The sequence below is a fragment of the Choristoneura fumiferana genome, chromosome 13 (genome assembly GCF_025370935.1).
Source record: "Choristoneura fumiferana chromosome 13, NRCan_CFum_1, whole genome shotgun sequence".
NCBI classification, from domain to species: domain Eukaryota; kingdom Metazoa; phylum Arthropoda; class Insecta; order Lepidoptera; family Tortricidae; genus Choristoneura; species Choristoneura fumiferana.
Genome location: NC_133484.1, coordinates 8929102 through 9073280, shown reverse-complemented (window position 1 = coordinate 9073280; position 144179 = coordinate 8929102). Strand labels below are relative to the sequence as shown.

The window sequence follows — 144179 nt, the reverse complement described above, 5'->3', positions numbered from 1 at the left end:
GTACAAAGCTAAAGAAGAATCGTTGCCACCAGTCACTTCTTCAGACAATGAATAGGTAGTGTCAATCCTGATTAACATTAAATGACATTCATAATCACGCTTGATTTTTAACTAATATAAATTAGCAAATTGACTTCAGAAGTAATTTCAAACTTCAGTCGCTTCAGCTAACATCGCAAACCTCCAGCCCCAGATGACAAAGAAATAATATTAAACTTACCCAAAGCCTTGACGCTAACGATAACTTAGCTGGAGCTAACTTAGATAACTTTGGCTCGGTATCGGGTGCTAAGTCAGGCGAACTAACCGTTTTGTGGTACTGAAACTTTGCCCCCAAGTTAATCCATAGTTTAGTTATTCCCTTGTTACGATGCGATGTCTTACCGAACCGCTGTCGGAGTTAGCTTCCTATTTTTCTGTGGTAGTTTCAGTTTGTGAGACATTAGGAGGTATTACTATAGGAAACTGTGCTCACAGAAAATATCAAATTGAACTAGGGAAAACTAACTGAATTGGAATAACCATGGATAACAAAATGATACGATATGAACTTTACGATTTAGTAAGTATCTTTGATATAATATTCGTGATAATACCTTCAGTTGGAACTAGCTACAACATGACATACAATGGAATTAACCTTTTTTTTATGTAGGTAACAATTTTGTTTTCTAACAGCGTGTACTTTTGTCTGCGCCGTGCCCAGTTTTAGAACAGGAAGGACCCTTCTCTACCCGTGAGTGTCGTAAAATGTGACTAAGGAAACTAATGTGAAAGTGGGCAGTAGCGCTCTCTATTCATCATCATCATCAGCCTACAGCAGTCCACTGTTGGACATAGGCCTCGCCATAGCGCTATAGCGCATAGGCGCCGCCACATTATCTATCTTTAGCCCCTCGCATCCATCTGCCGCCAGCGACCCTCTTAAGGTCGTCCGTCCACACTGTGCCTCAGGACGCCCTACACTACGTTTTCCCGTTCGTGGTCTCCATTCGAGGACTCGTCTGCTCCACAGTTCATCAGTCCTGCGACAGACGTGGCTAGTCCAACACCACTTCAGCGAACTAATTATTTGAGCAACGTTGAATTTCCTGAACCAACCACTTGTTCGAACCTACAACCTGAAATCTCTTGCCGCGTTCTGTAGGAGAGCCTACTTTTGTAAGCAACTGAATAAATCGAGTCTTCAGATAATTCTTTGTTTACTTCCTCTCCTACAAGCTGACCCGCTATCCGCTAAGCGCAACATTGGAAATCGAATAATGTGATTTCGTATTTTATCCTTCAAAGAATTCCCTAGAATTGCCCTATCCATAGCTCGCTGAGCGACCTTGAATTTGTGGATTAGCCCCGCAGCCAACGACCACCCTCTCAGGTATGTAGCAACTTAGAAGAAGATTTTTTATGTGGTAGAGTCTTACTGTAACCACTTGCTGGCTGCAGTACGAATGGGCTGCTTGACCGGGTTAGTACCACACTCCCACAGAATACCGGCATGAAATAGTAGTTTTGCTACTGTGTTTCTCACGGTGAGTGGGAGATCCGGAGGCCCACCTCCTTTCCCCTTCTCCCTCCCACCTTTAGCCCTCCGCCTTTTAGACCGGCAACACACCCGCAGTCCTAATAATGCTGTAAGTGTCCGTGGGCGGCGGTGATCACTTACCATCAGGTGACCCGCATGCTCGTTTGCCAGCTATTTGGCATAAAAAAGATTATTCTTAACTTACCAACTTATGTGAAACACTAAAATACGGTAGGTACTACAACAGGACAATACCTTGGTCATTTGTTATTCTAATCGAAACAAATAACAGACACAAAAAGTTGATTCGAAACGAATGTCCACACCATTTCACATATTTGATTATAATTGTGGGTACCGGACATGTAAAGATGTTCCATTTATGAAAGCGGGTGGGAAACACTTTACAGTCCTTTGTTTAAGGTCGAATATTTTCAACAAACAGCTCTTCGTGTTAGGACTATACGAGGCATAATGCATATTGATGGAGCCATTACGGTATTTCAGGTAAGCTCATCTTTCATTAGCTTGAAAGGGTTACAACGTAAGGGTGGAAAGGGTAATAAAATTGGAAACTTCGATTTATTATTCTAAGAAAGATTAATGGTTATGGAAATTTGTAAGTGGTGTCAAATTAAAGTTCGGGTCCTCGACAGTAAAGATTTAAGACATTGAATAAATGTTAAAATTGAAACCTCTACTTACCTACATTTAATAAGGGTTAAATTTTAACTTTCGGAAACATTTCGACGCCAGCAAAAGAAAAAATATAAAACTATGAAGAACAATGACTGTATACCTACTAACTAAAAGCTTCGCGTACGAACAAATTTTAAATCTTGAAGAACAATAAGTCTTTTGGACTATCGAGGGGGTTTATTAAGAAAGGTACCTAAACTCGGAAAATGATTCAGCTTTAGTACTTTATCTATTCATGGTGTTCGTGTGCTACTAATAGCGCAAGCAAACAAACTAAACAAAGCGACATAAAACCCCGTTGAGAACAACATCGTCGCAGTCTAAGCAAGTGCAAAACTTTCAGTAAGTACCTAAATTGTCATAAAACTTCAACACAATGCAGTGTTGAAATAACCTAATAAGTACTTAGTGCTTACATCATATGGCAAGTTCATAATTGTCATAAGAGTATTCGGCGCACGAAACAAATATAATTAAGCCCTCGTTAACGTATAGCTAGCTCGCTCCCTCTCGGCAAATATAGCAGACAAAGCATTAGACAGAATATATAGCTCGCTAAGCTTTAATTACACCTCCGGCAAGGAAATTGCTGACATGTAAGGACCGCGTTGTACTGTTTGCTAAAGAAATTTTGGTCTTGTGTATTTAAGCAATGGTTAATATTTTATAGGTACACGACGTTTTATGGAGACATTATGTGTAGCAGTCAAAGATAAGTAGGGTACATTTTAAAATGACTGATATGAATTGAATAAGTACATTAATAGTTTTATTGAAACCATACTGGTAACTTAAATAATGTTAACATCAGAACATAAATTAGTACTGCTCCCTAATTTTTCTCTCGCTACTACTTACTGCCGATATGTAAAATATGTAGGCAATCTAAGTTCAAGTTGACAGTTACTTCGCACTTGGAATACAGTCCGTCGGTACTAGGTAGCCCTAATTCTGCATCTAACTAAAATATCTCATACCGGCTAGAATTCAATTTGCTTACCTAATATTTCTAAGACTTGAACACAATAAACATGAAACCGGTCAGCTTGACACACATTTCCATGTTTGAAAATTGACATAAGTCAATAGCAGATAAATCTCGTGATTACTCAACACCTGTGCTAGTGCTATTATAATCCGAAAGGCTTACACCCACACGCTCAAGACAAAATACTTACTTTTTTGCATACAAATAGTGTTGCCAGACAAAATGTATCCCACGCGGCCACTTTCGCTCACATTAAATCAAATGACTGCCATAATAGCAATGAGCTCGTAAAGCTGCGTTTACTTCTCATCAACATAATAGTTAGATTCAACAAGTATCTTCTAGCGTTCAGTGCGTCGGTTCCTTTAGAAACAAAGACGGGGATTTCGTATGAACTTTGTACGGTCGCAGCATAGTAATACCTTGATAATGCCGAAACAGCGGGTTTTATGTTTAATCTACGAGAGGGCAATAAGTCTCAATTTAAGTAAGGCGCAGCGAAGTGTTTAATTAAACGGGTAAAACAGATGCATTCACGTCATGTGAGCTGCCTACAAAAAAGCTAGACTTTGTTGTCAAAATGAATATCTCAGCTTAGCTGAGCAAAATGCCAGGTTGTTTGATCAATGTGAACACCTGGGGAGCAATGTCAAGTCACAAATGCCGTTTAACGAGTGTCAAGTCTGGAGAGCAGAGGGCAGGACACATAGCCCAAAAGCGTGACTTATGAGAGCCAAAGTTTGTTCTTCTATTACAAAATAGTAGATTGTACAACAATAGCATAAAACGAGCCATTTTATCCAAGACGTTCATATAGCCACTCGAGCCGGTACGGTGAGGGTGGATAGACACGTCGAGGGGAAAATGGGTTTAATGCTCGAGTTTTTCACTCTGTTGCTTCGGATAGGTGCAACAGTGGAAACAATAGTTCACACTACGGACCTTTTATTTTTCATGCATTGTTATATAATTATACATTTTTAGTTTTATTGATTTATTTTGATTGATTTATAGTTTTACATAAAATAAAAATTATAAAATATAATATAGAAACTTTTTTGTTTGTGGCTGTTGACACCTTATTACCTTGGTCTTAGACGAAGATTTTATTTTATGCACTAGAACATAAAAAGTAATTTTATGTCGCCTAGATCCAGCATAAATACCAACATTGCGAGCATGAGAAGTGAAAAAGTATTTAACTACTCACTGCTTCTCGCGCTAAAACTTTCCTCTCTGTATTGTTACGACATCCATATAAGTACGAGCACTAACGTAAAACGTAAACCAACGGGCGATCTCCTCTCCTTGCAAGTAACCTACTTGAAACTTTGTCATGGACACCTGATGTAACGTCTTGTAAAAATAACAATAAGAGCCATAAACAAAAGGTTAGTCCATAAAAACAACAATATTACCTTACCCCATGTTCAACTTTTATGTTTAAGATTCATAAAAAACTTGATATTACATCGATATTTGAAAGTTCAGTAGGTTTATTACAATTGGTTATGACTTTGTCTGTCAAGATAAGTAGTTGCGTTAAGATTTGATTCATGTTTTGATATGAAGCTTCATTATCTTGTTTAGACACCTTAGAAATGCAGAAAATCGTCTACATAACGGAGCATCCCACGCTACAACGAACTTGAAGTGTGATTCTACAACTTACTTCTCGGTCAATTTTACAATTGACATAGGTAAAATTCATTTTGGTTTTTGTCTTTCATAATAACCAAAAATCATTATACTTATTGTGTTATTGCCTAAGTCCTTATGATGTTTACTGTCACATAAAATCTCAGGTCCTAGACAAAGCTTCATTTAAGATAAGCGTGTAAATATATATGTTAAGAATATTTTTTTCAAAGAGTTTTAGAGACAAAACATAATTTATACAATTTCTTCGAGTGACTGTATAAGCTGCTCTCAATTTGAGGAACTGGAACAATTTTGCGAGAATCACGCAGCGAAATTTTGCTTTCTCTTTGATGTATAATGAATTTAAATTCGCGCTTGTCACTCAATCACAGTAAAGCGGATTCGTCTGGCGATTGGGGGATTAAATAGAGCTGCTTAAATGCTTCATTTATGCCTAGGTATTCTGAAAACGATCTAGCTACATTTTTTTTATTCTTCTTTGTTGTTTTAGATGTCTTCAAATGTATTTATTATATTTTGGAGTCAGCGCGAATTGAGTAGTTGACAGAATTTACCAATACTAAGACACAACTTTAATAATTAAAAATGCCCTACTTACTCGTACCATTAGCTTGATTGATTACTTACCTACCAATTAGTGGTAAAAATGCATACAAAGTAATTTTATGTCGCCTAAATTCATACTAATGAGATTCAAAGTAATGAGCTTCGTAGAAGGATTATTTCACGATGGTTTCACCTCATACTGTTAAGCAATCTTTAATTATTGAAACATAGGTACAGGCAGATGCCGAGTTAAACAACAGAGCTTTTATTCCTTGCTACGGCTTGGATCTAATTTCAGCAATGGTAGTTAATAAAACATACCTTGACAGTAAATTAATAAAAATCAAGGTAGTTTTGAAGGACGGTTAAAAATTTATTAATAATTTGTGGGTAGTTTTGTTTTGTTTCATAAAACGTATGTGGGTACTTGGGAGTAACAGTGACAAGTCAAAACGGTGGTTGTAGTTCGTTAGTCTAACAACTGGTAGCATGGTGTACGGTTGTGTCTCTCTGAAGATGAGCTCTGGTTGAGTTCGAAACGCGTCAGTGTAGTGTGGTGGTGGTGATAGATGGGTTTGTGTGATTTGTGTGTGTTCTTACAGTGTGGAGGTGGAGGAACTGCATGAACACGCATATTTTGCATAAGCTTAGCTATCGTAAGGTCGCGGGTGAGCAAGGAAATTCTTTTAGTTCATTTAGAGCTTTTATTTCAAACAAACGATTTAAAATAGTAAGTATTATAAAACATTTATGCTACTTAAAGTACTTTTGTTACATGGATGCAATAAATAAATATTTTTTTACGAAAATAGAAATAACTCCTATGAAAACAGAATGAAATACAAACCGTGAAATTTTAAAATATAGAAATAGAAAGACAGTGGCCGATTCCCTGCCCAACAAGAGGATCGTGTAAATCTGTTAAATAAAATAAATATCCGATTTATTACAGAATAGCCATAAGCCGGACTAGTGACAGCGCGCCGTCCCGCCTACCGCACCAGTCCTTGCAAATCAGGTGCGTAGGTGCAGAGCTGAAACACTTGTACAGTGGACAACTTGCGAAATTTATAAATGATTTTATGTTGATGCGAAGTATATTGATGATGTATGCGAAAGCGTGGTCCGTGGACATTTATCCGTCGGTCTGCGATATTGTTATAAGAGTCCACCCACTAACAATGACTGATTTCCTTTTGATAAATGGAAGTACATATTTATAAAACCATGCGTTTTGGTTTATAAACAAAACTTAAAAAGACATATCAACTACTTGATCTTATCGCTTATACTTTATTAAGAATGTTAAGATGAGGCGCGTTAAAATTAAAATTAAAAATAATGTTAAAGATAAACCATAATAACGCATCCCACGACCCTCTGCTTGAGAGGCGATAGGTCAAACCATTAGGCCACCACGGCGATTTGTGGAAATAATAATGTCCACTTATCCCTCCCAGCCCCTACCGGTAGGGACATGTGGATTTTTTTCCAACCATCCATAGTAGCTCACCGTGTGGTAGGGACTTAGGGAATATTTTCCAACCATCCATACTAGTTGACCGTGTGGTAGAGACTTATGGATTTTTTTTCAACCATCCATACTAGCTGACCGTTTGGTAGGGACTTGTAGATTTTATCCCAACCATCCATACTAAGTGCCCGCCTGGTAGGGACTTGTGGATTTTTTCCAACCATCCAAACCGACTTCCAGGTGATTCTCAGAACGTTTTTTAATAAAATAAGAAAAACAAAACGGTCAGCTATGTATGGATGGTTGGAAAAAAATCCACAAGTCCCTGGCGGGCACTAGTATGGATGGTTGGAAAAAAATCCACAAGTCCCTACCAAACGGTCAGCTAGTATGGATGGTTGGAAAAAAGTCCACAAGTCCCTACCACATGGTCAGCTAGTATGGATGGTTGGAAAATATTCCACAAGTCCCAACCACATGGTCAGCTAGTATGGATGGTTGGAAAAATTACACATGTCCCTACACCCGTGGATTTTAGTAGAAACACATTGAATGATATCCCTACCGGTGGAGAAGAATGGAAAAATATTCCTCATATCTCTATCAGGGGGGATACAGCGGTAGGGATAGGTGGAACAGGGGCAGAAAAGAGTGGTAAAAACGATTGTGATGCCGAGCACGTTAGAAAATAAGGATCTGCTTGCATTCTTATTCAATCTTCATTTAAATACCACGAATCATTTCGATCGTCTAAAATTGGTGGATTCTAATAGCAGATTTGAAGCCCAACCTTTTAACCATAAATATACAAGTTTAGTGATCTAAAATAAAAGTCTGTAGTAACCTCACTAGAATGTTTTTTTTGCATTCTTACGAACAGTGTTTAATAGACTGTTTGTTTTATGCTCGCTTCATTACAACCATCCTTTTGTCGTCTAAACTTAAATACTTGGTCAATGAACCGGCCGAACTTAGTTACCTAAACAAACAGCGACGGTCCCTAGTCAACAATGATGACTACACTCCTGTTGCTGTGCTCGCATTTGGTTTTAATTTATAAAACACTATTTTATAGTCCTGTAGGACTTTATTACGTACATAGATGAACTGTGGATCGTTGTAAATTTTAAGTTTGCAGGTACAAGGACATGAGATACGCACATCGGTACATATTTAGCGAAACACGAATACGAGAACGCCAGTATTCTAGCGAGCAATAGAATAATTTGGGCACGTCTCTAATCATCGAGTGTGTGTATTCTATTGGTAGTTTTACTTTCGTCCATGCAAACAGTAAGTCCGGCAAACCAAAAACCTTTTTTGTTTATTGAAATATTTCATTTTAAAATAAGCGCCAGCAAAAATTATTTTTAAAAACTATAAAAATCATATCCGCTTCGATACATTGACACCTAAAATTAGATTTAACTCCGCGACAGTAACTAGAGTGCTCTCGCCCTGAACCAACACAGCCCTGGCAGGCGCGCGCCATCAAATTTTATCATCCCCATTGACAACATTTTGGCGCGACGTCAGTTCACGTCAACGAGTGCCAATAAACTTCGAAAGTAGCGTCTAACGTCAAAACAATAACGAGAGAATTAAACTTAAAAATGTCTTCATTATTAAGTTATTGTATTTTTGACACCTGCATAAATACTACGTTTTTATTGCTTTTAGCTAGTGGATATTTTCAACGGAACAAACAGTTTAATTTAAGAAATTTTCTGTTCAGAATATAAGGACTCCTTTAATAGTGGTATTTATGGACATATAAGATAAAAAAGTTTTAGTTGTAATATAATAGAGCTGGCTTGATCAAAAGTATTTCTTCACAGGTTAAAAGTAGAAAGTAGGAGAGTAAACCTTTTCGTTTCATATAGTAAGCGACAGTATCACAGAGTAATAAAAAACTTGAAGTCTCCGCTCTAGTGCTTCCCCTTCCCCTCCTTTATCTGCAAGATTCTGAAGTTCCATGGTATCCGACTACCCAGAGTTTCATACTTAACAGCGTAACACTACTCAAATTCATTGACTGTGAAAGTACTAAACATTGCTCTAACGTTCGGAAATATTCAGACAGGAGATCAAACTTTGCAAGTGAAAAAATCCGCAAACATCGATATGCGCTCGTTGATTCTCAAACTGCAAATGTAATCATCGTTTACCAAATCACATGACTAGGTTAATGAAAAATATCATATTATTAGTAAGTAATTTTATTTACTTGCAACTGTCAATGCTCGACAGACCGCAAAACGGACGTACAGAGGGGTGACGAAATGATCCCATATATCGCATTTTTTTTCCTTTAGAGGTATGGGAGAATAAAAAAACAACGGATAGTGCCATGAAATAAGCTAAAATAATTCACTGAGAGACTTTTTACAAGTCTAGTGTTCCAACAACGGCTAAATTTACATCGTTTCAAATTAATTGAAGACTTCCAAACCCCATTCCGTCCTACGTCACACGTATTAGAGTTTATATTTGTTCAACAGGACTTGTAGAGGTAGTTTCGTCTCCTTATCGTAATATTAGTGGCGGCAGGTGAGACTCCTGAAATACCAGGGGTATACTCCCAAGTTCTAAATTCGAGGTTAGTATCATACCCTCCCTCTCACTCTACTATTAATTAGGTACTATAAGCGTGAGCGGGACGACATGATACAAAGTTCGAATTTCTAGCTTCAGATGAGACTTGTATGCTGTAGGACTTTGAAACTATGTGCATTAGTGTCGCGCTACGGTTGCCGCTTCTAACGTGTCCTACGGGAAGATAACAGACTTGGAAATATCTTGAAGTAACGTTCCTATTGTTATGGTTACAATAGAGAACTTCCTTGTCGCAAATTTGCAATGAATGCTACATAGGTATCGCCGAGATTATAGTTCGTATCGGATGTAATTGACATATGGGAATCAATTTAAATATTGGCACTGACCATTTATTCGATAAACATGTTCTATAAACCTTAATTTTATAACAATTAACTGAAGAAAGAGTCGTCATTTCAGCAGTACGCAAAGCAACTTTTACAAATTTTGATTTTGTTAAGATATAGTTAAAAGAAAAATTTTGTGAATGCCACAATCGAACAGTGGCCATTTTGAGCACACCAGGTGGGGTTTTCGATTTATGAGACTCTATCTAATAACATAAATTTAATATTATTTCAACAGCCTTTAGTTGCTTTACCTTTTAAATATGCTTGGGGGGCGACTTCCGAATTCACATTGAAAATCGAAAGCGGCAAATATTTATTCTTTACTACAAAATTATAACTCAAATATTTTTAACCTGTGTATTTTAATTAAATTCAACACGATTTTTTACCTCTTTCGAGAGCAGAATTTTCATAGAGCTGTAGTAAAAGCCTCCTGCCTTTTTGTTTCTAGACCGTTTTCACTGGGGCCGACTTCATGTTTACTTACCGATATATTAACGGTAACAATGAAAATTACTGTCCTCATACAACGTTCGCACTAACCCGTGTAAGCCAGCGTGAGTAACGGCGGCGGGTGCGTTCCGCTTGGAACTCATTAATTTGCCCCACACACCGCGCCCCGGGATTTGTGGAATTACTATTGTTTATGCCATTGTCGACTTAAATAATGCTTGCTCCAAATTTTGCTGAGTTGTTCGGTGTTTGGCTAAATCTTGATGTAATATCAGAGTATTTGTTTCTGCCAAAGAGGTCGTGTTTGTTTATTAAATTGCCCGGTTTGTGTAAAATTAATGAGCGTTGTCTCTTGGTCAGCTGACCCCTTATACACATAAATATTGGTACAGGACTTTATTTTAAGAGGTTAAGAAGAACTATTTCTTTTGAATGCAAATTTTCATGAGTACCTATTTGAAATGTAAACAATTTTACTATCTTTTATGTCTGTGTATTTACTCCGTCCTTTGCTCATTTTATTTAATATCTTCATTCATCATCATCTGTTCTTGGAATGAGAGGACTTGGATTGTAGTTCGCACAAGGGTGCGGTTTTGAAACCCTTTAACAGCTTTGCATTGCAGGTTTATATAGATATCCTTATAATACTGTTCTTCAAAAAAAAATGTTAATTTCATAAGTATATGAATTCAAAAACATTTTGCAAGCTCGAGTTTGCCCCATTCCTCTGCTTAAGAAGTCATAGGTATTCTTAAGTCAAACTACTAGCCAGACATCTACAGCATTAGCTAAAACTGAAACAGAGGAAGCTAACAAACGACATACCCAATATTTTTGTTTCCGTTTGCTTAATTGACTCTACTTAATTACTTATATAGAGTCAACTTGGTCACTATTATTAATACCTCGTCTAGACTAGTCCTTCACTGAACCAAAAAAAAGCAAACAAACTGACCTTAAGAGCCCTTTAACTGCTCTTTTTGCGGCACTAAATTCCCGTTTCAGTTCAAAACTTGCTATCCTTAAGTCTAAATTGCTTTTTAAACTTCTAGGGCATTATCCACACTCGGTGTTGAAGATAATAGTGATAATAATGCTTTTAGGTCCCCTGTACTAAAATTATACGAACTGCTAATTAACAGTTGGAGCGGGTTTTAGTAAAGACCAGTTTCAGATACGTTTAAGAGTTGCTTGAGAGAAAATTAAAAAAGATCAACAATCATTATTTAAAATAATGTTACTTTGAAACATATAAAGTGAAACAGAAGATAATCAAAAATGTACATGTGCGATCATTGCGTGTTTGTCTTACAATCCTGTCTAATATTTGTAGTCATGAGCGAACTATAAGCGAGTATCGATAGAAGTTGGTAAACGAATAGTGATATTTCAAAATAATATTTTTAACAAGACAAAGTCTGTTCACTAAATATTTGCACGCGCCTATGCGGTAGCAACAAAAATACAACCGTCTCTTTCCAACATCAGAATTGCATCGATAAGGCTGTATTTTACGTTTGCTGTCTACATGAACTTTTATAGCAAACTAAGTGCCTACTTATAGTTAAGGTTGTGGGAGGTACGGAAATTTTAACGACGATGGTGAATTCATAATTAAGCAATGTAGAGACCCACTTCAAACAATGATTGCTGTAATTCTGCACTAATTTAGATTATCAAATTACCTTCAAATTCCTTATGCAACACTAATATTAAACCTAAATATGTCTCATAATTAAAGTCCTACAGACTAAAATTAGGAGCTATAAAATGTGATCAAAAGTCTATTAATTTCTTAGTGTATTTGGAACGGATAATGTCGTGGGTTTAATTACGTTCCCATTACTAGAATATATTTCGTAAAGCTAAGTGGATATAGATACATTTACGTGCTAGTGGACAGATAAATAAAGAGTCATTATTATATTTAGAGAGCTGCGTTATTATAAATGTGTAAATATAATTGCTGGGCATTGTGAGAAAAAAATCTTTGTATGGCTTTATATGAAAAAAAAAGAAAGTTCATGATTTCGGCTTATTTAGTTACCTACCGGTGATATTACACTCTATTACTCTACTTACTTTTAAAACGTGGAATACAGGATAAGTACTTTTTTTTCAGGCAAACAAAGTCTGGACTTAATGCTTTTGATTTGAAATGACCCGTGGCAAAATTATCCATTCCCTTGATACCATAATATTGGAGGAATATTATGCATTTCGTTAAAAATTGTGCAGGTGTGCTCAGCTTTTTTGCAATTTCTTTTTCACCGTGTCGTAGGTATTATTTAGACCAGTTTTGCCCGATTCTCACGTATCTTAATTCTATTGTTGCTTATACTAGTTCCAATCTATTGTGTTAAGCAATCCTAAAATGTTCGAGTCGCTCGTGGCCAGTATTTTTCTCATTCAATTTACGCGAATACATTTTGGCATGCAGAAGCGTCAGCAATCTCAGTAATTGAATCGTATTTTTGAACGACGCCAATAAACGATGTTCGTCTGACAAAGTAACAAAAATATTTGCAATATCGCGTGTGTACTGTCCTTGTGTGTGACATACTTCTGTTGATATTGTGTTTATGCTTCAAATGCCCTGTACCTCATGATAATTAGGTACATCGTTGACAATAACCTACGCATATTATATATTATATATTTTTAACAAACGTTGTTTTAGAGGCTTAAAGTTTCAAAATATAATTTAGCTTATAAAATTATATAATATCCGTTTTATCCAACTAAGACTCCTTTTACTGTTCCTTCTCGCGTTTTATCTCTGAATACAGCACGAACATTTTATTTTGTGACACTTTCTTGTCACTACTGACAGTTTCATTGCTTCAGTGGTGTAAAGCCGAGTATAAACTTGCAAGAAAAATCGTGCAAGTTGCATTACGTTGCGTCGCTGCATTGACCACTACAAACTCGTTGGCTTAATGGCCTCGCAATGTAATGCAACTTGCACGATTTTTCTTGCAAGTCTAAACTCGGCTTAAAACAAGAAACGCATAAGGTATGGCTACTATCCATACAGGATAGTCAAAACGCAAAAAAAAATTAAACCATGTTTCAATTTGACTTCAAATTCTTTATAAATATAAAAAGGGAAGAAAACAAAGTCGTTTTCAATTTCACTCCCCGGTTAAAAAATTCTCCTTTATTCTGCCGTGCCAGTCATGGATAACTCAAAATTTAATTAACAAATGCCGTGCTCCACAGACTTACATTTATTTGCAACATTATCAGCCTACCCACATCATAAGCTACGTTACATACCTAGGTGTCACATCCGCGAACGTCGATATAAACATCTCGGGGGAAATTACTCCTCACCGCTGGAGGAGGGATGTAACTCGGTTTGTCTCTGAAACTGGGTCTGATACATAAGCTATTAAAAGCAAATTGTGATGGGACAGCCGTTTAGTACCTGACACCTACAGTTGCTGTTAATGTTACATATATTTTTTACAACGGGATGTTTGTTATGAGTCTCTTGAGCAGGTTTTTTGTTCCAGAGCGTCAGTAGCTTTATTTTGCAAATAACTTGCTGGTTTGTTTTGTTAAATTATTTTCAAAGGGTGGCAAAAGAGCATGCATGTCATCTGAAGGTAAGTGAATGTATACCATTATCCGTGGGCTCCCGCAACACTTAAGAATTGCAAATGCTGCATAGAAGGTTAGGATAAGTCTTATGTGCCAATACCTATTTACTCGTAGTACACACTCACAGGGTTAATGTGCAGCAATAAGATTCAAGACTGCAAAATTTTTCGAGCTTTTTACAAAGAGCTGCAAAAGAGAGCTGACTTTGACTTTGACTTTGATGATAGCGATCCAGACCCACGGGCATTGCACATTTTCCTACATGCAAATCATGAAGCTGTATTTATTAGACAATTTTGTAACCATTCAATTTTTGGATGTCATTATTGCGTTAACTCGATGAATGCCTTAATTAAGCCCGACAGAAAAACCACGCCAGAAGTGCTGATTCGGCCAATTGTCAGATAAACGAAATTATTTCGAACTCGAATGGAGAAAAATGCAACCAGTTACCCGCCCGGCTTTTCCCAACAAATAAATCTGTCAATTTCACTCAGACTTCCGCTGCCTATTCAGTACTTCACTAGCGGCTGGGAGTGTATTCTATAAAATATTCGACACAATAATTAAGTCAGATATTTCAAATTCACAGTTTTAACTGAAAATTTCCTGTTACAATTTACTGAATTGCCAATTTGAAAATAACGCCAGGCTTAAATTAGGATAAAGTTTACCCGTGTCGCAATTTTATGAACGCCATTCGGTAGTTTCCGTCTATAAATGAATTCCAGAATGAGACACAAAGGAATACCTATCTGATATCCGAGCGCGTAATGCGCTCGAAAGTTAAGCGAGTAACGATTAACATTCGACGTTTCACGGGATTACCCCTTCAGGAATCAACTCATGAATTTAAATGTGAAATCAATTTTTTACTTGGGGCTTTAAAGTTTTAAAATATTGCGTGAATCAAATAACCATATTCGCTGAATGCCGTAACTCCAGCGTTTTCATTGCCCTATATAGTATAAAACGCATTGATGTGCCACGCATCAATCATAAATGTTTTTATGATGGCTGCCGTCGTGTCACTTCATTCGTTGATCAATATCGAATCCCAGCCGTCAAACCTGCGGGAAACAAATGAATATGATTGTCACGTGTGACCTGAAAAATGCTAAATAAAGCCCGATAAAATCCGAAAGGTCGCACTCCAATTAAAATCCTATTCGACGTTTTATTTTCCAACCGGATTAAATCAATGTGATAGAAGCATTTTTGCTTTTCTCTTGATGGTATTACAAATAGCGCACGCCGTGTAGTCTGACCAATCTCATCAGGATTTTCAGTAATAGGTTCCCGTTTCCCCTATTTACGAGTGAGATCGGGTTCATCGAGTCGTATCGAGTATCGGCAGGGCTTTAGTCTGACTGGGAACGAGTCGACTAAATGAGAGCATTTTGTTTATCTGCTACTCCAGCGTAAAAGGTTAGGTATGTACATCTACACAGACCTGTAATGGATTTATTCATTTATTTCAACAACACATACAATTGTCATTACAGACGATGGCCCAGTGCGATAATGCAGCAAGATTATTATAGTATAATTATTATTAATGGATTCTATATGAACACTCGCGCAGAATAAAATATATTTTTCCCTCAATATTGATGCTGAAAGCCACAGAAATTGCTTTTAAGTGATAAAAACTGCCTATTTTCTATCCTCTTTTTTTATTTAGTTTTTATCTCACTATGTTAATTTTTGGTGTTTAATAAAGAATATTTTGTATTGTATGGTATGGATCCTAACTCTCTTTATCGCTTTTTATGTTTTGTGCTTGGTACTTGGTATAAAACGCGAAATAGTCTGCTACTTAAATTATTTTAATAGCATTATACTCGTACTAGTTATGGTATTGGAATACTAATATGGTATTCATACGGGATGTTACGGTTTGCTTTCCCATTTCCCGATATTTTACTGCGAGTAATATTTCTATGGAGAATAACTCCGCAGCATAGCGATCGTGTATCGAGATTGTCGGTCCGTATTGGTTTTTTGATTGCCTTTCCGTAGGTGCGTTCGTATCTTGGCAAATAGGTATGATTTCATCTTTATGTTGGTACATTTTATGTTCTGCATCGGTATGTTACGAGTTCACTTTTGGACTCATTCTGGTTGCGTCTCTATCAAACTTCACTCTTAACACATTCTTAATGCAGTCATTACTTTGTTGCAGAAAAAAAGAGTTTCTTTAACAACGCGCGTTTTAATCTTTTAAATCAGCCATTAAACTAGAAAGTAATAAGTTAACCCTTTCTACGTCAGGGAAATAAAAAGTTTTCGTTCAGCAAAAAACTTTGTCGTTATTCAGGCAATATTTATTGGCTATAAAGCAGTGCAGGTCCGGGCACGGAGGCGTAATAAAAAGAGCCTACGAGGGTCAACTCTCACAGTAGCTTTATAAACTTCTTCCAAACTGTAGTTATCACGACATTGTTATTTGGAAGGTGAAACGTTTTATTTACTAGTTTAATGGCAGTTATTGTAGATGGAAAGTGAATATCAATCAAAAGTTGTTCAATCTTGCTCCGTTTACTATTAAATCTTTGCAGACGGGATAAGATTTCGGGTAAATAAATATTGCTAATTGAAATTAAATTAAATTAGAAAGTTAGTCTTTTTTTTAATACTTCAAAACTTTTATTACAAAGAGAAAAAAATGGTTTTGTGTTTGTTTGATTGTAATGGATAAAATCAAAATCTGCTGAGCTAATAATAAAAATTGGTTCATATAAATATAACCAGAAAACCTTATTGTCAGTTAGTATGGATTACTTATCTTCATTTCTTTTCTTGAACTTGTAAACTTTCCATGGGATGCAGACCAAATTGCGAGCTATAAATACCTATACAGTAACGAATAAAAACAGGACTTTTGTGCTGAGATGACAATAATCATAAAATGTAGAAACTACGTTCATTTAATTCAGACAAAATCTATACTAGTTAGGTTAGTAACAATGTGTTATGAGGTAGTGTTATATTATGAAGACTAAATTATTTTTTGAAGTGGTTTACTAGTTTGTAGGTACTGTATATAATAATCTGTGATACTAGCTAGGTTCCATAACTTCGACGAATTCAGTCCAATGTTATTTATTTAGCAACTTATCGTGACCTGATACAAATCTCATCCAGCGTTAATTACAATGCCGGGCGCGTTGTGAACTTTCTGTTTATTTGGTAATGTCAACAGAGTAAATAGAGTCGGGAGCCTTTAATTCCGAGTTTAAAGGTAAATCTACCACCAGTTGCGAGCCGCACGGCAGTTGGCGGGGCTCCAAATTATTTAAAAAGAAACCCGTAACCGGCTCATTTCACTGGATCACGGCATAATACTTGCTAGTGTGTTTTTTATTAAACCACGGGTCTTGGTCGTAAACGAAATTGGATGGATGAATTGTTTATTAAATGTTTGGTTTACGTTGATGATTGGTATCGTTATCATCATTGACTAGTCTTGTACCATTTTATGACATCGAAAAACGGATGTATGTATAATTATGTAAATAGGCCAAAATGATAGCAAGATGCTATCTTTGACCGTTGGAGTAAGTATTCTATCAATTTTACTGCATGGAGTTAATATACTTAGCTTAAAGAATTTTGAGATGAATAAATTTAAATTTAAAGTCTTTCATAAAGAAATTTATCCTTTCTCGTAAGATAGACTGAAACCTGTAAAACCGCTGACCAATGTCAGTTACACTTTACATGGTTTCCTTCGGTATAGATACGAAAAATGTGAAGCAAAAATCCTAACGTTAACGATAAGAGTGAAATTGCTACGCATTTGTGATTTTAAATTAGCAAATTTTTGATTAGCAATTCTGATTATTTCATTATTATCTTTAATACATAACTGCCTAATATCATACTAATATGGCTACATTCAAAGTGTTCTAAAGATTAACGTACCTATATACCGCGCAGAACACTGATAAATTTATCTAGCAATAAAATTAAGAGTTGTAGTAAATAAATTTTATGAACTGCTTAATTTTCTCCGCCATTTTATTTATTGAAAACTTGATTATTTGACTTGACTAAATATTATGTACAAGACACAACAAATGAAATAGACAACTGTTATTCTTAACGATAAATGTTACAACTAAAACATTTCACAACTATATAACACAAGTATTTGAAAACTAACCGACGATTTTGAACGACGGAGAACCACGGCACACGTTCCACTTTATCTCTCTCATTATGGTAAACATGGGTTGAACGATATACTTAATTACATAGTAATTTGCGGTTATTGTATCACAAATCACGCTACAACCTTTTTTATATTAGTCTCCCACGCGAACAAGGAACATTATAAGTAAAACTGTTAGTCTGGGTGCTAAGTCTACTTAATCATGAATAACTGTTCTATTAATTAAAAAAAAAACTAGACAATTTTATTTTTGAAGTTGTGAAAATGGGGGTATTTAATGGTTCAAACGTTGATATACTTTTACTTACAACTTTACTGTTATATTTTTACTTAGAAACATTGACGTGTATAAGTAAAAAAAATCAGTCTGACCATCACTCTAAGGTCAATAAGTAGGTACTCATTTCTATTCAGTGTAGGTTCCCGCCACTTTTTCTGGAATGCATCCAAGAAATCCGAGTGCAATCTCAAATTATTACCTAAGTGATCTTGGTATATTGGCCTATTAAATGGATTTTATTTAGATAGAGTGCAACTAATGCAACTCTTTGAATACCGGCCAATTAAAAAAACCCTATAAAGCAGTGTTTTGTCAAACTAACCTACTGAGATATTCTAAATTAACTTTTGTAACATTTTAGTACATAGCTCTGTACGAGTCAGTTAGTTGCAAACATTACTGTTATTGTTTAATACCACAAGCCGTTTCTTTGCTAAATGACACGATGACACGAGCTCTGAACTTGATTAATGGGATATCAGTGTTTCAAAATATAATTTTACCTCTATATTATTAAATCATAAAGCCTTTCACGCTTTTCACTCAGGGTTAGTAGACGACCATTTATTAAATGAACAAATGTGAAGTCATTTCAAACGAGTTCCCTGTGACAACCTCATAATGAGGCGTGACTAAAATCTAATGCAATCAACAACAAGAGAAACATCAGTCAACTATATTATGATCTTATGTCAAAAATGTGCAATACGGCGTTTGTATTCTTCGTTAGTCGTAGGTACAGTCACCAGCACCAATATCTGACACAACAAGCGTGCGTGATATTTTTGCAGATTCCGCTGTGGCAGATATTAATGCTGGTGGCTGTACTCTTCTGTTCGTAATCTTCTGGCTCAGTTAAATCGTATTAGGAAAATTCATTATAACCATATTCTTTGTGAACCCAAAACCAAGATTCCAGTCTGAATGCCAGGCAATCATAGCTCTTTGTAACGCAAAACCAATTTACAAGGGTACAGCTTTGAGGAAACTCCGTATAACCAACCATCCCTTGATCTTTTCAGGTGAGGGCGCGATTATTATTCATATTTTACGACGAGCATTCCGTGCGTTAAGGCATTCCACTCACGACTTGAACTTTTTCAATAAAACACCGCCCCTAGATATCGTTCCGAAGTGCGGTCACGCAGCGAGCAAAGCGATTTTATAACTTTATCACAGCTGGGGGAAGCCGATACCTGGCATCGCTAAATTTAGGATCAAAACGCACCGCAGAAGGCCCAAAACTTCTGTCATTAAGCCCCGCATAATATTCCGTGCGTAGAGATACCTGTTAGCGATGTATGTATCTTCCAACTTTGCACATCAAAGTGCTCTACTTTTTGCTATGGTAATAAAGATCGAATTATAATGCCATGTGTTGGCGCAAAACATTTCGTGTTTCACCTAGCATTATGAGTTTTTAGTTTCAGTTCAGTCAATTTATTTTGTTGAAATGCCTGCGTATCTATTCATTTTCAATCCTCTGTCAATTAAAGTGCTATAGAAACATCGTAAACCGTCAAGTAATTTCAAATCCCGCTTGAACCTGCCATTTAAAATGTTGACGTTCCTATAAAGCCTTTACAATCCCGGTTTTGAATCGGTCGGACCAGCTTTCATAATAAATCTTAATAAAACCAATTGTACATCTGGATATGTAATACAAAATGCTCATTAAGTTAAAATTACAAGTATCATTCATCACATTGGCTTCCTAGAACTCATCAAAGCATTCCAGCTGTCAGCGCTTGACAAGAAAATCATTGCTAAAGACGTCGAAGCTCCGCCCAAGCAATAGACGACAAGGCGAGGATTAGCCGTAAATATTTATAAGTGCAATAACGCCTTAATACCTATTCATAAGTGAAAATTATTATGCAAATAGTGGCAACGGGGCGGGTAGTAAATCCAAGCGAGTCTGCCCGAGCCTTAATTGCCGTTCTAAGTCTGATGTACAGCGCTCCGGTGCCACGTAAGTGTTTGAGGCTGATTTGTGTTGAATGGCACACGGATTTACATAACAAGATACCTTGTCTATCCCGCATTAACCATGGCCATCCGTCAACGTTCAAATCATTGTCTATCACGCACACTCGCCTTTCATTCGCACCCAGCTATCATCATCTGACACGGGAATTCAATTTTAATTTTAATAATTGCCATAACAAAAGATCAGAATGTGACTGGCGGCAGCTACGTATTTAAATGATTTGTTACACGTAGCTTGTACGAATTTTTGAAATTATTCACCTTTTACATTTAAATGAAACTCGGACATTATCGTGCTACGGATGACCAGCAAACCCTTCAAAACGGTCCGATCGTTTACGTTCGTAGTCATTATAATTATTAAAATCAGCAACATCAAGTCGTAATCACAGTCCGCGGATATGGACGGCGGGTCTAATGCTAACTTTGCGCTATCAAAACAGACTGGCGCCACCGCCCACGGTCGGGTCCCGACTCAACCCGTGCAATTGCAAGGCCTATTACCGCACCAACCACTTGTATCTTGTATACCTTCCTCTACTAGACATAGATACTGCCTGGGAACAGACCATGGACCTGTCGCTACACCGCGCGTGGGCCGACACTTATAATAGCCTTTTAATTTTCAACACGCGCTTCTTGACGCGTACCGGCCATATTGGAACCAATACCGCTTCTTATGATACTTGTACAAATCGTAATCGCTTCTGAAATTATATTTACTAGCTTTTGCCCGCAACTTTGTTGCCTACACGTAGGCAGTAACATTACCTATGTTAAAAGTTGGCTATGTACCTGTTAGTAATGTAATTGATGTCGTTAACCAATTATCCCAAGACACAACTGCGCGACGAACCAGAGCTACTTTTAAACATAATTAAACCCTTTTATTCTGTACGTTTTATACCTTTTATTTTGATAAAAATATTAAATATCTGCTAATTAACAAATTCAGTTTTTTTTTCTATCTTATCCTGAGGGTTTTACAAAAAAACCCTTCTTTGTGCATTAAAACTTTGAATTGAAAATATAAATCCTTTTTATTCCCGATCGCTAGAGAACTTCGAAAAAATACTTCTTAGTGCACCTCTATGATTTTCAAGAATTATGGCTGTCTAATCACTAAATAAGCAATAATAGTTAGCTTTCAAGTGATAAGACCGCCTTTTGTCTACCCTGAATTAAATTACAGTTACAGGCGCATAGATCGAAAATACAAACTGAAATATAGATGCACAGAAAATCCACAGATGCACAGAAAATCGAACCCAGCGCCTCGGCATTCCATGCCACGTGCTATACCGCTACACCACCACTGGACAGGGGTACAGACACGAATTTCTCCTATGCAACACATATCTCAGCTTGTTTAAGCAGCTACACTAACGACATTTCTTTTTTTTTAATTTTTTTTCTGATTTTTCTGTGCATCTATGTTTCAGTTTGAATTTTCGATATGGGTTTTACGGGATGACCTTAAAAGTAACAAAATTTGGAGTTGAAATAAAAAAATACAAAAAGACTCCAAAAACCAATCTTAAGGCGCATAGATGTTGCTTAGCTAACTCTGTTTTTCAGTGACAGCCACATCGGATTTTAATATTATTCATGTGTAAGAGCTGTATTTTATTTTTCAAACTTTTTGATTTGTTACCTATATTAAAGGGATTGATTTGGCATTTTTTGCTGCCGCTTTCAGCAGCTACTAATGGTGCTTCGAACCGGATTCATAATTATGTACTCGTAGCTGCCAAAACCGCTGAAGATCCGATAAAGATTCGGCTATAATGCTTATATTTTGAGTTAACTGATAACACAGCGGATAGTGCCTGCCTATTTAGCTATTTATTCTGCCTAGTGGTAGGTGTGTTAAAAATGTGTCACTATCTATAGTTACAGAGCCGTTTATTCGGGTACAAGCGAAGCTGTGATTGCTCTTGTAAGTTTAAAAACCATTACAATAAATTTAAATAATAAAATGAAGAGAGTTGTATTTGCAACAGGACCTGATGTGAGAATGGGTAGCAGCGCTCTCTATTTGCCAACTACGAACTCCGGACCTCCAGCACGGTGAAACAAATACACTATTTTCCCAAGAAAGTCATCATGAAGGCCCTCATTCGACGGCCACGACCACAGATAAGATACATTTTTTAATAATAAGTAGTACGGTTTTACTCTAAATAAAATAAAATAAAAATGAAAATATTTTATTTTCATACAATTACAGTCCGTATATAGTTGTTGTTGTTATAGTATTAACTTTCTATGGTAATTTATGTAATTACATATTTCTAAACTGGATTCTATGGAATACAAATCAATGAATTATTGCGTCAACAATTGATACTTAACCAAGTTAAAGGATCGACTAAATATAAACGGGGATCGTATTCTATCTAAATAGTGTACATTAAATATCGGTTGCTCTGCTAAATCACGTTGACGTGAGTGATTAATCTTAAGAGGAGAATGCTTGTCGTTAGTCGGGCAATAAAGAGATAACAAAATAAATCAAAGAGCTATAAATATGGCCAGGATGAGCGATCAGTCCCAGAACTGCCCGATTTGATAGAAATTTACGTTACTTTTTATGGGACTAGTATGGAACTAAGAGGAGTATAAATAAATTTAAAAACAGCACGCAGTTGTAAATAATGTTTATCGCTTTAAGAGGAACCAGTTAAACGCTGTTACTGTGTAAGCTATCTAGATCTTACCGCCTTTTCGAGAACTTTAATAGACGGCGCCGACTCGACACTGCTGAAGTTTTGCAACCTACCACCTAATTGTATTATTAATTTCCCAACGCGTTTCACCTCCTCCTTAAACGATATGGTTATAATCCTGATCGAAATATGAGCACGTGAAAGAGCAACCCAAAGGCGAACTGCCGCCATTACTTTGCCGCTAGCCTAGGCGCCAACTTATTAGGAACATTAAAACTTGCCGATGCTCACATTCAATGTAGGTGCTGTCTTCGGTTATTATTACACATAATTCAGAAGTGGGAATGCGGTGCAAAAGTGCAATATCCGCGACTGGAGCTATAACTGTCAACAGAGGAATGAATCAGTGGCGCATAAATCGTGTCGGCGACAGGATCGTGCTCTGGACTCGTGCAATCGCCGCCTGATTTTATTTTATTACTATCACTGTGGGAGAAACGCAGCTGTCGATTTGTTTAGTCAAATCTTTTAATGAGAGCCCTTCACGCGATCTATTGCGCCCGAATGAATATTATTCCACCCTGTGCTGGAGATTAAAATACACAATGTGATTTTAAAAACGAAAGTCCTTTTCGATACCCTTCGATTGTTCGGTAAAAAAAACATGTCACGTGTGACTCATCAATTTTAAGCTAAGCCTTTTTTTCAACCGAACAAACAGTTCAGAAATTATACAAACATCGGAGGTCGGCGCAGGAAGCTCGTCTCGCGCACGCTTGACATTGTCGCGCTTACACAACGACAAAAAATAGGTTTACTGAATGACAGGAAACAGCATTTGCCTTTTAGGTACATAATAATATTTTCCTGTAGGGCATTATTGCTAAAAGTTTGAACTTGAATTATAACTGACGTGATGTCCCCCACATCAGTTTGTTTTATCTGACTTATTGCGTAAACAACAATTCAAAAATAAGTTATTCTGTCATGAGTTTTTTGGAACCTGTTCTGTATCAAACTATTTAACCGTATAAATTTCAGTAATGGAGTTCCAAAAAAGCCAACACGACATTTGTGCAAATACCTACTCATCCTTTCTACAGTTATGTCTCCATTTTACGCCAAAACCATATCAAAGAAACTTTCACGGTCATCAAACGCAGGAGATGTGCTTATTACAAGTTCACTTGTCTATTCTCGGGGACCACCCACCGCATGCGACTGTTATTTTAGGCCGCTCATAATTGAGTTGTTACGAGCACAGGAACACTGATCTGGGCACAAGTAAATAATAATGTGCTGTTTTACATAGACAATCATAATAAAATATGAATAATGGATTGTCTTTGCCAAAAAGTTGTAGTGTATGGCTAAATGTAAAAAAGAGAATCCTGCGAGTCGCAACATAGAAGGTGACAAGTATGTATGCTGTTCAAACTCTATAAACTAACTTAGTCTAGCATATTTTAGCTAGCTTACTTAGCCCAATCTTTATTTTTATTAGGTGTAAATAAAAATAATAATTATGTTATGTACGACATATAATTACGTTCGACATATAGATTAAGTACTGAATAAACTGAATATAAGTTGATCAGGTTATATTAGACCAGTTAAAATAAATCTAGAATTAGTTCTGAAACTTGATATGTGTTTGACAGTTTTAAATAATATTTTGACGCTTCTCATCGTATATTACTGATATGCTAACAATGACAAATTTGTCGTAGGACTCCGTAGGTGTTATTACCAAAATTACATTACTTTGAATCAAATTTCACAACAATGTAGTTACAAAACAAAGTGCTTAGCTATATTAATACTGTTTCATTTAGGTACAACAATTTCCATATAAACTTAATAATTTAATTATCGTGAATGTTAACAAGCTTACCGCGTCGTACTGAAATTAATAGCTCTTAGATAATTGACATTAATGTACTGAGTCGGGCCACCTTTATGTTCTAAATATGCTATAATAATGTGTTATATATTTCTGGACGTAAAAGTCAGTTTGTTACAAATCGCTAAACTTTACGCTCTGTTGTTAAGTCGCGAACTCTAAAGGTGATGTATGGGTTATTCAGTTTGTAGGTTGCTTTTAGTTTGCTATGAGGTAATAAAAACCTATTGTAAGAAGCGTAGGATAACAAACTAGAATAAAACAAGCAGTATGCATAGTACAAGTTTTCAGTCACACCGTACGTCTCTATATTTTATACTATGGAAACACAGACAGCGCCACTGGCGGCACGTTTGCTTAACAAAAACTGCGAATTTCTATTCGTCTGTATATCGAAGACACAGAATGATTAATAATAGTACAAAGCATACATTAAACGTGCTTGGCTTGCGCTGAGCACAGGCCTCATCTCAGAAAGAAAAGTCTTGGGGTTTAATTAGCAATTGAATTCAATCATTATAGATAAATTACTTTACAGATTTTGATAGATAAATGACGGAATTTAAAAATAAAAAATAAAAATAATAGTTATGAAACATTTTTTGTATTGCTCTGCCCAATATGTATAATGCCAAGGCAAATTACCATCATACCTACTCATCATGTTTTTATTCACAATTTTCAACCCAAAAGTTTAGATTGTTGAAAGAGGGACGCTTTCCTGTAATAAAAATGAGCACCTTCAAGCCTAATGCGAACGCTTTTGCTGACGGATTCCTAAAATAAGAACACACTTGCTTGTTCAAAAAAGGGTTCCTGGACAGAATATATCAAAAAAACCGTAATTTGTTTACCATCACGTTATTGTCCCCCGCCACACACGTACCGTAATATTTTAACATTGAGGATAAAGGCAGCAACCTCTATACCTCCCCCTGCCATGGCATTGTGGGAACATGATTAATAGTCTGCGTAGACACGTAATGATACGTTATTCTTTATTCCACGTGAGTTTCAGCGATGCCTGATGAAGGTACGAGGCAGGGGGTTACGTAAATTAGCAGTTGTATATCTGCGAACTACTTATACAGCGTAAATTGTAACCTAAAATGTAAACCTCTTTTGAGGACGTAAAAAATAATAATTTTAACTTTAAGTACTTGATTGATGTTCGGTTGAATTGTGAAAACAGAAATTTTACATCGGGCCTCAGGATGATATATCTAACCTTTTTTTTATCCTGATCGCATTCATCATTGAACAAGATCTTCCGAAAAGACCGAAACTAGTCGAACCGCTACTCCATCCCAGCCTATATGCGTCCCACTGCTGGGCAAAGGCCTCCTCTCAGAACAAGAGAGCTTGGGCCATAGTTCTCACGTGGGCCTAGTGCGGATTGGGAACTTCACACGCACCATTGAATTGCTTCGCAGGATAGTACAGGTTTCCTCACGATGTTTTCCTTCACCGTTACTATACAAGTAATACAAGTAACCCATTACGTAAGTTACTATACGTATCCATACTAATATTATAAATGCGAAAGTAACTGTCTGTCTGTCTGTTACGCTTTCACGCCTAAACCGCTAAACCGATTTTGATAAAACTTGGTACAGAGATAGAATAGACCTTCATGTCTCACGAAAGCCGAAGTAGTATTATATTTTACCATGTCGCTCTTTAAAATAATATAATTATTAATTAAATTAACCAACGATTAATTTACTGAATCAGGCGTTATTTAATAGGGGGTCTATATCAATGACTAGAACCAATTAACTTGATACTCTAGTTCAATAATTTACGGTTGCTAACTACTTGCTGTAATAAAAGGGGATTTGATGATTTTCCGTTTGAGATTAGTAGGTAGTTGCAAAGATATAAATTTCTGTTCGAAAAGCAATATATTATTTTTCCTTAAGTAGTCGGAATAATATTTCTTGATATTATATTCATCTTTTTAAATAACAATTACTTAGTGATCTGAAACTAAATTTTAGTTAGTCATAAGCTTCAACACAAAAATAGTAATGATAATTGCAAGCTTCGTTTTTTTATAATTATAACTCTTAAATAGGTACTGTTCTGTACACATAAAACGAACAGTAAGGTTTTATTTATAATGTAATCTACGTGTGTAATAACTGCACTACGTAAGTATTGGGTCGTATTAATTAAATGTGGTCGACCGAATGGCTTCCATATAGGTTGCGTTATTGCTGGTAAATAATGATATTTCATGACTTAATTAACTGTGGAATTAAAGGAACAATATTGAGTCACAGAATAAATAGTAGCCCCCATACCCATCTAGGTTGGTTTGTAATTTTTTATGTTCTTCCCTAATAATAAAAAATCAGTTTCTTTGATTACCTACAAGCGATCAAGTATGAACTATGTACTTCCTATTTAAAGCATAAATTTTAAAGATTAATTTATACTAAGTGCCTGGTGTTGCTAGTTTTAACAAAAAAAAAAACAATTGAAATCGATTAAGTGATTGTGATTATTGGTTCTATCTAGTAAATATTAATAACTAGCGTTTACCCGCGGCTTCGCACGCGTAAATCATTAGATACAGCAGTTGAATTGAAATTCGGGGATTTTATTAAATTCTCGTGGCAATTCCCTAAAATTACATCGTGGTTTTCATTGACGTTAAATTAAAACACCCATGCCAAATTTCATGACTCTAAGCCCAGCGATTGTTATTTCAAGATTTTATCCCTATCCCGTGGGAATATCGGAATAAAAATTAGCCTATGTGTTATTACAGATGTCCAGCTACCTACATACTAAATTTCATGACTCTAAGCCTAGCGGTTGTTATTAAGAGATTTTATCCCTATCCCTCGGGAATATCGGGATAAAAAGTATCCTATGTTTTAATCCAGGTTATAAACCATTTTTTTGCCAAATTTCATCCAAATCCGTCCAGCCGTTTCAGCGTGAAGGAGTAACAAACATACTCACTCACTCACTCACAAACTTTCACATTTATAATATTAGTAGGATAATAAAGCTCTAATGCCATTTAACATACTGATGATAATACCGGCAAATCACGGAATATTTGCTAAAACCGCACAAAACTTAATGACAGTTCATTTAAATTTGAAAATTACACAAAGACTTGTAGCGTGTAGGTACATACATTTACATATGTAGTTATTTTAAACCGCAACATCTAACACTGAGGCACTAAATTCTGTCTTTGTTTGTATTTAACCGTTGCAAAATTTTGCAGATACGATTTCACTCCTGAGTCAATAAACTCAGTAAATATTGGCTTTTACTCGCTGCTTTTGTCCTCCACGTAATATTAAACTGGCGTATAAAACACTATACTTTCTAAAAAGCCCAATGATATTAACTCTTGGCGCGCTAAGCTTCGTAAGCTTCTGTCGATAGAACAAAGTGTAAAGTTCGTTCAATTTTCATTGGCACGACGTTCTTATTCTAAGCTCAAAACTACTACAAAACATCTAAAGAAGCGCTTATCAATTTTCATAACATTTTATTTAATACAGGGTTTTGTCCCATAACACACATCATGTCAGTTACGATCATACGATCTAATGTTGGTCATCATCATCATCAACCGGAAGACATCTACTGCTGCTGCTGAACAAAGGCCTCCCCCTTAGAACGTCACAATGAACGGCAACTCACCACTTACAACCACCGTTTGCCCGCAGCTTTCACGATGTCGTCAGTCCACCTAGTGGAAGGCCTGCCAATGCTTCCTCTTCCGGTTCGAGGTCGCCACCCGAGGAATTTTCTGCCCCGACATTAGGTAAATATGTAGGTAAATTGTGTTTTTTTTTTATTAATTACTTAAGTACTTAATTAAATAAAATTTATATAAAAATGTGTCGCGTTGCTCCGAAGACGAAGGGCTACGGATTAGCCCGAAACATGTCGAGCTAAACTCGATTTACATGGGTGAGTCTCACGGTAGTTTCATGTTCAAAATGTATATGAGTACCTAACTAAATTGGTGCGTAAAGATTTGGTGGTGGTAAAGGTTTGATGCAAGCATCCATTTCCTTAAAGCTATGTTCTCTTTAAACTGCGTTAAAACTGATCACAATACATTCACACAGAATACAACAGACAATATTGTTCAATAATTCCCTTATCGGGATAAGCCACTTTGGCTCCTGTAGACCGTGTAGACATAGTCCGGGCGCTCGATAAGTTTTATTGGCTCAATTATGGTGCGGCTATGTCATGAGGATGCGGCTCGGACCCCAGACTACGGTGTTGAGGTTCTGAAATATCTGTTCCTGCAATCTAGTCGATATTCAAGTAGATAAATATACCATACCATAGTCTCACTGTTTTCGGTTAAGTACGTATATCATTTATCAATGAACTTTGCGCTGCTTTTGTTGTTTTAGTTAGAAGTTCGTTGTTGTTTTATTCGTAGTTTACAACGGTAAAAAAATGTGAGTAAATGAATAATGACTAGGTATACGTACATTTTTTTCTTAATAAAGTCAAAATTATAGTTATTAAGGTTATTAAACTTGATCTTTTTCTTAAAGAATGAGGATTGAGGAGTGGGAATAAAATTTTATATTTGTATTTGCGTTGATGCTTGGTAATTTACATAAGTGTTAATCATTGCATTAGTAAAACAGGCTTTAAGTACCAACTACGACTGCGCCTAAATTAGAATATGCAATCATAAGATTGCAAGATATGTATGTAGCTTACGAGTGATTAAGGAAGAGGAGACATTAAGGTAAATTCATCTTTGCCGCGGATGTAAAATCCTCGTTACACAATCGTGGCTGAGACGTTTCCGTCAACTTAATTGAAGTGACATTATAGCTTGTTGATAATAAAATTTATTTATGAATACGTCGGCGAGCGATAAAACAACCACCGGTTCGCAAGTTTGTTTGTCCGATTTCTGCGAATGAGTGCAATTAATTATGACCGATGTAGTGCCGAGAGCGGCCGCGACGTCTTTTTGTTTTGCTTTCGCCCGCCATTTGTAGAACAATGCCGGCGAGTGCGAGTTTTATCTCGAACCAAACAAACGACAACGCGTGTCCTTTTGCCTTCTCTTCTTTTTGCTGGTGCCCTTGCCATTTTTATCTCCAATTTATTAGAACATTTTCAGTAATGTTGCTTGGTAATTGTTTAACAAACTAAGAAATCCAAGTAACAACTTTACTATAACGACCTAGGTTATAGTAACACCTAGGGGTATTTGTTTTTATTATCAATATACTTGCTCAACGAATCTGAGATTTAAAAAGGTATAACGACTAAGTTGAACACTGCCGTATTCTTATTAGGTTATAGTTTTACTCGCGAGGCAATAAACATGTCTTTAGGTTTACTGGTCTCCTATGACTAGTTAAATTATAAGATGTCAGCGACATTGTTACATACCGTGCTATTTCGGTGCCGGATTGACTCATTACTTGTAGATTTTTTTATTAGATCTTTATTTATAGTGGTGCCTTAATGGAAAGATCAAAAGCGTCGGCAGTTAATTTTAATGTCTCGGTGTAAACGGCATCGGTGCGCAAGCGCTAGATATAATTAGAGGTAAAGCCTCGCTGCGCCGATGCCGCAGTATTTTGATCTCGCTGACATTTATTACGTCACTGGTTCGCCGCGGGCTTTCCGTGAAATTCGTTCTACGATGAATCAAAATGCATCATTTGCGAACCGGGAAGAGTGTAACCTATTTTTGCAAAGAGATACTACGGGAAGAGCTGTGTTCTATATTTTAAACGTGCGTAATTAGTTAGGCCTAATCCTACTAATATTATAAATGCGAAAGTTTAAGAGTGTGTGTGTGCCTATGTGTGTACGTTTGTTATTCCTTCAGGCTAAAATAGCTGGACGAATTTTGATGAAATTTGGTATGTAGATAGCTGGATCTCTGGAATAACACATAAGCTGCTTTTTCTCCCGATATTCCCACGGGATCGTGATAAAATCTCCAAATATAAACCACGAAGTTCAGAACTATGAAAATTGGCACAGTAGTTTTTAGCAAAATGTCAATGAAGACCACGACTACTTAGGTATAATGATATCACTTTCTAAAGCAAAATATAGCTTTAAACCGAGAACCGTCGCGGGTTGCGGGAAAAAAGTTCTCTAGTGACGACCATAAACCGGAAGACTTCTTGGCGTTGGAAAGCCTCCCATTAGGTAGACCGACTACAACGTGAGAGTTGCTGGCAATAAGTATATTGTTAAAAGTGATAAAAATACTATTTCACGTTAATCTTTTTAAATTTCACCATCTCTGTACATACACAGATTATACAATAAAGTTTTTCTATTCTATTCTATTCTATTTTAAATGAATATCTAGTTTTTTAGCTAGTATCTAGTGCGTTTTGCATGCGTAGTTTAGTTTTAGTCTAAGATGTCTTGAACACTTAATTTTATATCCACAGGAAGCTACAGCGACGCGCCAGGGCAAGTTCCATCAACCTTAACGATCCATTACCTCACACGCTTCTAGAGGTTAAGGGGGAAGGCTACGGGGGTTCGAGTAATATTCGGATGTCGCGTAACGCGTAATTATTTCAGAGAGGGAGCCGATAACGAAACCGCAGCACATTTGTATGCCGAGGGTTTGTTTCAAGCGGAATCACCTTGAATATGCACATACTTCAGTGAATTCGAATTTGAAACACGAATTTGTTTGTTACATACAATTATTAATTTTTCATTTACTTATCAAGGTTCTTAAAATGGGATGTTCTTTTTTTATTTTGCATTTTTGGTATTTTAAGATACAGAAGGTTGAATTTTTTTAATTGCAAAATTAAATTTCTCTTTTGGTCAGACTTATCTTTGCATCATTTTTTTTAATTATGGCCTAAATGAAGCTGAATGAAGTGATGATAACTGAACACATGTAACGTTAAAAGGAAAAAGACCGTCATAAAATATCTCCGTCGCCAAAATAAAATCAGTGTCGATGTCACCATTATGAATGGGAGTAATGAACGAATTTACGCAGCCAACTGTTCAGTACAGTGAGTTATTATCGGGTAAAGCGCAGACAGGGTAAATGCTTACTGAAACGGAACGTAACAAGTCCTTCTGAAATAATTCACAGTCGATTCGACATGGACATTCTCAGTGCAGCGCCGTGGGCGAGTACGGGCTTGTCTTTACCGGCGACAGCTCACTACCGCATCTCACATCCCACAGTACCTACAGTACTACCGACTCAGTTATTTCTAACCCGTATCACGTCGCGACTGGATCGTCCGAACACTTTGATGTCGCATCCTCTTTTTGCCAACCGCATTTCAGTCGGCTATAACAGCCCAAATGTTTTCGGGAACGATGTCTAACGACTAGTTCGCGCATACTTTATTCTCGTCGTTTGTTTTAATCGCTTCTGCTACCTGTGTACAATGCGCATTAGTTACGCCATTCGAGAACACAGTTTGTTTTATTTATGTTCAAAAATATACCTAACTGCCTTTTCTTCTAATGCGTGATGTAATTCCAGCCTGTTTATTAAAATGGCACAGTGTTAGCACATGGCAGTTTCTTTTGGCGTCCATTGTCCCCCTTAGTTGCATAAATGCAAGCCATGAATAACTCCATGTCGGCGGCTCTAAACGTCTCTGTGCAACGCGAGATTATTCGAAAAATTTCCAAGTGTCGATAACGTGGCAAACGTAGGGGTTGAAGCAGTTTATTTTCAGCCAAGCCAATGTGGTAACAGATAATAGAACGCCGTAAAACGCGGTCCCGCGTGGGCGCCGCGAAGATAACGGCACCAGGACGGTATCTCTTAAAGCGGTAATTTGTTACCGTTCTCGCTGAGCGCTCCTGATAACAGAAATAAAAACCCTAAACAAAAACTTGAGAGCAATCGAGACTGTATTTACGAGCTAGCGCCTCATTCGGATAGTAATGACAATGGCTTAACTAGTCTATAAAGTGCATCTGACAGTTTTATTGATTCTATTTACAGTGGAATCGATTGCGGAGCTTTGTATAATTTACACGTCAAACAAAATAAGCAAAAAATATCATGTGTTTAATAAAAAAGGAATTGGACAGCTTGCTGGCACATCAAGTAAGAGCGCGAATGACGGCTCAGCGAGCGGCATCACGCCCTATACTTTATGACGAGGGGAGGCGAATCGAAATAAAAGGAGGAAATTCCTCCAACGTTCAAAAGTACGGACAGCGAACGTCTTCGGCCAAATTAAAATGCAATGATTTATTGCGAGCGTCTTTAAAGTGACGTGTTTCTTCTAACATCGAGGATTTCATCGCGAGGCATTTTACATCTTATAAACATTTCCATTTTAATGAATCGTAAGAGCGTCATATTACTCGGCGTATTTCTTTTTGCTCTTTAACTGAAGCAACCTATACTAATCCAAGTTAATAACAGACCGCGGGATAAAGGGCGTTTATTAAAAAGCAATTTGTGCTTATTCTATTACATTTTTTGTTAAATTACAGTGCTTAAATTCAAGATTGCACTTCGAACTAAATTACTGTATTGAGTTATTTACGAACATGAAATCGATATAGGAGCAGTTTTAAATAACAGCCTACCTAGTAATTAACATGTAGATAGCACGATAGCCATCGCGAACAAATCGTTTCACATTTTCGACACCATATCATTTGGAACTCTGTTGAGTTATGGATTAGACTGCAATTTTAGTGCATTTTAATTGAACCACTGCTATAATTCTCATTAAATCGCGAATTTAGAATGCTTAACCTACTATTTCAAAGATACCTACCACAGACGTTAAAATACAAATAAACCTTACAGTAAAAATAATATTTTAACCTTGAAAAAAATACTCTCTCGGATCAGTTTTTTGTAGGCGGACTGTGCTTAGTGCTTCAAAAAAGCGCCATTGGACTTGATTCACTGGCCTTAAAGGACGAAAAGGTAAGACAGAAGGTTATTTAACCCGAAACCATTCTGCTTCACCAAAAACGATTGCTTTCACTCTTTTAAACATCAAACTAGACAAAGTACAGAAAAAACTGAGATTTGACTAGGACCTCTCTGTCAATATTACACGATTAAGAAAATTTTACTCAAAAACAGAAATACGAGTATATTAAAGTAGGCAGTAGTAAGTGGTTGTAATTGACTTACGGAATAATTAAGTTCTGGCAATAAACTGTTGCTTTTTTCTATTTAAAACTTAATTATTTCGTAACTCAATTACAGCCACGTATACCCGATGGTATACTGTTTCATTGTAACGTATTAGCATAGGAATTAGACCCTTCACTTAATAGTGCTTAACCTTTGTCAGCCGACACTAGTGGCTCTCCACGTAACAATTTAGATTGATAATGCCGTGGCATCGGGTTGCAGACAACCCTAGCTTAAGCTTGAATATGCTAGAAAGGCGGAAGCGGATTAAATAAATGGGTTAATGTTGCATCTTGACGGCAGCAAAAATATATATTTTTTTAATATTCATATCGTGAATAAGCTTGAATGAATGAATAAGTCGGAGATTTATTTTCCGATATCCTGTATATAGTGAAGTATACGTCTGGGAAAAAAACATCCTCGGGCAGTCGGGTAATAACGATCAAGTGGGATCGATTCTAAGCCCCAATTTTATTTATCTATATTTTTGTGTATTTTCTCGTCTCAGCAGAAGTAGTTTAAAAAGAAGTTTTTTATTTAACTAGGTCTCATGTGCATGGAAGGTGTAGGTATATAAAATAAATATGCCTTAAAAAGCAGTAAATTTTGTTATGATAATCGCGAAACCTAAAAAAATATAAATTCTCAATACCCGCATTAATAAAGCTTAATTTACTTGAAATATTTTGTAAAACTTTTTGGGTGCGACGTGCAATTTATTGCCTGTTATTGAACGCCACAAGCGTTTTGTAAAACCCTCCTGTAACGTGCACTGTTGTAGAACATTCTCAAAAAGACTGTATACGTTGCAAACGCTTCCGCTTATAGCATCGCTGCAACATCCGCCATTCTTAGTGCAATAAAACCCGCCCCTCCAATAGGAATCCCGTGAAAGACAAGGGGAAGTGAAGCCTCATTGTAGCCGTGAATTTTGTAATTAAACGCCTCGTCTAATTACGACCTTCGCTGTGACTTCACAGTCCGTTTCACTTTCCCTTCGAACTCTGGATGGTCGTTACGCTACGCCTTCTGAAGGTTCCTCTTAATTTTACAAAATGCTCGGAGGATGAGTTTAACCCGGGTTAAGTGTTTGAGTAATACGCACGCTGCATATCTTATTTTAAAACCTGAGGTAGCCTAATGGTCTGATTTACCACCACCCAAGCAACGCACTTCTGAGATTTCATACCAGAACTTTCGAAATTTCTGACCGAAATTAGATTTCAATTTTACTTGAAGTAATCAAGCTACACACATTTTTAAAACAATTTGATAACAACTTGAATTCTCAATCTAGACATGACTACAGGCATCATCCTGGAAACTATTATAGATGAAACCCTTTCCTTGTATTATTTTATAGTTCTACATTGCGTAGCATTGGGACGTCTAAAATTTTACATACCCTTACTAACGGTAAACAGGGTGGCAGTACTGGCAGTAAAAGTGTTACCTACTGTTATTATAATATTGTCCCCGTAAACACACCCCAGGATCATTTCCGTTGTGATTCCTGCGTAGTAAAGTTATTGTACGGAGACGAGATAGCAGGCGTTTATGTAGATTGCTTCCTGGATTTCAAGAACAAGAACAATTAAATTCGTGCTACGGGCTATCGCCCGTATAAATTATCTGTGCTTTAGTCACGGTGGACCTTGTGGACCATCAAAAATCGTTCAATATCCGGCTTTATTTCTAATCGATCGATTTTAAATGTTATATTGAACGGCTTGATTTTACGTGCTACAGCGTTAAGACTGAAAGTCTTCTTTTTTTTATCACAACTCATTATGAGTTAAGTATTAGGTTGGGCCAAAAAAGCCGTTGTGGCCTAGTGGTTTGACCTATCGCCTCTCAAGCAGAGGGTCGTGGGTTCAAACCCCGGCTCGCACCTCTGAGTTTTTCGAAATTCATGTGCGGAATTACGAAATTTACCACGAGCTTTGCGGTGAAGGAAAACATCGTGAGGTAACCTGCTCAAACCTGCCAAGCAATTCAATGGTGCGTGTGAAGTTCCCAACCCGCACTGGGCCCGCGTGGGATCTACGGCCCAAGCCCTCTTGTTCTGAGAGGAGGCCTGTGCCCAGCAGTGGGACGTATATAGGCTGGGATGATGATGATGATGATTAGGTTGGGCCATAGTCGGGTTTCCATAGAAGGTGGTAGGACCTTGTGCAAGGTCCGCCCGGATTGCAACCGCCATCTTGCTCGCTAATCCTGCCGTGAAGCAGCAGTGCTTGCACTGTTGTGATTCGGCGTGGAGAGTAAGACTGCCGGTGAAATTACTGGCACTTGAGGTATCCCATCTTAGGCCTCTAGGTTGGCAAGGCAACTGTAATACCCCTGGTGTTGCAGACGTTTATGGGCGGTGGTATCTCTTACCATCAGGAGATCCACTTGCTCGTTTGCCATCCTAAAATAGAAATAGAAATATTTATTTGCTCTTCGCACGTATATAAAAGTTAAAACATAATAAAAATACATTAAAAAAATAAAACAATATGCGAAATCACGAAGCGGTCGCAGCATAGTGTTGGCCGTGTAGGCCAACGCTGGTCTTCCGTTGTGACCGCTTGGCAACTTCACGGAAGGCGACAAAAATTAACTAGAAAAAAAAAAGTAAATATCTTATAAACGCAAAAGTTTGTATGAATGGATGGATGTTTGTTACTTTTTCACGCAAAAACTACCGATTTGCATAAAGTTTGGTATACAGGTAATATATACCCTGGATTAACATATAAGCTACTTTTTATCCCGAAATAATGTGTGGTTCTTGTGGGATCAAAAAAGTTTTAAACTGCATACTAATTCTGCGTGAGCGAAACCGTGAGCAAAAGCTACTCATAAATAAATGGCCCATTACCTACTCGATAAAGGTTCACCATCTCTGGTGTGTGTATGGCAGCAAACTACTTTCATAAATATTACACTGTAGGTACTTTACAACCTATAATTTTAACATCAAAAGCAAAAAACACGTTTCCTTATCCACAAATTAAACATGGCGCCCAATTTGTCTGACTTTGTTGAAATCCTAATAGGTTGATCAAACGACAAATATTCATAAGATCGTTAACACTTCATTGATTAATTTTAGTTTCAACGCGCCCATTAGCCCAGTTCCTAGCGGCGGTGAAAATAGAAGACATCGATGCGGCTCATGAATGCTCTGTAATTTTTAGATGTAAGTTTTAATTTTATAGTCAAGAATATTTTATTTGAAGCTAATTAATGATGGACTAGATGGCGCTAGAATCGCGAGGTCCGTTTGACAACTTTGACAGTTGAATCACTTTTTGTGATTGGTTAAATAACTAAATGAGCCAATCACAAGCAAGACTGTAAGGTCAACCGGACCTCTACACACAAACTACTTTTATTCCGATATCCACACGGGATAAAATCCTAAAACTTCTACCCCTAAGTGTAGAAATATGATTTTTATAAGTGTTTTCCTCAAATACGCAAATGTGGAGGAGATCGTTATGTAATTTTTAGGGATTCCCATGGGGGAAAGCCGAATTCCCGATTTAAGTATTCTTTTCATTTTTATTTCTAAGTTTCGATGTAATCAATATCACAAAAACAATGGAAATTGTTCCAGCAGTGTTCCGGCTAATAACCACTTAACAAAGTGACATACCTAGACATATAATGCATCATGTAAAAAGTATTCCGCATAAAACAACCTCAAAGGAGAAAATAAAAGTCTTCACCCCAGGGCAGAGGGTCACCTGTCCAGTTTTTATTGGCATTTATATTAACTTTTCATGTTGGGCTAATGGATTAGTGCAGAGGGGAATTCAGATCTCAGGCTATAAATATGTCAGTAGATTCTAGACCTGGGGTGGGTTTATGTTTCGGGGCTAGAACTATGTTTATGTTCAGTTGTAAATGTTTGATGGCACAAAATAAGTTGGTTTATGATGAGGGTACTCCGTTTTGAAATTTTTAAAAATAAGTTCATCAGCATCATCATCATCACATCAGCCGTAGGAGTAGGACGTCCCCGTAGACCTCCAGTTGCTTCAATTGGAAGCAGCCTGCATCATCAGGTCGTCCGTCTATCTCGTTCACCAAAAATAAGTTAACACATTTTTAAAGTTTATTAATATTGACTTGCTGATAAATGGTTAAAAATATACGTATGGCGTTATTTGATATAATGTGAACAGAGAATGATATAAATAATAACAAAGCAATACTCAACAATGTTTATCCTCATTGTTCAAATGTATTCAAATTAAATGTAGAAAGGTATCTGTTGAACCCAACGGGAGATGTCGCATAATTTGCAAACTCGGTTTATTCTGATCACCGTCTTATGATAAATGTTCTCCCCACGGAAATAGCCCAGTAGCCGATAACTATTAACATAAATTATACTTACAGATTAGCTGAAGCTGAAATATTTATGACGCTGGTTTTGTGCCGGTATAACAACGTTGGCGAAAGGTCGCGGCGTCTCGAACGCTGTGATTAGGTAATTTCTTTTGCAAAATATCGACAGTACAAGAATAATGGTAAAATATTCTGAGCTACTTCTTTGTTATTGTTACCTAAGCTACAACAGAATGGCACGGAGTAAAACTATCAACAGAACATCGGTTGTTTTTCGACCTGCAAGAATATAATGTAGTAAATTTATTTTATTATGACTGCTGTATATATATATTTTGTGTATGTATATATAAATTTGGCCCACCCTTCATACAAAATTACCGATTCCTTTATCTGCCACTGTCAATCGCTCATTTTATGTAAATCTTAGGCAAGACTTGAAATTTTGAACATGAAACTACCGTGAGACTCACTCATTGTAAATGACAACACATACTCACATGCATGACATGCATTTTATGGATAGTTTTCTTTCCAGCGATTAACCTTATTTTTCCGAAAATATAAGAAAATTATAAAAAAAAAACTAAATCATACAATTCCGATAGTACTTGTAGTATTACTACAAGGACGTCAACTATCGAGGGTAATTTCAGTTTAATCCAAGTTGTTGAAACCTGATTGAGCAACACTAACAGATTGCTTGTTGAAGGTGTGTTTTACATCGCAAGTTGTACGAGAATAACAATGATAAAATGTCGTTAGATCTTTTGGCAAAGATGATTTGTCAAGCTGGACGTTATGTCATATATTAGGATGATAAATAATGAGACTCAGCATTCTTACATGATTGCTTCCACGCATTAAAATCGATTATTTCCTTTTCTTTTGCTGTGACGCTTTACTTCTTGCAAATTTTCATAACTTAATGTTAATGAAAAATGCGTAGATATTTACTCACCTACGGTACGTACCTATAGATTTTGGGACCCACGATTTTTATTTTTATACTCACCTAAAATTTAAATTTATTCCTTACTTTTGTCCATTGTAAAGGGTGCCTGGAAGAGATCGCTCTGAAGTGATAAGGCCGCCTATTACTTACCTTAGAAATCTCTATGTACCGATATATCTGTGTTTTCTGTTCTGCTTGCTGCGTGTTGCTGTGCAATAAAGAGTTATTGTATTGTATTGTACTTCTACCTGTTTGAAAAAGTAGTAGTACCAGGAAAACAGAAATCCAGTCAGACAAACAGCGAAGTAGTGCTACAATATTCTAGCTTTATTCCACAAATCTTAAAAAAAGAATGCTCAAAGTTTTCGCTAACTGTAAAAAAAATATTTAAGCTGTGAAAACACACGTTTTGATTATTAATAATAAAAATAATAAATATCATGGGACACTTGACACTAATTGTCATTTTTTTTATTGGTTACAAAATTTAACTTACCTAAAAATATTACTTTTATACATTTTGATAGGTATTCCACGTAATAGGAGAAGTTAGTTTCTTCGAAGTCCCGCATCAAACATGCTGGCCACATTTAATTTCATTAAGATACATAACATTTTTATAACGGATTACTATGAAACATAAAAATTATGACCACTTTATTATGTCCAAACGTTCGTAGAGGCGATCGTAAAACAACCAAGAGCACTCGTAATAATGTTAGCGGACTCGCTCCTCGGTGTACTTAATATTTTCATAATTAGTAATAATAGTATCAAACTTTAGGTGTTTCAAATGAAAATTAATTAAAATTCTTTATATAGTTTACTACTGTACGTCAACTTATAAAAAAATATTTTGTACTGACACCAAAAAAGAAGTGATTCTATTTTCGGACTGAATTGGTCTTTTCCGACAATTATGGTCGGATTCAGAATTTTTATATACCCACCTAATAGCATTTATATTTGAAATCGGTAAATGTGCATATCGGGTGTAGCCTGTAATGTACTACGAGCAAAAAATTAAAACGTAGATCGTCCTCGTCAAACTGAACAAGATTAGTTCAGCGACTTTTAAAAATAATGGAGTGTTTGAATTTTCCCTTTTTTCATACAATTTAAATACTACTATCAATGGACGCCATCCTAGCACATAACTGACGTCGCCTGTCACGCTACAAACATCAAGCATTTTGCTTTACATTGTTTCTTCGAATAAACTTAAAAGTGTAATAAAAACTAATTATTTTTAAAAGTCGCTGAACTAATGTTGTTTAGTTTGACGAGTAAGATCTATGTTTTAATTATTTGCTCGTATTACAGGCCTCACCCTGTATATATGTCATCGAACGTAAAGTAAAAAGGTTCAGCTACTTTTGAGCTTTTGACTCTACATCAGTATCAGTATCAGTAGTATTCAGTAGTAGTAGTAGTAGTAGTAGATTATTATATTTCCACCTTTAAATTGTAATGTGACTTACAATAAACGATTCTAATTCTAATTCAGTGACGTGGAATCGTAACGACTATATTCCCACCGAGTTTCCTAAATATTTTACACGACGTCATTGATGTCAAGTATTGTAAAGCTTGTGTACAGTAACTCCGAGGAGTTGTATCGGATGACATACCTTACTCGCGCTTCTCTCACTCTCCAGGTTGCCTTACGAAAATGTTCACTCCAAATACGACAACAGCAGCTAGAGGTAAAATGACCCACTAAACAGACGTATGCCCTCGTACCAACTTATTTTTAGACACTAAGTTAGCAAAACATTTACATATGAATTAGTGTTTTTATATAAAACCTGACTTTATTTCCTTCTTATTTGTTCATCAAACTTCTAATTTTACGCAGAGAATTAGTAGTAGTTTAAGTGACTGTTACATAATGCCTAATTATCATACATACATACATTGCTTTATCTACACACATATTATAAGGTCACTATATGTGTTCAGGAACCTGAGCCTTGACCTGAGCTTCTAGCAGTACCTATAATTATTATTATTATTATTATTTTATTTGACTGGATTGCAAACGAGCAAATGGGTCTCCTGATGGTAAGAGATCACCACCGCCCACAAACATTGAAAAAAGGACGGAAAATGAAGGGAAAAAGATTTTTTTAACTGTTTTCCCCAATTGTTTTATCGTTCGATATCAAGTAACGTGCGAAATTTGTAAAAATTGTTTGCATTTTGACATTTGATTTGGAATAAAACGTCATATCGACTGATATTAGAATTGAGATCAATTCAAATTGTTTTTAATAATACCCTAACCGAAATCGATGTAAGCAATAATAACATTTTCACAGATAAGAAGTTTATTGTAACAAAACAGTTTATCTTTGTGCTGGTCGTAATTTGCGGTTTTTGAATGCATTACAGACAGGCTATATGATATGATTGAGTGTAGATAAACATTATAATAATACTTTTGTTTCGATTACACGGGCATTAACTCGAACGCATCTTGCCGTTTGGTCACTAACTTGCTATGATAGTTGCCACGTAAAGTGTCGGAACTATAACTTACGAGTACGTTTACTTACACACTAAAGTTGACATGGCATACGGTTTATGTGAAATGCAGAAAGACAGAAAGCACATAAAACTTGAAGATGGCGACGCAAATAAAGTTTACTGCTATATTTTTTATTTAAGTTGCTCAGAAATTCAGCTCGAATCCATTTTCTGTTCTTATGTGCAATGCTTTCATCTCAAAACTGGGTAAAATGTTTTTTCTGAACACTATTACAGTATTATTAAGTAGGTACTTACCTATGTTCACTCGGGTTATTGCCTCAATAAACAAGTATGTACGCTTTTATGAATTAAACTGTACGTACGTACATTTCATGAATGGAATCACGGTGGATGCAAGCCGCTGCCAACCGAAGCAACTGGAGCTATATGGGGAGGCCTTCGTTATTTTAAAAGATAAACGTGTGTTTTGCTAAATCAGTAATTCTACTTCATTTCTAACTCTACAATCATGATTTGTGTATATGTCAGTTGCGATTTGACGTTTTTAGAAGAAAAACACACAGTGACAGCAAACCGGCCAGTATTAAATAATTCAAATATTACTCGTAGCTATGCAAACGTCGCTAAAACATTTAATTGGCGCCTGTTGCAGTCGTAACTTTTAGACAGGGCACAATAAGAAAGGGATTTAAAAACACAAACACAACCTAATTTAAAACATAGTGTAATCGATTCTACTCTCGATTCTGAGCAAACTAGTTTCTGGTTTTCAATTATTTAATTGACACCTTGTACATATAAATATTAAATAACTTGTATCATACTTATGCGAAGTTTCTTGTTCGAAACAAGGCTGTTGATGATGGCGATACTGGAAGTATGACTGTATTGTATAATTGTCTCAAACAAGAAAAAAATACTAATTATACTTACTTACAACTTTTTTGTCTGCTCGTATGAATAAAACTCGTAGGAATTCTGTGTTGTACTAGCTCTGAATAATAGATGCAATACATTTTACTCTTTTTTTATAATAAAAGACTAAAAACCAGTCTCGCGTAAAATTGAATCCCCCACAATGGCCGTCAGGGTCGTCACCCGCAGGATTTGTCAGCTTAGTCTGTTTTCATTTATAACTGTCTGCAGCCAAACGTTTTAAATAATATCACAAGTTTCACAAATTAAATGAAAGCGTTGAAACACCGAAGTCACATAGTACTTTGGAATCGTGCCAAGGATGAAGATTGTTGTATAATTGCAGTATTTATTACAGTTACAACTTTACACTATACTTAGTCTTTGTTTAATTTTGAGACTAAGTGCAAAGTTTGCGGAGAATGGCGACATGTATATGGCATAAATATCTTTGATTTCTGAGGGTTAGGACACTAAAACCTTTTGAAAACATTCCTAACATTTGCATAAGGCGAAACTGGAAATAATTAGAAGATTTCTAACTGCCGAGAAACGAGATTTCCAGCAGAATTTGCCATGAAAGGTGCGGATGTAATTTGAATCGAATGGGCTTTTGTTTCACTCCTAAAACCGTCCGATAAAGGGAAGCTTTGTTCCAAAAAGGCATCTATAAATGTGACCGATACGTAAGCAAGACAGAAATAAATTGGACTTCACGATTTATTGCCAAATGCTTTTAACTCGCAGTCTTTTGGTAAGAATAAGCTACAATCCTTAAAACTCTAGTAGAGTTTTAGAAATATGACTGCAATTTATATTGTCAACATTTTATTACGGTTTTATACTTGACAAAAGAAAACACTAAGATGGCAAATGAAATATAATTATTCGCGAAAAAAGTATTTTAAGATTTCTGCTGTTCCCTTCTAGTTACATTTAAGTAATTTATAAGTCTCATTTTACTAACCTCACAGAACTTGAACTTGCAACATTCATTTCCGCATTCTGTCTAGCCTAAGCAATTTATCTATCGTTTAACCTGACTCCAATGAAATAAGACATAACCATAGTCATAATTATGGATAAAACTAACGTTTAATAAATTTGACCTGACTTCGCTGTGGTGTTGTGCGGCCTACAAGTTTATGAGTCGGCTAAGAGCTGTAAGCCGCAGGTAACGACGTGCTTCATTACTAAGTAGTTATTATTTACGTCGCCCTTTACATCGGTTTATATCGCTGATACTGTAAACCGACACGCGAGCTTATAAAAATAGACGAAAAAATTATTACTCTTTATGGCCCCAGTTCTTCGTAAGATATTTCGCCTTGAATAAGCAATGAGCTTAAACATGCTACCTTGAGCACAGGAGGTAGTAAAATTATTAATGAAACCAAGTTTCTTTACGAATTTGCTATATTTTAAGGTTTTGGTTCGGGAAAACAGAGAGGGTTCAGAAAATATTCAGATTAGGTAAGTACAGTTCAAAACGTTACATAAATGTTAATTGATCTTGAAATAGGTGCACTGCGTTCTCTAATTCTGGTTAAAATTTTGAATTGTATGAATAGCTCTAGTGTTACTTAAGCTAAGGTTACATTTTATAACTAATACACAATTTTTATATAAATATCACAGTCAAATATTAAACAACTACTATTTCTATCCTAAAAAAATCTAATATGGCAGTGAAATGTGTTACTAAATCTATACCGTTTTGAATGAAAATAACAACCTTGAGCTCGTTCAGCGATACGAAAATTATGTTACGAAATGTACAGCATTGGAGAAGGACTTTCTAGGCAGTTATCAGTTAGGCTAGTCTTAACACGGTGACTAGAACTTAGATAGGAATATTATTACAATTAGGTTTCAGACATTTGATAAAAGGGTACAAACACTACAACGGTTCACTACAATATTCATGTAACGCCCTATTTAGTAACTCAGAAAACTCGTTAGGTACATCATTTAACATCGATCTTACTCATGAGGCTATTGAGTTACCTATAGGGCCAAAGTTATTATTTAGGCTAAATACCTACTTAACGATTACAAAATTCGTAAAATTTAAAAAGTCCTACGTGTATATGTTACCCGATGACTGTAAACGAGCCGTGCGTATTTTTGTTTTACAAAATGGATACGTTATTATTTTATTGCTTTGCTTTCTTTAAGATAACAGTGAGTGTCATATCGTTTTATATTTAACAATTAGCTAAACACTGCAGTATAAAAAGTGTATGAATCGATTTTCTTGCTGTTTCTATTTCTTAGTTTCTGGACTCTGTAAAATAAAAATGAGCATTATAAAGTGACTTAGTTATTTGTTAATTTATAATGTACCGCATGAATCACCACATTATAAGGCTTTTTCTTACTCGTAATTTAAAATATTTAAAAATTATTTAACACAAAATTGTACAGAAAGATTATCACTAGTGCGTGAACAAAATAGTGCGTGAATAACAGTAATCGGCTTTTGATCGTTAAGTTGCTTAATGTCAGCAAGGGCTGTTGTAAACATGTTCAATTTACCTCATATGGCGGCGGCGGCAGTATGTCACATAGGTTTATTTGACAGCCCTGGTCGGAACGTGCCACATTCGAATGTCTGGTTGTCTGAATGGGGATTTTGAAACTGTTCTCTCTCCCTAACCAGTGCCACTGCGGATAGTCGTACTCTAAATCATTCGTCGGGCACACTTTACTTTTGTCCTGTCTGCTCCTCGATCCGGACCTATTCGTATTACAAGACCCACAATCATCCTCTAATACATCGTTATGTACTTCGTGTCTCGGTTCTCTATAATCTTTAGTAGATCTACTAGAAGTACTATGGCAACAAGTAGAACATTCCCCGTTGGAATACTGAATGCTCCCATTGCACGACCTAACAATACTATTGTTATGAGATCGTCTTTCTGGACAATTCCTCAGGTCTCCGATGTCGTTATTGTCCTGTGGAAGATGATATATATCGTTACAGCAGTTAATTTTAATTCCGAGTATTAGATTCTTCGGCAAATTGAAATTCTAATCTTATCGTGTGTCAACATGTGGGTTCCCACAATGCTTATCTGGGCGTACCTTGAAATTGAGTTCGGTGTAAATAGCACTGGAAGCGTACGGTTCGGGCGGCCCACGTCGCAGTCTGTCCACACTCGACGTGTCTAAGCCTTGAATGGAGTTCTGCGGTAGGCAGTACTCCGGCTCCACGTTGAGTATGTTGCTCGATTGTCCCGCTGCGATAGATAGTTCGGTTCTGATTAAACGTCACACGGAAACTAGGACACACTTGTGAACTTAAATGATTAATGTCTGTGTCATTTCTTGGCAATTTCCAATAGGGTTATAATATTAAGCAATTCAAATTCCATACAAAGGTGGTTATTAATCTTTACTTACTATGCAAAAGGCTTTGATGGCAACTGCTGACGTCTATCGTCGGGTCGTTTGATGAAGCGAACACCGCGCGGTCCCGGAGCCAGATCGTGTCTTTATTCAATAGACACTGTTGAGCCGTGACAATCGATTGACCTACAATTGGGTTCAATGTTTAAATTATTGCTGTTTGTACATCAACAAGTTAAGTGACGCCAGTTCGGTAAAGCGCTCCCACGATACGGGCGTAAAAGTGCTACATTACCCAAATGTTTAAATGACTTTTAAGAAATAACGGAAGGATAAGCATTAAGCATTGGCAGCTACTCGAGATAACGAAGGCACGTCAGATTGAAGTGATAGTGATAACGTTCAAAGAATGCCAATAAATTTTGTTTCCTTTTGCACCGTCAGTTAAAAAGTACAATGAACTCTGTGAAATAATAATAAATGCGTTTCGCTGTTCACACGCGTGATAAAGAATTGAGTAACCGATATGGCGCCAGCTTGAGCCTGTGTAGTATCAGCTTACCGGCAGACTTCTTCCTTTGTATCCCATTGCGCCGTTTTATGTAATACACGCTGAACACTCCAATCACAATAACGGAGAACACGATCAGACCGAGTGCAAGAAGCCATGTTTCTTGAAAAATGCTTGTTATGTTAGAATCCTTCGGTGGTTCGGTTCTAAAACAAACATTCAGATATTTCAATAGGGAAATGATTGGATAGTGTCGAACAATTCGCGGATGGCATGCCGTTGCCTTTTTATTGCTATCGTAAAAGCAACATAAGGATGTGGTGTACGTTTATGATTAACCTCGCGTAAAGCTCTTGACTCATCTCACATCGGGTTCGGTAAAAGCAATTCACAGGACCCTTCCTGTGAACATTACGTGCGTAAACACTTCATAAACCACTTGAGGCTAACTAAGCATAATGTCTGGATTTTTAGACCGTGAGATGTTTTTGAAACTTCTTGTTAACTGCAATGTATTTTTGCGTTTCTCGTACCATTACTATTCTCTATTTGAAAGTTATAACAATTGAGTACCGACTTATTTAAGTATTTTATAGTACCTATTCAAATCTTGTAAGAAATTGTAAATTTCCTGTTGTGTAAAATCCCAAATAATAATAATAAATCTTTATTTGGAACAGTAACAATTTGGTACATTACAAAAAAAATTAAAACGAGGTCACCCGCTGAAATTAAAACTGCGTCACTCCGTAAACAGTAATAGAGCTGCAACCTTAAATTTTATAAAGCTGCAACTGTGGCGTACAGTGAGGGTAGATAGCGACGCTCACGTACCCGCCAGCACAAGCAGCAGGGTAGGCACTGGCAGCAAGGTAGACACTAGCAGCAGGGTAGGCACTTGCCCCAGGGTAGTCACTAGCGCTGCCGAACTTCACTGCACACCACAGAGCTGTAGTGTACCCAGTACTTACTGCACGTATTGCCGCTGCGTGTGCGTGGGCAGCATGTGCAGATGCGCGGGCGCGCTGAAGGGCCCGTGGCCGCGACGCGTGACGGCGGCGGCGCGCGCGCTGTAGCGGCCGCCGGCGCGCAGCGAGCTGGCCGCCGCGGCGCGGGTGCGCGCTCCCAGTGACATCTGACCCACAACTCGCCCACCGGCGGCACCACCAACTCGGATTTCAATCTGCCAAATGATTCCGTTTGACAAGAGTTCGATATATGTAGTTTGTTGACACTCAATTTCAATAACAAGTCAAGTGAATAAATATTATTTCTATTTATATTTTTAATAATCACATACGAGTAAAATTTACATCTTTGTGAACGTTATCAGGATTATTTAAGATAGCTATCCAGATTCCTGTACCTATATTATTTATAATATAGAGAAGTTATAAGGACGGGTTTATTGAATGAGGAATACTTAAAGAGGATTATTTTAAATTCACTTTACAGTGGTTTTATCTCCGTAAGTATTATAAAGTAGGTGATTAGCTAAGAACTTCGTTACCAGTTGTAGAAAACGCTTTGATTAAAATTTTACCATAAGTTTGACATCTGCGCGGACAAAGTCGCGGGCAAAAGCTAGTATATTAAAAAAACCGGGTCACCGGTGTTTCACAAGGAACGAGTTTTCGCATTCTCAGTAAGTGAGATTGATTGTGCCCCGTAAATTGATTTATTGGTTGATAGTTAATCAAAATGATCAAGTGATGGATGTCAATAACTGAAATTAATAATCAATGATTGGGCTCCAGTTAAACTCATCATACCTACTTTCTTCATTGAAGTTTTGCAATAAGTCTTTAAAATCTTTGGAACTACGTCGCAAAGCCACCAGTTTAAACAGTAATTTAGCTGCTTAATCACCTTATCCTACCCTATTAGGTTAACTTTACCATAGAGAAGTCGTGATTTTGCTGTCTCTCGCTTGAATTTAAATGAAATTACCATATTGGTCATAAACGTTCAAGTCTTCAAAGAACCGCTCATAATGCTACCAAATACAGATATCTCGTTTTGATATTATTATTTTAATTCTAAAAGACGTTAAACAAGCGCATAAAATTTTACTTGCATGTGTAAAAGCTACCCAACTACCTGACTTCTTTTTAAAAGCTTGCCATGTATTATTTGTGTATCTATGTATGTGCGGGTCACGGGTTCCCGATTTCCGATAAAGCTGAAAATTTGCATACCTACATACGTGTACATTGGATGACAATGCAATATTATTAATTTAGCAGATACCTCTTTTAGTGTATGCTACTGTCTTAGTATGGCCACAAAGGTAAAGTTATGATTTTTCCTTGCATATGCTGTGATTCCATGATTTAAAAAATATTTTAGATAAATCTTCCGCAAGACTCAACCATACTATCATTATCTTTTTTACGAGTAGTCCGGAGAAATCAATGGCGATCATTGAGTGATAACTTAAAATTGCGGCAGTTGTAGGACAAAGTTCTTGAAAATATGCTCTGATTGTACGTTTTTATCTCTGCCATTTATTATAAAGACGGATTTCGCAAATGTATATGTTTTTCATTATTAGCCTAAAAAGGTGTCCTATTGCTGGGAAAATGCTTACTCCCATTAAGGTCATTCTGCCTTCGCCAATAATGTACACCTTGATCTACATATTTTTATATAGTATTAATTAAAAAATGTGTAGGAAAAGTAAAATGTAAGAAAATCATTGAGGAGACCAAGACCCACAAAGGGGTATTGTCGCAGGAGAGAAAGAGAAAAGTAATTATGTACCGGAATTTAAAATAATTGAAATAAAAACAGTGTTTACCAGGTAACCGATGAGCTCGCCGTTCCATGTGGCCGCAGGTGGCGGCTCCCATCGAATCCACGCCGAAGTCGCATTTACGACCCCCGCCGTCACCGCCTGAGGAGGAGCCGACGGCACTAAAACGGTAATTACCGGTAAATTACCGTAACTCTAATGAAATACAGAATAATTTATCATTGAAGCGATGAAGGTAAGGCTGGAAAGTTTTGCCGTGAAAGATTGTAATCAATGTTAGGGGCACAGCAAGTTAATAGCCGAATAACAAAGACAATTTGGATTTCTTAAAGATTAACTTGCGAAGCTTTTTATAGCTTTAATATAATTATAGCCGCGCAAAGACAGCTTTATTCAAACACTTTTCAGTTTTTAACAGCAATTTGCACCTAACAATATGCACTTCAAAAAGTAATGCGATCATAATTATAATAATAGAATTAAAAATTACCGTCTTCAGCTGTATATCCAGGCATCAAGTTTGAAGGTCGCCCTAATAAGTTTTTGTAGAATGGCATAAGGAATATATCGTATTGTGTATACGGCATTAGACCAGAAAGGATGTAGCTCGATGATCCACTATTATCCACGTCTGTCAATGAACCATTAGAACAAATCATACTCTTTGCATATGAAGTGTTCAATATTATCGATTCATCATCAGTGACATTACGCCAATTCAAAGTCGTGCTGTTGTACCAAATCTTAACTCCCTCTAAATACTCATTGTAATCTGTTAAGACCTAAAAAAAAAATGTCTTTACAATTCAATCTACAAATTCTTAAACGAGTTATTTTTTTACTTTGCAATCACTTACATCCCATACAACTTTGAGTGAAGTTGACGATAGCGCTTCCAATCTTTTCAACACCAATACATTCTGCTGCAGAAATTTCCTAGCTTGCACCAGTTCATATTGCGTCATATGGGTTTCACGTTGGAAACTTTCTGTGACATCGTCGTCTTCAGATTTTAAATCGTTATTTCTTTTTTTGAGAACGGTAAGATAAGCTTCTCGCATTGTGCTACCAGCTGCGTTGACAGCTGTGCAAATAACTCGCCCACTGTGTTCCACCTTTGCACCGTCCAGGTATAACAAACTTGAGTTACTTTTCATACATTCCGGGAACAATAAGGAGTCCTGATTCCCTTCTAATATCCAAAACGTCGTTGGTGTGGGTAAGCCTTTAGCCTCACACGGTATAGAAACCACATCTCCTTCCCAAGCGGTTAGATTGGACGGTATCTGTGTGAAGTGGGGTAGCGCTAAAACAGACGGCCAGATTAAAATAGCTCCAGGAATTAATGATGCAATAAAATTGTAAATAGACAGGGCTGAGTCGTATTTGTGTTAGTAGAAAGGAAACGAAACGGTCGGTCAGTGCTCTGAATACTTGATCTGCTGGTTCGATATTTGTTAGCAATTCAGGTTGTTAGTGTTTAAACTGACGTGACTTCAAAACATCCGACCAAACCAGAACTAGGTGGTACTGCTAATATCTACTCGGGTTATCAGAATCACTCAAGGAGAAATAAACGAGATTTTTTCGTTCTGGCCGTTCAGACAATTTGTGTAGCGTCTATAAAATACATAATCGTCTCCAAAACATTTCAGCTGTCGCCTCTAACATAATACTGGCTGTACTGTGTGCTTACTGTGGACGGTTAACGTGGCACTGGCGACACTAGAGCCGGCATGGCTGTCTGCTCGACATGAGTATGTGCCCATATCTGCAGCCGACACGTGTTCCAGACGCAACACACCGCGTGTCACGGACGCGTGAGCGGGCAGTGTTCCGTCCTCCTTCACCCATGTTATCTTAACACTCGAATCGAAGCTCTGCAAAGATTAATATAAATATTAATAGTTCTCCCCACTTTACACAATAATTTAAGTAACTATCAACATCTAGGGTCTAGACTAGACTATGCAATAGTTGAAGAAATTTTGTTGACAAGTACTTACTGCATTGTTCTTACATTTTCTAAATTCAATACTATCATATTATCACTAATATTATAAATAAGAAAAGTTGAGAAGATATTTGGATGTTTCTTACTCAATCTCGCAATAACGGCTGATACATATATAGATGAAATTTAGCACACTGATAATTTATAACCTGGATAGTTTTTATCTCAGATAATTGTTTAGTTCCCGCGGGATTACATACATAAGCAAACTATCCACATATAAAGTTGTGGGCAACAGCTAGTTCTAAAAAATAATACTTTGAAGTTCTATGATTGTCATCAATATTCGCAATGTCCATAATAATTATACAAAAATTAGGTACGTGGTTTATTGAATTTATTATAAAAATAATTTTATTTACCTGGCAAGTGAATTCGACAGTCTGTCCAACTAAAGCAGTAATATTACTAGGTTTAACTACGAAGTGAGGTCTCCTTAATACTATTAACGCAGCATGTCTCGATTGCCTCTCGCCGGCTATGTTTGACGCCACACATCGGTACACCCCATTATCTATTGGCAAAGTTTCTAATATTTTTAAGCTACCACTTTCTGTTATTGTTACCCTGAAAGACAATAAAGTTTAGAAAGTCGTAAATATTTTTGTAACAATTGCATTCTTATCGCATTGAAATACAATTGACTATGCTAACACTTTAATTTTTTGTTTACCTGCCATTAACTTCCACGTCGTATAAATTCCCATCTTTCAGCCAATGTACGGACGGCTCTGGAACTCCCTTCGGGGGAGAACATTCCAGAACAGCTGGCTCGCCGGCAGCTACGTGCACGTCTCTAGGTTCCACTTTAAAGTCGTCGCGAATCACTAAAAAAATGCGTCTAAGATAGATTCCTACCTAATGAGAGTTTTTCGACAGGTGAAATATCGCTAGATGGCAATAGTATCGTGAGGGCCGTTGGACATTTATGATTGGTTAAATAAAATAACTAAATGAGCCAATCGCAAGCAAGACTAAAATTTCAAAAGAACCTCACGATACTTACGCCATCTAGCGATATTTCGCCTGTCGGAAAACCCTCATTAGGTAGATTCCTGGATAAAAAAAAATATTTCAATTTACTCCCTCAGTAAGATTATTACAAAATATCAGACACGTTTTTTTTTTATCGATCGAACAAAAAATTACAAAGATAAAATGTGTCAAAGTTCGGAAGGGGGAGGGCCGTGACGTCACTTTTTAGTAAAAAAGGACACGTATCTGAATATCGAAAATTGAAAATATCGATAGTTAAAATATCGAGCCTAACCTTACCTACTTTTGATATTTTGACCGTCGATTTTTTAACTTGATATATATTAATTTTCGATATTCAGATACGTCCCCGTAAAAAGTGTAGGTGGGTGTAACGTCACACGAAACTTTAACCGGCTATAAGTATGTCCATATTTTTTGTTTAATTCATCATCATATCAGCCGTACGTAGGACGTTCACTGTTGGACATAGGCCTCCCCCATAGGCCTACAGTTGCTTAGGCTGGAAGCAGCCTTGCGTCCTTGAATCCGCCGCTTTAACCAGGTCATCCGTCCATCTCATTTTTTTTTAAATTAACAATAGAAAAAAACATGAATCCGATTTTGTATCAAACCGCCAGACTAATTATATAGCGATATTTAAATCTACCTAATAAAAAGGCTCCATTCTCAAATAAAACTTTATATTTAAAGATAAGTACCAACTTACCAGCGACATTGAGGGAAGCATTGCGACTGACAGCTTCGCCTGCCAGGTTCCGAGCCACGCACCAATACACTCCCTCATCGCTTTCCTTCTTGCCTCGATTTACTCTAAGAAAATACATCTGACCTATATAACACTGTTTATAAAATGTAATGGGGATTACGGGAATGAGAGCAAGTCATTATTTTAAATAAATAGACTGAACAAGTATTTGCTATAGCATAGTACAAATAAGGGGAGTTTTTGTGGCAAGTTAAGTAAATAACGACACCAAAATTCTTAAGTGTCTTTAACTAGAAGTTGAAGACAAAGTTTTCTTCGAATATTTTATGATCAAATAATCATTAATTGCATTCATCACGTACGACGCACACTATAGCTAGGCAGGCAGGTATACCTAAGTATATTTAAGCTGTCAAGTTGGTGGAAACAACTTTAATAACATAGGGGCTGCTTGCATGGTTTAGGGTTAAAAAAACATGGTTAAACCCTGGCTTAGGGGTGACAGTTGCATAAATTTTGACACTATATACCGAATCCTGCGTTAACAGTTATCTCAAAGTTACGTAGTACGGTGATTCGCGCAAGCCCGACTAAAAGCGTTATCACAATGACGATTTGTGGGCGATTTGAAATCAAAGTGAACGCGCAACGAGTTAACCACGAGCACGCAGCGAGTAAGCTGCGTAACTACAAGTATAATATTCAGGGCACTATAATACCTATTGTACACTCGCGACGAAATCATTGCGCGCTCGCTTTACTTTCCACTCGCCCACAAATTCCTAGTGTGATATGATAACGCTCTAAGACTTTGAAACATGTTGTTAATCGAGACATGTTGTTAATTGTGAATCTATTATTTTGCTACTACATTATAAATGCACGTACGTATATAATTTTATCAATACGAACAAGACCAAAAAAATTTATGATCATTTCTCTTACCTTAGAAACAAAAGCCCGTCTTCCAGTAAGACCCTGTGGCCGTCTTCGGCCGGTGGCAACAGGGTGCCATCCTTGAACCACTGGACTTGGGGCTTGGGTCTACCCTCCACTACACATCTCAGGGTCGCGGGCTCGCTACGTCCAGATACTGTGTTCGATGGGTGCTCCTTGATGCGCGGTGCTCGGTTTTGGGCTACAGAAGAAATAAACTCATTGCAATTTATAGTTTTTTTTTAAGTAATGAAATGCGAAACCGGGTTTTGATATTAGTTTGATCAAGAGACTTCATTAATATCACAGTACGGTTCACTAAGTATATAAAACATTTTCATACAAATGATATGTTTCAAAAAATGTTTTTCAATACATTTGCTCAAAAAATTCACTTTCAAAGTATGTATACATGGCTCGATAGTTCATTTTACTGCACTAGTGCGATTTTTTCAAAAGTTTTTTTTTAATTCTCCATTTTAAAAGTTTTCAAGCAGAGTTTTAAATTACAAAAATAAAAAATATCGACTTATACGTAGAAAAATGTATAAATATACAAAACTAAGTAATGAATTTGCAAAATTGATTGTAATTATTATAAACTGTAATTTAATTACCTCAGATTTTAATGATTTCCACCTTTTATTTACTTATTCGAAAAAATCGCAGTGGCTGAACGAGTCGAACTTTTGCCTAATAATTTCTAACCTAATTAAAAACAAAACTTACGCATTCGCATTACGGACGCGCCATTTTTATAAAACTTTGCGTTGTTTTGTTTTATGTATCCATTTTGTGTTATTAATTGCCTATTTTCTAACAAATATATTGAAAAACGTCGTATGATACACGGTTGGCAAGGTTTTACAAACTCGTGACGATGAAAACCCTCGCTTTGCTGCTCGGGTTTATCACTCGTCAACTCATTTGTAAAACCTTACTTACCAACCTTGTATCACAAATAACTATTATTTGGCCACATTCGTTGTTTAAAAATACAAAAGGACCACAAGTAAAAAAAAATTTTTTTTCAATCTCAATAATTGCATTTTAAATGCTATTTAACGTGCAAGTATTGCAATAATAATAAAAAAAAAAATTGATTTGTGGCCCTTTTCTATTTAAGCAGCGTGTATTTTATGCTGAAACTGTAAGTGTTTCAGGATTTTTATAAAACTAACATAAGTTAACTTTGAAATGAAAGGATTTCGGCTATCTCAAAATGAGGTAGACATCAATATCTTAAAAAATGGTCTTGGTTGGTATGAATGCAAGCCAATTTTCTGAAATTCCAACGGGATGTCGAAGTAATCGAAGCCGTATTTTTCCACATACCGATGAAAAGAAAAATTAAAAAATGTTTCTTTGACGATCACAAACTGTTCCTGAGTTCATCAAATAAAAGGGAACGCTCATAAAATAAGGCCGATCTCTAACTTCATTGGGTGTAAGAAAGTGTCTCGAAGGCAATGTACTTTACTGGAAATAAAATGATCAAGAATAGATAAAACTGGGGTAACATGCTTGGATTTAGTTTTACGACGGAAACTTTATGTTATAGATGAGTTTGAATACAAAAAACCTACGCAAAGGACTCTACCCTTTCTCAGATACTATCTCTCGTTTGACATCAATATGTTTGTAGTTGACCCCATTGTTCGAACATTATGGCATTCAGAATAAAGGTTACTAAAAGTCGACAGACAAAATGTATTCTGTATAGCATTCCACAAAGAGTACCTATGTAAATGCCATCTGTTCAGCATTTGTAAGATTAATATATGCTGACAAAAGCAAAGTATGCAAAAGCATCAAATATTTTTACAATTGTTATTCACTTGCTGTTGTCCACGATTCCGTCCGCGTTTATCGCTATCCCGTAGGAACTATGTAATTTTCCGGGATAAAACTATTTTATGACCTTTCCCGAGCTCAAACTATATATACCGAATTTTATCTAATTCGGTTCAGCGGTTTATTCGATTCGTTCGCGAAGCGGTGGGTTCGCAATACAAACAAAAAGACTTACAAACTTTCGCATTTCTATCTGTGCACCGAATTTCATCTAAATCGCTCAGCGATTTAGACGTGACAAGTTAACAAAATAATTTACAAACTTTCGCATTATAATATTACTAGGATAAATCTTTCAATTAATGCGTCTTTGCGTAGCCTTACCTGTATCAAAGTATGTAAAAAAAGATCACATAAATGAATGTATCACGACTTAGCCGTTTTGACGCCGTGCTTAGATTAAACAGAGATAACACAAGGTGTATTGTAATAACTTTTGATTTATTTTTTGTGTCCCCCGAAGCGCGGTAGTTCCTTTATTAATACTTGTCAGTGTCACTGATAACCCTTACAATGCGGCTATCTTGACATGTTTGTCTTTTTGTATCGCGTAGGAGGGTACAAATAATAATGTGCATTTTGATAAAGTAAACACATTAATAAGGGAATCCCAGATATGCAATCGTATTTAAGTAAATTGTATGAGTTTAATATAGAAGTAAGATTTACATTTAATACCCACTTTTTCTTAACTTTCCAATATGAATTTTGAGAAACTAACTTTACTCATTACATGTTTAGCTTAACTACTAATATCCCGAAGTAAATTGATATTTTTCAACATACCTACATAGTTCATTTTTTCTTGTTTTAAAACTGATTAGCGATTGGCCCCTATCTCATCTGATGGATGGCGCAGTCCAAGACGTTCTCAAAAAACAACATTTTTTTATACTAAGTAAAGCTAGAAACACACTGACGCCGGAGGCGGAGCGCCGCGACGCACCGCCCCGCCACCGCTCTGTGTTTCAAGCTTTAGACTGACATCTATTAATATTGTGTTAAACATAAGTTCAACGGTTGATTAAGTTTTATTGTAGCATTTAAATTCTGAGTCATTCGCATTACAGTTTATTAATTTCTCACAAGTGTTTTTTAAATTGGCATAGCGGCAAATGTTTTTTCAACACTTAATAAATCCGACACTGACAAAACTTGCAAAAAATATACAAAAAATCTTTCACATGTGTCTTTGACTACGGTCAATTTGTTAAGATGACGCCGACGCTTTATCGAAAGGAAACATGTGTTAGTGTTTTATGTTGCACAAACGAAGCGCGCACGTTTTTAGGGTTCCGTAGCCAAAACGGAAAAAACGGAACCCTTATAGTTTCGCCATGTCTGTCTGTCTGTCTGTCCGTCCGCGGCTTTGCTCAAGGACTATCAATGCTAGAAAGCTGTAATTTTGCACGAATATATATGTAAACTATGCCGACAAAATGATACTATAACAAAATTAAAAAAAAAATTATAGTACCTCCCATAGACGTAGAGTGGGGGTGATTTTTTTTTCACATCCAACCCTATAGTGTGGGGTATCGTTGGATAGGTCTTTTAAAACACGATTTTTCGATTCACTCATTGTTTGCAAAATATTCAGCTTTAAAGTGCAAATTTTGATTAAAATCGTGCGTCCCCCCGCTAAAATCTAAAAGATGGTAGTAGGTATATCAAACTTACAAGGAAAACTATAACGGTTATCTTGAGAATTACTTGTAGTTTAAGAGTAAATAGCAGCCTAAGGTGTAAAATATACCTAAACTTGGAATATTCTATACAAAATACGAAATCCTTTGAAAAATCTTACTTAATTTTTAATACGGAAACCTATTTCGGGCGTGTCCGACACGCTCTTGGCCGTTTTTATTTAAATAAAGCTTCTAAAGAAATTCGGTTTGCAGAAAGCGATAACAGAATTGCTGTTTTTGGATATATGTAGTATGCTAGTTTCAAATGTATAAAGATGAAAATACCTATTAGGTATACACTAGAATACTCAGGTAGGCTAAATTTTGAGGTTTTTTTAATGGGTACGGCTACCAATTTTATCATCAAAAGTAGTAATTATTATTTTTATTAGATAAAAATTGCGAAAGTAAAACTTAATAAAATAAAACGAAAAAAACACTGATACTTAATTACACTAGCGACTCGGCTCGGTTTAGCCTGGGTGCAACTCTGAAAACTGACGCATTTAATGCAGATTTTAAATTGGTAAAATAATGCTACTACCACTAAATCAAAATCATTGACTGACATTGTCTCGAGAAAAGGTATTTCATCAAGTTATTATATTTAAACAATACGCCGTTTTGTCTAGTACCTACACTAGTATTTTTGTTACAAAATTGGCTTGTCCACAAACATGTATGTTAAAAGTATTATAATTATTTTATATAAAGAATTTAGAAGGAAATCTATTATTTCTAAGTAGGTTTTACGAGTAGTACTCGATCAAAACGTAATATTATAAATCTGTCACATATTAATACGGAACTCTGCGCTGCGCTTGGCCTGACTCGCACTTGGCCGGTTTGACCCCGTGCGTGGGAAAAAATAAAAAGAATAAGAAGAAGCTTTTTTAAGTTTTTATTTATAGAAAAGTAGGATTTCATGTGACAATAATTATTTTCACTATGTGGAAAGTGCTTGAAATAGACTGGGAATAATTTTAAATATTTCTGAACGCAAACGAAACATTAAAATATTTAGGTACTTATACCTATACATAGATTCTAGATCAAAATAACACCAGCAATGCTTGTGCATTTTATTAACATGCACTAAGGCTGAATGACTCAATTTCAAGATTTGAAAGTTTAACAGGCCAAACAAACATGGAAGCAGCGCTATATGGTCATCCGACGTCTTGACCTTCCTTTTATGGCCAAGAGCTGACCAATATTTGATAAGGCCGTTGACAAGTCTCATTTAACACGGTCAGTGCACCTTGAACATTAAGCCGAGGTTAGACTTGCAAGAAAAATCGTGCAAGTTGCATTACATTGCGGCGCTCGATGGACCACTACAAACTGGTTGGCTTCACGGCCTCGCAATGTAATGCAACTTGCACGATTTTTCTTGCAAGTCTAAACTCGGCTTTATACTAAAATTTGACAATTGATCTTCTAGTATAGTCACCATCACCAATATCTGACACAATCAAGCGTGCATAAGTATCTGATACGACTCCATTTCTAGGGCCGGTAGGACGTGTTCGTGTTAGATATATATCTTTGCACGCACCGCTGTTGCAGTTATTAATGTAGGTGACTGTACCTAACTTAAATTGACAGTGTTATATCCATTACGCCTTATCGTGAGCATTACGGTAAAGGAAAACATCGTAAGGAAACCTGTTCAATGGTGTTTGTGAAGTTGCCAATCCACATTGGACCCGCATGGGAACTAACATTTTGACAGGAGGCCTGTGCCTAGCAGTGGGACATACACATAGATTGGGATGGTGATGAAGAGGTGAAAAATCTAATCTAAATCTAAGTATGTCTGGATCGTAACCAACTTGCGGAATGACACAAAATTCATTAAAAATCCGCAACAGATCCCGCTGAGCCGACGGCCATCTGCCAAATCCTTTCGTTTAAACACGTCTAGACCTTGCTTTGCTTATATTTTTATTGGTATTATTTGGCAAAACTTCAGACTAAGTCAATTCATCCACCATTATGTAAAGCAAATAGCTCTATACCGACTCTATCTGTTCTTTGTAGATGACCTTTGATGCCAGATTTTATGTAAAAATTTTAGAGTAAAAAGACTGTAAGAATATTTTTCATAGAGAAATTTGTTACATTATAAAATACAAGCTGTTGCCCGCGACTCCGTCCGCGTAAAATTCGTTTATTCGTTTATATTCGCGGTTCGCGATGGGGTCGCGGTGGGTTCGCGGGAAATATGCAAATTTCCGGGAAAAAACTATCCCATGTCCTTTCCCGGGACTCAAAACTATCTGTGCACCGAATTTCATCTAAATCAGCTCAGCGATTTAAACGTGACAAGTTAACAAATATACAAAAAGACTTACAAACTTTCGCATTTATAATACCTATTAGTGGGATGAACCAGCGAGCGAGTCACATGTCGTACAACATAACTATCGGAAGAGTTGGAGCCCGACTCCGAATCATCGTATCCGAATTAGTCCGAATGGATTTCAATCTTTTGGTAAAACGTACTCTCAATGACTAAGTAAGTACCTACATGTTATGATAGGCGGGATCAGAAAACGACGTGGGAGTTAAAAATTAATGAAAGAGAAACAAATACTACAAAGCGTTTGCACATACGAAATTTACTTCTAGCCTTAGTTTAAATTACAATCGACACTTGCAGTTTTTAGTTCGTTAACAATGACTGTTTCATTTTCGACCAATTTAACGCAAGCGTTAACACTAATTAAGCCGAACGTTAAATAATAAAAAAGCACCATTGTGTTGTTAACGAACGCTACGAAACATTTCGTTAATTGGTTTCATGGTACTTTAATTATGAACCGATGTGGTAACTATCTGACGGTAACAGCCAAAACGGTGTTTAACTACATGTCTATTCTAACTAATGGTGTTCGTAAGACGGTTAAAATTGCAGTAAATTTTAGTACATAAGTTACTTAAAATATTTTTATAAAAAAAATGCTTTTATGACAATTGACAACCAAGCCATTCCAAATTATAACAAATAACAGTTTTCGTTGCTTTTTTCTAACTTTATTCAAAAGGAAAAAATTATGTATATTTTAAAGTTTTACAGGGACGGCACTGATTCCAGTGGCTCTGATATAAGCGACGCGGTTCTTTCAAACTTTACTCCATAAACTAGAAATTCAAGTCTTGGTTCCGGATGTACTCTGCTAATAAACCAACTTTTTAATGCTACTCATAAACTCATAATTGATTAGCCGCCATTTTAAAGGTAAACTTCAATTTTTTAATAAAATTACCATTATTACCATTTGTTCCGTTCAGTCCAATTAATAGTAAATGCACAAGTACAAATAACACGAATTGGTTTCTTCCATTTATAGTGTTATCGCACTCATTAGCACCAACATCCACCATACTGCCACTGAATTACACTTAATTTTCATACCATCGATGAAATTTACATGTTTATCATTTCACTGGCAACACACCTATAATACTGGCATTTTCTAATTCATTGATTTATTCTAATAGGATTCGGAATTCAAATTTCAAAAGTTCGGTAAACACTCGCGGCATCGCGTTCGAACGCGGCGAGCAGTCGTTGACGCGACCAACCAGTAACAAGCCTTGCGTCGTACTATCGGGTCCTCCCTCCCTAAGTCCCTAGTTCAGTTCGGCGATCCCATCTCTGTTTACTCTCTACTAAATGGGAGGATACAAAGGCGCCTCGCCGCTGGTCTTTGGTGAACAAGAGCAAAAATTTTTATTATTAATTAATACAAGGTAACCCAGAGATTATGAATACAAGATATCTAATACGAGTACTTACTAACTTTTGTAGGTTCACCTACATTGAGATAAAATATTTTTTGTTAAAAAAATTAATACAAGCATTTTTGCTGACTGTACCTACTTGCATTGTCATAATTGCAAGATTTGAAATAAACAAATATACGAGGTAAAGTTATTAAAGAGCTTGTGGATTAATTTGTAGAGTCCTTAATAGTGAATTCAGTAATATCAGCTTTTTTATTTAAGTACTTATATTTCATAATTCGATTTCATTAACTGTTGCCCGTTTTGTAAAGTCTTGGTAGCCTACTGGTTTGACGTATTCCCTCATAAGCAGAGGGCCGTGAGTTCAGGGTCGTACCTCCGTTTTTCGAAATTTATGACAATGTGTGAGGTTACATTTGAAATTTACCATGTCCTTTACGGTAAAGAAAAATGTCGTGGGGATACCTGCACGAACCCATGAAGAATTTCAATGGTACCTATGTGTGAGTGAGGTTCTCAATCCGCACTAGGCTCGCGAGAGAACTACGGCTCAAGTATTTCGTTCAAGCCATTCGTGTCAGTTCTGGTGAATCGACTTGTACTCCTATTCGAATTTAATAGTAACTCTAACCTAATTTGAAATTAATGGTAATAATATAACTATTACAAGGTCAATATTTTGTATGCTACCACAAATTAATTCTAAAGCTATAAAAAAAAAATTCAATAGAAATAGAAACTGCACCCAAAAAAGTATCCCCTAAAAATTTAAAAGCATTTGAAAAAGGATGGGAAATAAAATACGGCTTATTTCATGCATTTGTCGAGTTAGCGCTTGCACACAGGGCGGGCGCCGACAAAAGCCGAATAACGAATAAAAAACGTTCTAATTTCAAACCGGTCGCCCCTCCCGGCGCACGCGCATCCCTAGCCATTATGCTGAAGAGGTCATTCACAGTTCGCACAATAGCACACGGATTTAAAAGGTGGGCTAGTTTTTATAAAAAAACATTAGCTAGGGTCGAGGTTGAGATGAAACGGGTTAGATTCCGAATGTGTTTAATGATTTTGGTGTGTGGTTCATAAAATAAATACAGTGACATGTGACACAATAAGTTAGGAATTATTTTGGGGAGTATAAATTGCATGTCACTGTAATATTTAATTGGATAAAAGAGATAATAACTACTCCATTTAAATCCGCCTTTAACAAACTAGGAACTACTCCAGTCAAATATATAATTTCAAACATAATAGATAAGCCGGTGAAATTACTGGCACTTAAGGTATCCCATCTTAGGCCTCTAGGTTGGCAACGCATCTGCAATACCCCTGGTGTTGATGTTTATGGGCGGTGGTGATCTCTTACCATCAGGAGACCCACTTGCTCGTTTTCCATCCAGCCGAATAAAAAAAAACTTTAAAAATCTATCATCAGCAGCAGTTCATGACGTTACAAATACAATACAATAGAATTATTCCTAACTGATTGATTGCTCCTCTCATCCACTCAAAGGTTGACTGCTAGAGATCCCTTATAGGGCCCCCGCCTTTGTATGTACAAGTCTCCCGAATTTTGACAATTGTATTTTGATTATTTTCTTTTGTACAATAAAGATTACGTACGTACACACACATACATACATTATTCCTTAATGAACACCAAAAATCAATACAGTCAGCGAAAACAAAAATAAAATAAAGTACGATAAGTACTGTTTTCTTGAAATACATAATTATACGAACGTATTTACATCAAAAATAAAGCTAAGAAAAGAGTCATTGCCGTAAAACTCTCGTAGGCGGTAAACGCATCGCACGTGATAACTCCACCTCAAATTATGATACTAGATATGCTAATGCGAGAGACCTCCGGAATTAATATGGTATGTTTCTAACTAAAAGTTCGACAACATTCCTCGATTTCATTAACACAATCTTATCAAAAACCGTTGATTGACCCCTAGTGAAGCAAATTACTTTAAGACATAAAATTTATAAATGTGACGCAGTTGCGTTGCGGGAACATTCAATTTACATTTTAAAAGGACTTGAACAGAGTCCGTCGAGATTAAAAGATAATGGCGTCAAGTCGTATCAAAATAAAGGGAATGACAAGGCTAATGGAACGGTCTCTCGGTTTTAACGTTTCTCTTTAATTAACCGTATCTGTTAATTGTCGGACCGGTCACCGATCGGAATATTGCCTACAACACGAATATTACGAAGAAATAATTCCACATTTGTATGCAAATCACTAAATTCATGTTGACGTTCGTATTCTCAAAGAACTTTCATTCCCGATTTCAACATTGTTCGATGGTAAACTACGGACGTAAAAATAAAATATTCTCAAAAGAACAATTGCGGTCTAAAGCTGTAAACTGCATCCGAGCCATAAAGAATATGAATTCATCCTGCCCAGCATTAAAATGATCATACCACAATGTACAAATCAAATCAGTACATGAAGTCCTTTACATTGTGTTCGAATTGTTGTTATTAGAGGTACTAAATTCAGTGCATATGTAATCAGTGTGGAAAACAAGTGGCCACACGGATATCGTCTACGAACTACGTGCCTATACTAGTAATCGAGGAAACACGACCAGTTTAAACTAACTCCACGAGACACAAGTAACGCCATGTTAGTACTCCTCCGTACTTCCTGAAGAGAGAGGTGCGGTAGGTCATATCATATTGGCGCAGCTTAATATTTTATAACCCCTGCGCCGTCCAATCTACAAAGTGAATAAAACTTTGCATAAGTAAATAGTAACTGAATAAACCGAAACAGTTAAACCTTGCTTGATTTTAACTTCACTTAATCCTGGGAGTAGGTATAGCGTGACTAGGCTTTTTAACACCGAATTATAGCTCTACTTGATACTAACCCAGATCCATCAGTTAAAATAATTACTCACACACACAAACATCACGCCTGTATTCCCAAATGGGGTAGTAGACAAAGCACACGAAACGTTACCGCTTCGGAGCCACTTTTAGCAGTTTTAGGTATAACCTAAGTTTCACAAAAACGGTACAATAGTGACAGGTTGCTAGCCTGTCGCCTACGGTATACCTTAACCTATATCCTCAGTCGCCTCTTACGATATCCACGGAAGAATGGAGAGGTGTAATTCTAACCCGACACCACACATAATTACTTCTAATTTTAAGTTACACTTTATTTTCACTTGTTCAGCAAAAAGAAAACCTTAGATCATCCCAGCCTATATACGTCTCACTGCTGGGCACAAGCCTCCTCTCAGAACAAGAGGGCTTGGGCCATAGTTCCCACGCGGGCCCAGTGCGGATTGGGAACTTCGCACGCACCATTGAATCGCTTCGCAGGTTTGTGCAGGTTTCCTCACGATGTTTTCCTTCACCGCAAAGCTCGTGGTAAATTTCAAATGTAATTAATTCCGCACATGAATTTCTAAAAACTCAGAGGTTCGAACCGGGGTGCGAACCGGGGTTCGAACCTACGACCCTCTGCTTGAGAGGCGATACGTCAAACCACTAGGCCACCACGACCGGTCAAACCACTAGGCCACCACGGCTGGTCAAACCACTAGGCCACCACGTCCACACATTTGTTGGAGAGCGTTAAAACTAAATTAACTTTGTGTTTCTACATGCCAGCCGCGAAATCTCAAATTTGCTAATTTTGTAGGTTATGCGGCGTTAGCCATTGTTGGTTACGTGGTATTGCAGTGGCATCGACGTTATAGTACATTGGGAAAGTAAAAATGACTGTCGATATCTAATTGTTCCCAGGATTTAGTCGTTTCGTAGAAATTGTCGGTGGTCTCGTCAGTCGGCAATCGAGCGCGGCGAGGACAGTACTCGTTCTGTTTCTAACGCGTCACCTTTTGTAGCTCGCTGATGTACGCAGAAAGTTAAATGTGGATTTCAGGGAAAAGGGACGTTTAAAAAAAAATTCTAGAGTTAAATCGTAATTACAAATTCATAATAAACTAGAAAAAATAATAGTAGATGTTTGTGTTTACGTGTGTGTAGATTAAGGTAGTAATAGTATTTTGTATATAGTTTTAAGTTTATAACAAGCGTGTGTTGGAGCGTGTGTGTGATATGTGTGGATAAATGAGTCAGTAAATTCTCTTTCGAGGTACCATCAGCCAAATAAGTGGTCTATCAATTTTTAAACAAGTTCATATCAAATGAATATGTCACTAAAGTCGAACTTTCAAGTTGACAGACACCTCTTTTGGCATTATTGTTTTGTGACATGCAAACGATTATCAACTTAAGGGTGGTAGACCACATATTTGGCTGATGGTACATGATGCTAATGTACTTGTAAGATTGATTCGGTTTCCTCGTAGCTTTTACCTTTCAGCCAAATAGATATTTGTCTTTTACATGCTGCATATGTTTTATTATAGATTATATTTGTTTTGTTAATTTTGTTATATAAATAAATAGATTGTACACTAAACTGTCTTTTAGCAAAGGACGTCCTAGCTATAGTTCGTTGCTTAATTACCTGGTAGGGGTTACGTTTTTTTAGTATCTCCCTATCCGGTATTGTATTTTTGTGAACCTTAAGAATACAGTTCAATATATATAACTGTCTCACTGAAAGAACGTCTGCATCTCTGTAGACGTCTATCGTACTGTATCTGATGTTGAATAATAATTACGAGTAGTTATTAATCTGGTTCCATTGTTGTCTAATGTGCGTTTTAACAGGTCGCCTAAAATTACGATATCAGAGGATCTATGCGTAAAGTCAAAGTAGAGTATTCTAATGATAAAAAAACGACCAAGCGCGAATTGGACTCGGTCGCTGATGGCTCCTCACAAATTTTTAGGCAAGTCTAATGTTAGCAGAGCCCATTTCCTTAGAAAAAAAATATTTATTTTATTCAAAAAAATGTACGCAGTGCGGGTTCATTTTAGATGGTTACTAACACGGATAGGCAGACATAAAAAAATTAAAATTTTCATACTTTTCTTTTTGGTTGTTCTGTATCTATGAGCTACCTTCATACAGAATTTCAGGTTTCTAGGACAATCCCCGCTATAGGTTTTTCGGTTTTACGGCAAGTTGTATGAAAACATCCTTCTTAATGACTATATTTATTTATTTATTTATTTATTCATTGCATATCACATTTATACATAGCAGTTGTTACAATTCGGTATTAGTCACATGTGACGCCCTGCAACGGCACAGCAACATATTTATTGATTGCGTTGGCTTAGAAGTTTAATTTTTTTCACTGCTCTTCAAGGGGTAACAGAACTGAGTATTTGATATTAATTTCAGTTTCATACGTACGCACGTTCCTGAGAAAAAGGGTTTTGAAAGACGGACAACAAAATGGTCCTATAAGAGTTCTGTTTTTTCTTATTGAGATATGGAACCTTAAAAATTAAATCAGCTCACTGTTACGAACAACCAAATCACAAAAATTCCTCCTCCAAAAATCCGTTGCTATTCGACACGTCTCATGCTCCTCACCGGTATCTAAAGCTCTCGCGACGCCTATTGATTGATGAGCAGACAACTGCCGTGTTTTGCATTCAGCTATTTACGGGCATTTCCTCCGCTTAACCCGACTGTCGTGATTAATGGGCCCCGCTGCCACCTATTACGCGATAGAGGCTTCCCGATATCCGTTTTTTGTCGATACCAATTTCAATTTCTAGTGTAGCACGCTATAAAAAAGTGTCTTGTTTGCCACATTATTATTATAGCCGGTTATGATTGATTTAAAATATGTATAACTTTGGGTCTTCCCATCTTTTTTTATCTGTAAATTGTAATAATCCATAATAAAAGTAGTATTTATCGATGTCGAAATTTGATAATGATGGGATAAGTCGGTTAGATATTAGGAGAGTCATTAGTAATAAAATAATATAGGAAAGTATGATTACTTAATTTTATTAAGAAACAGAATTAGATCAGTAACAAAAAAGTTATGGTATTTTATTTTTTAGCAATATTATTTCATTTTAAAAGTAAAGTTAAAAATATTGTTAACTATATGTCACACAATGATTCTCTATACCTATTCAGTTATAATTAAGTAGGTATCTGCCGATGCTAAATCTCTTGTTTCTGAACTCTACCAAGGTATCCGTGTGCGTATAAAAAAGCCATAATAATAATAGAAACCGCAATACCGAAACCGATAATCATGAACGGGTGGTACTCTATTTTCGTCGCTGAATCGGCTCGATGGATATACGCTTCACTTCAGACGGGGACAGCTATAGCTATGTATTAGAAGTGATTGTGCAGCTAACTTAGAACTGCTGACGTGAAAGGGAAGGCTCCTGGTCTATCATCATCATCATCAACAGCCGGAATACGTCTACTGCTGAACAAAGGTCTCCCCTTTAGAACGCCACAAAGAATGACAACTCACCAATTGGAACCACCGGGTGCCCGTAACTCTCTCGATGTCGTCAGTCCTTCTAAAAGAAGGCCTTCAACGCTCCGTCTTCCGGTTCGTGATTGCTACTCCAGGACTTTTCTCCCCATGGTTTATTATTAGATTAGTAGTTTTGCAATTTTGCAAATATTGTTTACCTGATAAACAAGTGCCAATACTTTAAAGAGTGAGAGCTATAATTATGATTATAAGTCATCGTCTGCCGCCTCGCTCGCCGCCCCCGCCCTTCAACCTAACCCGACCGGGTCGGACCCGCTCCAACTACATCGATCTCGCTCGCTGCGCTCGCTCGATCCGCGGACAACATCAGAGGACATCAACTTCTTCTATTTTTATTTATTTTTGTTAATTATTGTATATACTATTTGTTTGTTTATAAATAAATAAAAAAACAGCTACTACACACACTTCTGGATATATACAGGCTTTCCTCGACAATTTCCATGACTATTGGGTTCGTGCTACTCGTAGCCAATGGGTAATTATTTAATAATAGAGTTGAAGTAATTGAAAACCTTTTATAGCGATTGACAAAAAAATACATAGTATGTGGTAAGTAGTGGTGGTGGAGGTGGTAGTGGTGGTAAGAAATTGTGTTTTTTTCTTTACGACACATGTGGTCTCGGAGAAGCAAGGTTTTACTTCATAAATAAATAAATATACCTATAATTAACCCATTTATTTCAGGCAACTTAGTCCATACAATATATACCTTACAGACTAACATACGTAATCAATAATATTTAAAACTAATTTGTTTTTAGATATGGACCTCCAAATACAGAAACTTATGATTCAATCAGCTATAAAGTAATTTCTACGAAAGATCAATTTGCATGTGCTCGCGACATCCAACACTTTACTAATAGGAACGAGTTTTATCTCACGCCGCCGCAGCGAAACCAGTACCCTTAGTGTAAGTTTTCGGTTACAAAATACGTCTCGATCGCGTTCGCGTTAAAATCTCAATTTATATGGAAACACGAACAGCGCCTCTAGCGGAACGTTTGCGATATTCGTGTTTCCATACAAATTGAGATTTTAACGCGAACGCGATCGAGACGTATTTTGTAACCGAAAACTTACACTAAGGGCACAGGTTTGAAATAACAATCAAATTTCCAGGAATGTCCAATTTAAATTCCGAGTGGGTTGATAACTTAAATTCGGCTTACAACGACGTAGTAATGGTGTAATGTTGAAGTAACTAATTACCTGCGCGGCTAGCAAGGTAAGGGGAGCTGTAAATCAATACACGGTTGATGTGACTGGTTAGTGCCGCAAGTGCTGTGGCGCCTGCGTGGGCGCAGAGCCTAGCGCCGCGCTGATATTTTGCAACCTGCTAATAGGTATCGAGAAATAACACACTTAATACATGTTATAATATGAAGTAATAAGAATAAGAATAATTTATTCAGTTTCACTGCAAGAAAAAAAACAAAAATAAAAGAGTAGAAAGTAAAAGATTAAAAAGAAAGAAAGTAATAACAGAAACATTGCAGTACCGAAAGTAGCCAAAAGGATCATACTCAGCGTGTTGTAGAGCTGGGTCGTTACGTATTTTTTGTGAAACGTAAAGTACCTAACAGTTTATTTTTGAGAAGTAACAGTTTCGAAAAACAGTTACTTAAAAAACAGTTTCTTTGCTACGGCTTGGTTTCGTTTCAAAGGAAACGAAAAATTATATCAAGTGTAGCTCTTTAGGATATATGAACAGTTTGCTTCAAAAAACAGATTGATTCAAGGAACAGTTTTTATATTATAAAACGTTTGTTGTGAGACTAGTATAAGATATTTGTTTTGTTATTCGTTCTTGTGAGAACATTTTCTCAAAAGTCAACGCATGTATGTGATAGTCTGTGGTATCGTTTCTTAAGTCAAAGTGTATGTCTAAAGAAACGGTTTTTCGTTTCGGCACGAAAGTTACTCCGTTACTTTATAAGAAACTGTTTCTCGAAACCGTTTCAGAAAATAACGCTCAGCTCTAGCGTGTTGACACGGAACGCCGCAGCGCTGGTTTCCAGAATGACCATGTAACTTATTAATTAACTATTATTACTAGTGAATAGTGAGGGAGTAATTTATTATTATTAGTGATGGCACAAACGTCAGAGGGCATTCATTACTCTTAAAAAAACTATTAAGTACTAAGTACTGTTACAAGTAAAAATTAAATTAAATACGTATCAGTAAGTGCCAATTGCACAGTCAGGGGATGAAATTTTAAATTGTAAATCTGCGTTTGAAATGATAGTAAGTATCATACATTTTGACACTAAGTACTTAACCCAGATAACCGACTAAAGGCTAAAACTCGAATAGGTACACGCGTTCTCCCATAGATAATAGATAGACCAAAGCTAGATCGAGTGTTCGCCCCGGAAGGCTCCCACGTCGCGTAGGATATTTCATTGAAATCATTAGAGTTACTTCCGAGATCCTCGATAAATAAATGTATAAATAATTATGTGTATTTAGAACTAACTTTACACACGCCTAGGTACTACAAGCTAGGTGTACTTTAAGCGAGAAATTCTTTTATATTATTCATTTATTTATTTTGGGACTACCTTACAGCACCTATCCTACTAATATTATCAATGCGAAAGTTTGTGAAGGATGTTTGGATGAAACTTTTGATGTTTGATGAAAAGATGTTTGGATGGAACCGCTGAACCGATTTAGATGAAATTCGGTATACAGATAGTTTGTGTCTCGGGAAAGGACATAGGATAGTTTTAATACCGAAAAATTGTATAGTTCCCGTGGGGTAGCGTTAAAATAACTATGCGGACGCAGTGGCGGGCAACGGCTAGTATTAAATAAGTAAGGCAATGTGAGTGTATCAAATCACGCAAATTTTCACTCTTTTTCCCACATTGCTGAAGAAAATGAGTCCACTCATACAGCCATGCTCAATCTAGACCTCAGCGACTTAACGCATGTAAAGTTGTCATATAGAATCAATAATTTATATCGTGGCAGGTACTTCAGGCTTCCTCGCCAGGATGTTTAAGAGTCTAAATGATGGGTGCTAAACATTTCGTGTAGCAATTTTGCCCACTCGCGGCATAATAAAGCATCAAGACGGAGTGCGTGGGCTCGCTAAAGTTTTAATACAGGCTTTCCGTGCCTCGACAGCGAGAGAACACTAATTTTAAATATTTAAGCCATGATGACGTGAATATTACTACGAAGTATGTAAAGCTAATGACGGCCGTAGAGTGCAATTTAGTTATAATTTTAAATCCAAATCTTATGAACTTAAATGTTATTTATTGAAAACAGAGACGATAAAAATATGTACTTTGACTTAATAACTGCAAAACTGTATCAAATTTTGAAACGGAGTAAAAAACAGGCTGTTGCAATGCAACCTTCACAGCTTTATGGTTTGAGAGCTATAACTAATGGCAAGCACCGCTCACTTTGTAACTGGTCGCCTCAGTTCTGGCGAAAAAGAAAATAAAACAGTTTTTTCTTTCGCAGTTCTTATTTCAAATTCAGTTGGTATAAAACCGTCTGGCAATACGTCGTGCCGCTGCACTTTTTACGAGGGCCCGGCTCCACAGACGTAGTGAAACTTGTACGTTAGTTTAGAGCTTTATTTTAATTTTGCTTGCGCAAGCCGCCTGTGAGCTCGCGGAGGTAAAAAATGTTAAGGACTTTACACGTGCTGATAATATATTATTGTAGCTCAGCGCAGACACAAATGGGGGTAAAAAAAGTTTAATTTCACGCTGTTTGGGAACTCGACCAAGTTTAAAAGAGACATTTATATTTAAACTGTTTATCTATACTTCTATACTAATATTATAAAGAGGAAAGATTTGATTGTTTGTTTGTTTGTTTGCATTGAATAAGCTTCGAAACTACTGGACCGATTAAAAAACTTCAATAATGTAATCTAAGGTAAAAGAAAAATGTCATAAATTGTCTTTCATCGCATGCGCTGCGGAAACTATTAAAGATAGAACAACAAAATGTTTTAAAATATTAAGGGGCTGTTTCACCATCCATTGATTAGTGGTAACTGGCGATTAGGTGTGATGCCGTCTCTATTTGTTTTGTTCGAATAGACGGAGACGGAATTACATTTAACCGTCGGTTAACGCTAATCAATGGATGGTGAAACAGCCCCTAAAGAATATATCAATATCAGCAAAAACTTCGCAATACCATATCATCATCATCCAGCCTATATACGTCCCACTGCTGGGCACAGGCCTCCTCTCAGGGCTTGGGCCATAGTTAGTGCGGATTGGGAACTTCACACGCACCATTGAATTGCTTCGCACATCCTCACGATGTTTTCGCAATACCATATGTCCAACTAAATATTGTAGTTATGTCACTATAACTACTTTTTAACATTTTAAAAGTTGATAGAAATGCCGTCTGTCTGTCACCAGGTCTCATGAACCGTGATTATTGTATCGCTTTAACAATAAATACTAAAAACAGAATAAAATAAATATTTTAGTGGGGCTCCCTACAACAAACGCGATTTTTTTGCCGCTTTTTGCTCGATATTAATAACCGCAACATGTAGACGCTAGAAATATACACAGAATATTTAGTTGTATATTCACTTTAAAAATAAATAGTTAAATTAAAATAAAATAAATATTTAAGGGAACCTCCCATACAACAAACGTGTTTTTTGCCGTCTTTGGCTAATGTCTAATGTAAAGATAACGGCACGGAACCCTTCGTGCGCGAGTCCGACTCGCACTTGGCCAGTTTTTTCAAAAAATTGCCCGTGCAAATTTGCCGGAGGCCTTTTTACCCGACTGTCCAAAGGAGGGTTAATTTGAATATTGTACCCGTGCGAAGCCGGGGCGGGGAGCTAGTAAATGATAAAGCGATTTCTATGTCAAATGTAGGTACTTGGAGGCTAATTAAGTACGTAGAATTTAAACATTAACAAAGCTATACTCGAACAACGTAGAAACTTAACCACGTATAAATCAAGCCATCTTAACAATACACCAGGCGCCGCTGCCTCAAAACAATGGAGTCTCAGCAGGATAAGTAGGAGGGCTCTGGCTATTTATTAGTATTTAAGAAACCTCAGCAAAAGCATTTTGCCTGATAGAGAACTTTGGTGGCTTTTAACATGATTTCTGTTAAAATCTTTTTCATAAAATATTTTTTGTTTGACCTTAATCAGGCATCCGTCACTCGTCCATATACCATACCTACAGCGATAAACACCTTCAGTGCGCGACAACTTGAGATTATCTAAAAACAGTGGGTGGGGGCTGCCGCGCGCCTGCGAGCACACGCGTGACCCGATACTTGCTTTGAATGTTTCAATTCTTACCTATCCTTACCACATAATAGATAATAGTACAAGTACAGAAGGTTCTCTCTTTTGATGTTGACGAAAGCCGCCATTTTATATGCCTACGTAATTTTTATTAGCAAAATCACCGCGCACCACCAAGCAACATTAAACTCTAGTGCTGCGCGCGAAGGTCGTTATTATTCAGCACCAACGCTTTGGTTTAGAATAGGGTTGCAAAGCAATAAAAAAACAACCAATCGAATAAATAAAAAAAATAACAAATAAAAATAAAAAAACTCACAGATAACTTAAGAGTATTATTATTACAATTACTTACGGCCGTCCAACTACATAATATTTCCCTGTCCAGTTCATATAAAAAATACCTACACTTAAATAAGTTTTTGTAAAAAAATAAATTATATTTTAATTTAAACTTCTTTTTGTAAATGGTAGGCACCTAGATACTCTATTATTGCATTGTTATCGTATCTACGTTTACACACCAAATTTCAGCTCAATTGAATGCCGGAAAGTGGCTCCAATTTAACTTGCAAGATTTGATTAGGTACAGGCAGCTAACTGAATAAAAACTTGTGAAAAAAGCCAGCTACAATGCAATATTTTTTGCATTCATCGTGAACCAGTTTCACAAAAATCACACAAGTACGAAACGTTACGCGGCGCGACTAGTTCGAGCGAGAGACTGCGAGTGTGCATGCCGGACTGAGCGCATAACCCTACTAAGTTATGCCTCGCCGGCGTGGGGTGTTTTGATACTTACAGAATCGCACCTATATCGCGGAGTGCGCCACGCCTGTCCTTACCTAAATATCTATGCTATTGCTTATGAGATCAGTACAGATCTATTGAATACTGTTTTTCCATCGTGTTTTGTCGAATACGTTCATATTTATATTGCTTTCTCAATTATCTTCAGTAAACTTCAGTATGCTAGTTGAGAAAGCAACATTCCGACAAAACACGACGGCAAAATATTAATCACTACATCTGTAGGTACACTGCACTGCACAGTTTGTAACAATGGCGAATCGTAATACTAATAACTGTTGCGTGGACGGATGTCGAAATAGACAAAAGAAAGAAAAGAAAGAACATTGCCAAACCTTAATTCTCCGATCCTCTAATACTAACTTCTTAACTTTTTCAGTATTTTCTTCAGTCACAACCGATATTGACCTCCCAGAGCGAGGATCGTCTACGATCGACTCCCGTCCAAGTTTAAAAAGTCGACTCCATTTTTAGGGTTCCGTAACCAAAGGGTGCCAACGGGATCCTATTACTGAGACTCCGCTGTCTGTCTGTCTGTCTGTCCGTCTATCACAGGGCTCTATCTCTGAAGCCGTAAAAGTTAGACACTTCAAATTTTCACAGATTGTGTATTACTGTGGCCGCTATATAACAAATACTAAAAATAAAATAAAGTTACAATTTAAAGGGGGTCGTCATACAAGAAACGTGTTTTTTTCAGCGATTTTTGGTTGCTAGGCGTTATTGGCCGTTGCTAAGGCGACCGAGTCGCCTAGCAACGGGTAGCTATGTCGTTTGAATATTTACCTTTAAGTTTGCGATTTTAATGATGTTTATAAAAGCTTCGATAATATAATATACTGACTGTCTGATTGTGTGGTTTATTCGTTTTTGTGCAAAATTAATAAAGCAATTTATGAACCACCAGAAGCCAACTTTGATAAAGCGCTCGCCAACTCCACCTATTGTTTTTTTAAAAAAATCATACTAAGTATTTAACACTATTTACAAGGTTTATAATACAGTTTAAAATTTATTCACACTAGTTGAGCTTCTTATTATTTGATTGCACAACGTACGAAGTCCGCCGAATTTCCCGCGAATGAATGTCAGCAATTTTTTTTTGAGCCGCGAGTGGCGCGTCGTTGGTGACATTGGTTTCAGAAGCAAAGAGCCAAAACCAATGAGGATGAGAATTCAAATTGTTTTTTATTCGAAATACTTGCACAAGTGCTTACATTTCGGCGATATTTTTAGAAGCTTTTCTTTAGCTTGCCCTGTTTGTTTATTTATTTATTTATTGTTTGTTTGCGTGAAATCTTAAAAGCTAAATTTGACCCACTTCCAGTGGTCCGATCGACTTGAAATTTGGATACTTATGTAAATTTGGTGACAATACAATAATCTGCAGGAGGAAACTCCTCAATAGTTAATAGTACCGACTTGAAATTTGATACAGATATGTAGTTTAGACGACAATGCAAGTACAGTCAACAAAAAGTACATTCGGCAAAAAAGCTTGTATTAAAAATGAAAATATTATTATTATTTATTATCTTATTACAAGCATTATATTTATTTGCAGTTTTATGTAACTATGTTTGCTCGGGTGGAATCTTTCAACTCAAATTTGAAGTGGATATCTTGAACCGATTGAGCTGAAATTTTACACGCATGTATAAATCCGATGAAAATGCAATATTATTATAACATGGAGTTGATCTGATGATAAAGCTAGCGGGAGACCATAGGAGCTCTGTGATAAACGACACGACCGCATCGAGTTTGGACTCGTTTGTCGTCTTGACGAGTACTTTCGTAACCAGGGGCATAAAGTACAGTCAGCAAAAAATATATACTTATATTAGAAGAATTTTAAGAAAAACTTTTACAGAACTGTTTACTGTTAACTGTTGTTGCGGTCTAAAGAAATCAAAATTGACGATAAAATATTTGGTGGTCGTAAAGGACAGATGAATAAATTACAGCTTTTAAGTTACATTTACTTACAGCTTTTAAGTTAGTTTGTGTTACATTTTTTTCGAGGCAATAAAGGATATGTAAAAATATGTGTCGTTTAATACCGGTGTTTTTAACCTACATACTTATTGCCTTGATGATTATACAATGTAATTTATTTGTTCTTTATATCCTAAATTTTCAAAATAAATGTGTAGGGACTAAAACAACACAGGCCGTAAAGGACATTTTTGAGCGAATCTCCTTACGTGGAGTATACTGATCGATAGAGAAACAAAAACTGTAATAAGATGCCATAGAGAGTGCCTTTACACCCAAATGTCCTTTTACGCCCTTTGAGCCTCTAGGTATCGATATGTTGGCAGTTTCTTTTAGATTTTTACTACGGTGTGAAAACTTTCAGGGTAGAGCTCATAAACGCATATGAGTATTGTCATAGTCACTGCCATCAATGCCAATTTATGTGTCACGACCGTGAGTCGTGAGCTCGTGAGATATGGAAGCCTTTATCAGATTATAAACTTAATACGTTAACTACGTAATTATTTCTAGGTATCAGGTCCGATGCAACTAAGAGGCGGCGTTGTGTTTCTTTCGGAAATACCAAAAAGCGAAGGTGGCAAGCCCTTGCGCAGTAAATTAAAGGAAATGCTTATAGAAACATGTCTACGTAGTATACTCGTCTTGCCTTATTAAAGTTTTTTCCTAGCTTTTGTTGATTAAGATTTTGTAGTACCTAAATATAGAAGTTTGATTATCATTTTTGTTTCACTTTCATTTCAATATTCATATAATACCATTATCTTTATCTCCTGTCTATGATTACTCCGAGATCCTTTTAGGGAATAAGATCGTCTTTGTACGTCTTATTATATCTTAATTTAATGTTTTTTTTATGTACAACTAGCCGTTACCTGCGAATCCGTCCACGTAGAATTCGTTTATCGCTACCCCGCGGCAACTTTGCAATTTTCGAGGATAAAAATTATCCTATGTCCTTTTCCGGGACTCAAACTATCTGTAAACGGAATATCATCCATCTCGGTTCAGTGGTTTAGACGTGATGAAGTAACAAACAAACAAACAGGCTTACAAACTTTCGCATTTGTAATAGTACTGGGCTAAAGAGAGTTTACAATATAAGTAAGAGCTGTTTACTCCGAATTGAATAAAAAAAGATTCCCTGTACAATTTAGACAACGATACCTAACTTTTAAACACTGAAAGTTAATTGCGTTGAATCTGAAAGTTAAGCCTGAAGTCCCTCACGGTATGCAGCAGGGTATTTACTAATTTTAAAACCTATGAATTTTTAAACATCCTCGTTTCTACTGCTCCTAGACGGTAAGATCAGCTTGGTGATAGCGATTCAGATGGATCTTGCACAAGGTCAAACTACCTGAAACTTATTATATTTGTAAAACACCATGTACTTAATTGTTTATAGTGTCTCAGCAAATAACATGTTAAAGGGCGACAACACTTGTCGTTATCGTTATCTTTATATTCATCTGACCAGCTGTTCAGCTGCAAGGACGCAGAGGCGTTGAGTATCAGAGTCCCAGGGACGCCGAAAGCCATAAGGTGGGCTCGGGAGGACACCCCGTCACGATACCGGCTGCTGACCCGTGGAGTATTAACTACCACTAGCCTGTAGCTATATTACGACGTAATGTATACCCGGACAAACCTAAAACTTAAGGGCGCTAATTGTTCCGTTGAATATTCAACTGTTCCTCCTGCCCGAGACACCAGAGAGCCAAAGTTATAGGACAGGGCTGTAGAGCGTGTGCAGTCAGGATGCGGAGTGGAAGGATGGAGTCGACCCGATGTCAGTAGCTTTAGATTTTAACCTCTTAACCACCAGTCATCTAGTCGTGACAGCCAATGTAATGCCTCACACACCATGATCATCTATACATGAGCAACATTCAACTTAAAATTAATCCTTCTACAACGGAATTAAAAATCAAGTTGATTTAATGTCGCTGTTTTTTCTTTGGCGTACAGAGCACGTCACTTCGTGTTTTGTGACGGTGAAGAGTTCCGTTTTCCGCAAAAGGAAACGTAGAATCCTTATAAATGTGTATTACATAGGTACAGTGGCTTTTGCCCTGCAGTGGGACACATTATAAGCTAGTTAAAAAAAAAGCGCAGTACTTAACACCCTTTTCCTTCTATGCCACCATGAGCTTTGTATACAATGTTGTCTTAAAAAAGACAGAGGCACGCGGTCGAATACATTTTTATACACAGCAGAATGGCATGGAAGTCGTGCTCGCTCACATCCCGTCCAGCAACCGCAAACCCTAACGCTCCCACTACCCCGGTATCGAGCGTGCACCCTATGCCTTATTATAAGACTCACCCTTACTTTTGCCCGTCCTGAAAAGGACAGATACTGGGTTCGAGCTTACCCGCTTAAAATGATGTCCGACCTAAGACTAGGCTAATTAGTTTCCGTTAGTTAGTGTACTTCGTCTACAAACAATGCGTTTCTGGCTATCCCGTGGACTGCGCAGTTTTCTGGAATAAAACATGTTCTGGATTTTTAAATCTATTTAGAAAAAAATAGATTAAATTAAATTAATTAGGTTATAAAATAGATATTTTAAACAGATGTTTGCCAACATTTTTTGCATGATTAAATAACAAACATTATCCAAACAAATAAATGTTTTTTTTTTTTTAATTCATACGATTGTAATGTTGTAAAACACTTGGACGTATTAAATAGTATTTTTCGCCAATATGCTTGGAAATGTCCGCCAAACTGTCGCAAACATAGTACACGAAGTTCTTCCTTATAGATTGCCACAAATTAAAAAAAAATACTTCTCGGCCGCCCAATGAGGGCTATCGCGTATGAATTCGCCACTAGAGGCGCTAGTGTAGCGTGAGGTCTCCGAAATGTCAAATCTCATAGTTTTTGGGTGAGCTACGCGGGTTTATTTATAATTAGAATAATTTTGTGAATATTTTGCAATATCTGAAATTAATTATGGCAAATATGCGTTCCGGGACAATGAATGTCTGTGTTTTGAGACAGTTTTGTCTTTCGGAAACCTTTGTCCTCCCTTTTTTCCGAACAAAACGGGGACTATGGAACACTGTGGCATGCTCGATATTTTTATGGTACGGTTTTAAGGTGTATTAAATATGATTTTAATCTAAACTTTGTTTTCACGCCCGTAATAACAGACTTTGAAAGCCATACTTAAAAACCTCACGCAACAGTGCGCCATCTCGTGAGACAAAAAACGATAGCCCCCATTATCATGCACATTTTTTACTTTTTAAATTCACGTTTTGACTACGGTAAGTCAATCTTAACAGACTGACGTGACGATCAAATCCCTTCAATTTTTTTTCTTTTAAAATCCTAGTCTTCTTAGGGTTCCGTACCCAAATGGTGCCAAACGGGACCCAATACTAAGCCTCCTCTGTCTGTCTGTCTGTCTGTGCGTCTGTCGCAGAGCTGTATCGTATAATCGTGTAAAGTCAATTTAGCGATAATTTTCATACGTTTCGTTGGAGTCATTTTTAATATTGAGATAACAATTGGTCTCTTGTGCCATGCTAACTAAAAATACCTTAAGTGTTCATTAAATCTAGTAGGTACGTATCTTGTTTGTGTTTTATTCATAGCTTACTATTTACACTCTTGACATACGAATATAGGTACCTACCTGTCTAGTGTAAAGTTAACGACGAGTGACATGAGTGGGAGTGACAGATATTTGCTGGCATTTTTTTTTATTTAGAAATGTTTATGAAGTTTCTAGTACGTACTTTACTGCAACAGCCCTTAAGATTTATTTGTACTGTGTACCTTACCTATACGACGATACCGGATTTACGGGGACACCGGAGATACGGTACCTATGGTTATCGACAACTCATATATTTTTAGCAATGAGGGGCAACTCTAAAACTCACACAGACATTCACAAATTTACACAGACAGGCCCATCTCACTTTCGGTCACGCAGTCAAGCAAGGTCGGTTCGTCTAGTAATTTTAGGTTTATGGTCAAAATGGTGATGTAGAGCGACATCCTGCTCTGTCTCGTTTTTTTTCTGTTCTGGTGGTTCAATTTTATATTATAGATATCATTGTATTCGTGTTCGTGAACAATTAATTGTCAAATAAAAGTACTTACAGGAGTAGAAAAACAATGTTTTAGTGATGCGAGTCGTTACTATAAATACCTGGTTTCGTCATCGGTGCCTCTTTATTATCTGGTCAGCCAACTCATCAAGTCGAGCTACGCTTTGTCTTTATTTTTTTCAACTAATTAAATAGATCGGTGAACAGGCCGTGACAATGTACATATACGGCGACCAAACTTTTAAAATGCCGAATCATTTAAATTTTGGTAAATACATGTTAGATCACCTCCGTGCTGTAAAAAGTGACAACGTCTGTTTGGTAAGAATACTTTTCCTCTTCTTAAATTAGAATAGTCTTTAAAATGTAAGGCAAATGTTACAGACTATGTTCTATAGTCTGTAGAATATAATACAATAGCCCAGAATAAAATAGAATACAAATAATTTATTTCGTGTAACTCTTTTTAGGGTTCCGGAGCAAAAATGGTAAAAACGGAACCATTATAGTTTCGCTATGTCTGTCTGTCTGTCTGTCCGTCCGTCCGCGGGATTTGCTCAGGGACTATCAATGCTAGAAAGCTGTAATTTTGCACGGATATATATGTAAACTATGCCGACAAAATGGTACAATAAACAACTTAAAAAAAATTATGGTACCTCCCATAGACGTAAAGTGGGGGTGATTTTTTTTCTCATCGAACCCTATAGTTAGTTTGGGGTATCGTTGGATAGGTCTTTTTCAAACCATTAGGGGTTTGCAGACTATTTTTCGATTCATTGATTTTTTTGCGAAATATTCAACTTTTAAAGTGCAAATTTTCATTAAAATTAAAATCGGGAAAAATTTGAAAAAAATCAGGATGGTAGTAAGTATATCTCGCTTTTTTCGTGTTGAAGTGAAATGACAAATCAAAGTAAAGTTCAAATATTTGTAATTCAGTGAGTAGGCCCAACACTGTACTCAGCATTTATAAAAATAATTAATAAAAATTACTTTGTCTCACGGACTGAGCAAAATGCGATTTTGCTCACTGATTTCTCATAGCAAAACCTGCCTGTTTGAGGTGCTGAGGTGAAAACATATTTAATAAATTTAAGTGCAACTGTATTTAAGGCACAGTAATGAGAATAATTAAGGCAAGAGATCATTTACAATTCAAACTAACACACACACATTTCACATCATGAAAAGAGTGATACAATTAAAACTTAAAGAAAAGAAAAGTATCAATATTTATATAAATACAAGAGAAACTTTACATGCATTTAATTAACAAACAAAATTTATTATATTATACTTAGTATCCTCACACAAATACACACAAATAATATACAAATAATGATTCAACCGCATCATATCTGGAGGAGCCCAAACTTGGTATGTTTTGAAAATTATTTTTATTTTAATTTAAAACAAGTGAATAAAATAATCATGATGTGATATATTTTTAGAATCGGCTTAGTAAGCCCTTTCATTAGAATAATTACACATAATAGGTTTCAGAACAAAAAAACTCCTCTCCTTTTTTGTTTTTTTTTTTCGTGCTACGGGTCAAATTGATTCTTATGGCCTAAAGATCAATCGTTCCGATTTTCATGCTTTTAACACCATGTGCAGCATTTTTTGGCTTACACCGCTAGCACTTTTAGTCGTTATATACCTAGGTATGTCGGCGGCTGATCGTAAACTCCGTCAGATCAAATTCCTAGGCATATCTTGAAATGGCGCCATTTCATGAATTTGCTAAGGGACATCCGCCATGTCGTTCAAAACTCACAGTTTAACGATTTGCCTAGTGACGTTTTGGCAGATAATGAAATACCGCCATTTCAGGATTTGGCCTGTTTAGGCAGATCATAAAATTCCTAAGCATATCATGAAACGCCGCCATATTGGTTCTGGCACTTCGCTCGCTTCACTCACTCGGCTTGTGCGATGTTGTCACAATTCATACTAACCACTTCGCTCGTCGTACCTAATTTTATCTTTTTTTCGGCATATTATTATGTGCCCGGTATAGAGCTAGGATTATCGACGAATGCGTTGCTCTAATCGATTTGCCGTATTTGTTTCTCAGACACATCGTGATATGCCTGCCCAACTTTTAGGCATATCATGAAATGACGTCATTTCACAATATGCCTAGGAATTTCGTGATCTGGTGGATTTTACGATCGGCCGCCGACATATACACTCTTGAATGAATGGCCATGGTCACTCACACATGGTCACGGTGTAGGATCAGTCGCGAACCTCCATGACAACTTTCTTGAGAGAATAGTGTATCTAGTGGTTTCTTCTTGCTTTTCACATCGCAGTGGTAGAGGCTGAAGTTCGTAGTTGGCAATAGAGAGCGCTGCTGTGCTGTGAACTCATAATCCGGTCCTTTAGTCACACCAATTTATTAAATTGCGGGAACAAGCTCACATTAGTTCTTCTTAGAATTCATATAACTGCAATATTCATATTATATGTACAGGAAAATGGACTAACTTATGATAAATTGACATACAAGGAAGCGAACCAGTATGCAGTGAACCTAGCCGTAGCTCTCTTAAAGCTCGGCGTGCGGAGAGGAGATGTGGTCGCGTTTGGATCTGATAATTTTTTAAATTATATACCTACAGCATTAGCGGTGGTGTTTACGGGAGCGGCATACACTACATTCGACGATAATATCGGAAAAGGTACACTAACTGGAACATCCTTCCTTTCTTATTAAAAAAAAAATCGTACCTCAAGATCGATCATTTTTGGACGTCATTTCAGGGGTCAATTTTGTTGATTTATTGATTTGAGATAAAAGTTTTTTTCAAAAAGTGACGGACGATTTTAACATTGTCTATTAAAAACAGCATTGAATTTATTGTAATTTTAACTTTTATTACAGCTGTTCTCAAACATAAATTAAATTTGGTGAAGCCAAAGTATTTCATTTGCTCTTTGCCGTTTTGGGAATCATACAATGATCTTCTGAAGAGTTACGACTGCATTGAGACTTTTATTGCTATTGATGATATCCCAAATATCAAGCTTTCCTTGAAGACTTTAGTAGCTTCAGAAGACGTAGATGTGGACACTTTTGAACCAGTCACTGTTGAAGGGAAGACGGACACGGCACTGATATTGTACTCGTCCGGTACAACAGGCATGCCAAAAGGCGTCCAAATAACTCACTCCGGCTGCATAGTTACTAGCTTACCACATGCGTAAATATTACAAATCAGTATTTCATGCAACTATTGTTAGACCAAACTCCCAATGGTTTGATAGGCCGTATTGCCTAACGTTTCTGACGCTCGCAATCGCAATCAAATATCAATTTTTGTATGCGAAATCTATCATTTGATTGCGATCGCGAGCGTTAGAAACTTTAGGCAATACGGCCTCTGTTTGGAAACTATATCCATATACAGCTTTTTTTTTCGAATAGTTTCTGTTTACATATCAATTAAGTGAAAACGACATTCATTGCCATTTTTTTAGAATTAAAACTGAGAAATTTCACTTTCTTTAATTGATGCCATACTTTAAGTAAACATTTAACAGTTTAAGGGGCTGTTTCACCATCCATTAATTAGCGTTAACAGACGGTTAAATATGATCCCGTCTCCGTCTATTCGAACAATACAAATAGAGACGGCATCACACCTACCCGCCAGTTAACACTAATCAATGGATGGTGAAACAGCCCCTAAATGTAGTTCTCCAAGCCACTAGTATTTTATAATTTATTATAAGATAATCAAAGCTTTAGGTATAAAATTAAGTAAAATGTTTTTAATTTATGACGGCTTTTTAAAGTCCGAACTAAAGTGTTTTTCAATTTTATAACATTTTTTGTGAAAGACAGTTAAAAAGTAAGTTTCTTTCTGTGTCATAGCAATATCACTACTCAAGTTTGTTAATTTTACAATTTGACCTATAATAATGACTTCATAAGTATATAACATACTTATATTATGTTCGGAAAAAAACCTATTAGACCAATAGTGCGCAAAATAGGGGATTGCCGGCCGAGTAGTTTAAAAATACGAGACCGACAATCTCTGTTCGTGGCTTGTATAGTCCTTTTTTTTTCAAATAAATCGAAGGAAATAATAAGCATACTCAACATACATAATATATTCATAAATATTTAATGCAAATTACATTGGCACACTGTTTTAAAGTTTTACTTACTACGAGGATTACTTTTCTATACAGAATTACAGACTAAGTGTATTAGTTTTTGCTTAATCAGCAGTATACCATAGATAGTCAATAAAAGAAATAAAACCCACTGAAACATAAGACAATCTCGTTGCTGGCCATGGCCACCAATGTTATATGAAATTCCATTATTGTCCTCTAATTTAAAATTATTATAATAATAATAATAATAATCATTTATTCGCTTAAAACATTAGACATAAATTATACAAAAAAGAAATATCTGGCGGTCCTCAAACTAGGCAGAGCCTGTAAATTAGTACGAATCTTCAATACGAAACTAATACTCATAAGTGCTATATAAAGCCGTACTTCGCGTTCTAATATCACGAAGATAAGGACGTCTTTTCCTTGGATGTTTGAGAAAAAGTTAATTACCAGGTACTTTTTATTATTAATGAAGTGAGCCATTTGTCGATGTTAACGGAAACCAAGAAGAACACGGTGCATACTACTGCATTCATGTTCGTGAGTCTTTAACTGTCGAATAAAAGCACAGGAGCAGAAAAAATATTTTATGGAAGATCACAGCGTACTCTGCCACAGTTAATTTATGTTGTATTTAGTTTCAGCAAATTGCCATCTCTGAGAACAGCATTTATGGCGAGTACACTAGGAGTTAATTATTATACATTTAAGACGTTTAAATTTCTATTATTGGGAAGAAAAGTTGTATACTCGTCAAATCGTTCGGCGAAGATTGTTTTACAGATTTTACGAGATTGTGAGGTTAGTCGAATACAAGAGATATTAAAAAAATATATAATATTTCTTAATTATATATGTAATTTTTTGATATTGAAAACTACCTGATCAAATACCCATTTAATTTTAGGTGGACGTCATCTTTTCTGGCCAAGTATATATCCGTATACTTCTCCTCAACAGCCTTTCAACTGACAATTACTTCGATTCCGTGAAGATGATTTACTGCCGCTCCTTCCCAATTAGAATCGAGACTATCAACTATTTCAAAAAAACGTAACCAAATTTCTACTTTATATTAAATCATTTCACCATGTACCCATACAATTAAATACGTTATTAATTAAAGCTAAGTTATTCTAAGCCTATATTTACAAATATCATTCATTAGTAAGATGGGACGGCGCTAATGTGTCCACTATCCACTTTACACTAATTAATACTGGAATGGATGAATTGTGCTGAACAGACAGGATTTTGATGATTAAGGCTCCTCGCAAGGCAACCGCTTAAATATGACTGCACTTTGAACTTGACTACTCGTGAAATCGTGTAGTACCCTGATTTAATTTACACGGTTGTTACAGACTTCCAAAAGTTGAAAGCGTGATTCAAGGCTACGGGCTGTGTGAATGCGGAGAGCCCATGTCCGAATTATGGGGAGAATATAAACCTGGAAGTGTGGGCTTAGCTTCACCGGGCATAATTGCAAAAGTAAGTCACTGAACAAAATCAATGTTTCCCTCCATTGTGTAATCCTTGATAAATAGTATTTTGTGTCTTAAGAGCGATAAACAAATTAATTACGAACAAAGAATCCTGAAGTCACTGAACGAGGGCTTTGTAAGTCAAGCCCATCAGAAAATTGCCGACAGAAACTATTTGTTGCTTTACTTTACGTTTGACTAAAATCACAATATTTTGATGCCTTCGGTTAAACTTGTCTTTATCCTTAATGTAATTCTTTTTTAATCTTTTAAGGTCGTGGATATCAAAACGCGAGCAATTTTAGGTCCAAATCAACCCGGAGAAATTTGCATAAAAGGTCCTTCTATTATGAAAGGTTATATAGACATTGAGAGGACCAACTATTTAGATGAGGAAGGGTTTTATTTAACTGGAGATTTGGGCTATTACGACGAAGAGAAATATTTTTACCTCATCGATAGACTAACAGACGTCATTAATTATAGAGGAGTAAAGGTATGTTATATTACATGAGAGGCCGCGAAATAGGGGATAGCCGGCCGAGTAGTTATAGAGATATGATACCGACTGTTCGCGGCCGAGACTTGTATAGTGCTTTTCTCAAACAAATCCAAGATTCCCGTCAAAATACACTTTTTCAACTATTTTTTTTTGTAAGCTGTTCTGGTTAATGTTTTTGCCACCACATCATGAGATGATTTTATTTATTAAAAAATGACGGTACGTCATTAATTGGTTATTTAAATAAATTATTAACAATAAATTTCAATCCTTGTTTATTATAATTGAATTGTATATTATAATAGAACCCCATTTCAATTTAATCGGATCTTTAAGTTGGAAGCAAACTGGGTGGCTGTCGGACAAGCGAGTAATCCCATAAAGGTTACCTTACCTATTTTATATTATTTTTCAAGTAGATAGGTCACACTTAAAATCAGCCAAACGTTCTGGAGTAACTTTTGCACATATAAATTAAAACTTTATTAATTTACTCCTAAATTCAAGATATCACCAGTTCAAGTAGAAAATATCCTACTGGAACACCCGGCTGTACTAGATGTTGGAGTAATAGGAAGACCGGTGCCGGTCGTCGAAGAGGTTCCTATGGCTTTTGTTGTGAAAAAACCAGGAGCTGATGTGTCAGAAGATGAATTGAAAAAATTTGTGTCTGACCAGGTAAACACATATATCTTACTATGCCATTCCAGGTTTGCTAGGAAGAGTTTACTTTTGTAAGCATAGAACAGCGTTTAAGATATGAACCGATAAATTAAGATATATTTAAATAGAATTAATGTTCCAAAGTTCCAAATGACTCGAGCTTCATAGCAATTTTTCAAAAGACTCGCCTGGATTCTTGACGCCTAGAGGACTTAAAGCCTATTAAGCCTTTTACTCCCCAAGCCCTATTCTATTCAAGAGCTTATTCTCTCGGAGCTAATATAATTATTAAGGGTATGATTTTATTGATCACCTAATAAATGCTTTTTCGGCGACCTAATAAATAATATTTGCTTCTAAAATAGTATCTGTCACCTAAATTGAATCACCAAATAATATTAACCCTTTAACCGCCATTGTCTGAGTTATAAGACAAAAAATATCCAGCTCATTTCGCCGCAGTCTTATAATTAAGACAAAATGTCGTATAGTTTGGGTGTTGACGAAATAAATAAATTTGAATATGAATTTGAATTTAGGTGGCCATACGGGCACGTACGAATGAAAACGTATTGGCGGTTAAAAGGTTAAAACGGTTACCTAAATATTATTTAAAAATTACTCGGAAATAATATTAATCATCAAATAATTATATTGGGTTCCAAAATAATAGATGTGTCACTGAAACTGAATCACCAAACGATATAGAAATGGCTTCCTAAAAATTAATTAAGTATAATCACTGGAAAATAAAATTGATCATCAAATAATTGAACTGAAATTTGACGATAATGATATACAATGAATGATATAATAATAATAATATCTTATCCCAAATTACACCAATTGACTCAGTCCCAAACTAAGCAAAGTTTGTTCTATGGGTGCTAAACAACGGGTAGACATAGGTACATACATTATATACTTACATACAAACATCCAAGACTCAAGTACTCGTACCTACTACAAACATTTATATTAATCATACTAGTATTAGCAAAAATGTTCGGTTCTGGCACTTCGCCGGCCACTGCCGCGACACGCTCGCTACGCTCGCTCGGCTTGCGCACTGAGGGTCGCAGTTCTACCTAACACTCCTCCTCGCTTCGCTCGTCGTCGTACCTAATCACACCTGCCTTAGTAAAATAGGTAGAAGCATCGAATTAAGGAACTGATCTATTTATTAGGTGACAGATCTATTATTTTGGTGATCAAATTTTGATGATCAAACTATAATTTAGGATACAGGTTTACATTAATCTGATTACTCATACTTAGAGACAGATTTGATTAATTCGATGACCAATATATTTCTTAGGGATAGATATAATAATTAGGGTATCGCAGTTTAGTCACAAATATAAATTTAAGTGACAGAAAACATAGTTCCCAAAAAAAAACTATACTTATAAACTAGGCTTGTCTCCTAAGCTTGGCTGTTTATGAGATATCACTACTTTTTATGAGCAATATATTTCAATTGAGACTTGGCTTGGCACGATTTTACAGCATGTTTTTGTTGGAATAAAATACATAAAATATATAAAAGTCGCCTACATAATTATGTATTAAGCCAGACGTCCAACTATTCACATACCAAATTTCTGGCAGTCGAATTGAAATTACGGGATTTATCTACATATCTCGTGGGAATTCCCAAAAAATATCGTGGTTTTTATTAACTTTGCATAAAAACAAGTGTGTGTTTTTCATGGTTCTAAACGTATCAGTTGAGATTTTGGGATTTATCCCTATTCCGTGGGAATTTTGAGATAAAAGTGGACTATGTGTCCGTAGAAGTAGACTATGAGGACGTCCAGTTAAATATATAACAAATTTCTGGCAGCAGGCGAATTGAACATTATTAGAAAGGCTTCAGTCCATAAGATGGCTATAACCTTTCGTAAAGGCCTACATATATTTCAAGACTTCAACGTTCTTAAAAGGTCGCGCTCTTCGAAGCATATTTTATCAGCCCAGCTCAAAAAAAAGACCTTCTTAGTACTAAAGTTCGGGTTAAAAAAACCTCGATTTGTCTGAAATCTAATAACAAATACGTATACCTACAATCACAGAGGAATTGCTTCAGCAACTACATTCATTAGAACCTGATACTATTATCACAGCTCTTAATATTAATGTTTTTATTGTCAATACTATTCCAGGTCACAGCATATATGGAACTTCAAGGTGGCATCATGTTTATCGCGAAAATACCAAGAAACTCTAGAGGCAAAACCCTGCGCCGCAAACTAAAAGAAATATTAAATGAGAATTTACATTTAATGTCCCCTGTACCCGATTTTTCTGAATTGCGTTGTTAAAGAGCGTGCAAACAAAAAGTTGGCCATTCAGTGGTTTTGAGGTTTTCAAATGTCTTATTTCATTTCTAAATGCTCACATTTTTTCAGGAAAAACTAATGTAACGTATGAATAAACTCTTAGTCTGATGCATAACTGTAATTTCAATTTATTTACATCAGCAATTTTTTTTTTACTTTACTATTTCGTTGGTGAGGTTTTACAAAATACACGTCAGAGCTGATTTTCATGCGAAATAATGCCATTATAACCCATCACTGACGATGTAACTTTAATATTTTATAATAGAAGATACCTATAGTCTTTTAATACAAAGAGACATCATATGTATCAAAATATTAGTTATTATTTTTGAAATACCATTCTACATTATGTCTAAATCGGTCTACTTAATCATATTTTTTCTCATTTATTAGAATGTATTTGCCAATAAAACAATTTATTATAAATCAACAGGTAATGTTTAGTCCGTCATATTTTTTAACCCATAAATTTATTACACTACACAATTTTTATTTTAAAATGATATAAAAGCCTGCTGCGCGATTTACGAAAAAAAGCACCTACGAGTTATATGTGTATGAATATCATTTACAGCACCCAAAAGTAAACCTCAAGCCAAACTTATGTGTCATAAAAATTGTTCAATGTAATAAATTGATGAGTTTGACCTAAACTTTTTTTTCTACTTTGTATTTATTTTTATCTACCCTTTTTCGTCCTCTCGAAAACTTAGTTGCAACAATAAACTCCAAAAAACAGCTCGTTCATTAACCAACTTCGCCGAACGACCGCTAAAGAATTGACTGCGCAGTAAGAGCTTTGCTAATAGGTCGCATTACCCCGGGACCGCTAACTAGTTACTACGAAAATGCTTCCGGATCAGTCCCTGCGGCTTCAGGGAACACTCTACCGGGTCAGATTTAATGCTACACATGTATCATAATCTGTCCTTACTGTGAGATGAAAGAGGGACATGGATATTTACTTTTATCGCAATGGGGTTTGTTTTTTTATGGTTAAATGAGGTTGTCGTGCGTTTGTGCAACCCCCTCCTCCCAGCCTCCATACGTCCCACTGCGGGACACAGGACTCCTCGCGGTATGAAAGGCACAAATATTTCATAAGCAGATCACACCAAGTAGATATATAAAGTTTGAAAGTCAAATTATAATAGGTAAGCTATATACGTACGGTCTTATTGTCACCGTCATTATCCACGTTTTGTCTATGTGTAGCGAAGTGTGAAAAATATATGTTAATTCAACTTTTATTACTTACGTCCTCAAATTGGCCTACTGGCATAAAGCGAGAAATATCAAATTTTATGGCCAAGAATTAACATACAAGGCGAGGGAATCCAGTATGACGAGGAGGAAACTTTTAATATATTTTTATGAAAGGCCTTTTTCGCGCGAACCCTGAATGATTAATGGCCGACACTTCAGCGGCCCAGCTAATTCCGAGAATATACATTTTTCATAATTAAAACCTTAATTTTCTTATTTTATTAAGAAAAAAGGATTGCCTAATCTATCCACTCTCCGAGAAATAATGAAAGATATACAGGGTCTCCGTTAGCTATCTACTGGCAGAAGACGACCAGGACGGCCTCTGACCACGTGGAGGCGATCAGTTGAAAGGAAGGCTGGCTCAATAGGTCTCGGCTGGGAACAGCCGGAAGAAGCCGCGCAAGATCGAGCCAAATGGAAAACTCTTCTACGAGCCCTATGTCTCCAGTGAGGGATCACAGGAACACATAATCCTCATCATTATGCTAGGTTGTGCCGGGATAGCTTTACTTATTTTAACTCGCAATTTAACTCTGACATTGTTCAAATGAATCTATGATGTTGATTGTTAATTTTCATTTTGAATATTGCTATAATAAAATACGCGGTGAAATTACTGGCACTCGAGGTATCCCATCTTAGGCCTCTAGGTTAGCAACGCATCTGCAATAAATACCCCTGGTGTTGCAGATGTTTATGGGCGGTGGTGATCTCTTACCATCAGGAGACCTACTTGCTCGTTTGCCATCCAGTCGAATAAAAAAATAATAATAATAATAATTTGCAATGACTTATTCTAATTTGTGTGTTTTATCTAATGAAGCCGTTACCCCCGACTCCGTCCGCGTACAATTCAGTTTTCACTATCCCGCGGGAACTATGTAATTTTCCGGGGTAAAAAATATCCTATGTCCTTCCCCGGGACGCAAACTGTCTGTATACTGAATTTCATATAAATCAGTTCAGCGGCTTAGACGTGATGAAGTAGCAAACAAACAGACTTAAAAACTTTCGCATTTATAATATTAATAAAAAAAAAATATTAAATCTTAATAAAAAATATTATAAACGCGAAACTTTGTATGGATGGGTGTTTGGATGTTTGTTACTCTTGCACGCTAAAACTACTGAACCGATTTGCATGAAATATAGGCTACTTTTTATCCCGAAATAATGTATGGTTCCTGTGGGATCAAAAAGGTTTAAGCTACATACCAATTCTACGCGAGCGAAGCCGCGGTCACAAGCTAGTTAATAAATATATTAAATAAATATTAATAAATAGTATGTATAGTAAATTTCAAATGTAATTCCGCACATGAATTTCGAAAAACTCAAGAGGTGCGAGCCGAGCTTTACGGTGAAGGAAAACATCTTGAGGAAACCTGCACAAACCTGCGAAGCAATTCAATGGTGCGTGTGAAGTTCCCAATCCGCACTGGGCCCGCCTGGGAACTATGGCCCAAGCCCTCTTGTTTTGCGAGGAGGCCTGTGCCCAGCAGCGGGACGTATATAGGCTGGGATGGTAGTATATATAGTGGGATGGGATTAGTGGCTAGTGTAACGTAAGACACATTTGAGTCATGGCGTATAATTAAAAATGTCATTGACAATCTAATGCTAATGAAGCCGATAGGTTCTTTAGAATTAATAATGAATTCGTGAATGAAATTTAGGAACCATCCTTTTGTTACAACCGACTTCAAAAAAGGAGGAAGCACTCAATTCGGCTGTATTTTAGGGGTACCGTACCTCGGTTGGCAAAAACGGAACCCTTACTGAATAACTTTTGTTGTCTGTCTGTGTCCGTCCGTCCGTCTGTCAAAGCCCTTTTTCTCAGAAACGCGTGGAATTATAAAGCTAAAATAAGTACACAAATCTGCTACCCCCTGGAGCAGTGAAAAAAGTCAAACTTATTAGCCAGTCCAGTCAAAAATTGACAATAAAAGGTCCTTCCATACAAATTGCCGGGGAATCAAAATCAAGATCCTTCCAGTTGCCCTAGAAACTTAAAATTTGATAATAACAGTAGCTCTTATACCAACAAGAAAAGTCAAAAACCTTAGCAGAAAAATTATATTAAATTAATATCTCATTGACAAATTGAGCAAAGGGTAAAAAACCGGCCAAGAGCGTGTCGGACACGCCCGAAATAGGGTTCCGTAGCCATTACGAAAAAATTAAGTCATATTTTTCTAAGGATTTCGCATTTTGTACGGAATATTCCAAGTTTAGGTATATATTATACCTTAGGCTGGTATTTACTCTTTTTTTCAAATTTTTCTACCCACTGGTTTAGATTTTAGAGAGGGGGGACGCTCGATTTTAATGAAAATTTGCACTTTAAAGTGGAATATTTTGCAAACAGATCACTTTATCGAAAAATCGTTTTAGCAAATCCCTATTGGTTTTAAAATATATATCCAACGATACCCCACACTACAAGGTTGGATGAGAAATAAAAATCACCCCCACTTTATGTCTATGGGAGGTACTCTAAAAAAATTGATTTTGAATTATTTATTGTACCATTTTGTCTTTGTTTTGTGTGTATTTTGTTTTGTCTTTGTATATCTAAATATATATTCGTTCAAAATTACAGCTTTCTAGCATTGATAGTCCCTGAAAAAAGCCGCGGACGTTTTCCCTAAAACGTGTGATTTTATTTGACCAAATTTTTCATAATATTGCTTAATTAACAACCCTGATAAGCAGAGGATGTCACATTACTTGGGATGTTTAAGAAGGATTCAAGTTATGTCCATTATCAAATATAACTTTTACTTCGAATAGCTCTTGGGAGTTAATGAAACTAAATATACCTACCCATTTTACCAGCATACCACCAGAATTCCACGACTAGATTATTGTATTGTCATTAAACTTGCATCATTATCATCCCAGCTTAAAACGTCCCACAGCTGAGGACAGGCCTCCTCTCAGAATAAGAGAGCTGGCATAATTTTGCCAAATTTCTCGTCAATCTGACCACTGAAAATGAATCAAATTTGACTTCTAAGACTTGATTACAGAAAACAGGTAAAACTAAATTGGTGATATCCTAATATCGAAAAATTTGCTAAGTTTAGCACCATATTTTTGGCAATGCAATACGGTATTTGACAACTCTTGATTTTGCCATATCTTAATAATTATTATTACGAAAATATAGATATACAGATAGTGTTTAATGAAGAGAAAATTTAAATCGGTTGAAAATTGGATTTAAAGTGATTTTTTGAAAAATCTATACACCTGTCTCTTTCTCAAACGCTTTTCTCTATGCAGCAAGTATGGTGGTACTGGCGTGTGACGTCACATGCCAGTATGTCTTACTCTGTCTAATCTTGAATTTCAAACCTTTATAACTTTGTTATTTGTAAAGGTAGCTTAAAAATTGTTTTTCTATTCGATAACAGGCATTGTGAAGTTTTAATTTATAAAACATATACAAAATAGTCAAATACCGTATTAATTGTCACTATTGTATTTTTAATACTAAACAAATATATCGATACCTTGGGACTCAAAGGCCGTAAAGCACAAAAAAGAACTTATCAGAAGAAACAAAAAAAGGAAAAAATAATTAAAAAAATTACAGTTCTGTTGTTTCTAGTGTTACATAAAAGTCTCCTATTGACGAAGAGCTTAGAATTTCTTGTAGTTTTTGTTGATATACGCCAACTGGATGCAAACTGTAGGTTACAGAGATACATGCGCTATACGCCCTGGTGGAACACAAGGATTGAATCAGATTTTAAGACCTTAGTAAACTTGGCTTATTTTGGTTCACAAGGGTGTAAAGGTAACATCATCACAAATTTTGCTTTCAATGGGTCGTATAGAAAAATTTAACTTCTTTTTATGGAAATAAATTAGGCCGTTTCAGAGAACAAGAAAATCATGTTGTTCCATAGGTTGCGGTCTAAAGAAATCAAAATTGACGGTGAAATATTTGGTGGTCGTAAAGGACAGTTAAATAAATTACAGGTTTTAAGTTACACTTACAGTTTTTAAGTTAGTTTGAGTTCGAGGCAATAAAGGGAGTGTAAAAATATGTGTCGCTTTAATACCGGTGTTTTAACCTACTATATACTTACTGCCTTGATGTTTTTTTACTACGGTGCAAAAACTGTCAAGGTAGAGCTCAAAAACGCATATGACATACCCCGGGACTTTCGAGGCACGGATGATTGACATAGCCAAAAAGTAGGTATCGAGTTAAAAAACAGAGTGCACTTTAGCTGGTTTCTACTTAATGGATAATTAATCAATTCGTGTCTAGAAAACACTTGTTTAAATAATTTATTGAATCAGGCGTTACTTTGCGGAGGTCCATATCAATGAACTAAAAGAATTTCCTTGCTCACCCGCGACCTTACGATAGCTAAGCTTATTAAGAACACACACACTTGTTTAAACAAAGTTAGAATACGAACGTAAGTGTATCGAATTGTGGAATATGTGGATTATTTCATATTTTTTTAAAGTTGTTTACGATAAGTCTGTAGCCTATTAATAGCTTTAGATTGTAACCTCTTCACCGCCAGTCATCTAGTCGTAACAGCCAAGCCAATGTAATGCCTCACACACCATGGACATCTATACATAACCTAACCAACAAAAAGTTGGAAAACCCTCGACTTTGTCACTTCAAAGTTCAATATCTCAAAACCGGCTGAACTGATTTTGATAAAACATATCTAAAAACCATTGCTAGAAAACCTGCTTTCAATTAAAAAAACCGCATTCAAATCGATCCACCCGTTTAAGAGCTACGGTGCCACAGATAGACAGACACACACAGAGACACACAGGCATACAGACACACATAGCGATCAAACTTATAGCACCCCTCTTTTTGCGTCGGGGGTTCATGAGCAACATTCAACTTAAAATTAATCCTTCTGCAACGGAATCAAAAATCAAGTAGATTTGTCGCTGGTTTTTCTTCAGAGCACGTCACTTCGTTTGTTTTGTGGAGGTGAAGAGTTCCGTTATCCGCAAAAGGAAACGTAGAATCCTTATGTGTATTACATAAGTACAGTCGAACCATTTGATTCCTGATCCACCGCAGAACGTTCTCGCGGTAGATAAATTACCGAGAGTGAGGAATTGCATATAAATGTAGTGTACAGTGGAACTGAGCTACGGACTACCACCGCTAGGGTGTATTTTGTATATGAATTCCCTTGTCAAGCAATGCGATGTCACTATGACTTTTCCTAAGAAAAGGTTCCATAGTGGGTCACGACTCAGTTTGTTCGATAATACATTTGTTACGGGGTGTAGACTACTATGATTTTTATGAGCGGAAGATACTTACCGAATCGTTAGGTAACTCAAAGATTGAGAAAAGCGTGAGTTAGCTTTTTATATTTTATCTTCTTTGAGGATCATAAAGGTACCTAATACAGGATTTGACGTAAGAGTCAGAATGGCGGGTGTACAGTCAGAGTCATATAGTACGTAGCAGTCAAGATCACCAAATACTTGGAAACATACAAAATAGTCATTACCAGTGAATCAGTCAAAGCGGTCAAATTGTTCGAGACATCCATCGTGTACAAATATACCGGAGCACCCACGTCGCTAAATACTTTATAACATTCAAGCCGACATTAGTACCGTAGCAGCCAAAAGTATGGGACAACACAGGAAAATTGACTTTATTACAAACCGTGTACGGTCCAATGATCCAGTTAGCTAATCCTCTTTAATACAATGTGAACGGTGTTCCATTTTCAGTCTCTTGGTGCAAAATGCACATGTCAATCATGTCATTACCTTTTTAATGAATTCAAAACTCTTTTATAATGTAATTATACTGGCCAATTCAAGCCATATTAAAAAGTAAATCCGTTAATCCGAAATTCTGACAATGTAAATAAAAATGTGAAATGAAAACCCGTCAGGCTCCAAATGAAAGAGACGGAACGATCACTGACAAGTTGGTACTCTTTTCGGTGATTGTCAAAAACAAAAAGTCGAATCTTATGACGTGTTAATTTATTTCGCACTCAACTCGAGATTAAACCTTAAACCTTTTAAATAAAGCTTGGTTTTCTAGTGTGTCCCATACTTTTGGATATTATGGCTGCTACGCTACCAGTGGTGATGTGCTCCGATTTATTTGTACACGATGGATGTCCTGAGCAATTTGATCGCTCTGATTGGGTCAATGTTAATGACTATTTTGATGTTTCCAAGTATTTGGTGATCTTGACTGCTACGTACTATATGACGCTGACTGTACCCTTACAAATATAAAAAAAAATCTTAAAATGTTCTATTGAGTACCTACCTACTTTACAAATAATAATTGTACTACTTCGTACATCAATCCAATCCTATCCTACCCTTTACGGTAAAAACAAGGTAGGTACATTTTAAGTAAAGAAAATTATACACGTCATCATACATTTCGAAAATATAAATCTGATTGCTTAAATTTTTACGACATATTAAAGTACAAATTTAGTATTTTTTTTAAGAAACCATAACAAAAGTCGAGGTAGCGATAGATAAACAAACGTCTCTGAGAGTTGCTAGGCAAGGAATCACCAGAAGAAACCTTGGATAACTACTCTAAGAGACGTTAATGGTGTGAAACATTCTAGTAGAGACAAGGTCATACAGATTGCCTCAAATTTTTACAAGTCTGATCCATTTCGCGACACCCACTCCCGCTTTAGCTGCTCTAATAATATTCCTTTAGTAACAGGACATGAGGTAAGTACTTACAGCTCTAAAAAGTATGCCGTACCAGAGAAGTACTGGAGAAGATGGCATCACGACATAAGCCTTAAGAATAAGCAAAGATATCCTACTACCCCATATTTTCAACTTATTTAACACCATATTGCAAACTGGCTCAATTCCTCAACTTTTCTGCCATAGATATAATATTATTGCACAAGAAAGGCGACAAAACCGTCATAAATAATCATATATTACCTATTAGCTCGGTGTCCCACTTGTACAAACTGTTCACTAAAACCCTACATAACCGGATCGGCCCACTACTGGATCAACACCAACGTCCAGAACAGGCTGGTTTCCGACCATCATTCTCCACAATAGACCACCTTCACTCCTTAAACCAAGTGAATAATATCTGCACTACGTAATCAACAGATAGAGCCTGCCTATGTTGAACTCATTGGCGCAATCTATCGCAAAAGCACAGCAAGCATAAAACTTCATTCACCGGGTCCAACTTTTGCGATACCGAAGGGAGTAAAACAGGGTGACCCACTGTCTCCTAAGCTGTTTACCAGCTGTCTCGAAAAGGTTTTTAAGACATTGGCGGTCTCTTGGCAACAAGGGAATTGATGTTGGAGGCAAAATGTTGACTAACCTTCGTTTTGCTGATGACATTGTTCTCTTCTCTACATCGGCAGTGGAACTGGAAACATACCTATGCTCCACAACTGAGCACGGCAAGTCTTGAAGTTGGACTTGCGATGAATCGGTTAAAGACACAGTTAATGACGAATAGCGTCAAATGTAGGGTAGCGGTCGAGCGTTAGATGGGCAGGTAATATAATATGTCGACAAATACTTGGGCCAGATAGTCTCCTTCGAAAACAGACAAGGCAAAGAAATTGATAAACGCATTGAAAATGCCTGGAGGAGCTACAATCTAAAAACCGATTCTTAATAAAAGTACAGGAGTAGAAAAAAATGTTTAAGTGATGCGAGTCGTTACTATAAATACCTGGTTTCGTCATCGGTGGCTCTTTATTATCTTGTCAGCCAACTCAACAAGTCGAGCTACGCTGTGTCTTTATTTTTCCGACTGATTAAATAGATCAGTGAACAGGCCGTGACAATGTACATATACGGTGACCAAAATTTTAATATGCCGAACCATTTAAATTTTGGTAAATACATGTTAGATCATCTCCGTGCTGTAAAAAGTGACAACGTCTGTTTGGTAAGAATACTTTTCCTCTTCTTAAATTAGAATAGTCATTAAAATTTAGGGCAAATGTAACAAACTATGTTCTATAGTCTATAGAATATAATACAATAGCCAAGAATAAAATAAAATACAAATAATTTATTTCGTGTAAACAACTCTTATTTTCTTAAAGTGTACGCCCCGAAATTCAGCACAATGCTGCACATGGTGTTAAAAGCATGAAAATCGGAACGATTAATCTTTAGGGCATATGAGTCTATTTGACCGATAGCACGAAAAAAAAAACAAAAAAGGAGAATAGTTAAGACCTCATCTTTTTTTGTATGGAAAAAATGTTTTTTTTGTTCTGAAACCTATCGTGTGTGGTATCTGATGAAAGGACTTACTAAGCCAATTCTAAAAATATATCACATCATTATATTTTAGTCACTTGTTGTAAATCAAAATAAAAAACATCAAATTCATCATTTATTCATTTATTTCAAAACATACCAAGTTTGGACTCCTCCAGATATGATGCGGTTGAATCATTATTTGTAAAATATACCTGAAATGATATGTAATAGCCTCATATTATTATTTTTATATTTTTGTGTTTATAATTCTTTTTCAATCTTTGCCTTTGTTCTCTTTATAGTAAGAGTAGTAACTACAGGTAGCTGAGGGTTGGAGACCTGGTGACCAATGATTGATTTTTTTTTCGTGCTAAGGGTCAAATTGATTCTTATGGCCTAAAGATCAATCGTTCCGATTTTCATGCTTTTAACACCATGTGCAGCATTTTTTGGCGTACCGCTAGCACTATTAGTCGTTATATACCTAGTTAAGTCGGCGGCCGATCGTAAAATCCGTCAGATCACGAAATTCCGCCATATCGTTCAAAACTCACAGTTTGACGATTTTCCTAGTGACGTTTAGGCAGATCTTGAAACGCCGCCATTTCAGGATTTGGCCAGTTTAGGCAGATCATAAAATTCCTAAACATATCATGAAACGCCGCCATATCGGTTCTGGCACTTCGCTGGCCGCTGCCGCGGCACGCTCGCTTCGCTCACTCGGCTCGTGCGTTGTTGTCACAATTCATACTAACCACTCCTCGCTTCGCTCGTCGTACCTAAATTTATCTTTTTTTCGGCATATTGCGATGTGCCCGGTATAAAGCTAAGATTATCGACGAATGCGTTGCTCTAATCGATCTGCCGTATTGTTTCTCAGGCATATCGTGATATGTCTGCCCAACTTTTAGGCATATCATGAAATGGTGTCATTTCACAATATGCCTAGGAATTTCATGATCTGGTGGATTTTACGATCGGCCGCCGACATATACACTCTTGAATGAATGGCCATGGTCACCCACACATGGTCACGGTGTAGGATCAGTCGCGAACCTCCATGACAACTTTCTTGAGAGAATAGTGTACCTAGTGGTTTCTCCTTGCTTTTCACATCGCAGTGGTAGAGGCTGAAGTTCGTAGTTGGCAATAGAGAGCGCTGCTGTGCTGTGAACTTATAATCCGGTCCCTTAGTCACACCAATTTATTAAATTGCGGGAACAAGCTCACATTAGTTCTTCTTAGAATTCATATAACTGCAATATTAATATTTTATGTACAGGAAAATGGACTAACTTATGATAAATTGACATACAAGGAAGCGAACCAGTATGCAGTGAACCTAGCCGTAGCTCTCTTAAAGCTCGGCGTGCGGAGAGGAGATGTGGTCGCGTTTGGATCTGATGACTTTTTAAATTATATACCTACAGCACTAGCGGTGGTGTTTACGGGAGCGGCATACACTACATTCGAAGATAATATCGGAAAAGGTACACTAACTGGAACATCCTTCCTTTCTTATTAAAAAAAAAACTCGTACCTCAAGATCGATCATTTTCCTGAGTGGACTTTTTGGACGTCATTTCAGGGGTAAATTTTGTTGATTTATTGATTTGAGATAAGAGTTTTTTCAAAAGTGACGGACGATTTTAACATTGTCTATTAAAAACAGCATTGAATTTATTGTAATTTTAACTTTTATTACAGCTGTTCTCAAACATAAATTAAATTTGGTGAAGCCAAAGTATTTCATTTGCTCTTTGCCGTTTTGGGAATCATACAATGATCTTCTGAAGAGTTACGACTGCATTGAGACTTTTATTGCTATTGATGATATCCCAAATATCAAGCTTTCCTTGAAGACTTTAGTAGCTTCAGAAGACGTAGATGTGGACACTTTTGAACCAGTCACTGTTGAAGGGAAGACGGACACGGCACTGATATTGTACTCGTCCGGTACAACAGGCATGCCAAAAGGCGTCCAAATAACTCACTCCGGCTGCATAGTTACTAGCTTACCACATGCGTAAATATTAAAAATCAGTATTTTATGCAACTATTGTTAGACCAAACTCCCAATGGTTTGATAGGCCGTATTGCCTAACGTTTCTGACGCTCGCAATCGCAATCAAATATCAATTTTTGTATGCGAAATCTATCATTTGATTGCGATCGCGAGCGTTAGAAACTTTAGGCAATACGGCCTCTGTTTGGAAACTTTATCCATATACAGCATTTTTATTCGAATAGTTTCTGTTTACATATCAATTACGTAAAAACGCACTTCATTGCCATTTTTTTAGAATTAAAACTGACAAAATGTCACTTTCTTTAATTGATGCCATACTTTAAGTAAACATTTAACAGTTTAAGGGGCTGTTTCACCATCCATTGATAAGCGTTAACCGACGGTTAAATATGATCCCGTCTCCGTCTATTCGAACAATACAAATAGAGACGGCATCACACTTAACCGCCAGCTAATCAATGGATGGTGAAACAGCCCCTAAATGTAGTTAATTTCTCCAAGCCACTAGTATTTTACAATTTATTATAAGATAATCAAAGCTTTAGGTATATAATTAAGTAAAATGTTTTTAATTTATGACGGCTTTTTAAAGTCCGAACTAAAGTGTTTTTCAATTTTATATTTTTTTTTTGTGAAAGACAGTTAAAAAGTAAGTTTCTTTCTGTGTCATAGCAATATCACTACTCAAGTTTGTTAATTTTACAATTTGACCTATAATAATGACTTCATAACATACTTATATTATGTTCGGAAAAAAACCTATTAGACCAATAGTGCGCAAGTAGTTTAAAAATACGAGACCGACAATCTCTGTTCGCGGCTTGTATAGTCCTTTTGATTTTTCAAATAAATCCAAGGAAATAATAAGCATACTCAACATACATATTCATAAATATTTAATGCAAATTACATTGGCACACTGTTTTAAAGTTTTACTTACTACGAGGACTTTTCTATACAGAATTACAGACTAAGTGTGCTAGTTTTTGCTTAATCAGCAGTATACCATAGATAGTCAATAAAAGAAATAAAACCCACTGAAACAAAAGACAATCTCGTTGCTGGCCATGGCCACCAATGTTATATGAAACTCCATTATTGTCCTCTAATTTAAAATTATAATAATAATAATCATTTATTCGCTTAAAACATTAGACATAAATTATACAAAAAAGAAATATTTGGCGGTCCTCAAACTAGGCCGAGCCTGTAAATTAGTACGAATCTTCAATACGAAACTAATACTCATAAGTGCTATATAAAGCCGTACTTCGCGTTCTATTATCACGAAGATAAGGACGTCTTTTCCTTGGATGTTTGAGAAAAAGTTAATTACCAGGTACTTTTTATTATTAATGAAGTGAGCCATTTGTCGATGTTAACGGAAACAAGAAGAACACGGTGCATACTACTGCATTCATGTTCGTGAGTCTTTAACTGTCGAATAAAAGCACAGGAGCAGAAAAAATATTTTATGGAAGATCACAGCGTACTCTGCCACAGTTAATTTATATTGTATTTAGTTTCAGCAAATTGCCATCTCTGAGAACAGCATTTATGGCGAATACACTAGGAGTTAATTATTATACATTTAAGACGTTTAAATTTCTATTATTGGGAAGAAAAGTTGTATACTCGTCAAATTTTTCGGCGAAGATTGCTTTACAGATTTTACGAGATTGTGAGGTTAGTCGAATACAAGAGATATTAAAAAAAATATAACATTTCTTAATTATATATGTAATTTTTTGATATTGAAAACTACCTGATCAAATACTCATTTCATTTTAGGTGGACGTCATCTTTTCTACCCAAGTATATATCGTATACGTCCTCAACAGCCTTTCAACTGACAATTACTTCGATTCCGTGAAGATGATTTACTTACTTCGATTCCGTGACTATCAATATTTACGTGCCGCTCCTTCCCAATTAGAATCGAGACTATCAACTATTTCAAAAACTAACCAAATTTCTTACAAATAATTTTTAAATCATTTCACACATGTACCCATACAATTCAAATACGTCCTTAATTAAAATAATGACTTACTTGACTAAGCCTATATTTACAAATATCTTTCATTGAAAGTAAGGATGTGTGACGACATGTCCAATGTGTCCACTCACCGGGCACTTTACACTAATTAATACTAATGTAATGAATTGTGTCTTAAGAGCGATAAACAGGAAGTCACTTGATCAGAAAATTTAGAAACTATTTGTTGCTTTACGTTTGACGCAAGGCAACCGCTTAAATATGACTGCACTTTGAACTTGACTACTCGTGAAATCGTGTATTACCCTGATTTAATTTACACGGTTGTTACAGACTTCCAAAAGTTGAAGAGCGTGATTCAAGGCTACGGGCTGTGTGAATGCGGAGAGCCCATGTCCGAATTATGGGGAGAATATAAACCTGGAAGTGTGGGCTTAGCTTCACCGGGCATAATTGCAAAAGTAAGTCACTGAACAAAATCAATGTTTCCCTCCATTGTGTAATCCTTGATAAATAGTATTTTGTGTCTTAAGAGCGATAAACAAATGAATTACGAACAAAGAATCCTGAAGTCACTGAACGAGGGCTTTGTAAGTCAAGCCCATCAGAAAATTGCCGACAGAAACTATTTGTTGCTTTACTTTACGTTTGACTAAAATCACAATATTTTGATACCTTCGGTTAAACTTGTCTTTATCCTTAATGTAATGCTTTTCTAATCTTTTAAGGTCGTGGATATCAAAACGCGAGCAATTTTAGGTCCAAATCAACCCGGAGAAATTTGCATAAAAGGTCCTTCTATTATGAAAGGTTATATAGACATTGAGAGGACCAACTATTTAGATGAGGAAGGGTTTTATTTATCTGGAGATTTGGGCTATTACGACGAAGAGAAATATTTTTACCTCATCGATAGACTAACAGACGTCATTAATTATAGAGGAGTAAAGGTATGTTATATTACAGGAGAGGCCGCGAAATAGGGGATAGCCGGCCGAGTAGGTTATAGAGATATGATACCGACTGTTCGCGGCCGAGACTTGTATAGTGCTTTTCTCAAACAAATCCAAGATTTCCGTCAAAATACTTTTTTTCAACAATTTTTTATAAGCTGTTCTGGTTAATGTTTCTGCTACGACATCATGAGATGATTTTATTTATTACAAAATGACGATAAGTAATTAATTGGTTATTAAAATAAATTATTAACAATAAATTTCAATCCTTGTTTATTATAATTGAATTGAATATTATTATAGAACATATATTATAATAGAATTAAATTGTTTATTATAATAGAACCCCATTTCAACTGCGAAGCAAACTTTGTGGCCGTCGGACAAGCGAGTAATCCCATAAAGGTTACCTTACCTATTTTATTTTATTTTTGAAGTAGATAGGTCACACTTAAAATCAGCCAAACGTTGTCGAGCAACTTTTGCACATATAAATTAAAACTTCATTAATTTACTCCTAAATTCAAGATATCACCAGTTCAAGTAGAAAATATCCTACTGGAACACCCGGCTGTACTAGATGTTGGAGTAATAGGAAGACCGGTGCCGGTCGTCGAAGAGGTTCCTATGGCTTTTGTTGTGAAAAAACCAGGAGCTGATGTGTCAGAAGATGAATTGAAAAAATTTGTGTCTGACCAGGTAAACACATATATCTTACTATGCCATTCCAGGTTTGCTAGGAAGAGTTTACTTTTGTAAGCATAGAACAGCGTTTAAGATATGAACCGATAAATAAATATTTAAATAGAATTAATGTTCCAAACCGACCGATAACCGTTGGGGGAGAAAAGTCCTCGAGTGGCGACCACGAACCGGAAGACGAAGCGTTGGCAGGCCTTTGTCCAGCAGTGGACGTCTTCGGGCTAATGATGATGATGATGAATGTTCCAAAGTTCCAAATGACTCGAGCTTCATAGCAATTTTTCAAAAGACTCGCCTAGAGGGTTTAAAGCCTATTAAGCCTTTTACTCCCCAAGCCCTATTCTATTCAAGAGCTTATTCTCTCGGAGCTAATATAATTATTAAGGGTATGATTTTATTGATCACCTAATATATGCTTTTTTGGCGACCTAACAAATAATATTTGTTCCTAAAATAGTATCTGTCACCTAAATTGAATCACCAAATAATATTAACCTTTTAACGGCCATTGTCTGAATTATAAGACAAAAATTATGACACACAAAAAATGATGACATTAAATTATAGTCAAAAATGTCGTATAGTTTGGGTGTTGACGAAATAAATAATTTTGAATTTGAATTTGAATTTAGGTGGCGAGACGGGCACGTACGAATGAAAACGTATTGGCGGTTAAAAGGTTAAAACGGTTACCTAAATATTATTTAAAAGTTACTCGGAAATAATATTAATCATCAAATAATTATATTGGGTTCCAAAATAATAGATGTGTCACTGAAACTGAATCACCAAACGATATAGAAATGGCTTCCTAAAAATTAATTAAGTATAATCACTGGAAAATAATATTGATCATCAAATAATTGAACTGAAATTTGACGATAATGATATACAATGAATGATATAATAATAATAATATCTTATCCCAAATTACACCAATTGACTCAGCCCCAAACTAAGCAAAGTTTGTTCTATGGGTGCTAAACAACGGGTAGACATACATACATTATATACTTACATACAAACATCCAAGACTCAAGTACTCGTACCTACTACAAACATTTATATTCATCATACTGGTATTAGCAAAAATGTTCGGTTCTGGCACTTCGCCGGCCACTGCCGCGACACGCTCGCTACGCTCGCTCGGCTTGCGCACTGAGGGTCGCAGTTCTACCTAACACTCCTCCTCGCTTCGCTCGTCGTCGTACCTAACCACACCTGCCATAGTAAAATAGGTAGAAGCATCGAATTAAGGAACTGATCTATTTATTAGGTGACAGATCTATTATTTTGGTGATCAAATTTTGTTGATCAAACTATTATTTAGGATACAGGTTTACATTAATCTGATTACTCATACTTAGAGACAGATTTGATTAATTCGATGACCAATATATTTCTTAGGGATAGATATAATAATTAGGGTATCGCAGTTTAGTGACAAATCTAAATTTAAGTGACAGAAAACATAGTTCCCAAAAAAAACTATACTTATAAACTAGGCTTGTCTCCTAAGCTTGGCTGTTTATGAGATATTACTACTTTTTATGAGCAAATTATTTCAATCGAGACTTGGCTTGGCACGATTTTACAGCATGTTTTTGTTGGAATAAAAGACATAAAATATATAAAATTCGCCTACATAATTATGTATTAAGCCAGACGTCCAACTATTCACATATCAAATTTCTGGCAGTCGAATTGAAATTACGGGATTTATCTACATATCTCGTGGGAATTCCCAAAAAATATCGTGGTTTTACTAACTTTGCATAAAAACAAGTGTGTGTTTTTCGTGGTTCTAAACGTATCAGTTGAGATTTTGGGATTTATCCCTATTCCGTGGGAATTTTGAGATAAAAGTAGACTATGTGTCCGTAGAAGTAGACTATGAAGACGTCCAGTTAAATACATAACAAATTTATGGCAGCATTCGAATTGAACATTATTAGAAAGGCTTCAGTCCATAAAATGGCTATAACCTTTCGTAAAGGCCTACATATATTTCAAGACTCCAACGTTGTTAAAAGGTCGAGCTCTTCGAAGCATATTTTATCAGCCCAGCTCAAAAAAAAGACCTTCTTAGTACTAAATTTCGGGTTAAAAAACCTCGATTTGTCTAAAATCTAATAACAAATAGGTATACCTACAATCACAGAGGAATTGCTTCAGCAACTACATTCATTAGAACCTGATACTATTATCACAGCTGTTAATATTAATGTTTTTAATGTCAATACTATTCCAGGTCACAGCATATATGGAACTTCAAGGTGGCATCATGTTTATCGCGAAAATACCAAGAAACTCTAGAGGCAAAACCCTGCGCCGCAAACTAAAAGAAATATTAAATGAGAATTTACATTTAATGTCCCCTGTACCCGATTTTTCTGAATTGCGTTGTTAAAGAGCGTGCAAACAAAAAGTTGGCCATTCAGTGGTTTTGAGGTTTTCAAGAAAAACTAATGTAACGTATGAATAAACTCTTACTCTGATGCATAACTGTAATTTTAATTTATTTCCATCAGCAATTTTTTTTTACCAAACTATTTCGTTGGTGAGGTTTTACAAAAATACACGTCAGAGCTGATTTTCATGCGAAATAATGCCATTATAACCCACCACTGACGATGTAACTTTAATATTTTATAATAGAACATATAGTCTTTTAATACATAAAGACATCACATGTATCAAAATATTAGTTATTATTATTGAAATACCATTCTACATTATGTCTAAATCGGTCTACTTAATCATATTTTTTCTCATTTATTAGAATGTAATTGCCAATAAAACAATTTTATTATAAATGTACAGGTAATGTTTAGTCCGTAATATTTTTTAACCCATAAATTTATTTTAAAATGATATAAAAGCCTGCTGCGCGATTTACGAAAACAAGCACCTACGAGCTATGTGTGTATAATATCATCTACACAAGTAAACCTCACGCCAAACTTCAATGTAATAAATTGATGAGTTTGACCTTAACTTTTTTTTCTACTTTGTATTTATTTTTATCTACCCTTGTTCGTCCTCTCGAAAACTTAGTTGCAACAATAAACTCCAACAACACAGCTCGTTCATTAACCAACTTCGCCGAACGACCGCTAAAGAATTGACTGCGCAGTAAGAGCTTTGCTAATAGGTCGCATTACCCCGGGACCGCTAACTAGTTACTACGGAAATGCTTCCGGATCAGTCCCTGGGGCTTCAGGGAACACTCTACCGGGTCAGCTTTAATGCAATACATGTATCATAATCTGTCCTTACTGTAAGATGAATGAGGGACATGGATATTTACTTTCATCGCAATGGGGTTTGTTTTTTTATGGTTAAATGAGGTTGTCGTGCGTTTGTGCAACCCCCTCCTCCCAGCGTCCATAGGTCCCACTGCGGGACACAGGACTCCTCGCGGTATGAAAGGCACAAATATTTCATAAGCAAATCAAACCAAGTGGATATATAAAGTTTGAAAGTCAAATTATAATAGGAACGCTATATGTATAGGTACGGTCTTATTGTCACCGTCATTATCCACGTTTTGTCTATGTGTAGTGAAGTGTGAAAAATATATGTTAATTCAGCTTTTATTACTTACGTCCTCAAATTGGCCTACTGGCATAAAGCGAGAAATATCAAATTTTATGACCAAGAATTAACATACAAGGCGAGGGAATCCAGCATGACGAGGAGGAAACTTTTAATATATTTTTATGAAAGGCCTTTTTCGCGCGAACCCTGAATGATTAATGGCCGACACTTCAGCGGCCCAGCTAATTCCGAGAACTTTTCATAGACACGTATACATTTTTCATAATTAAAACCTTAATTTTCTTGGTGCCAGACACTTATTTTATTAAGAATAAAGGCCTAATCTATTTACTCTCCGAGAAAAAATGAAAGATATACAGGGTCTCAGACCACGTGGAGGCGCTCAGTTGAGAGGGAAGCTGGCTCAATAGGTCTTGGCTGGGAAGAGCCGGAAGAAGCCGCGCAAGATCGAGCCAAATGGAAAAATCTTCTACGAGCCCTATGTCCCCAGTGAGGGATCACAGGAACACATCATCCTCATCATTATACTAAGTTGTGCCGGGATAGCTTTACTTATTTTAACTCGCAATTTAACTCTGACATTGTTCAAATTAATCTATGATGTTGATTGTTAATTTTCATTTTGAATATTGCTATAATAAAAATACGCGGTGAAATTACTGGCACTCGAGGTATCCCATCATAGGCCTCTAGGTTAGCAACGCATCTGCAATACCCCTGGTGTTGCAGATGTTTATGGGCGGTGGTGATCTCTTACCATCAGGAGACCTACTTGCTCGTTTGCCATCCAGTCGAATAAAAAAATAATAATAATAATTTGCAATGACTTATTCTAATTTGTGTGTTTTATCTAATGAAGCCGTTACCCCCGACTCCGTCCGCGTACAATTTAGTTTTCACTATCCCGCGGGAACTGCAATTTTCCGGGGTAATAAATATCCTATGTCCTTCTCCGGGACGCAAACTGTCTGTATACTAAATTTCATCTAAATCAGTTCAGCGGCTTAGACGTGATGAAGTAGCAAACAAACAGACTTAAAAACTTTCGCATTTATAATATTAATAAAAAAATATATTAAATCTTAATACAAAATATTATCAACGCGAAACTTTGTATGGATGGGTGTTTGGATGTTTGTTACTCTTGCACGCAAAAACTACTGAACCGATTTGCATGAAATATAGGCTACTTTTTATCCCGAAATAATGTATTGTTCCTGTGGGATCAAAAAGGTTTAAGCTACATACCAATTCTACGCGAGCAAAGCCGCGGTCAAAAGCTAGTTAATAAATATAATAAATAATTAGTATGTATAGTTAATTTCAAATGTAATTCCGCACATGAATTTCGAAAAACTCAGAGGTGCGAGCCGAGCTTTGCGGTGAAGGAAACCATCTTGAGGAAACCTGCAAAAACCTGCGAAGCAATTCAATGGTGCGTGTGAAGTTCCCAATCCGCACTGGGCCCGCGTGGGAACTATGGCCCAAGCCCTCTTGTTTTGCGAGGAGGCCTGTGCCCAGCAGCGGGACGTATATAGGCTGGGATGGTAGTATATATAGTAGGATGGGATTAGTGGCTAGTGTAACGTAAGACACATTTGAGTCATGACGTATAATTAAAAATGTCATTGACAATCTAATCCTAATGAAGCCGATAGGTTCTTTAGAATTAATAATGAATTCGTGCATGAAATCTAGGAACCATCCTTTTGTTACAACCGACTTCAAAAAAGGAGGGAGCTCTCAATTCGGCTGTATTTTAAGGGTACCGTACCTCGGTTGGCAAAAACGGAACCCTTACTGAATAACTTTGTTGTCTGTCTGTGTCCGTCCGTCCGTCTGTCAAAGCCCTTTTTCTCAGAAACGCGTGGAATTATAAAGCTAAAATTAATAAGCTAAAATAAGTATACAAATCTGCTACCCCTTGGAGCAGTGAAAAAAGTCAAACTTATTAGCCAGTCCAGTCAAAAATTGACAATAAAAGGTCCTTCCATACAAATTGCCGGGGAATCAAAATCAAGATCCTTCCAGTTGTTCTAGAAACTTAAAATTTGATAATAACAGTAGCTCTTATACCAACAAGAAAAGTCAAAAACCTTAGCAGGAAAATTATATTAAATTAATATCTCATTGACAAATTGAGCAAAGGGTAAAAAAAACGTGCTAGAGAGTGTGATTTTATTTTACCAAATTAGTGTCTGTGAGAAATGTTTTATAAGCTTTTCATAATATTGCTTAATTAACAACCCTGATAAGCAGAGAGGATGTCACATTAATTGGGATGTTTAAGAAGGATTCGAGTTATGTCCATTATCAAATATAACTTTTACTTCGAATAGCTTTTGGGAGTTAATGAAACTAAATATACCTACCCATTTTATGACTTCCACTTTTAGTATAGTGATCACAATTTTATACTTATTATTTTACGTTTAAATGACTACGTTCTAATGAACCAATGCGGTCCACTATTATAACACCTATTGTATGTGACATTAATAATTTCGGTCGTAACGATTTTGGATTTGTGAAACGATTGTGTTTACCCGAATCGTTATTCAAAAACCAATTTGGTCCCGAGGCCATTTCAGTGGGAAATAAATCGGATAACCGATTTATTACACGGCATTTGAGATTTATGAGGCAAGCTTGTATTGAATTTTGGCTATGAGCGTTTTCCTCGATGATGTAGAGCGCTGAATCCTATTCAATTTCTTGAAAGAAAAACAATAAGGTAAACATTAAACTGATATTTGTTATCATTAGGTTGGTATGTGTAGTTTTCATTCTGCATTCCAAAACAAAAACATAAGGTTTTCTGTTGTTTTTAAATCTGTCTTATGAGAAAAGAAATTAAAGAAAAGGAATTGAAATTCAGTGTTTAGATTACAAAAAATATTATAAGAAAAAAATTCCAAAACATTTAATATTGCCACAGTTCATATCTAACCACCCGTCTCTGGAAGTGGGTGATCTTGATATCAAGTGATGCGATAATCGATTTGACAATGAAATTAAGTAAATAAAAAATATTCTTATTCTTGATTATAAATATATAAGTATGCAGAAATTCATACATAATGTACCTAAGTTATTTTATTTTATTTTACTTTATTGGAAAACCAACAGAGATAGAATCATACAAAAACAAATGACTTAAACATCTAACCTGCTACATGAAGCAACTGTGCTTTGATTATATACAACACAATTTGTTGTGTGTTGTATATAATCAAAGCAACTGTGCACAAAATCATCACTAAGCCGTCCGGTCGATTGCTCACAGCAAGCCATTCAGCTCAAGAAAAATCTTAGCAAAGAGACATGTAACATCTAGGCTGTGATGAATAATTTACATATAAATATTAAAACAAATACACAACACTCCGCTCCACTCCCGTATAACGCAATTAGGTACTCAATTTTATAAACAGCACAAATCTGAGGCACAAATTATGGTTGTATATTTTTTTAATAAAGCTGTCAACTGCTTGTCGGCAATACAGAAAAAAGGCGACTAGTGATTTGAATTTTGAGGGATGCCAAAGCGGCCAGCTTTCTAACTGGCCAGTGTTAAAATAGGTCGGTAGCGCTAGACGAACTGTATTTAATTAAAGTATTTGACTGTGGTATTCACTGTGTAGGAAATTAAGGGGCTGTTTCACCATCCATTGATTTGTGTTAACTGACGGTTAAATGTGATGTCGTCTCTATTTGTTTTGATCGAATAGACGGAGACGGCATCACTTTTAACCGTCAGTTAACACTAATCAATGGATGGTGAAACAGCCCCTAAGTATTATAGTCTGTCTTGGATGTTCAAACACTTTATAATATTTTAAACATAAAGTGTGATTTTCTTGTCTGTAGGGTTCCCACCGATCTGGCCTTCGGCAAATTGATAAGTGGCCCGTTTATCAAACCTCTTTTTCTCAGTAATCAGTTTGCAGATCTTAACATAATATTCATCGTCCAGCTGCCGTTTTATGGTTGTATCTAAATTACCACCTAAGGGCGCAAAATCTCATCTCAGGTTTTAAACACGATCCTTGTAAATTTAAGAGGATCAGTTGAGAAACAGGTACTAAGCTTTGCTTCAATTGATAGGTTCTCAAATAAATATTTCGTCGAATAGGCATGCACCGGTTTCGCTACCAAAAATCTTAAATAGGTACCTATTCAAAACGTAACTTTTTTTCTATAGTTTTGCACGTTCTGTGACAAAATGACGTAGCTACTGTAACCATTAAATTCAAGTGACTTTTTAAATAGGGTCCAAATACGATACAGCATGCAACAAAATTAACTCAATAGAAGTAATTTACAAAAAACTTAATTAAAAAAAAGGATAACTCACTGTTAGTAGAGCAGTGAGTCATCTGCATTTACCATTTGGTGAGATAGAGTTCTATCAGTGGTCAGTGTGAAATAAAAAATATACCAATTAACTATTTTTGTAGAAACATCTTTTGGTGTGTCGTCTTAAAGTAGATTCTTCTAATTTAAAGCACTATAAAGTATACTTACGATAGACCTGCCTCGTGAAATTGAATATTGCACAAGATGTCGTATTGATAACGAATGTGTTTAATATGTCGTTAGATTATAGCTTTACGGCAAAGATAATCTACCTACTCTAATTTATTCCACTTTTACATTGCAATTTTCTATTAGTGACAAAAATGAAGATAGGTACGTACTGCCTTTTGTACTCAAGCAAAAACAATATCTTTCTCTTCAGTTTATCCAGTTGAATTGAAATTTTTATTTTATTTATTTATTTTTAAATTGAAGTTTGTTTAATCAGTTCTACCTTAAAAGACGGCAAACTAATTAAAAAAAAATTAAAAAAGGCTAAATAAATTATTTCCTGTCGTATACCTTGGTTTTCCAATACCATGCTAAATAAACTAGGTAACACACCACAAAATTGTTTTGGACGATTATTAATATACTTTAAAACATTCAGAATTATTAGTATGATTGATTTTCGTGTCACAATGGAAAAAGTTAATAGTAATTCTTACTACCTGCGTTAAGGTGCAACTTTTTGGTCTTCACCCTAATGCCAAATCATCGGACAACCAAACCCTAATTCTCAAATAATAAAAATGGATGGTAACTAGGGCGGTAGTTAGCAGCGTACAAATAGGAGCTATATATAAAAACGTTAGAGCACTTAGAGCGGAAGTGGGGCCGCTTCAGGAAATAGCGACCATTCTTCAGGCGCTGGGATTGGCTCGAATTCCCACACACTTTCTCTACTGAGAAAATAAAGGCAAATCTCAAACAATGACGAGCTTTTGCGTATTAATGCAATTTTATAAGATTTTATTAAGGCATTAAGTGTTTCATAATGGCCCTTTCTTCCCGGTTGATCGACACCTCTGGGGACCCAAGAGCTGGTACGTATTTATCCCAGCGGATCGCACTTGCGGTCCAAAGGGGTAATGCGGCCAGCATCATGGGAACTCTGCCGCAGGCAGATCTTTTGGACGGGGTTTTCTTTTTATAATTTTTATTTTTATAGTAACAGATTTTATTTAGTTTTCACTTGTCGTCTGTTATCTAATTTTAAAAGTCAAACCAACTTTCAATGGTCATAGTAACGTGTAATTTGGCATACTGATGTAGTCCCGTGGCAATACGGTACTGGTATTACTGGAATTGGAATTCTGATAGTCCGGCCAGGATTATCTCCGTAAGAAAGAACTCCTCGATAGTTAATAGCACAGATACAAAGCTTTGCACCTACGTTCTGTTTTAATGAAAATATAATAAGTATTTAAATATAATAATTACCAAAAAAACCGTGGTGGCCTAGTGGTTTGACCTATCGCCTCTCAAGCAGAGGATCGTGGGTTTAAACCCCGGCTCACACCTCTGAGTTTTTCTAAATTCATGTGCGGAATTACATTTGAAATTTACCACAAGCTTTACGGTGAAGGAAAACAACGTGAGGAAACCTGCACATACCTGTGAAGCAATTCAATGGTGTGTGTGAAGTTCCCAATCCGCACTGGGCCCGCGTGGAAACTACGGCCCAAGGCCTCTCATTCTGAGAGGAGGCCTGTGCCCAGCAGTGGGACGTACCTATATAGGCTGGAATGATGAATAAATACCAAGTCGTCTCTTCATGTAGGAACTCCTCAATGACTGAGAGTACAAAAATTTCCAACAACACGAAATTTAGCATTAACATTCAGGTTTGCTAACAGTACATTTATATGATTAAAAACAATTTTTTCCATTATTTTTTCTCATTCGAAGTATAAAATATCAGAACGGAATAAAAAGAGGGTCAATATATCAACTGCAGCACGGCACTAAATTTTTGCTCTAAAAGAAGAGGTCATAAAACTTTTCAGTAGTCAGCAGGTGCAACGAATGAGCATACGACGTGTGACTTCCTCCTACGAGATAGAATTGAGATCATTAATAAAAGAGGATCGTAATTTTGCCTCGTAAATTGCATAATATGTGAAGACTGTGAAGAGAGCTAGAAATTTTATTGCATTCTTACACCAAAAAGTCGTTAAATAACTTTAGTCTTTATTATAAGTGACGTGAGATTATTATAATATGCCGACCAAGTAAGTATTTCGTTTTTCCTATCATGCTATATGCAGTTATGCATCTCATAAAATAAAGCTGATAGGAAATGAAGTAAAGGGTTCATTAGAATTCCAGAGCGTCCAAAATGACGGTGAAAACTTAGCTCTCTTTAGATCGTCTACGGTTGATAATATTCCCGTTGTAATAGTCGATTTGCTAGTGAAAAAAGGCACTAGAGAGCCGAGTAAAAAGAGGGGAAGTCGATAAGGCCACTGTGAGCCCTCGTTATCTGGGGTCATAAATTACGCAGACACCCCGCGCAGGTAGTCCCGCCGAAGTACTTGGAAACGCTATAAGAATTCACGGAAATGAACTGACTACGTGATCCAATTGCGATTTCAGGTGCATTCAATTTATAGATAGTCACGCCGTTTGAATTCCAGCCTTAATGGAACACGTTCACCGTAATCCGTTTCGTTTCCTAACTTATTCGATAGTTTTTTGGCAAATATCTGAAAAGTTTCCATATACTTCTGTGGAATATTGCGTACGTGTTAAACTTAAACGGTAAATCACAGTTTGTTTGTCGATACAATATTGGTAAAGCTATCAAGACACCCTTACGATGTCATCCACATTCTGCCGTACCGCCTTGTGCGTGAAACAAGAGGGTTTATTTTAGGATGACTTTTTAAACTTTGAGTGTATTATAAATGTGTTTAGAATGAGTTTTGACAAATATCTGCAGGTGACGGGTAGATACGCGGTTTCCCTGAGGGATGCGTTTGACGTATTGCTTTGGTAGCGGTTTTGGGAACATGCGGGCTCTATAAATCATGGGCAACTATGCTAATCCCAGCAATTTGTCTTTACTTATTTATTTGCACAATATGAATTCAATTGGCAGTCAGCTTTTAGTGAAATATTTACGACTTAAACGGAAACAAGGTATAATTAATGAGAGACGAAAGTACTAATAAGAACGTACAAATTAAGAAAGAAGGCGCAAAGCAAGCTCTTAATTGTCTATTCAGAAATAAAAGGTATGAAATTCTGACAAGGTTGAAAGATTATAACTTCTACGAAAAGTTAGTTAGTGTCTGTCTACTGAACAAATTTATTTCAAAATTCAAAAAGATCATCACTTAAATAAGTTTGCTTTGCATTGACATCTACTTATGCATATATAAATATTACTTTTGAATCGTAAACTATAAGTATCTAATTTCCACAACTCTTCGAGATTATAATATGTAGCTCCAAATATTTACTCTTTATAATTATCTACTCTAAATAGTCATACAACAGCACTAAAACTATTTGCGATTTTTAAAATCTATGTACTTAAACAATACACACCAACCTATGCTTAAAAAATCTTCCGTGGTTGTAAGAGTGCTATGGAGTGCCCTCTCTGTGATATACAGATCGGATAGACAGATGTAGATATAACTAAACTATAAGGACGTTTGTGATTTTAGCTACAACGACCATAAAATTACACTATTAGACATTTCTTCTATCAGAGAAACACAATATAAAACCTGCACTGATGTAAAATTTATATTCAAACGTCAAGTTTAGGTAAAATATACGCAGCAAAAGGGCTTCAATATTGAGATAGGATCTCTTCAATAATGTCGCGTGACCCGACCCGGAAATAATTGGATTATGTCCCGATCAAATTACCGAGTTCTTAGATATTTTCCGTTTCCTCGCACACGTTGCTCAGAGTAAATTGTATCATGATTGAATCGTATACTGCTATAAATGAAATATTACAGAAACATTGTATTTTTACAGAGATACATGCTTTCTTGTGTAAACATACATAGATGGAATATGCTTTTTATAAGAGATTTAACACGATAGTTTTCTTCTTCTTATAGCGCCTCTCCAACTAGTGAAGGTTGGCAGTCAGTAGTAGCTGCGGAGCTGCTCCGCATGTCTCGCTCAGTCTTTGGCGAGGCTGAATAGCTTTGCTGCACTTGTGACTCAAGTCCATTCCCGGATGTTTCGCAGCCACAATTTCTTCCTGCGCCACGGTATGGTAGCCTAAAGATCGTTCCATTGCCGACACGGTACGACCTGTGATTTGGTGTTGTGTTAAGGTTTAAAAAAAGCCGTTATTTACAATAAAGCTAAAAATTAAAATGAAAATATTTTTTTGCATGAAAAGCTTATAAACAAGAGTCTACGGCTCTGGATCCTATGCTAGGAGTCCCTGTGCTACAGTGTGTATGCTGTGTGTAAATGATAATATTATGATGTTGTTATCATTAGCATTAGATTGTAGATGTTTACTAAGCATACTATGTTAATTTAAAAATATTGTTTCCCCGCCGCAGTAACACGGTAACCATAACCAAGGGTTGTACCTTTTCTTCTCTGTAGCTGGCCAAGCTTATTGTTACCTTCCTCTTCTCTCACATAATAATGTAAACGTTGATAGCTAAATAGCGAAATTATATAAACTCACAGTAGCTTTCAAGGTACTGGAGGAAATTTTCAAAATGTATGCTCCAGACACTGGGTGAAAATCATCAGTAAAACACGTATACAAGGCACTCAATGCGTTAATGATATACGAGTATGTAGTGTGAAATGTACCAACGTTTTATCTTTACTTCCTTTCTCGCTACCACCATGTAGTATGCAAGAAGTTCACAGTGCTTTACATATTACAGTCGAACTATCTCCACGATAAATTATTCATTCTACGAACTCCGAGTTTCTACGTTTCTCAAATCTACTAGTTTAACTTAATACATATTATGAGCCCTAAAGCACACCTTTCAAAGAAGGGACCTGGTTCATAAAATTAGCTAATAAAGTACTATTACAAAGGTCTTTGGTTAAATTACGACGCGGTCTGCGATGCCTCTCCCTGCTAATCCATACTTATTAAGGATAATGGGGAACCGATGAACAAGTTTTCGTCCTTTATCTTGGATCATAAATATCAGCTATCGCCTACACTGCCGGTAGCCCGAGGTGTCGAAAGTGCGATTTAATAGCGCTTTTATTACATTTGAGTAATAATTTTAATGTTAGTATAAATTGAACTTCATTGCTGGTTGGCGTTTTATTATGGCGTACCTAATATATTTATATATCGTATCTATAAACTGATTGTGTGAAATAAAAAGACTCTCTTTAGACCGTTGTTATATAATTCGATTGCAAAATGCAAAAAAGTTTGTGACGACGAATTTGAAAAAAAAATTAATGTAAGTAGATAGTTGGATCTCTAAAATAACACATAAGCTACTTTTTATCCCAAATTCTCATGGAATCCGGATTTACGCATGAAAAATCTTAACCTCAACTTCTAAAGACTAGAAATGCACAGTTGTTCAGGCAACATAAATAAAGACCAATGTGCAATTTTTAAGTATTCCCACGAGAATTCTAATTCAACCGCCAAACCCAATGGTTGAAGCTGCGGTTTAGGGCTAGTGTTAAAGATTTAGTCATGGTTTACATGCAATTTCTAGTCCTTTAAAATGTTCACAAAAGGTCGACCTTCGTTTCTGCCAGTCGCGTTATAAAGCCGTAGTCATAATGCCGCGGCCTCACTTCCCTATCCCCACTAGGGGGAGCATCCTACGCTAATGGCAAACTAGTGTGGCGAGAGCTTATCATTTCTCATTACCCACCACACTTTCGCCCTAAACTTACTAGCGGATTTCCGGCGAACCCTTTTGAAATTGGTTTTGCGAAAATCCCTTGTTAGGGAACGCAGTCTTGTTTAGCGAATATACTGATAACTTGCAGCTATTTTATCTGACAGGATGCATAACCTGAGCTTGTTTAATCTTGCTTTTGAGATTATTTCCAAAATGTAACCGCAGAAGTAGGTGTTTTGATGGCATGAAGAATTCAGGTAACGTCAAGGTTCTGGAAAGTGATTTACGATTTTGTTTGACGGAATCGTCACCTGTTGTCGTAGGTTTCTCTTTTTACTCACTGATGTACAGTTTTTGCATGTCTTATTTCTTTACAGAATTAGCTGCACCGTCCTCCAGGCATGAGAAAAATGCACATAACAATTTTTATTTTCCGTCTGTATTAGTGTTTGTCTACGTCCGACATTAGCCTGGGGGCACACCGCCGTTGAGTTATGGCGGTCACCCCGACACAGGTGTGGGGCCAGACGTATGGCTCTATTTATTACTAATTTTATACGTCCACCCGTTGTTATTTTATTGTTGAACTCGTAAAGCGTATCTAGTACGTGGGAGTTTTCTAAAACGCCAAACTGATGTCATAATGCGAGTGCGAATTCGTTGGAATGAGATATGTTATTTATTGAGGAAACTTGTCAGCTTTATCTCCGGTTCCTTGGAAATTTGATTTGTTTTTTTAAGTGATATATAAGCACCATTATCCATGGCTATTGTAACCCTCTGGTTGCAAATAAGGCATCAAGCAAGTGCAAGTGCTCGACACACTTCCTAATGATAACAAGATTAAAGATGACAACTATTGGGACAGTGACGAGCACTCGTACGTTAACCTTACTCTCTCGACAAAAACGCTTTATTCATGAATGGATTCCCAAAAGAATCACACGTCGTTCCTTCTTATACAAGCCTAGTTTTCATCTGAATTTAGGCAGTGAAATCATTTAAATGTCAAACAAACGAAATCGCCAGTAATTTAGAAAACAATAGATCGACCTACTATTTATAAATCTGACCTTTCATTTGCAAAGACTTTCTCCTATCGCATGGCTCGGGTCGATTCCCATTGAGGCTTATATTTTATTTTCCTTCAGCCTTATTGTTAGAGGTAGCAATAGCAGGTAATACGCGCGCCGCGAATAATGAAAGTAATCTCCACTATTTGTCAAACGGAGGGCCGGAACTTGGTGGATAAAGATATACAGCAGGTTATTGAATATGCTCGTATCCAATAATTTACGTTTTTTTTTCTCATGAGTCTGTGTCCGATAGGGTGGCTTTTCAGGTCATGATCTGTTGACATCTATTGGCATGTCATGATGATGTTTCATTGTATCATCCGGAACATTTACTCCAAGAACAACATGAACAAAAATCGATCATCAACAACATCTTTAAAACCAATGGGTTACAGGAATATATCATCATCACATCAGCCGTAGGACATCCACTGTTGGACATAGGCCTCCCGCATTGACATCCAGTTGCTTCGGTTGGAAGCGGCCTGCATCCACCGTGAACCCGTAGCTTTAACCAGGTCATCCACCCATCTCATTGGTGAACATTCTACACTGCGTTTACCTATGCGCGGTCTCCATTCGAGAACACCTCATACATGCATGGGTTCCCACATGGATCTATTTATTTCAGAAAACGAACATTTGATTCGCCCGTCTCACCCGAGCCTACTGGCTGTTGCAAGACGGCAAAGGCTTTGCGTGGCGCCCACTGAGTAAAGCCGCGTTAAGGCGAATATTGCCCAACTTTTTGCTGACAAAGGAAATAAGTGGGTTAAGTGAGAGCATTTCTTTTCCTCGCCCAATGAAATGTGGGTCAATCACTCGAACTTATTGTCGGCAGAGCGGCTTGAGTTTTTCTTACATCGAGAAATTTCGTACTCAGATCAGAATGACCTGAATAAACTTGTTAAGTCGTATTACTAACGAACATAATATTGACTTACGAGAAGTGTTCAAACAAAGAAACGTGTACCTACTAAGGCAGGACTTGCATTATTTTATCAAACGATCGCAAATAAGAAACACAGATTTTTCTGTGCCACCACCAAAACGACAAAAAAACTTTATCTACATTTTCTCGTAGTGTTTCGTCGCAGGGTTTAGCTCTTTTTTTATGTAAAACTGATTGAGCTTATTCTGTTACTTATTCAAATATTCCATAAGTAGCATTTTGAATAATTTTGGTCGCAAGAAGAATTTAGTTACTGCATGTCAACGCAAACGTCAGAACGGCAATTATTTGTGACAAAAGTTACAGCAGTCGCCTACAAAAAGTTTGCAACTTTTCTTCAAAGACCCAATAAAAAAGTTGAAAACTCGAAACCCTTTGTAAACAAAACAGTTTAATATTCTGTATTCCGTTATTAAACGCGACCAAACAAAGCGATACAAGCTATGTTTATAGAGCCGGTATTATCCCCATACAGAGAGACGTCTGCGGGGATTATTGCAAGTCTGAAGCAATAAAGGGGGGTTGTAACGACACCTGGTAAATATTAAGAGGGGGAAGTTATATGAAAACGAATAAAGTCGGTGTCATGTTTGTCACCAAACGTGACAGTCGTTATGGGGTTTATGAAGTGTGGTTTACTCATATTGCAAATAATTATTAAAAAATCTATTTTAAATATAAGTTTGCTTTTCTTAGTTTTCTTTCCCTGTCAGATTTTTGTGACGAATACAGGCGACAAAAACCACAAAAAAAAACAAGTTTTTTTGCAGATTGGAGGTACTTTTTGTTGACTGTACCTGCGTTGTAATACAAACTACACTACATATCCGTACCCAGTCGGCACCAGGTCGATGCTATTAACCGTTGAAGAGTTTCATACTGCGGAGATGATCCTGGCCTGACCACCAGAATTTAGTACCAGTTTTATTGTCATCAAACTTACATATTTAAACAAAATCAGCTTAATAAATACCAGGAAATTGCATATTTTGAAACCACAACTTACAAACAAACATACAAACAGACGAATAAGTTAAAAAAAGCTTGTAATATGGCTACATACTCAAAAAAAATGTATGTATGTATGTATGTAAACTCATTATTGTACAAAAGCAAATTAACAAAATACAACTGACAAACTTTAAGATACTTGTACAAAGGCGGACTTATTAAAAATATATAAATTTTTAATGAAACATTATTTTAATACAATTTATTTTTTAGAAACTCCAATGAAAAGTAAAATTAATACCTAGATTAATAAAAATCCTTCCAAAAAATAAACCAATTACACCGCTGATTCCCTAAATTCCCAGCAATCTAAAACGACATTGCCTAAATTGGTCTCAAAATTTGATCACAGCCTTCACGTTAAGCTCCACATTTTGGTGCAAATTTACGAAATGACGCTCAACAGTGGCGGGGTGAAACGAGGAACAGTTACGTCATTCCTGCCCTGACAGTTACCGGGAGTGGGATTAGATTGAAATTGAATGGTGTACGCTGGCTGTCGAATTTCACGGAAAGCCAAATTATAAGATCAAAATACGTGGAAGTTATAGTGCTCGAGCTATCTTCTTTGTCATGGAAAGCTCGAGTTAGATATGTCGTAAGAGGCAATCGCAGTCTAAATATACCGCGTGAAAAATATGTACATACATAAGTAATTAACAAAACGTGAAACATTGTAAATATATAATGCGCGTGTAAAATATGTAATAAATTAACCGTGAACCATTGACAATTCTTACTATTGTATGAATTTAACACGTAGGTACATTACATACATTTAAAGATGAATTATTTAATGAACATAATGCAGACTTGTATAAGCAATCCCACTACACTTTGTGGTAAGGGATAAATTTAATTAGCACTCATCGCATCCAAAATGTTTATTTACTCAACTTCACACATCTGTCATTCCAGGCGGCTTTATTTAACAAACTCGAAACCTGGGTCAGCCGAACGGATTATCAATACGTAACACCCAACCCATCGGGTTATCGGCACTTAATAGCCCCGTCGATTTCGGATCACTCAAATCGCGGGCACACTCCGGTCTCATGGCACGTCATAAAGCGGAAATTGCCTTCCTAGTTGAATTCATACCCGTCGACTCGAGCACCTTTCGTAATAACCTTGCAGTTTCCTCCTGGAAATTTTTAGTGCACCAAAGCAGAATGTTTGTTTATTCTAAAGGTAGTGTTGGGCTACGGTTAACCGTATCTATTGTGTTTTAAAGATGTTCATTTATTTTTGCAAAACCATCTATCCATCCATCACCACCACCACACTACACTAGTGTAGTGTACACGAGTGTAGTGTGGTGGTGGTGATAGATGGGTTTGTGTGATTTGTGTGTGTTCTTACAGTGTGGAGGAACTGCATGAACACGCATATTTTGCATAAGCTTAGCTATCGTAAGGTCGCGGGTGAGCAAGGAAATTCTTTTAGTTCATTGATATGGACCTCCGCAAAGTAACGCCTGATTCAATAAATCATTATACTACACACAAATTTTGGTGTCCCTCACTACCTGACGCTTAGAGCCCTAGACTAGAACGACCATTTTAGTCGCTCTGTCCTAGACCAGCTCCGCGGTAATAGTCGAGTAATTACAAGCTAGATATACTTGTCCAGAATTATCTCACTTTACACCGAAAATAAAATTTATCTTTCCTGCGTTATTTTATTCGATAGCAATATTCTACCTGATATCGATACAATGCTCTCGTCTCTAGCTGCGAATCATAAAGCTGCTCACCTGGTAGGTATGCATAGTCCAGAATAGGGGTACTCCCAAACAACGGATGTTAGTGAGGCAATGAATAGCGAAACAAATTCTAGTTTATATTATAACCTTTAGGTAACTTAAGTAGGTAATGTCGGTTTGGTGAAACGAGATTTCAATGTAAAATCGACATAAATAAGATCACGTAAGATATTGCAGTTAAAATAAGTAGGTGAAGGGGATGTACCTATTGCCTACTGTTTAATGCTTCAAAACATAATAGTTAGCCCGGCTGACGAGCTAACACGTTTTGTGCGATAAGCTCTCAGGTCCGGTAGCCGAGTATACTCGTTTTCAAATTTTTGTCACTACATCCTGTCACTACATCGGCAAATACGTCCATAGCCAGACATATTGCGTCCCGTACTCTTACCTACCTACCTACCTACCTACCTAGTTACTATAGTATCATTTTGACAATATTAACTAACAAGTTATCTCATCAACCGACTCTACAAAATGTTTTACCTAGCCGAGTTAAATCGCATTTCGGGCGTATGAGCATTATTTCTGTGAGAAGGACCTGGCAATTTGGGTAGATTTTGTGTACGACTTTGCCGAAAAAAAAGGTTTAATTACTAAATTACATCAAAAAAATATATACGTAGGTTTGCATCCGTCCCCTGCTGTTTAACAACCAATCATCAACATCAAATCGCAATCAATATATTCTGACGACCACTAAGAACCTTAACAGAACATAATCACATTTTATCTACCAGCTTAATATTCACCAGCTGTCTCTGCTTAATAATATTACATTTTACGACATTATAATTATTTTAAGCTTACATAAAATTATGATGATTAAGTTATTCTTAAGTGAGTTATAATGGACGGTGGTTGGCGTGTGTCGCCGCCGCGGGGCGCCTCTGTCGTGCCGCAAGGTCCTGTGTAGCACGTCACTGACAAATTAATTATGAAACTACCGACTCATTTGTTTTGTTTATTAATATTTTAACGAGCAAAAGGTCAGCGTGCTCATTATTGTAAGTTCATAATAGCATATCAAATGCTCAACGATTAATTTTGTCCGAAATATCCATTCTACCCTATTATCTTTTCGTGATTTTGAGCGTAACTCAGAAACTGAAATTCAAAAGCTTTATTTAAAAACATTCCACATATTAGTTAAATACGATTTACCAACTGGTGGACTGTCATAAAAATCTCATGCTGTCACTGCCCTATCAATTATTTAACATTTTTCTACCCTTATTACACTCTGGAGAATTCATTATATTGTTTCATTTAATCTAAACTTTTTTTTCACAAAAAAAATATGCTAATGTTGAATTTTCAATTATGGACAGAAATACAGAATCTTTTTTTATTATTTTTATCATTCCTACGTAATACGTAATCACGAGCTACTATAACTCTCGGTTCTTTCATAGAAAACGTGAATGGGAAATTCTTGTACGGTGTCATATCAAAAGGCTCAAAAGTTAAACGGATAAAAATATTCATTTCATAAATTGAACAAAGCAGACAAAAGCGTTTTATAATACCATAAGCGGACAAAACATTTGTACATAAATATGGACATTCGGGTCCGGACGGATTGAGGTGCGGTCGCAGTAGCAGCAACTTCATAATTAATAATAATATACTTACCCTGGCTAACGAATATTGGGCAAAGATAATGGCGGAGATATAAATAGGATGTCCTTTACGTTACCCGTGTCGTGTCGGGTAGAATTACACCTCTCCATTTCTTCCGTGGATGTCGTAAGAGGCGACTGAGGATATAGGTTTAGGTATACCGTAGGCGGTAGGCTAGCAACCTGTCACTATTGTACCGTGTTCGTCAAACTTAAAACCTAAAATTGCTATAAGTGGCTCCGAAGTGGTAACGTTTCGTGCGCTCTGCCTACCCCATTTGGATATACAGGCGTGATGTTTGTGTATATAGTTTGAGACCCTGAGAAGGACTCAGGATAGTTTATCCCGGAATATTTTATAGTTGCCGCAGGTACAGGATAAACTAATTATTTGCAGACGAAATCGCAGGCAACTAACAGTTATAATTATAAAGTTTCTACATATTTTTATTTTTTTAGGTCCCGCTGGAACTCGGACCTCGTTTGCTCCTGAACTTCCATGCGAGGAATAATTCTGTTACCCAATGTACCACATGCGGTGCACTCGCCAGATTGAATTGGGACCAGGAAATGAATAAAATGGCCGGGGTTTCCCGCCGAGATACACGAAAATTAGAATTTATAAAGCATAACAACTTTCCAACTTTTGATTTCTAGTTTTGGTCTGAGTGTGTTTGTTGTGAATAAAAAAAAACAGGCCAAGTGCGAGTCGGATTCGCGCACAAAGGGTTCCGTACCATCTATACATCATTCATTAGACATTAGCAAACACCGGCAAAAAAATCACGTTTGTTGTATGGGAGCCACCCTGAAATATTTATTTTATTTTGTTTTTAGTATTTGTTGTTATAGCGGCCACAGTTATACATAATCTGTGAAAATTTAAACTGTCTAACTATCACGGTTCATGAGGTAGGTATAGCCTGGTGACATACGGACGGACGGACAGCGAAGTCTTAGTAATAGGGTTTCCGATTTTACCCTTTGGGTATGGAACCCAAAAAAGTGGCAATCACTCGATACCTAATAGTTTCCGTTTCACTTTTTTATGTCAAAAAACTTTTAGTAATTATTACGTGAATAATTACAATATATGCACGAGTATACCCTACCTACACATTAACATATTATTATGTACTTACCTAATAATAATTTTATTAACATTCTTACCAGATACCTACATCCACGGCCTGATCATAACATGTTAATCAGCACAAGTTTAGATTAAAATCTCATCGCAAAGCATGCATACTTGAAAATATTCATTGATATGTTTATAATTTCAGACATTGAGATAGTCCAAAACGGTATAATTACAACGTAACATGATCTTTGCTACTAAAACTGGTAATATTCTGCGATGTTCTAGCAAAACACGGCAATAACATGCCCTTCGAATAATTGGAGATGTTAATACGCTTCTCACTGACATTTCGCCAGCAGATAACTGCAACATCAAAGGCCACAATAATCAACTCGAATTAAAATTCAAATGGAATCAGAAACAAGATCGATAAAACTCAAACATTAATAGAACAGCTGTCAGCCGAACGACACGCCGGCAATCTGAACGCAGCACATAAAGTCATTTTGTTGTGCACTTAACGACATCGAAGATGACACGCCTCAGCTTTATGTTTGCGTCTAGGTGCACACCGACGGAAAGTAAAACGAGACAACATCCACTTTGTACGTTTCGAAACAACTCGATACGTTGTGAATGCGGCTTTACGGCGGGAATCAGCGAATTTCCCCGGAGTGTAGTAAAAAGCTCTCCCATACGACGTGAGGCGACACTACCGACAGCTCCTTCCACGTTGATGCTCGGACACGCGTCCTGGCGCCGTATAGTTCTCGTCAAATACCCACAAATCCAGCGCTCAAATAACCTTTGGTGTTTACGTTCGGGATCAAGCTGCATTAACACGTGTGGCTCACGGAAATGCGTAACGTGCTTTCTAATAACATTATCGGTATTCTCTCCGGTTTCTTCCATTCCTCCGTAAAAATGATGCTAAGAGAACGGACCCATTTCGAAATTTTCTCATTACTTTGGCCGAATATTTTTGCTTCTTTACTGCAGAGTGCTCCCCTTTTTTGTTCAGTCAAGTATTATGAAGTTTTCCTCCCTGTTATCTACTGCACAAGAAAACGACTAATAAGAAAAGTCACTACGATAGCAATGAACCCAGACGGCGGGTTCTTGCATTTTAATTAAAACTGAGATGAGGACTTATTTTAAGGAAAGGCTGTGCTGTGTTTTTATTCTATACAAATGTGTTTTTATTTGGAGGTGTTACATAAAAAGTGGTCACACCTTGTTGACACGCATTCTGACTTATCTTTCGACATGACCATTTCGTGTAAAGAACGGCCGAGTGTTAGAGCCCATTGAGTTTAGAAAACTTTCCAAAAATGTAAAAAACTAGTCAATGTTTTCTTTTTATCGTTGGGAGCAATAAATATGTCTACCGCCCTCGCACGCTCCGGTGAAATTCTTTACCAACTACCAGCCAATAAATCTAAAAGATTAATGATAGATACGAAATTTATTTACATTAAGTACCTGCACCGTGAACCGTAATCCGATGAAGCACGAAATTAATTACCAAAAGACATTATTTTATGTCACGTGCATTAGACCCATAACTAGTGCGGTTGTATGCCCTTTCAAAACAATACGAAATATTGATTGTCAAACAACATGAAATCTATCGATACATGAATGATATCGAATTGTTCTTATTGACGACTTTGTTTTAGCACCGATTTTATAGTTTTAATTAGAACGAAATAAAAAAAAGTTTCTAATCGTATTTTCAATCGTACGAGTAATATCAAATTATCTCGAAGTCCAACAACAAATAAAAGAAATATCAAAGGACTTGATAACAGCCGAGAAAATAACGACGCCCGACCTAAAATACCACTCGAACATTAACAAGGTGACCCCAAAAATGTAAGGATCCGATACCGTGCACTTATTGATTTAACAAGCGTTCCATATGCAAGTGAAACCAACGACCCTCTAAGCAAAGAAACCCCATTAGGGGCCACGTGGGACCCAATACCCACGGGCAACAGTTCCGCTGCTGCACATTTTTACTTTACCACTAATTGGTGCATTTCGGGGGTAACAACCAAACCCCAGGCGGTCTCCAGGGGATATGATACAAACACCGTTATCAATGGGGACTTTATTTTAGACGTACCTAATGAATTTGATTTAGAATTATTAGTCACATCTGCGTTCACCTTACGTCTCCTGTGTTTCTATTCACGTTGCGTTTCACCTTAGAGTTACAACCCCAAACATTAAATAAACAAGTAAATATCATGGGACACTTGACACCAATTGACCTAGTCCCAAACTAAGCAAAGCTTGTACTATGGACACTAGGCAACGCATAAACAAACTTATATAGATAAATACATACTTAAATACATATTAAACATCCAAGACCCGAGAACAAACATTCGTATTATTCATACAAATATCTGCACCGGCCGGGATTCGAAACCGGGACCTCAAGCTTCTTCTTCAAATTAAAATTCTTCAAATTAAATAAATTAAAATTAAATTAAAATAAATTGTATCCTACTGCTGCTTTCCGCCACTCCTATATCTCTGTCAATACGTTATTGGATAAAAAATGACCATACGCCATTGAGGAAATATCTAATTCTTTCTCAATGCTATTACGCTGAATTTCTAAAGCATTATTCACATCACATACTCGTATGAAATTCGCAAAGTCATTCTACCAGCAAAATCTTAACATACTTAAGCCATCGTAAAAGCAATCCCCGTACTGACATGGGCTATTCCAATATGCCAGCGTTTGCAATCTCATCCCTAGCCTAATCGGAATTTATTAAAAAACTTCAGAGTCGGCGGAACGCGGGTCCACGGGACAACAATAGGAGCCTTAATATTATCGGCTCATCCCTGTCCATTGCGCGCACATATCTGCAAAATTTCACGCACCCTTTGTAATAATATGAGTACGAAGCCTCTTATCTACCCCTCGCTCCATCGATGCTCCAGAACTCGAAACTGCGATAAAAGGTCCACTATATCATATTGGCACTTTCGACAGAGGATCGAGTAATATTTCGTACTCCTTATAGGATCCGATCGGTGGTAAAGAAGGATCCGAAAGAAAAAGCACTTTAGGAGTGCTAGTCACGCTTCACCCGGGAGCTGATTTGATCTCGCAACTACATAGTTACAGATTGAAACACGGACTTGAGAGTGGAATTTCAGTTGCGGTAATATTTCTCCGCTTTATTTTGTGATGGACATTTGCTAGGCAAACGCAAAATCACTTGAAATTAAATCTTAAAAGCTTGAAACAGATGTCTCACATATTTTTAGTACTTGTTTGTCCGACTTATATCGGACTTACTCATAGTCCTTTGCTAAGAAGTTTTAGAAGAGATATTTAAAAGAGAACTTTAACCTACTATTTCAACATATTTCAACACATGCGTAACGGTAAATTTAGCTAGTTAAAAATAAATTTTATTTCTAATTTGACGACATTATTAAATTTCAAACCGACGACATTTATTTGTTAAATTTAAATAAATGTTTTTATGTCTGGTAAGCTGCTAATCATGCTTTATTATTTTAAATGGATACCCACCTCAAAGCTGTTATTATAAATCCGCATCCGCAATAATTGCTGACGTGTAAATGTAAACAAAACAATGACTTTGTAATTCGCAGGGCGCGCCCGCTCAGGTCACCCAAGGCGTGGCCGTCCCGGGAAGTCCTAATAGTAGTTGTAACCCAGTTTTAATTGCTGTTTAACGAGGAGTCCTGGACCGAGCAATGGGTCAACTGGTTAGTGAAAAAGATAAAAAAAAATACGGATACAGACAGTTATATGTAAACAGCGAAAATACGCCGAAATGACGTCACGAATAAGCAATTACGATAAATAAGATAAAGAAATCCAAGGCTCAACGAGATCTTTTAAAAAGATTAAATTCAAACGTTAAATACCTTGCTTCTCTATAACGGCAATCCTAAACAAATTTCAAATTCAAGCGTGCAACTGCACTGCGACGCGACGCTACAAGAAAAAATTTAATAATGCTAAAAGTGGACAAAATTTAAGTTTTCATAGCCAAAAGACAGTTGCATCAAAACAAGTGGATTTTCTTACTCTATAAGAGACATATTTGCTTCCAGAATAGATATATAGGTAGATATATAATTTTCCTAGTTCGCGTGCGGCGGCCTACCGTCGGTGGATAATGTCGTGTTTTAGGTATTATACGATAGATCGCGTGTCGGCATATTGTAATACGAATTGGTAACAATGCCATAATGCTTTTACAATAGGCCGCTTAAATCTTGCCTAAAGGGAATTATTTAGTAAGCCGTATCGACTCCGAAAGTGTGTTACCGTACATGTTGGCTTTTGGTTGTACGATTAAAGAAATAATAGGGTTTCATCAGGTAAAATATGAGGTCCATAAATGACACAGTCAGTCACAGATATACGCGTTAATAGACAATAAAATATGATACCATCTTGTGAGAGTTGTGTTAGTGACAAATATCATACTTTCGTACTTTTCCATATAATTTTATTTGTTAAAGAAACAACAAGCTATTCTTGACTATTATTGTTAGTGCCATGATACGAATACAACTGTCTAAATACAATGTTTCAATCGCAATGCTTGTTTACAAAGTTGTTTCCTTTGAAATAGGTACCCAATTCGATCCATACATTCGATTCGCCTTTGAGTTTTATAATTGCACGGTGTATGGTAAATTTAAATTGCAAATTTTCGAATCGAATTGCGGGGCTATTAATGGATATTTGTCGTTATAAAAAAATATAATGCTTCCTTTTGCTTGAGTAAGAAAACCAGGCGGTCAACCATAAATAAAATATAATTATTGATTTCGCTCTTATCGCAGCTTTATGGCTCCAGTTAACGTAAAACACTGGTTCAGCGATATAATTAAGGCATAATTTACAGCGCGCCATATCGCTAACACATTTACTGAAAAAAGAACCAGTTCACATTAATACACGCCACGCAACGTAATAAATACAGATCTTTATTGTTTCGTGTTTCACTTGTCACGTTTGTAAGGCATATAGGTTTGTTATGGCTAATTAATTAATGGTCATCATAAGAGTGATAATTCAAGGCAGATTGCTGCAAAGCGAAAAGTGAACGCTCGGCTTCATTCACTTGTTTTGATGTTTGGAGTAAAACGGGTTCCCACTATTTTCGCGCTCCAACTGTCTTTGCTTTAAGTTCATGAAAATGCTGGAGATTGGCCGCTATAAATTTTATTTTTTGTATTCTTCTTTAAAAGCCTTAGTAGCATAGATGTTTGAGTTATGTCCTCTGAAGCTGAGAGTCGTGAGTTCGAACGCGGGCTCGCACCTGTGAGTTTTTCCGTATTTATGTGCGAATTCACATTTAAAAATTATCATGAGGTTTTCAATTAAAACAAATATCTTGAGGAAACCTGCATGCACCAATGAACCAGTTATCTATGTTTGGGAAGTTCGCAATACGCAATAGGCCCGCCGCATTGGGAAATATGTACCACATACCACAGATCAGCCTGAGACAACTACAACCCTCTAATTCTGATAGAAGGCCTGTGCCCAGCAGTACGTGAGACGTGAGATACATTAGGCTAAAGATGATGAAAATGATGATTTATTAGGGTTATTCTATTTATAATAAATAATGTCAGTGTTTTAAATTATTTAAGGCCGCTGGCAGAATTTTTTTAAATAAACTTGACATTTCCATACATATTATTTGAGTCTACCAAACTGAGCTTAACATTGAATTGAGATTTATCAATCACTGCGAAACGCCCTTATAATTTACTTATCGTAAGTTTTAAGTGCTGCATGGATAACTTTGCTACTTTGAATGCGGTTCTTATCTATGCACTTATAAAAACAAAACTACTACAAATACCTGCCCAAACGCATTGCCAGTCACTGATTGACAGTCTATCTAAATTGACCATTCAAAGCGCATGTTTCGGCTCATATAATAGGCACTTTAGCTACAGTATATGTACAGTGATTTTAATGGCAAACAATGCACCGCGTTTCTATTGACTCTAAATAACATTTTGGTAATATCCGGAATACGAAATGTTGCATTTTCATTGTTATTGTTATAGCTTCATGATTATGGATTTATACCAATTTGATAGTGCATCGGTTGTGGGAATACGTAATGAGTGTATCTGTATAAGCATCTATTGTGACTATATGATTATTAATATGCACGTTGCATATTAGGTTTCATATTTTGTGCTTCAAGTTCCCAGCAGCCTATATACGTCCTACTGTTGGGCACAGGCCTCCTCTCAGAATGAGAGGGCTTGGGCCGTAGTTCCCACGCGGACCCAGTGCACATTGGAAACTTCACACACACCCATTCCTATACATTACAATACTCTTTGCACACACCATTGAATTCCTTCGCAGGTTTGTCCAGATTTCCTCACGATGTTTTCCTTCACAGTAAAGCTTCAAGTTTCCTTAAGAAAAATTAGCTCGTCTGACTTTTCCTTGATTCCTTGGTATATATATCTACAGTGTATTTGAACCTTATACTTCTTGTACATGTATCTATTTAAGTCTAAATTATAACTTAAAGTCCAACCCAAAAATACAGGAAAGTTGGAATTGATAAGTAAAAACACATTTGTAACGTCAAGTTTATCTCTTTCCGTATCACCCCTGTAAAGTTCTAAGCCACCCTTTCCAAGTCCGCCTGTAACAAAAAGATAGGAGATGGCAAAGACGTTAAGCTTCGGGCTTATGGCCAACAATGTATACAACAATCGTCTTACAATGTTTCCACTATACAGAAAACTTAAAAAATAGTCCCTGGGTGCCAATCCTAAAGTTTCCAGCCAAAGTCTCATGAATAAAATTACGGATAAGACGTATATCACCATCAAGCAGGTAAAATCTGCTGGATATTTGATGGTTTTTTCGTGAACTCAAATTCCTAATTACAGACAACTTTCATGTAAAAGGTGTTTTCAATAAATAATGTTAGATATCATACTTGTAATAATAATAAATAATGTAATGACAATTCGTTAGTTAGATAAAATGTGAAAGAAACTTTAAAACTACGGTTACTTATTTTCAAATATTGGTAAGTGCTTAGCAGCAGATTAAACAGAGTATTTACCTATATTTATTGGAGATTTTTAGGAATCCAAAATATCCATCAGGTGTAACAAAAGCAGTAAATTGTACAGTTTTTTTGCTATTTGATAAAATCCATTTTTCATGTCCATTGAAATAAATTGCACTGGTTTTCTATTAATGGCAAGAGATACCTATCTTTTTCAATGATTCTTTGATAATTCTTTTGATTTCTTTGATTCTTTTTGAATGTTTTTCTTTTTTATTCAAGGCACGATAATCGACACTATTGTATTCAGAGACATTAAGGCTTGTTTGAGTGTTTCAATCGATTATTTCACATTAATTTTGGTAAGTATAATGAACGACTGACATCCTATACATTACCGTTCCCAGATTGACCCAACAATGAGTGACATCCGGAAATGCAATTAAATATGTATCGTTCAAAGAGGAAATATCAATTCGCCCACAGAGGGGATTGACGCGATCACTTTAGTTCGGCCAGTTGGTTCAATTATGTTGCTGCTACTCTACCGTACACAATCATTCGTTACTAATGTCCTTCTCCCAACACCATACTTCGTTTTTTTAGCATTAGAAAGAAGGTATAATATTGATGTGTCTTTTTATTGAAAAACACTTTTGAAAAATAAGTCACAGCAAATAGTAACAATTTGCCTTTGTACTCTTTTGTTTTGTTGTTTTTTTATTTTTGTATTATTTTTGTGTTTTATGTACAATAAAGTATTTACATACATACATACATTTGCAAGGACATAATGATCATTTACATGCTTTTGGAATCATAAGTAATAGTAAATGTTTTTTTTTAAACGTTTTTCAATAAATAGATTCGTCAAGATTGTTTACCCTTTTTCTAGTGCTAAAAAAAACGAAGTATAACGTAAAGAACAAATTTGTCTTTTAGATAATTTATTTGACAGTTTGATAGCCTAGTGTTTTGGACCCAATAAAAGTCGCGGGTTCAAACCCCGATTCGCAGGAAGATTTTCGTGCCCAACTACATTTTGAATTTGGTGAGCTTTTCGGTGAAGGAAAACATCGTGAGGAAACCTTTATACACCCGTTCAATGTTGTGTGTGAAGTCCGTAGTTCAAACTCTATGTATTCTTATCTGAGTACAATTTATATGATCATTATTTCGAGGGTCTATATATTTCTGAGTACTAAGTACTTTTAGTTTTTTTTTTTTTAAGTAGTGACGAAACTATTAGCTAATACTTATCGACTTTGCAAGTATACGAGTAAAAAAACCAAAAGTTACTATAATATGCCATATATTAATTACTACATTGCGCGTCGTGGCACACACACCTGGTTTTTTTTCTTATCGTGAAAGATTAAAATTTTAATAAAGGAATAATTTTGCTAAGAGCTCTTTCTGATAATAGCACAGCAAAATTCAGCAGCACTATTCCGTCGCAATTTCCTCGGATTATAGAACTAGTTCAGAACACTTACTCTGCCATCCACTAACGTAAAATATTCATGACTAGTAGTTATGATTCAATTATCAAAACGTGCGGACGACTAATACAATTATGCAAAGTAGCCGACCAACTAAATGTTCTGCGCGACCTTAGCTGGCGCTTCGAACTTCTATGTTTAGTCTCTTGATCATCCAAGTTCAGTATTTCGTTTAAAATTGCGTTTCATTTTACTTTCAACGTCATTAGTTTTTATTTACGTCAGTCATAGATTTTTTAATGTTAAGTAAAGTTGTATAAAGTGGTTAACTTTTAGCCTGTTTATTTGTTACAGGATATATTCTATGATTTATGTCATTTTTTATTTATTTTTATTACCTAAAAGTAATATAAACATGTAACTAACCATGAATCATTAAAAACTGCTACTAGATCTATGCTCATTTGGATTATAGATGAGAAATGCTAAGTATTTTCTTTAAATTACATTAAAACTATGGTCCGCCACTTCGTCCACGAAAAATTCATTTATTTTTATCTCGTGGGAATTATGCAATTTTTCTAGGATAACAACTATCTCTATGTCAAATTTCATCTAAATGGGTTTAGATGTTATTACATTATTGAGTTACAAACATCTTCACAAACTTTCTAATTTACAATATTATGTAGGATAAGAAAATCACGATATGAGTAGGATAAGACGTATAAATAATCTTGCCTTTGTAACTCAACGTTAGTCAACTGTTTGTTTCTCTATTTTTGTACAATAAAGAGTTTACCTATAATAGCCGTAACGCTTTAACATTATTGTATAGGAATCGGTACTATTTTTTCTTTTAATGTAGTCACGGTCATCCCTTTCCCGTGATCCAGCTACTCTGGTGTATCTGAACCCGAATCTCCCAATTTATCTGATCACTGTCGGGCATCGCTCCATTGTGCGGCTCAATCGAGACAAATGGGCGCGCGTTTTACTCGCTTTACATTCTGTGCCGAGATATGGGATCTGAAATAGACGGCGAATGTGTTGTCTATGTCTGGCCAGCGCACCTGATTGAGGTTTTTGTTGGTTTTTTATGTTTGTATATAGTGTAGTCATTCGCTTTTTTTTGTTTATGTATCGGAATGGTTTTTGAACAAAGGGGCTACTACGAAACTTTAAAATCGAAATTCGTATCGCACCGTCCCTTTTACTCGGTTATTAAATGACATAAGCGTCAGCGGGACGGCCACACGCGCAGTCCGAGTTTTTCGCAGCCCTATACTAATAGGGCCTGCAGGGCTACTACGAAACTCGAAGTTCGTACCGTGCGGTCCCTCTGACACTTATACTATTTAATACGAGAGCGAGAGGGACGGTACAATACGAACTTCGAGTTTCGAGTTTCGTAGTAGCCCTGCTGAGTCTATATCTACTGCTTGATACAGTGTTACAGAAAGAGGTGATGAAAACAATTGTGATTCTGAGTGTGTTTGACAATAAGGTTTTGCAAGTACTGTAGTATTCAGCCTGTCATGAAAATTTTCTTTTAGTTAAGATATTACTTTTTTAAATAAAGTAACCTACGTTAAAGACACTTTTCGTGAAATGGGTAGGTATTTAATTGTGGATGGCGCACTACTAAGACAAACTGCTATCACTGGTTCTACTTACCTAAGCAATGGATTCGCACAGAACATGAATCGTATCGCTAAGTTGCTTTGATGCGCTCAAACATAAACAAAAGATAAAAATCTGATGACGAACAGGATAAAACAGTGTCATGAGAAATCACTCTCGCGTGTAAGTTGAAACGGAAAATTCTAATTCCACAAATCAACTAGCGAGATCTGTGTATCACTAATGAAGAGCGCGTTTAAAATGCGAATCTCTTTGATAAAATGAAAAAGAATCCCGCTCTGTTTGAGTTATTTGTCGTCACATTAAACAAGTGCTCGGCAAAAAGTGGAGGGAAGATCAAAGGCCCGGCGACGGGCGAGATGCTCTGAAATAACATCCAAACGGACTTGTCATCAAACGAGTCCGTGTGTGCTTTTAGATTGCGCGGAGTACAATGCTGCTTTGATCGGGCGCCTCGAGATGAGATAACGATGACATTTGTGCAATGTTAAAAAAAGAAACTGGTCGAGAGCGTTTTGAACAAGCGTAAAAATGAGTCCCGTAGTCGCTTCGCTGTAGTATTTTGTTCAATCACAATATCGTTCAAGCCTGTATCGTATACCATAAAAAATCATCCACTCATTACAGAGGCATGGACCGGAAAAAACTAAAATGGTACTTTTTTAAATTTCATTTTTAATACAAACTCTTTCCCATCCAACGTACATTTATACAATACAATACGATAACTTTTTACTGCACACCAACACATAGTAAGCAGTACAGAAAATACAGGTACCTATACCAAATTTCAACTCCATTGGATCACTAAAACGGATCAATATTAACTTGCCGGATTTGAAACAAACAATTAAATATACGAGGTGAAGTTAAATAATAGCTTTTAATAACTAATTAAGTCTTAGAGTGAACCACAGTTAAATATGGAGATGCCGTGTCATCTCGATTTTTGCATATAATTGACATTGACAGCGTATGACAGTATGCATTTTTTACTATAAAGAATTTAATTGACCTATACAAACAACACACATCAAAATCTCAGCAATGTACGCGAAACCTGTGGGTTCTGCAAACAGAATGCCTGCAGCAAGCAACCGAACACTACGAGTATACGCGAGGGCTTTCGCATACTTCAGACGCACTTTGAGTAATGACCGTCATAGAGTTAGCATAAATATGGAGACAATGCAGAAGTTAAACAGCGTTTGGACGTGGAAAGTGCACAGTCATTGCAAATTCCTTTAGTGGCATTTCTGGTTTTGTTGGACGCCAAGATGACATGTGACTGTTAATGAAAGAGATACGGACTCTCGCTCGGATGATGTTTCTAAGTATTACATTTTTAATTAGAAGAAGCAAAATTTTTGAATATTGTTTAGTTCATCAAAAACAGCCGAATCTTACCTACCTTTTAGATACCTACGTACGCATGCCCTTAGTTCTATATATTGTATTTTCTAGTTTAGTTTATTTTACTATCAATACTAAAACAGTTAGGTGTTTCGTAACCATCGCAATGGTTGTTACAAGCGACCGTGTCTGCAAGATCATAGTTAAAATAATGAATCTATTACTTTTACCAAAAGTAATAAATTTAACTTTTTGCATATCACATCAGATACACATGCGATAAAATAATAATTTACATCATAATTAATATTTTAAGTACATTTTAAAAGAGACAAATCGAACCATTCCAAACCAATTTAACATTTCGATCGGGAAGCGATACGGGTTCCCACATTCTAATGCTCATTCATAATGGTATGCAGAGTGGTAGGAATTTAATTACCCGCCTACCGTATAATTATAATGTTAAAATGAAACTTAGAGGGCTCCGATCCTCGTAGATACGTCACCTAGTATGCAGTCCGATATTCATCTGGCGGCGGAGTGTGGTAGCCCCCAGAAGCCAGTGTTTCCGACTGTAGCCTTAGGCGGAATATTATTTATAGTCACAGTGCTGGGAGGCCACAGTAGACTAAGATAATTATACTCGTATTCTTTTGTATTATTGGGTACCCATATTTGTTGTATATTTTGTAGTGTTTCGGTAAATTTAAAATTGTTGGTCCCTTTATCATTCCGTTACACTTGTTTCTGATGTCCTATCAATGATTCAAAGGTTAATTGGAAGAGATCTCTTGAAGGGATAAGGTCGTTTTTGTACATCTATTTATCTTGGCTACTGTTAATTTCACGTGTGTGTAGGTACAATAAAGAGTTAAGAAAATGAATACAAAAATATGAATACAAATACAAAAACAATATAAATGGTTGTTTGCACAAGTATGTTGATCACGCCGACAAAGAGACAAAATAAAAATAAAAATATATTTTTTAGGTTCCTTTCTTTGCTCAGAACTGCTTACACGTCAAACCCGCTATCATAATTTAGCATCTCTGATAACTTTCTATATTTTAATAATTTCACTGCTCACAACTTTACTGTGACTACATTAAGTATAGTTCAGAATGTCCGTAGGTGTATAGGTAGTAATTATTTTAAACGCACTCTGAAGTAATCAGTAATACTATGGATAGTTAATCTTGCTGTCAGATTCTGATGGGTGTAGAATTTAGAAATCATTTCAATTTGAGCTTTTAATCTTTGCTGTGGGGTCAACTTTAGTGAGAAGGGTAATTGCGCAAGTGATACGTAGATTGATTTGAATACAATTAATTATTGCTGCTGGTAGAATTATTAGGAAGCAATTTTGATTGGTGATTATTGAATTGCGGTTGTTTGACGTTACTAGAAAGTAACCATTTACTTACTTTACTTACTAAATACCATCAGTGTAAAGGTCTTATTGCAATATTAAGTAACATTTTAACTTAAGAATCTGTCAAGAGTTATTTAATTTAATTTCACGTGTACATTGAACCATTTCATTTCTGAACCACCGTAGAATATTCTTACAGTAAGTGAATAGTGATTTTAATGCGATGTCACCGTGGCATTTTTTGTGGATAAAAATCCATTCTGGGAAACGATTCAGTTACTTCGATCGTACTTTGTTTGTAAGCTTAAGCTTTGTAAGGTTAACCTCTAAAAAATTATAACATAATAAAATAATAATGTATGTATGTATGTAAATACTTTATTGTACATAAAACACAAAATAATACAAAAAGTAAACAACAAAACTAAGAGAGTAGAAAGGCGAACTTATCCCTAAAAGGGATCTTTTCAAGCTAACCTATTAACCTAAAATAATGGTGCTTCATGCATGAATTGTGTTAAGTTAGATAACGATCAATTACAAATCCAACAATTATGTTTTCTAAATGAGACAGCGAAATAAATCAATATCACAATACGGCTAGTTTCTATGATATATATATATCGAGGAATTATTTATATTAATGATATTTATGTATTGCTTGTTGATAATTCGACAAATGACTATTCTGTGTCGTAAATTAGTTCTAGTAGGCTTTAAAACCCGATTAGAACCACATTGCTACTAATATTATGTTTACGGTAAACATATATACTGTGCTAATGTACATTATTGAGAGTAATGAGGTAATTACAGTAAAGTAGTTGTTGCGTGCTTTGGTCCTTGAACGGCACCAATATCACAAAATAAATTGCGTTCAGTACGATAAAACTGCTAAATTTCCAATAAAATCTCATCTCTGCACAGACAATCGTATATAATGCAATAAAGAACAAAGTTTAAGTGAGGACGCAAGGTCGGGTCTCCACGCATTTAGCATTGATAAACAAATCCTTAAACGTTGACGCAACGCGTGACTCAGTACAACTTGCTCACCGACTCAAGACGATTCTTTATAACCTAGAAACATTTAAACAAAATGAGACTAATAATTCTATGCATATTAGTGTTGTGTGTTTTGAGTGAGACTAAGGATCTCACTGTTGGCACTAGAGTGAATAATCTGTTGATTAATACAGAGAAATTGGTTGTGAATTCTTTACCTTTCATAAGGCGAGAAAAAACATATACCTACACGGATCCGAAACACAGGACTATTAAGGTAAATTAAAGAATAGAAATAATAGTATCCCAAGGCGTAGTGAACTGTGGAGCGATTTTAAAAAGTGGTTTGATGACGGACTCACTGATTTTTATAAAAGTCTTCTCTTTCTTATCAATGTCTTAATCTATCTTCTTTACGTCTTTGTGACGAGCGGATAGCCTTGTGCAGAGGGATTACAATAGAAATGTAGCAGCAAGGGGTCCACCGAAAACAAGAAAACTTTGAAAGTGGTCTACGAGAAAAAAAGTTTTGGAACCTCGTTTTGTGATTACTGATCCAGACTATGGAGCTAGAGGTTCTAGATTCCATTCTCGGTAGGGGCAGACATTTATGAGTTGACTGTGAACGTTTGTACTCTTCGTTTTATCCATTATTTAACCCCCATAGTACATGCTTTGCTTAGTTTGAATCTAAGAGCTGTTTTGCACTTCGTCCGATTCAAATCCGATCCGAATCCATGAAAATACGGACGGAGTAGACCTAGAACTATTTATTATACCTACCATACCTACCTAGTTGACGCGCTAGATATGATTTCCGTCACATGATTTCTCCATAAAAATAGTTCTACGACTTCTCCGGCCTATGTTTTCACGGATTCGAATCGGATTCAAATTGTTGTAGTGCGAAACCGCTCTAAGTCAATTTTTATTAAACCCAAAATATTTATTTAAGCTGATTGTTATTTTTACAGGCCATCATAGCCCGTGACCTCTCCCGAACGGAGACAGAGCCAACAGTGACCTCCGGTGGCGTTGGAGAGAACCACGTGACGATAAAGTTCAAGAGCGGGAGGGGAGAGCAGATCAATTACTTGATACTCATATTTAGTAATAATTCTTGAAGGATTTATATAAATGTCTCAATAAATAAATGAGGTCGGTTTTGAAATTTGTGTTCGCGCGGTCTCGTTAGGTATTAGATAATGTGCAATGATCTTAAATTAAAACTATGTAGAATTTTAGCTTAAGCCCGCAGCCCGCGGTTTCACTCTCGTAAAAGAATAAAAGCCACACTGGCGATTTGTGAGCGAGTTGATAGTCGAAAGCGCTTCGCAAATTGCCAGTGTAATGTATAAGTTGTTTGCCATGCAAAGTTTGGAAAACGCTTCTTAGTGCACCTCTTTAATACTCCAAGAATATGTCCGCCCAATTTCATGTTTTTAGTCCCAAGTTTTTATAGATTTTAACCATGCATTGTCTGTCAGTCAGTCAGTCACATTAATACTCTGTTTTAGATATGGATAGGTTATGTTGTGTGTAACCTGCACTTGACTTTTACCACAGTTTACTTGGAAAATCTTGACCAGGGTTATCAGTAGGTAATTGGATTACCGGAAACGAGTTTTTAATAGCCTTCACAAAAATATGAGGGTCTATGTTTAATTTCAAGTTATGTATGTATGTAAACTTTTTACTGTATAAAAGAACAGACACAAAATACAATAACACAAACAATTACAATTAGGGTTTAACCGAAACTGTTGTCATTCTACGGCTCCTCAATCTAAAGTTAGTTAAGTAATCCTTAATAAAACAAAATCCTAAAAGAAAGTTATAATAACTTGTCAAAGATTTAGATACCTGCAATAATGTCTAGATTTTTTTTATATTAAATGAAGTTACTTGGAACTAATTCGTTTGACTTACACCTACAACCACCTAACACCCACAAAACCATAAAAACAAATCTTGTTACTTCGCGCATAAAAGTAAAAATTATCTTTACATACAAAAACAATTTCTTTTCTTTATCTAACTAAACCAAACGAAAATAAACTTACTTATCTGACCTCTGTATAAACACGTCCCGCCGGCCAAACAGACACAAATCAATTTTAGCGAATTGTCGGCACACACAGGGTGTTTAAACTGAGGGTGGCTAATGGAGACACACGCATTAAACCGAGCCTCGTGCAGATACAGGGGGACCTAATTAGTTTAAGCTTGCGAACATACCATTGATTTTACAGCACTGGAAAAGACCTTTTTTTATACAGAAAAATAGCCTCGTGTTTGACCACAATCACGCCTGATGGTAAACGAAGATGTGGACGGAGATGGAGCACGCATGCCTTATAAACGCCCACTCATCATAGATTTGAAGACGGCTAGATTGTCGGGATCTGAGAGCACAAACGCAGGCCGGGCATTCCACTCCTTAACTGTCTGGATAATAAAGGACAACAAATTACAAGGAAAATACTTTTTTATAACCATCAAAACAACAGTTTTAGTGAGTATAAAATGACTAACTTTTCCCCGCGGCTTCACTCGCGTAATTCATTAATTCCGACAGTCCAACTAAAATTCAAGTTTTTTATAAATTTCCACGAAAATTAGAGAACTTACATCGTGATCTTTTTTTACAAATTTCACATCTCTACCCTTACTGTTCAAAATTTTGGGATCCTACATGAAATCCGTGCGAACATCGGGGAAAGTTATGATGCCGGCTGACGTTGATGATGATCGGGAAAAGTTACCTGTGTTATCCAGAGGTCCGTCTAACGCACATAATAAATTTTATACAAATCCGTTCACCCGTTTTAGCGTGAAAGAGTATTAAATACGCACACGCACGTATACACGTAACGGTAATATGAGTAGGATATGAGTAGACACATAGGTACGTTTTTTTTAATAAATTACTCAAATAAAGCTGTTACATCCCACCTTCAACGGTCAGTTTTTTTTTTTACTTTTGGGAAATGTATTTTGTAAAAAGTGTTTCAAACTAAATTTACGTCTACATTCCAAAAATTAAATAATTTGGTCTCCTACTAGACACAAACTCCCTTAATCTGTCATCTCCCAGGATAACAGGATCAAAGGAATTTGGGCACAAATTTGTGCCTCTGGGAGAGGACAGGTTAATAAAAAATATAAAATCTAAATTATGTTTTGCTTGTGTTGTAGGTAGGTATACTTCTGAATCCACGTGGCCGTAGTCATATAGGTAACTTAGCAAATTCTAAGTTCGACATTTGTTTAACAAAGTAAGTATTTAATTAAAAACAAGTAGGTACCTAAGCAAAATTACTTCCGCGTATAATACCACACCTAAAATTAATTGAAAGTCTGGCGCATCTCTTCTAGTAACCGGTACTTCTCGGTATTTATCACCCTAGGGCGTAAAATTTTATCCAGGGATCAAAAAGCGCGGGCTTATACAATTTCACAGTATTAACCTAACACACACGGCTTTCAATTTAATGCTAATTTGCGGTTTCTCATTTTATTAACACTACTTTAACTAACAAGTTCTAGCATGATAATAAAGACAAGTTAATTAAGAAAGCGTAGTTACCCTGTGATTTTATGGTATCTGATTTAATTAGTTATCTTTTACAGGCAGTAAAGTAGGCGTGTTATTACAATGCATAAAATACTTGATTTGTTAAATACTAGTTTCCGTTTAATAACTCGTTAACTTAAGGATATTAAGGGGCTGTTTCACCATCCATTGATTAGTGTTAACTGGTGGTTAGGTGTGATGCCGTCTCTTTTTTTTTGTTCGAATAGACGGAGACGGCATCACATTTAACCGTCAATTAACACTAATCAATGGACGGTGAAACAGCCCCTAAGTATCTCTAACTACATTCATAAATAAGAAATTATCTTCATATGCACAAACTTAATCGTTACAGGTAATATTTAAAGACCTGCACTCTTTGATAGAATTTCACGAAGTACCAGTGCTCAACGTGCTAGAATAATACCCGATAGATAGATTCCTGCGGTCACATCTATTGCTAATGACATAAAATAAAGATGGCAACTACTAGAACAGTGACCAGAACTCCTTTGGTATGCCGAAATAAATATCTACCCGTCCCTTTCACTCGCGTATAAACCTTCGGTATGCTTTGTGACGGATCCATCCGGCGGCATACCAAAGGTTATGTCGTGTGCATTCAATTATTTACCTACTCATAAACTTCTGGTAACTATATAGACCTGGTCCGGCTGATAAAATGTGGTATTTCTCCTCGATAAAGTACATAGGTAGTCTTAAAATAAACATCGACATTTCTCCCAGTATACAATAGTAAGACTCTAGCCTGTTTATACGATAACAATTAAAATTTATGATTACTTATTTGCGGCAGCTGTGTTTGAAACTTAAGGACCGTGGTGGTCACCCGTCAACAAAAAATTTGTTCGCGATGTGTCAGATAAACTAGTTGGCGTCTCTGGCGACCCCAGGCCCTATACCACGAAGTCATAACTCGAACTTCCTATGTTGCCGTCCCGCTGACGCTTATGTCACTTAATACGCGAGTGAAAGGAACGGTGCGATACGAATTTCGATTTGCGAGTTTCGTAGTAACCCCTCAGGGCCGGGTCTTTTTTCGCCCAGAGGCTGAGCTTAGCCGTGCAGCGAGGGAATGCCGCAAGCATGCTAGGCACGATGCCCCGGGTAGGGTAAATACATGGTTTAGACATTTTTTAATTTATCAATTGTTATCGTT

At 36.4% G+C, this 144179-nt stretch overlaps 4 protein-coding genes across 5 annotated transcripts; 3 read left to right on the top strand and 1 right to left on the bottom strand.

Annotated features, from left to right (window-relative positions):
* Window positions 1-44166: 44166 nt before the first annotated feature.
* LOC141434003 (neogenin-like) lies at window positions 44167-61194 on the bottom strand. Of its 2 annotated transcripts, none has more exons than XM_074096197.1 (15): window positions 60858-61194; window positions 54053-54245; window positions 53108-53211; window positions 52076-52229; window positions 51765-51969; window positions 51085-51268; window positions 50246-50694; window positions 49879-50170; window positions 49434-49549; window positions 47605-47816; window positions 46685-46839; window positions 46177-46308; window positions 45859-46013; window positions 45307-45729; window positions 44167-45055 (listed from the first exon to the last, which is right to left on the bottom strand). In XM_074096197.1, the coding sequence occupies exons 1-15, from the start codon at window positions 60973-60975 to the stop codon at window positions 45035-45037; spliced, it is 2913 nt and encodes a 970-aa protein (XP_073952298.1). In that variant the 5' UTR covers window positions 60976-61194; the 3' UTR covers window positions 44167-45034. The 2 variants fall into 2 exon arrangements, with proteins under 2 accessions (XP_073952298.1, XP_073952299.1); XM_074096198.1 differs by having other exon boundaries at window positions 60867-61194.
* Window positions 61195-80064: 18870 nt separating this feature from the next.
* Window positions 80065-89704, top strand: LOC141434002 (luciferin 4-monooxygenase-like). Its single transcript, XM_074096195.1, has 9 exons — window positions 80065-80241; window positions 82403-82610; window positions 82814-83132; window positions 84702-84864; window positions 84971-85116; window positions 85428-85554; window positions 85822-86043; window positions 86557-86727; window positions 88878-89704. The coding sequence occupies exons 1-9, from the start codon at window positions 80137-80139 to the stop codon at window positions 89034-89036; spliced, it is 1620 nt and encodes a 539-aa protein (XP_073952296.1). The 5' UTR covers window positions 80065-80136; the 3' UTR covers window positions 89037-89704.
* An 8179-nt stretch (window positions 89705-97883) lies between these two features.
* Window positions 97884-107246, top strand: LOC141434481 (luciferin 4-monooxygenase-like). The gene is made up of 9 exons (XM_074096901.1): window positions 97884-98265; window positions 99871-100078; window positions 100296-100614; window positions 102141-102303; window positions 102409-102514; window positions 102950-103077; window positions 103345-103566; window positions 104101-104271; window positions 106526-107246. Exons 1-9 carry the CDS (start codon window positions 98161-98163, stop codon window positions 106682-106684), a joined length of 1581 nt encoding a protein of 526 aa, XP_073953002.1. The 5' UTR covers window positions 97884-98160; the 3' UTR covers window positions 106685-107246.
* A 32158-nt stretch (window positions 107247-139404) lies between these two features.
* Window positions 139405-141333, top strand: LOC141434364 (uncharacterized). The gene is made up of 2 exons (XM_074096775.1): window positions 139405-139699; window positions 140397-141333. The coding sequence occupies exons 1-2, from the start codon at window positions 139517-139519 to the stop codon at window positions 140544-140546; spliced, it is 333 nt and encodes a 110-aa protein (XP_073952876.1). The 5' UTR covers window positions 139405-139516; the 3' UTR covers window positions 140547-141333.
* The last annotated feature ends 2846 nt before the right edge of the window (window positions 141334-144179 follow it).

Bases quoted from the DNA above. Each gene is read 5' to 3' on its own strand.
- LOC141434003 (XM_074096197.1), bottom strand. From the start codon at position 60,975: ATGGTGGATGTTGGTGCTAATGAGTGCGATAACACTATAAATGGAAGA. The intron at 45,730-45,858 runs GTACGCCCAGAT...CATCTTCCACAG, and splicing joins ACACCGAACTCAATTTCAAG to GACAATAACGACATCGGAGA. The intron at 45,056-45,306 runs GTAAATTGAACA...TTTATTTTACAG, and splicing joins TGCCGCCGCCGCCATATGAG to AGTCCAGAAACTAAGAAATA.
- LOC141434002 (XM_074096195.1), top strand. From the start codon at position 80,137: ATGTACATATACGGCGACCAAACTTTTAAAATGCCGAATCATTTAAAT. The intron at 80,242-82,402 runs GTAAGAATACTT...TTATATGTACAG, and splicing joins AAAGTGACAACGTCTGTTTG to GAAAATGGACTAACTTATGA. The intron at 83,133-84,701 runs GTAAATATTACA...TGTTGTATTTAG, and splicing joins GTTACTAGCTTACCACATGC to TTTCAGCAAATTGCCATCTC.
- LOC141434481 (XM_074096901.1), top strand. From the start codon at position 98,161: ATGTACATATACGGTGACCAAAATTTTAATATGCCGAACCATTTAAAT. The intron at 103,567-104,100 runs GTATGTTATATT...CCTAAATTCAAG, and splicing joins TTAATTATAGAGGAGTAAAG to ATATCACCAGTTCAAGTAGA. The intron at 104,272-106,525 runs GTAAACACATAT...ATACTATTCCAG, and splicing joins AAAAATTTGTGTCTGACCAG to GTCACAGCATATATGGAACT.
- LOC141434364 (XM_074096775.1), top strand. From the start codon at position 139,517: ATGAGACTAATAATTCTATGCATATTAGTGTTGTGTGTTTTGAGTGAG. The intron at 139,700-140,396 runs GTAAATTAAAGA...TTATTTTTACAG, and splicing joins CGAAACACAGGACTATTAAG to GCCATCATAGCCCGTGACCT.